This window comes from Pyrus communis, chromosome 15 (assembly GCF_963583255.1).
Source record: "Pyrus communis chromosome 15, drPyrComm1.1, whole genome shotgun sequence".
Classification (NCBI taxonomy): Eukaryota; Viridiplantae; Streptophyta; class Magnoliopsida; order Rosales; family Rosaceae; genus Pyrus; species Pyrus communis.
In genome coordinates, this window is record NC_084817.1 from 3,938,078 (window position 1) to 4,052,062 (window position 113,985).

Below are 113,985 nucleotides of genomic sequence, written 5' to 3' on the forward strand. Positions count from 1 at the left end.
TGAATTGATTTGGCAAAAATGGTCGATGAAGGTTGAACTGATTCTGCAAAAATGGTCAAAGATGGGTTGGAATTAATTCCGAAAAAATGGTCGAAGAGGGTTGAACTGATTCTACAAAAATCATTGAGGATGAATTGAACTGATTCTACAAAAATGAAGACGGGTTGAACTGATTATGCAAAAATAATTGAAGATGAGTTGAGCTTTTGGCACATATTAATTTTATTAAAGTTGTGAGGGCCGAGTTTTATTAATAGCCTAAAACCTTAGGGGTATGGTTGATAATTTAAAACATTGTTTCCATGTTTTTGGGTTGGGATTTAGTTGTTTTTATGTTTTTATCGCTCTTTGACATGTTTAAAAACTTACAAAGTTCCTTAAAAATATAGTAAAAGGTTTTTTTCTCTATATATAAAGCTCCCTAATATGTAATAGGTAATTAATTAAAATCTTTTTGTAAATCATATTTCATTAATCTTTAATTCTCATTCCATTATTATTTGATTGATAATTTTTTTTTTGTTGGTGTTGAATGTTTTAGGCTATAATCTTGCACAAAACGGATTTATGGTCATAATATGTTTCATAGCTTGACATTGTATTTTTGTTGAGAAATGCTAAGGAGACTTTGTTAAAGTTGGACTTCTTCATGAACTCTCTGCCACTTCATGTTTTTGGCACAATTCTTATGTGTGGTAACATTATGAAACATTGTGCCAAAAAAAATGAGTTGGGAGAGAGTCTATGGAAAGTCTCACTTTTAAGTAGGGCTGGTTTGGTATGGGATACCGAACCGAAAATGGCATACCAAATCCCAAACTGAAAATTTTTGGGACAAGAATCCGACGATCGATCCGGAACTGAAACTTCAGGATTCCAAAACCAAACCTGCATCAAAATCCAAATCATCTAGATTGAAATTGAAATCATTTGAACCTACATTAAAAACCCAAATTTAAATAAGAGAAAGTGACAATGAATCGGTGGTCGAGTGAGAGACAGAGTGAAGAGATAGTCAGATGGACTCGCGTCCTCCTCCTAACCCGAGCCCCCAATTTGAAACCCTAACCTTAATTCGAAACCCCACACACATAGAGACTAGAGAGAATCGGTGATGGGGGATGAAGCTGTGAGGTGTGGTGGTCGCTGGATTGGAGAGAGTTCGTCGGAGTCAGATTGTGATAGGGTAGATGGCTGGCTGCTGAGCTTCGAATTCGAGAAGGAGAGACAAAGAGACAAAGAGAGTCTGAGACTGAGTGAACTTAATGCTTGAAGGTCTGAGTCATTCAAACGAAGCCAAACTCTTGGTGAGGATTGATGATGTTATCACTCGAGATGCTGTTATTCCTAGAAAGTGTTTTTCAGTAAGGGATGAGAAGTCGAGAGAAAGATCAGGGAGGTTAGTTGAGAAAGAGAGAGAGGTGAGTCACTTGTGTGATGTGGCCGGATTCGAAGATGGCAAATAAAGAGGAGGAGAAAGATTGAGAGAAATCGGTGAGGATAAGAGAGCAGGGAGAGGTGAGGTCGAGAGAGAGTGACTGAGTGAGGGTTTTATTTGAATTCAACGGTTAAGATTAAATCTCAACCAAATCCAATGGTTGTTACAATTCCAAATATATATTTAAAATTAAGTAATATATATATATATATATATATTTTTTTTTTTTCAGTTCGGTTTAGGATTACCAAACGAATGAAAAAGTGAGACCGATTCACGTACCAAAATTTCAGCATCAATTCGGCATTGGGTACTGAAATTTTGGGGATTTTCAGTTTGGGATTTTTTCGGTTTGGTTTGGAATTTTCGGTTTTTTTTTTTCAGCCTTACTTGTAAGAGAATTTCCTTAACATTTCTCTTGTATTGTTAGATCATGAAACTTAAATGACGGTAAACTTGTTTTATACAAGTTGCTCTCTAATACAAGACAAAAACTCCAAACCTACCACTGATACACGAAAAAGAACTCAACGTGTGATCAAATGACTGTAGCACCGTGACCACCACAAGCCAACATATATCAGTCCACAGTCCCACAGTTGAACCCATAATTGCATGGATCACGGTCAATCAGATCCAACCTTAACCCGGTTAATTCATTGGAAAGACCTCGAGGTGATAACTGACACGTGTCCGCTTTGTGGATCCGAAAAACCCTCGCTACACTCCATAAATCTTGTCCTCTCTGTCTCACCACCTTCCAAGTTCAAGCCTCTCTCTTTCGCTCTTTCTCTCTCCTCAATCCTTTCGCTCAATCCACTTCGCTTTCTGTGTTTACTCCTCACTCTCTCTCTAGATATTTGCAGCTGGGATTCCATCAATCTCCACCGTCGATTTTGCAGAGATGGGGTTCTGAAGACGATGATGATGAGCCCTCATGATCTTCTTCCTCTGCTGGTAAGAACCATCAATACTGATTGGGGTTTTTACATGAAGAAATGTTCGACCCATTTATGGCGATCCACATGCGTTCCCTAATCCGGTTGCGCAAGAGGAAAAAGAACCCTAAAAATCCTACAAAACCCACATCTCAATTAATCTCCTAGCTCTCAAATCACACCTTAAAAGTTCTTCTTTTTCTGAGTAACAGGTCATTTCTTAGTAATCGTTCGTTTTGTAAAGTTCCCAGGTTGTATTTTTACTTCATTTCAAAATCTAAAGTACTTTTTTTTGTTTGCTGATTATTATCTGGTTTGAGTGTTTGCTGAGCTCGGAACTAGCTAGTAGTGCTCGAAATTTTGTTGAAATCTTTAGGTGGTAGGGAGGATTTGGAAAATTTATAGGTGGGGAAGAGTGGTTTGTATTCTGGATCTTGAATCGGGTTTTAAAGGTGGCGAAGATGAGCTTGAGCGCGGCCGAGGACGATTCGGCTTCGGAAATTCATATCCCGGCTGATATAGATTGGCATATGCTTGACAAGTCCAAGTTTTTCTTTCTGGGTGCTGCTTTGTTTTCTGGTGTTTCAGGTGCTTTGTATCCAATTGTAGTGTTAAAAACCCGCCAACAAGTTTCACCCACTCAGATTTCTTGCTTGAAGATGTCTTGTGCAATCATGCGCCACGAAGGTCCTAAAGGGTTTTACAGAGGTTTTGGGACCTCTCTGATGGGAACAATTCCGGCTCGAGCGCTTTACATGACGGCGCTTGAAGTCACCAAGAGCAATGTTGGAACTGTGACGGTTAGATTAGGATTTTCGGATACTACAGCAATGGCGATAGCGAATGCAGCTGCAGGGTTGAGCTCAGCCATGGCGGCCCAATTTGTTTGGACCCCGATCGATGTTGTGAGCCAGAGGCTCATGGTTCAGGGCTGCACCAGCAGCACCAAACACATCCTCCCCAATGTGAGTTCTTATAGGTATAGAAATGGCCTTGATGCTTTTACGAAAATTGTTCATGCCGATGGATTGAGAGGATTGTACAGGGGATTTGGGATTTCGTCACTGACTTATGCTCCTTCAAATGCGGTTTGGTGGGCTTCTTACTCTGTTGCACACAGACTCATTTGGAGTAGTTTTGGTGGCTATATGTGTAAGAAAGATGAGAGTGGCTCAGGCAATGGGTCTAATTTGCGGCCCGATTGCAAGGCAATGCTGGCAGTGCAGGCGTTGAGTGCAGGCATGGCAAGTGGGGTTTCTGCTCTGATTACCATGCCGCTGGATACCGTCAAGACGCGGTTGCAAGTTCTGGATGCGGAAGAAAACGGGCATAGAAGACCGCTGACAATAATGCAGACGGTGAGAAATCTGGTGAGGGAAGGAGGGTTTGCTGCTTGTTACAGAGGGCTAGGGCCTAGGTGGGCTTCAATGGCAATGTCTTCCACAACCATGGTTACTACCTATGAGTTTCTCAAAAGAATGTCTACCAAGAATCAATAGAGCTGCGCAGAAAGAAGTGGTTTTTATTTCCATGCACATTTCAAATCCTTCTTGCCTGGATTTGGCTATAACGGCATACCTATTGCCATATTGATCATGTAAATTTGTACATAGTCTAGTAGTTTTCTTTCATTTGATTTGCCCCTTTGTGCAAGAATTTCCGTTCCGTTTTGATGGAATGACATTAGTAGATTGGTAACACCGTGTGTCATATCGTTGGCCCGAATTTAATGAAGACGATGAACAAGTGAACGGGAAAGAAGTGGAGTTTTTATTTATGATTAAGCTAAGTTTTGGATTTTATGTATGCAATTATCTATTGGGATCTCTTTGTCATGTTGCTGGACGGAAAATGTTGATGTAAGAAACTTTTGAAACTATATATATATTTTTTTCCCCTTTTTTTTTCATTGATAAGAAGAGGGTTCTAAACTTTTACAATACTTCAAAGGGAGGAGTCTCGAACATATAGGTGGAAACTTAACAGCTTATCCGTTAAAATATTAGAATACGTACTTTAAAACTGCCTTAATATTGTGGGAAGCCCACTATCCAGAAATAACAAATGTTAGTCAGAAACCTTGTGCACAACTTGATGAGTGGAATTGGGTGGGTGGTTTGGCTCTGGCCCCTCTTAAGTTAAAGGCAAGTTTGTTTCATTAGGCCTCCTCCCTACATTCATGAATGTTCCCAATTATTACCCTTTAATAAACCATCTTGAAAGCCCTAGAATTGGCATGCATCTTTTTAAAGGCTACATTGAATACATTGGCCGCTATTAGTTATGAAATTTTCAGTATGTCACACTGTGAATTGGCCGAGCATACTTAATAAATACATGAATTTCAGGCTCAACAAAAATTTCATCACGTCATGTGATGAGTGGTTGGGATTCGATTTGACTGTCACATTGCCAATTGGCAAAGCTTTCTTGATGCCATGTGGATCTTTAGCTCAACTGATGCTCCATTACATTACGTGACAAGTGATTCGGATACAAGAGGATACATATCTTTTGGTTTAGTGTCACACCCAATTGGTCAAGCATGTTTAATGAATATGTGGACTTCATTTCAAACTCAAGAAACGCTTTATCAAGTCGCGCAATGAATAATTTAAAGACACGACGATACATAAATTTTAGACTCAGCTTCATCAGATCACATGATGAACAAGTTGAATACAAGAAGATATACTCTCGTCCCGTTGACATAACATATTCTCTCCTAACAGTCAACAATGTGCATCTGAACTAGACGTGATGTCAAATTTCACCAGTAAATTGAACAACTTAACATGTTGAAGTTGAACCAGGTGCCGATAAAAACAAGAGGAGGTGGCAATTGTCAAGGTGGGCGGACGGTTGAAGAAACTGATCAAACACTCGAGAGGTGAAACGTCCATCAAACACAGCATATGCGTGCGGAAGCAACTTTTTGTATTTTAATGGGACCCAGACTCCAAAACCAGGGGCTAATCCGGTGCGATGCAATGAACTGTGGACCATCAGACCTTTGACATTTTCTTCAATCTCTATGGACCATCAATCCAAAGACGCCACTGAAAAGAGTGGGTCTCACGTGTTTCGTTCTCAGTTTCTCTCTTTTCTCCCTCCCTCTTATTGCCTTATCCACAATGTGACATTGTCTGATCCTCGCTGAAATGTCCAGTTGAAATGGAGAGGAATCCTCTCCCAATCCCTTTCCACCAAATCCATTAAGTTCAAGGTTTGGATTATTGAAATTTGATTAAACAACTACAAACAGAAAGTTTTTTTAAAAGTTATAATAACTGTAACCGTTGGATCAAATTTCAACGTTTCGGATTCCGAACTTGGTGGAAAGGGATCCGAAGAGCCGGATCCCCTTTCCGTTAAAATGACTTGTATAGCACGGGTATAATAATATTGTGGCTCTTCAAGTTAATTGATTTCGATGAAAATGATGAAAATTAATTAAAAATGTGAAAACATGAAATGAATCTTTAGAAATATCATAACGCAGTTTGTGCATATTTAATCGATATGACGAAAATATTGACAAAATCTATTGAATTTAGCCGAAATTTAAAAGTTTATCTGATATGACTTCATCCAGTTTTCGTATTGTTCTTGATTTTTCTGATATCAACAGTATTGAAGAAATTTTAAACACTGCTAATATTATATTATTGGCTCGGCAGACTACAATTCGAGCGTGCACGTTTCATATGAATCGCTCGTGTTTTATGTCATAAAATACATGACACGCGTACACAGTCCGAACCTTTAGCGAACATTGTTACACCATTTTGAAATCCAGCACCAAACGCTTTATTGTGTTTGAAACCAAAAACTATTTTGGGCTTGGGCAGGGCCAATTCATTAGCTATACAGAGACTGGACCTTAGGGCCCGATTCAAAAAAGCGCTTCTAATAGAAGTGCTTTGATTGATACTCAGATATTTTCACCGAAAATCCTAGAGGGGGATCATCTTCCATTTCAAAGCACAAGGGGAATGAAGCATAAACACACCTTGAAATTTTCAGGATGAAATTTTTACACCCTCAACGAAACGTTTGACACCTCTCGAGATCGAAACTCAAAGACAAACAAGACAGAAGATGCTATAAGGTTGATGAAAATCCAATTGTGAAATACAGACTTTAATTTTATAGACACTGTGCTACATTCACGCAGAGAAATGACGAGTTCCACACTCACAGGGGGAAAATCGTTTCCGACCTGAACATAAATATCCTAACTTAATTGAAATAGACAGCAGACTTGCAAACTACGCAACAAGTCAAGATCCAAGATAAAATTTCCTAAAGTTACAAGCTTTGAGACAGAGAAAACCTGACCTAGACAATTAGCAGTCAACCACGAGAATACGCAAGTCACCTCCCCAGAAAAACCATCAATGTTTGGCTCTCTTGTTGCTGCAAGATGGGCATTTGTACTGCTTGATATGCTCGGCTCTTGCTGGGGTGATCTTGACACACTTACCGTGGAACCACTTCTCGCAGATGTCGCAGCAAATCCAAAATTCATCAGATGCGTAGTTTTCTCCACAAGCCCCACACAGTGTCTCGCCATGCTCATCCTCGTCTTCATCTTCCAAACCTTCTTCCTCGTTCTCCTCCGCATCCTTTGACTGCAAGGCCTTTGAATACCTGGGTTGAGGCTCAGAACCTCGCTGCATTTGCCAACCGTATATGAATAAGATACAATCTGGCCAGGTTGTTCAGAAACCAAAAACTAATGATTCATCTTCTCGTCTGATGTTGGAATGGCATCACAAAATTTACAGAAATTTCAGAGTCGTTATTTTCTGTTTACAATATTTTATGAATATAGCAAAGTTTCCTCACGGGCACATCTATACTTCAAAAAAAATAGAAGTAGAAACATCAAACAAGTATTCAGAAACTGGCAATCAATTTTTTCCAGACCTTAGAGTTTGACTTAGATCTGTTGCTACCATGATTTGAATTTGATGACTTCTCCTTGACTTGTTTCTTGGCTGTCCCTGTCACAACCTCGAATATTGTTGGAAGTTCATTTATCATATTAAAAAGGCGTTTCCTGCAATGTAGATACCAACATCATATTGGTAAGTGAATTCAAGATCAATAATACGGCAGTGTTGCAACATGAAACCAGAAGAGGTCACAAGAAAATGAGATTTGGATTGTAGTTAGCACTGCAAGCTGCCAAATGAAGGCAATGTTCGATAAGTACAATATCAGTAGGGAAATTCACAGAAATAGATAGGCCACATTACAGTTTTTGGCGATGCTCTTGATTTAATTTTCATTTGCAAACAGAACTAACTTTACAGAAATAGGCCACGTTACTTCCTTGTACATCAGAAATTTAAATAAAAGAATCCAAAAACTGCAACCGAAAAAAAGAATGCAAAATCCAAACACCTTCAACTACATTCCTAATAAAGATGTCAGAAGAAAGTAACACAACTATGGCACAATCACCTTCTAAATCTTCCAAAAAAGAACAGAATCAATCATTTAAAACAGCTGTGAACAGTCGTAAAGGAAGTAGACTACAAAGCATCAACTTTACTATAGCTCAATCCCGAACAGAAGAATTACACAGCAAACATACAATGTGTGTGTGCATAGACATTGGAACATAAAAAGTTTAAAAACGCATAACGACAGGAAACCATAACGTCGGGACGATGATTATGCCCTGACTTGACTTCATGGGAATAAAGAAAGCATTTTGCATGCCATATGCAGAACTGTTGGCCTGACCTAAAATCAAGTGATAACGTCAACTTGAACCCACAATTTGAATCCATTGAACCATACAGAATTAAACCATGCATTTATCATATGGTACAAAGAAGCATACCTATCAGCCTTATCAAATCCAAACCTCGCACCGAAATAAAATGCCACCGCAAGCAACCATGCATCACTGTGGACAGCAACCAAGGATAACCAGTCCTTTTCTTGCATCCCATCTCTTGCAAAGTTGATACCAAGTGCTGGCTCCGGAAGCTCTGGAGGAACCTCCTCCGCAGGCAAATTAACTTCCCACTGCTCAGTTGGGAATCCATAAAGGCAAAGATTTTCCTTCTCTGTCATGAAAGATGTTTAAGGTAACGTTACATGCTCTCCAAAAACTAAGGAAGCAATCAAGGTATGAGAGAGAAACATGCTTAGAATTAACCTTTACAACAGCTTTAACAGCTGCATTCTCATTTTTCATCAAAATGTATAACGCAACGATAATCAAAATTTCAATTTTCTTAACAAAAGAACCCAAACCACAACTGATCGCCTTGAAAAACATTTATTTTTGTCTTTTGAGGTGGTAACTCAAAAACCGATCAAACCGCAACAATTCAATTCAACTTTCAAAAACTTGAATCAGACATGAAAACACAACTAAACTCATTACTCTCTGCAAAGTTGGATTAAGATTGAATACGATAGACGTTCCCTCAACCCTTGCAAAGCGGGAGCCTTGTTGGCTTGGGGTTGCCTATTTTTTTTTTTAAGTACATCGATATATTTTTACACTAAGAAGAGGGGGAGTTCGCTAAGCCACACAACAGACAGTCTAATTTAGTATTGAATTCGCCATCCACAGGATTCGAACCTAAGACCTCTCACCTTCAAGTGAAGAAAAATACCACCCGTAGTACTGCATGGCGAAAAAAATATACTTTCTAAGTTTGCATACACTCAACTGATACTGCATTATTGAAAACTAATAATAATAAAATTTCTTCACATATATTCCAAGATAGTAAATAATTAATTTATTAACAAGAAACAAGTTAAAAATGAATTATTTATATGATTATTTTCCTGAATTACTGAAAAAGCATATATGAGGGCGCGCCTTAGCGCAACGAAAAGTTTGCTACTTTGTGACCTAAGAGCACAGGTTCGAGCCGAAAAAACAGCTTCTTTGCAAAACAAAGGAAGTGATGCGCACCATAGAGGTTCTAAAGCGAAGAGCCTTGACTTGGGTCGCCCTTTACTCAAAAAGCATATATATTTCACACACGTATCATAAATACCAGAAATTATTAAAACCAAAAATCCCTAATTCAGTTATTTAAAAAAAAAAACACTTTCTTTCATACAACCAAACAGCGCCTGCACTAAACCAAACAATTAAATAAATAAAAAACAGAAATAAAATCAAGGGAAAAACACTGACCAGGGTCGCACTGCTGAAAAAAGTCTTCGACCTCTGCAACCACAAAAAAAAAAAAGGAAGAAAATTTAATCCTTCATCGAATTTCCATAGCTTTTGGAGTAATAGTGGAAAGTTGACGAAGAAAATTGGAGCGAAAAAGTTACCGGTGGTGAGAGCTTTAATCATGCCGGCCCTCCGCCCTTTGAAGTCTCTGAAGACCTCCTCCACCGTGCGCGGGTTGTACAAAGCACCGCTGTCCATGCCTTCACAATTGCGGAGAGATAGAGTAAGTGGGAAAAAATGGGAGGGAAAGGTTGGGAAATATTTGACCTCTTTACTCAGAGAGTTTGGGAGGAGAGAGAGTGTGGGCGTGTAGAGAGAGACAGAGAGAGAGATGCGGATTTGAATCGGAACGAAACGGATTAATAAAGAGGATTTGATAAATGGTAAGAGTCCGTGAGGCTGACAATAACTGACAGGCTCGCATTATTTTGAAAAAAAATTAAAAAACCCTTGTGCGATTTATTAGTCTTTCAATTCAAGATCTTTGCCACGCTGGCATTGATCGATTACTGTTACGATGGTTTGTGGGTCCCCTAGAGACAACAACTCGACCTGGCTTTTAAGATTTCAACAAATTCTTGGTGAATGAACCGAGAAATTTACATAAATCATATTTACTGTCGCGTAATGCTTTAATGTACTAATATAATCTTTATTAATTAATAAAATATTCATTATTAATTAAAATTCTATGAAATTACTAGCTTAACATTTTAATAAAACAGAATATGAATAAGAAATATGAGGTAAAAATATAATTTCATACAACTAAATTTTGCTCTTTTTTTTTAAACATCACCTACATGTAATCCTAACATATCTCTATTTATTAAAAAAATAATAAAAATTAAAAAAAAAATTTCTCACACACTTTGTGTGTGCCCATATGCTAGTATATGTAGTGAAAACTCACGTACAACTATTTTATTTGAAAAATAACATCACGATAATATAATAATGAACTTATTTCATGTAAAAATCATTTTTCAAGAGTGAGGGTTTGTACTGAGCTGTGCAGATTACTATGGTTATTGCACGACATTTCTCTTTTTTTATTTAAGAAATTTGTAAAACTAACCATTTTTAGAATTGAATGTTTTAATGATTAGTTTTTCAGTTGTCATCCGATTGTTATGAACTTATTCAAACCACAATTTTTTGGAAAGAAAATTTTTCGTTCAATTTTGTTCCAAAACTCTTTAAGATGCAATTTCACAAAATATATGGCAGATCCATTCTTGGACCCGAGTGGTTCTAGGACTACTCAAAAGTCTGATGAAGTGCTTGTGAGGATCTCCAAGGACAACCCAATGGTCTGGTGGTGGAAGAGAGAAGATTATCATGGATATGTAGATGTTGTGTAATAGAAGTTTTGAATTAAAAAGAAAAATCTAATTTCAGATTAAGTCAAACATAGAGAAGGCCACAATAGCTCTGCTATTCTTCAACCAAAGAATAAATACTCTCTCCATTTCCCACATGAACAACTCCTCATGTTTTTAATTGTTATCTAATCAGGTTGTATCACCTAAAATTTTAATCAAAATTACTCGATCAATACTTTTTATATCATATAATTGACACAGTTATTTTTTTTAAATGGAAGCTTCATAAAACCCTAAACCCTAAAATGATTACTTTATAGTCATTAATTTATAAGGTGCACTTTTCAATTACATTATGATATATATATATATATATATATAATCGCTTGGATTTAATGTAATTTTTTTAATACATACGATATTATCTAGACTAAGAAATTAGGAGAATGGACTAAATTTACAATAAACAGGCCATAATAATTTAGGATTATGTTAGAGAGACTAAACTTGTAGACAAAATTTTGAAAACTAAAAAATATAGAAGTTGATGATTGATTTATTATTTAAACGTTGATAAACGTGCTCATTCATATCGATGACACATTATTTAGTTTGCCAATTTTCTTTCTAAATTTAGCCTTTCCAGCACTATCCAATAATTTAGTTTAAATTTGCATTTAATGTACTTTTGAGCTCTTTTGATTATATAAAAGCCGATAGTCATTTTAAAAACACTTTCTCAAAATACCCTTAAAATAAACTAATTTGAATAGAAACCATTTTCAAACGCACACTTACATACTTTGAAATCAGTTGAGCATGAAAATGAAGTGAAAACTTTTGCTTAGTTTTTATGTTTTTCCATTTTTTATTTTTTATACTTTTCAATCTGTTCCAAGCAAAAGTCGCGAAATAATGAACTGTATGGTAAGAGTTTGAACCCCAGAAATAATGGCTTATGATTAAGATTTCTCGAAACTGAGTAAACTCCCTCATTACTTGATTAATCACTCGATTTCGTTCTCCTACGATCCGAAAACAAAACAAAGGCATGCTCCAGCTTCATGTGGATGGAAAGCATCAGGCAGACCGCAGACGATATAAAAGCATGAGAAATCGCTGTTCTTGATCCTCTAGAGCTTACTTCTTCATGAATCCATCGTGTTCGTAAAAAGCTTAGTTGCCAGTTAGAACCTTCAAGCTGCATTACTAATTTGCTTCACTGTCAAGTGCCTCCTTCCTTCTCCCAGACAAACATAAATGTTCATCTACCACTATTCTGTAAGGGGGTGTTTGTTTGCCCTCACTAAGTTGGACTGGACTGGACTAGCTATTAGTCCAATATTGTGTTTGTTCCATGCTGGGACTAACATTAATGAGACTAAAGGGGACTAGCATGGACAAAACCCTTCACTAAGAGGTCTTAGCGAGACCCCCCAATAACCATGGGACTAGCTAAGACTATCCTCTCTTTCTCGTCCTCGTCATGCTCAACGACCACTCCCGACAGACTCCTCATCATCTCCGGTCACCTAGATCAATCATTAACTTTCCGACTCTCTTTCAGATCCATTTCACAACCAACTTTCATATAAAATATATCAAATTGAAGCTGGGAGTGACAAGATTACGATTTTACCTGAATTGAGGCCAAAATATGGTCGAATGTGGCCGGAAAATGGCCTGGAAGTCTCGGCCTGTTTGGGCTTCTTCAAATCCATGACAGATTCGAGCATTCAAAGCTAAGATCTCGATCTAGGGATGGTGATGAATTTTTTGGCGGTGCTAACTTCATCCAATTTAACGAGGGTTGGCCGGAAAACACATCGGGAAACCTGCAACTCGTCGGGAAAATTGGAGCCGTGAGGTTCCATTCGAACAACGCATTGCTAGAGAGGGAGAGAGGACAGAGAAATAGAGAATGGAATCAATAAAGAGTTTGACCAGGAATGAAAAAGAGACATGAATTGAGAGGTCTAAGAGGAAATGGTAGGGAAAAATGAAGAAAAAGATAAGATCATAATAAAATATTAATAATTTATATATTAAATAATATAATATTAGAATTTGTTATTATCAACTTCTTAGTCCAATACTGCACCAAACGCTTCACTAAGTTAGTCCAATTTAGTCTAGTCTAAGCCAGTCCAGCTTAGTCCTTGAAGCTAATCCAGTCCGAGATAGTCCGGCGCAACAAACGCCCCCTAACTATCTACATCAACCACAGTGCATTTCTTACTCATGTCATCAAATATCCTCTCAGCTTCAACCACCATCCCTTTTGCGCACAATTCCTTGATCAAAATCGAAAATCTCTCCAAACGGAAAATATGTTAAAGGAAAATTAATAAAAAAAACTTAAAATTTTTTAGTTTTAAAGGACAAAATAAAAGGTAAAGTAAATAGTATCATAATTGACTTTTTAATGTTAAAATGTGGTTTTTCGTTAAAGTGAACATTACCGGGAGCTTTTCGTTAAAGTTTCTAAAATGTTATTGTTATCCAGAGCTCCACAGAAAGTCTGCACTGCCATATTCACATTGCCATCTTCGCAATAACCCTTAATTATGCAACCGTAGAGGTTGGTACGAAGCTCGTGACCATTCCCAAGCATGTCACAAACAAGCTCTTCAACTTCCCCCATTCTACCTCTCATATCACAAAGACTGCATATCACTGTGTTATACAAAAAGAAATTCGGAAAGCAACCCATTCGACGCATTTCCTTTAGAAGAAAAATAGCTCTTTCAGGTTACCCATTTTCAACATGAACTGTGAGTACTCTATTAAAGCATGAAACACTCAGCTCTAGGACTCTTATATTCATTTCCTTCAAAAGCTAAATCGCTCCATCTGGTTTTCTCAACTTACAGTACTCATTAAAAATCACCACATATGCCACTTCCGGTTTCATCCCAAGGTTCACTATATCTTTAAGATGTTTAGCAGCGGCATCTGGCCTCCCCTCAATGTAAGGCCCTTTCAAGATAGTCATGTGTGTTACTATATCGTCCTCCACACCATGTAATCTCATCTTTGTCACCATATCCTTCGCCTCACCAATGTGCCCACTCAAACACAAAGCATGAATCAGAGCATTGCAACTGAACAGATTAGGCTCACAGCCCAGTTTCTCCATTTCACCCATGCACTTCATCACCTTCTCCAACTCGCCTTTCTTGCAATACCCATCAATCAAAGTTGTATAAGTTACCAAATCAGGCAAGCAATCCTTACTCTCCCTCATCCGACCCAAAACTCTCCGTGCACTATCAAAATCACCCTTCCTACAAAACCCGTGTATCATGGTACTATAAGTGATCACATTTGGCTCACAACCATGCTTCTCCATTTCATACATACACTTCATCGCCTCCTCCAACTTGCCTTTCTTACAATACCCATCAATCAATATTGTACAAGTTATCCTATCAGGCAAGCAATCCCTACTCTCTGTCATCCGAACCAAAACGCTCCTTGCACTATCAATATCACCAATCTTAAAAAACCCATGAATCATGGTATTATAAGTAATCACATTTGGCTCACAAATCATTTCATTAAACATCTTCTGGGCATTCTTAATATCACCCTTCTTACACAAACAATGAATCAAAATACTTTAGCTAATCTGATTAGGCTCACAACCCTGCTTCTCCATTTCACTCATGCACTTCATTGCCTCCATCAACTTGCCTTTCTTATAATACCCATCAATCAAAGTTGTATATGTTACCATATCAGGCAAACAATCCTTATTTTCCCTCATACGACCCGAAACTTGCCTTGCAGTATCAAAATTACAAAATCCATGAATCATAGTATTGTAAGTAATTATATCACGCTTGCAAGTCATTTCATCAAACACCTTCTGGGCACTCTTAGTATCACCCTTGTTAAAAAACCCATGAATCAGAGCATTGTAAGTAAACATATCAGGCTCACAACCCTGCTTCTTCATTTCACTCATGCACTTCATCGCCTCTTCCAACTCGCCTCTCTTACAGTACCCATCAAACCCATGAATCAGAGCATTGTAAGTAAACATATCAGGCTCACAACCCTGCTTCTTCATTTCACTCATGCACTTCGCCTCTTCCAACTCGCCTCTCTTACAGTACCCATCAATCAAAGTTGTATAAGCTATCGTATCGGGCAAGCAATCCTTACTATCCTTCATTCAATCCAAAACGCCTTGCAGTATCCAAAATCACCCTTCTTACCCAACCCATGAATCATAGTATTATAAGTAATCATATTCCAGTTGCAAGTCATTTCATCAAACACCTTCTGCGCATAGTTATCGCCATTCTTACAAAACCCATGAATCATAGTATTGTAAGTAATTATATCCCGCTTGCAAGTCATTTCATCAAACACCTTCTGGGCATTCTTAGTATCACCCTTGTTAAAAGATCCACGAATCAGAGCATTGTAAGTAAACAAACCAGGCAAACAACCCTGCTTATTCATTTCACTCATGCACTTCATCGCCTCTTCCAACTCGCCTTTCTTACAGTACCCATCAATCAAAGTTGTATAAGTTATCGTACTGGGCAAGCAATCCTTACTATCCTTCATTCGATCCAAAACTCGCCTTGCAGTATACAAATCACCCTTCTTACAAAACCCATGAATCATAGTGTTGTAAGTAACCATATCCTGCTTAGCAAGTCATTTCATCAAACACCTTCCAAGCATTCTTAACATCACACTGTTAACAAAATCCATGAATCATAGTATTATAAGTAATAAGATTCGGCTTGCAAGTCATTTCATCAAACACCTTTTGGGCATTCATAGTATCACCCTGTTACAAAACCCATGAATCAAAGCATTGTAAGTAAACAGATTAGGCTCACAGGTCATTTCATCAAACACCTTCTGTGCATTCTCCATTTCACCCATTTTGCAAAACCCTCTGATCATTATCGTACAGGTAAAAACATCCGGCTTCACCAGAGCTTCCTTCACAAGCTGATCATGTATTTCCTTAGCTAAACTCATCCTGTCAGCCCTAATCAGCGCATCCAAAATCGCATTGTACGAAAACAAGCATTTCCCATTCTCGATCAACTTCGCCTTGTGAAACCAATCCATGGCGCTCCGATATCCCCTCGTCTGCCATGAACCACGATAAACCTGCTGAGCAAGAAATCATCGAGTCTATTGGATTCTTGAAGGAGAGAGGCAGCGGTAGAGAAGAGAGAGTGGGAAAGGAGGAGGTCAGCGATTGCCAAGTAGCAATGGCGAGTGTGGGATTAGGGTTAGGGTTTGAGGCCCAGTTGATGAAGAAGAAGGCATGGTGAGGGTTGGTCTGAGCTTTGATCACGTTGATTACAAGGTTTGGTTTCAGGAGCGGCGAGAACTGGTGTAGCCACTGATTTCCACATTGTCTCCAATTCGGGGAAAACATATAATTACTTTTGGCATTTCTACATCAATATTATTAGGAAATTATATCAATGGTGCTTAAATTTTAACCTAATTGACGTAATGGTTTTCAACTAAAAATTTATGACATTGATCTTTTAACTCATTAAAACGTGTAGCTATGATTTTTTTTCGTCAACTCCATTAGAATTTCTGTCAAAATAAGTCACGTGTGTGGCATGTGCAGGTGAATCAAGGGGCAAATACAAAAAACCAAATGAGAAAAATTATGGCAATAGTCCCTCAACTTTAACTCAATTGGAGCAATGGTTCCTCAATTTTAACCTAATTATAGCAATGGTCTTTTAAATATGACTCATTTTGACAAAATTCTGACATAATTGATGAAATTAACCATAACTACACGTTTTAATGAGTTAAGAGACCAACGGTCATGTACTTTTACTCGATGAACCATTGTTACAATTTGTTGTAAGAGAAGAGGACCTCTTTCTTTAAAATGCCAATCACGCCTTCATTTGCCCTATTTTACCCTTGCTTCCACCAAACAATATTTACGTAGTGTATAGAGGCACCAACTCCCTCACCCCACCGACTTCTTGCTTTTCTGTTACACATGTGGATTTGGTGATAGGAAATTGAATCATACAATTTTTGCTTCTTTCTTTGTTCAATAACTTGGAAAATTGTAATTTCTTAAGGATATTCTTTATGTGATTGTAATGTGACAAGAGAAAAACCATAGTTAAATTTATGTCCGCCGGAGTGTGGCGACACCAACAGCTTGGGGAGCAATTTGAAGTAAAGCGTTAGACCAGGCCACGGGGTGGAGTTGAACTCTTTCAATGTGGTCAATCGCCGCCACAAGGGCGTCTACCGAAAGCAAAAGCAGGTATGAGCTTCACGTCGAAGGAAAAATAAACCAAAACCTGCGGTCAAGAGATAGATGTCCGATAAGGGATGTATGAAATGAAGAGAGGAGCCGTGGTGGTCTGATCCGAGGCACATAAAAGCATGTCAAATCGATGTTTTTGATTCTGAAAGAGTGTACTTGTACATGGCTGATGGCTCCATCTAATTCATCATAGCCAAAATGCCAATTAGAACCTTGAACCTTTGATTGCTGGTTGTTTTACTACCAAGTATCCTCAATTATCTCCCTAAAATGCTCATCTAGCACCCTTCTGTAATTATCGACATCAGCCACGGTGCATCTCTTATGCATATCGTCAAATACTCTCTCAGCCTCAACGACCATCCCTTTCGCACATAACTCCTTGACGAAAACCGAAAAGCTCTCCAAACTAATAATGTATTTAGCATCCAGTGCTGCACAGAAAGCCTGCATTGCCATTTTCACATTGCCATCCTCACAATAACCCTTAATCACACGACTGTAGAGGGCGGTATCAAGCTCATGACCATTCTGAAGCATGCCATGAACAAGCTCCTCAACTACCCCCATTCTACCTCTCATATCACAAAGACTACTTATCACTGTGTTATACGAAAAGAAATTTGGAGAGCAACCCATTTGTGGCATCTGCTTCAGAAGAACAATTGCTCTTTCCAGGTCCCTGTTTTCCACAAGAACGGTTAGCAGTCTATTGAAGTTTGAAACACCTGGCTCTAGGCCTCTCATCCTCATTTCCCTCAAAAAGGAAACAGCTCCATCCGCTTTTCTCATCTTACAATACTCATTAAAAACGATCCCGTATGCTGCCACATCCGGTTTCATCCCAAGGCTCACTATATCTTTAAGATGTTTAGCAGCGTCGTCAGGCCTCCCTGCAATGCAAAGCCCTTTCAAGATAGCCGTATGTGTTGCTATATCGTCCTTCACACCATTTAACCTCATCTTTATCACCATCCTCATTGCCTCACCAACATTCCCACTCAAACACAAACCATGAATTAAAGCATTGTAAGTAAATAGATTAGGCTCACAACCCTGCTTCTCCATTTCACTCATACACTTCATCGCCTCCTCCAACTTGCCTTTCTTACAATACCCATCAATCAAAGTTGTATAAGTTACCGTACCAGGCAAGCAATCCTTACTCTCCCTCATCCGACCCAAAACTCGCACTGCACTATTGAAATCACCCATCTTACAAAACCCGTGAATTATAGTATTGTAAGTAATCACATTCGGCTCACAAGTCATTTCATCAAACACCTTCCGGGCATTCTCAATTTCACCCCTTTTGCAGAACCCCCTGATCATTATCGTAGAAGTCGAAACATCCGGCTTCACCAAACCTTCCTTCACAATCTGATCATAAATTGCCTTGGCTAAACTCATCCTGTTAGCCCTAACAAGCACGCCCAAAATCGCATTGTACGAAAACAAGCATTTCCCACCCTCAATCATCTTTGCCCTGTGAAACCAATCCATGGCAGCTCTGATATCACCCCGCCCACCGTGAGCAGTGATGAACCTGCCGAGCAAGAAATCATAGAGTCTGTTGGATTCTACAAGTAATGAGGCGGCGGTGGAGAAGAGAGAGTGGGAGAGGAGGAGGTCGGTGATGGCCAAGTAGCAATTGTGAGTGTGGGAGTATTTGTTGGGATTAGGGTTGGGATTTGAGGCCCAGTTGAAGAAGAAGAGGGCATGGTAAGGATTGGTCTGAGATTTGATGACTTGGGTAACAAGTCTCGGGTTCAGGTGAGGTGAAAACTGGTTAAGAGGGGCTGAGCTGACATTTGAGGGGTTGGGTTTTTGGGGATTTAGGGTTTGCAGAAGGTAGGTTATGGAGGTTAAGAGAGAGAAATTTGGAGATGTGTGAGATGGGTTGATTAGGGTTCTTGCTGGCGTAGCCATTGATTTCCCGAGGACCCTTCTTCCAGCGGCAGATGACGGTGACTTGGTGTGTTTCTAATTTGGTATCAGCACTTTTCAAGAAGCCAGAAACGTTATATACAAACATAGCAATTTTAGACCAATAGAAGGTGTGGTAATTTTTAAGAGCCAAATTTGTCATTCAATATGTCACCCAGTGAGTCTGAGCGATGATGTTAACGGGTGTTCGTATTAAGTATATGTTGTATTGTGATTGACTTAAACACTTGATTTGAAATATAATTTTGACAAAAAGACAATTTTACATAATAATTAGTATAGATGTACTTTTAAACACACTCTTACATACATAAATTGCAGTTTTACTCAATATTACCATTGTTTTTAGTCTCAAATGTTTCACTTTTACGAAACTTATGAAGTTCATTCTATAAAAGTACTTTCAAAATACGCCGTTGCGTTCTTAAATTTTTGATAAAGCAAATATTCTAAATTGCTTCAATTTATAAACAAAAAAAAATTCAAATTCAAGTGAAAGAGCACATCGTTGTTTTTTTTTTTTTTTTTTTTTTTAATACAAACTCAATGAACTAAAGCGATTGAAAAACACAAACGTTTAGCATTCTTTGGGTTCAAACCCAGCGATGCTCCACATGTTACATTTTATGATGTTGGTGATCATATTCATACTCACTAGTGCAAAGCCTTCCTTTTTGTGACGATTTGATTGTCAGTAGCTGCAACTAGCAAACTCACACGATCACATTGTTCTTGGGGGACAGCATCCGCTCGGCGGCCGGAGCGTAGCAACACCAATAGATTTCGGAGCAACTCGAAGCAAATGGTTAGACCAGGCCATTAGGTGGAACTGAACTCTGTCCATCTGATCGATCGCCGAGTGAAGAGTCTCTTTAATTTCGGTGTGATCACAGCAATGTATGAGCCCGGCGGAGCTGACATATGAAGGCATCAAGCTCTTGCCTTCTAACCTGGATATGACAAGCTGGTAACCACTTGCATATGCTTCCTCATGAAGGCTTCTAAGCCCTGATCGATCCGCGGGCGAACCTTTTGCTACCGAGTGTATGCAAATCAAGCCCTACATTTATTTTTAGAGCACAAAATTTGAGAACCAGTGCCTGTACGTTAAACTTGTACGTATGTCACATGTGTTCGTATGGCAGAATTTCTCCTTACCTCTTCGGTTCGTTTGATGTCCAATCCAAACCGTGCTTCGCCAGGTTCAGGTATCAATTCGATCAACAATTCTGCAACTCCGGGCATAAACCAAAGCCTTATGCCCTGCGCAATTTGGACCGTCGTTGTGTGGTTTTGTTGTTGCTTGTTCCAATTCATTTCCTTTCCTAGTAAATTATTTTTATCCTTCACGTAATAAGAAAAGGGAAATTAATCGAACCGCTTAATAACTGGTTACTAGCTATTCAGCATGAGTTACAAGAGAGACTGAGATTATACCGACGACACAATCTGTTCTGTTTGGATGTTAACAAAAATAAGCGGGGCTCCAGAAGCAACTCCAGCAGAAAACCAAGCCATGCACCGGGCAGTTGTGGCCTCCGTGCAGTACTCGCCTGGCAGCGGCATGAACAGAATGGAGCTAATGATCGTGCACCGTTGGTCGGGCAAGTGGCTGTCGACTTTCATCTTCCAGTCATATTTAACTCCCTTTTTGTTGTATCCCCTGTATTCCACATTCACCAAACTCCTGCTCATTTCTGCAAAATCACATAAACAGCAATGGACGAAGGTCGTTGGATCAAAATTTTCGTAACTCATGAATGAATGTACGATCTTTATTCAAACAATGTGACATGTTATGTTATCAGACTGCGAATCAAAACTGTAGATTTAGATTATGTGGAATGAGAACATAATATGCAGTCTTGGTTCATAGTATGACAGCGTGACATGTTTTATGTGACTTAATAATAATCGCTAATCAACGGCAAGACAACATAACACGTCAGATATCTTATAAGAGATCATCACTAAATATAGTACCAACATGGACTGGAAACCGGCGAAGAAAAACGTACCTTGCAGCTCAGTGCATTGATCCCAGGTCAAGTCCCCCAAAACTGCAACATGTCTATCATCCGTAGCCGCTTTGATCGTATACTTTTTGTGAAGCATCGAAAGCCTTTCAGCCACGATGCCCGTCCGGAGCTTGAGAGTGCTATCACCCCTCCTCACCTTCACCCAAATGACCTCCACATTGCTAAACTTAGCGAGCAGCGACGTCAGCTCTGCCTTGGCTTTCGTAGGCACGAAAAGCTCGTCACCAATATTGTCACGGCTCTCGGAATTATAAACCCCTTCAATGATGTCCCCGGGCAATGGCATGCTCTCGTCCCACTCTTCCGACGCCTCTTGCTTCACTTGCTTCACGCAAACCAGCGTCGTTGTAACAGCGGCCATATTTTTCCTCTTCAGAGTGGAGAAGCCGCTTCCCATTATCTTATCGATCGAATTCGACGAAAACATAGTTCGTGGAGATCCTAGGAATCTCCATCCATGTTCGAACAGTCCAACGTTAATTTTCGGTTACTTCGCCGTACTCTCGGTGAGGAACATTGTCATCCTTCTGAGGGCGTATTTATATTATTATATAGTGATGCTACTAAAAATCCAGCTGCAATTTTACGAGAGATTTTTCAGTGTGATCAATATATGAGATGGTACACCACGTGTCACTATACTTAATGGTGATGGATATGTGTGCTAAAAAGTTAATAACTTAAAAAATAAAATTTCCCATCATTTCTATTAAAACATGTGGTGTGCCTGTGTTCCCGTCACAATGAAAAATTTCTCCAATTTTACATGGGATTTTATGTGAAAAATTTAATTAGGAACCCATAAATTAAGAGCAAACACAAAATTTAGTATAATAATCCGTAATTAAAGTCAAACATCCTGTACATGTTACTTTCAATTTCTCAAGATATTAATCACATTCCCTCGTTAAAAAATAAATATGAAAATGCTATCTAGAAAACAACGGAAATAATTGACCGGACTACTCTCGAATACAAAATTGGGTGGCGACATACGAAATAGGTCATCTGTGAGGGGCACCCCTCACAAAAAAACGTTGAACTCTTTGTACTTTAGTCTCATCTAACTCCACGATGACCCAAAATTGGGGTGAGAAGATATGTACTTTATTCACACTACGGGACAAGTTCAGCTATTTCTCTTTCAAGCCTAGAGATTTCAGCTTCAGCATGAACCCTCGTGTTTGCATCGTCGGACTCTAAACTCGGTGTCAACCTAGAAATCTGCCTGTTGATGCTTCGAATCTGCGTGTTTGATCGAAAAAAATGGAAGGGTAAGGAAAAATAAACACATAAATTAGAAATAATTCTATGAAGAAGTTTATAGAGGAGGACAAACCTTTCTAGAGGGCCATCTGTTTAATCCGTTTCGGCGGCATATCCTTTTCACAACGGTTGGGCAAACCTTCAATCTCCTAGCAGCTTTTTGAATCGGAAGATGGAAGTAACCGCGAAGATCGTCCAACGTCATGTTTGCTGTTCTCTCCCTCTGCACTACTTCCACATCATTACACAAACAAACATGTTAAAAAAAATGTAGTTATAGCTTATCATCTTATTGTAGCTAAATGTACTTAGAGAAGTAAATTAGTGACACATATTAAGATAAATTTAGATAATTTAAGAGCTTTTGGATTGAGAGAAAAGTTAACAGCAACCTGCGCTGCAAGGGAAATCCTCTCGTTCTCATCCTCAGCCGCCTCTAGTTGATCAGCAGTGGGTTGTTGTTGTTCCACTTTTCCGGCTCTTCCTGAAATTGACAAAAAAAAAAAACACTCAAGTAGCCAACATTATATGAAGATTAAATTTTCCGAATGATAGAAGTTTGCAGGGAAAATCAAACACACGAACCTGAATTTGGAGGAGATGGTGGGAAAGTGAAGTCATCGGTGTTTAGAATGTCATCCCACTCGAGTCCAACGCAGAGGGCCTCGTAGAAGATTGCCATTGGATCTTGCTGCATAATGTATCCCTCTAGCTTTCTCTCTAGGCAGTACTGCATCAGAAATTGCTTCACCTCCTCTATGCTTTTCTTGCAAAAACTAAGTTCCAAAACGAAAAAATATATTTAGTCTTTTTGTTCATGTTTAAACGGATCACACCCTTGCGAATGAGATGGAACGAAACAAACAGGATCGAAAAAACTTACTCAAACATTTGATACTGATGATTGTCGGAAGAATTCACATCGAAACTCTGGAGAATTGCATGACTGATCATGCCGAACCTTCCATGAATGTCAAATTTCATAACTTGGTTGCCTTTCCACACAAGATGAAAATAAAATCAATACCCTTATCAACACTTGAACCGAAAAGTACCTACTAAACCGATACTAATTACACAAAAAATCAACTTAAAACTTACCATTTAAGTGTATGATTTCCCTAAGCAGTTGGCAACAACTGCAGTTAAATGGAACTGGTTTCGCAGGCCAAACCGAAAGCGGCATCGGATCACCAAAACCCTGATTCTGCTCATTGTTGTCCCCTCTGGGAGGACTAGTACCGCTCGATTCTCCGATAATCTGCGAGGGACCGGCTTGCGAATCAACGTTCCCTCCACCATTACTACACTGATTGAGGAAATCCCATGTTGCTTGATCCAACAAAGGGTCGTCCAAATCTTGGATTCCCTCATCAAACAGAGAAATTGGATTAGTAGGGCAAGTGAGTCCCTCATCGTCCAACGGCTGTAACGGAACGTTCTCACCGAGGATCGCGTGTTCGGAATCATACAGAAAGTTCATAATATCGGAACACAGGCCATTTTCGTAGGGGTCATGGTACGGTACAACAGCCCTAGGATCTGCCATGCATAAAAAAAAAATTGTATCTATGTACAGAAACTGTTCAATTCTCTGAAGTTTCAATGCGAAATCTTTCTTTTGATATATTTTTTTCCCTTTCTTTTGTTTGATTTTGCAAGTTTCGCCTAGACCAAAAGCGAATCGAACGGTCTCGAGCACCAGAAATTTGGTGCTCGAGAGAAATTGGAACAGGTTTTTTGTTTGAATTGGAAGTGAAAGTTTTGAAAGGGTACAAAGAAATAGAGGAACAAGGCGCGAGTGACAGTTAATTACCGTTTGGACAAGAGTCGGTTGGGAGTTTTGAAAGGTGTTGAGGTTCTCATCCTGTGCTATGTGTTCCATCGTAAGGATCTTATTCCTTTTTTCTATGAAAATTTTAACGAAACATTCCGTACTATTCACTTTTAACAAAAATGATATTTTTATTCTAAAAAATTACTCTTGATACTATTCACTTACAACACATTTTTATCATTTTTGCAATGCAATTCGCGATATCACACGGTAACCATTTTTGCGATGATTTATTTTTTTTATTCTATTAATATTTGACTTTTCTGTTGATTTTTTGGAATCAAGCCTACATTAGAGTGCACAATCATCATTGTTTTTTGTTACTGCAGCAAAACGCTCGTTTAAATTTGAGTTTGTATTTTCATTTTACATATATCATGAATATTTTAAAATAGAGTAATGTTAGGGATACTAAATTTAGAGAAAAAAAATTGCAAACTAAAAGATGTGTCATCAATAAGAATAAGCACGTTTATCAACGTTTAAATAATAAACCAATCATTAACTTCTATGTTCTTTAGTTTCCAGAATTTTATCTTTAAATTTAATCTCTTTAAATTTGATAACTAAATGTTTGCCAAGAGATTTCTTCGTTCCAGTAAATTGATCAATGATTTTTGAAAATAGGTCTAGATGTTCTTTAATTTAAACTCACATAAAGAAGTATTTTTTACGGCTCGGTGCATTGAAAAATTTCATTACAGTAAAAATGAACGATGTAATGCTAGGTTAAGTTGAAAAATGCATTTCCATATTTATTTTAACTTCTTACATATCGTTGTTAATTTCTATCTTTTGCTCTTTTAATTTATTCGATTCAATGACCGAAAATAATGTGTGAGAGAACAACAATGTTAATTAGTCACAAAAGGGTGAAAAGGGAAGGAAAACAACGTTTTAATCCCCAAAAGCAAAAAAATCCGAGTCCGTAGAAATTTGGTGCTTTGAGAGAAAATGAAAGCAGCGCTATCAACACTAATCAGCTCCAAGAATCTCAACCCTCACTCCTCCTCCTCCTCCTCTCTCTGCCGCTCCATTTGCCTCGGCCCGAAGCCTCTCTCCCCTCCGCCGTATTTCCTCTTTCCAATCGCACCCTCCAAAGCCCTCACCACCAACATCCGCATCGGTCTCAGCCGCAAGTCCCAGACCCGCTCTGCAAATTTCTCGTCGGTAATGGCGTCGGTTTACAAGCCCGAAGAAGCCAGGGTCCCGCCTGCCCTTCCTCTGCCCACTCCTCCCGTCACCAAGGCAAGCTTTCTCTTTAATCTCCGTGTGTATCCGGTGATTTCGTTGTGAATTTTTGGAGTTTTGAGGTTGAACTGAATTGGGTTTTTTTTGTGCAGTTTAAAATTGGGTTGTGTCAGTTGTCTGTGACGCCGGATAAGGAGAGGAACATTTCCCATGCTCGCAAGGCCATCGAGGACGCCGCCGCAAAGGGTGCCCAGCTTGTTCTTCTACCTGTGAGTTTAACAGTTTTACTTCCTCACTCTGTTTGTTTTGGGGACATTCATGTTGGCATGCTGATTAAGCTTGCTGGCTCAAGTTAATTATTGGTTTATTAGGCTCCAATTGTTTGTTAAGTGTATCAATATATGTTCGGTAATTTGGAAACTGCATTTCTTAGCTAATCGAAGTTTAGATGCCCATAAGAATAGTGTAGTTTGGAGTCTGCATAGTTCTTTCGAGTAACCAAAAGGTTAGTGCTTTATTGGGTTTGCTCACTTTCACCTGCTAAGTATACATTCACCATCAAAGTGGGGGGTTGTATCGGAACAAATTTATGTTGCATAAGACGAGATGGCTGCAATTTATAAACTCAAATTTTAAGAAATGTTAAGATTTTGGCATTAAGTTGTGTTTGATGCTTTGTATGTCAGGAAATTTGGAATGGTCCATATTCAAATGATAGCTTCCCGGTTTATGCTGAGGACATTGATGCAGGCGGCGATGCATCTCCTTCAACAGCCATGCTGTCTGAAGTTGCTCAACGTTTGAAGATCACCATTGTTGGTGGATCTATAGCGGAGCGTTCTGGGGATCGGTTGTACAATACTTCTTGTGTCTTTGGCACCGATGGAAAGCTGTTGGCTAAACACAGGAAGGTAATGCTCTAAGCTTTAACATGAAGGGGGCACTTACAATATCAAGTTCAAGTCGCAAGATATTTTCTTCGTATGGTTATATGTCTATGAAAAATTGCTCTTTCCACTTGCTTTAGGAATGTATGGACTTGATGTTTTTGAACATATAATGATTACCTTTCAAGGGAAATTATGTGTCTTAGTCTTTGTTTCTTACAGTTTTAGTAACAAAGATCATGGCATATGGTCACAGATACACCTATTTGATATCGACATCCCGGGGAAGATTACCTTCATTGAATCAAAGACTCTCACAGCAGGGCAGACTCCTACCATTGTGGATACAGGTTTGAGGTTCATTCTTTGCATTAGTTTTATTCATTGGTTCTTTTCTTCACACAGCACCTATTCCTTTGGTGAAAGAAGTTAGTTCATTAATTATTGATGGGATAGTAAACATCAATTGGTTTTTGCAGAAGTTGGACGTATTGGCATTGGTATCTGTTATGACATTAGATTTCCGGAACTAGCAATGATTTATGGAGCAAGAGGTTAGCCGTTTCTTTTTCTTTCCATGGACGTGAAATTGTTTCCACTTTCTGGGCATTACTAAACTGATAAAATTAAGGGCTATTCTTTCTGTAGTCAGTACACCTAATCCTTTGAAATCTTCCACAGGATTCTTCTTTGCAGTTCAATTATTCTGCTTGTTGTTAAAAAGGAAATGGAATTATTTCTCCTTTGTTTAGTCCTTTCCAAGTGAAGGACTTCTATGATTGGAAATACCGAATGCTAACAGTAATAAGTTGCTGACATCAGGTGCTCACTTGATATGCTATCCTGGGGCTTTTAACATGACTACTGGACCGTTGCACTGGGAATTATTGCAGAGGGCAAGGTATTAGTTATATTATTCCCTATTTCACATTCCTTACAATAATTTTTTTACGATATGTTAAATCAATTTGTAGTTTTTTATGTAGTCATTCTCACTGAGATTTGCCTTGCTATATCTTGTGCAGGGCTACAGATAACCAGGTACGGTAACATATGTCCTATATGGCTATATGGGATGCACATCACGGGTTACGTTTGCAAATAAAACTTGGAGTTAGTACAATGATAGGAATTTTTTATGGATTAGATGACAAGAACCACAGTCAAGTCCCTACTTTGTGACAATTATGCCTTGATGATCCTCCATATTAACTCTTAACGACTTCTCATGGGTGATTTTCTGTGGGTTGTCAGCTATATGTAGCAACTTGTTCCCCTGCTCGGGATGCTGGAGCCGGTTATGTGGCATGGGGCCACTCCAGCCTTGTTGGACCAGTAAGTGGATACATAAATTTAGCTTTATGATGCGTAGTTCCATTTGATCTTTGCTCGGCCCATTCACCAGAAAGTTGACGCATACTGCACATCTCCTATACTCCATTTACTTGTTTAAAGTTACCCCCTTTCTACGTTTTAGTAATAGAACAAGTGTCTGAGTCTGCATTTTCGTGCCTGTTTAAGTGTTTTGGATGGCAAGTTATTTGTAGATGAATCTTTTTTATGAATCTGACTAAAAGAATCAAATGTGGTAGTTTGGAGAAGTACTGGCGACGACAGAACATGAAGAGGCAATAATCATAGCAGAGATTGATTATTCAATTCTTGAGCTTAGAAGGTGATGTGGTTTCCAACCTATAGTCTTCGTTTTCCAATGCATGAATGTTTATAGATTTACCGATGAAATATTTCCCGTTACTTTATTATTAAAACAGGTCTGTTTTGAATTATTCAGGACAAACCTTCCCTTACTGAAGCAAAGACGAGGCGATCTTTACCAGTTGGTAGATGTTCAGAGGTTAAATCCTCAATGATTGCAAATGGGTACAAGATCCCTCTTATGCCTCTAGGAAGGAAAGTGGCGGGGACAAATTGCATTTCTTAGTGCGAATAATGAGGGCCTGTTGTTATCATCGAAAACCCGAATTATTGTGTGTATTTAGTAACAAGGGAAAGCGAACCCTTGACAACGCATGTTGTGAACTTAAACCAGACTGGAGCTTATCAAATCTCAGTTTCAGATTGTTGTGAACCAGAGTTGGAAAACTCGTTAATCTGTCTGTGGGCTTAATGCTGTAGGATTGGGAAAAATCGGTTGGATTGGGCCGAGGCCGATACATTCTACATCCAATGTTGGACCGACGGATTTCTACCAACATTGGCAAGATAAGTTTCACGAGAACAAGAGCTAGTTGATACAATACGATGCAGTACGGTCCTTCTCGCAATTATACAACAGCGTTTACCGTATAAGAAAGAATTCCATCATCCATCGCAGTCTCGTAAAAGAGATACGACAAACCCGGCAACGAAGAATTTTCATGTCGAAGCTTGAAACTGATGTCTTCTTTGTGTTTGGCTGAAAGGCAGGGGAGTTGAGATTTTCAGCGGCATGGTAAACTGAGATGTCCTGTCAGAATATTGGAAGGTGGAGGACTGTAGGACCCCTACAAAAGTATTGGGCCCTGGAATTGATTAGTCAGGGACAATTTTTAAAAGGCCATAAATAATAATAGGCCCATCAAAGTGGAGCGGAATGATGTATGCAACTCTGCAAGTGAAGACGGAGACGACAAGAAAGCGAGAGCGACTCCTTTAATTACTTTTGTAAGAAATATTTATGCTCGGAAAATGCTACGGAAACTATCTTTTTTAACATTTTCAAAACGCTTATGAGAACATTGAGAATAAATGTTTTCTAGAGAAGCAATCACAAAATGACCTAATAGGTTAGTTTGCCCTATATGACCTAAAAACACTTTTAATGAACAAAATCAAAAGTGTTTTTGGTTTGCAAATTACATTTTTAACTCTTACTCTTACAAAAACACTCTCTAAAAGATCCTCATATGAAACCGGATACGAATATGTCAAGGTGGTGGTGTGATAAACCCAATATTGTGTCATATATTTTAATTTTCTTATTGTCGTTGCATAGATAATTAGTTTATAACACTATCACCCTAGCATATCCGTTTTTGTCTAAGTCCTCCAAGAAAACAGCCACGTTATACAAGAGCAAGTGGGTGCACTGCGTCAGCCCTAGTCATCACTCATCCACTCTCTCTCCTCACCCAGACATAAATCTGAGAGAGAATAGAGAAAGAGAGAAAGAAGCCTGGTCAGGAAACTTAGAGAGGAAAACAAAACAAAACCCTAGGCAGCAGCAAGGAAGTAAAATATGCTGCCACTGCATGCTTTGCTGGGAAGGGAGAGAAAACAAAGAGCAACTCAGCAAAGTTTCTCTCTTTGTTCATTATTCACTTCCTCTTCGGGATCTCCCCTCAACTGCTGCACATCTCTTTCACAATATCAGTGCATGTTTGGCGTGATCCGGATAAAGTCGCTTCCAATTTACCCAAATTATCAGACCAGAAAACAAAAGCATATATTACTTGCCCAAATAAGAATCACTTCTTCCTCATTCATAGAAGCACTTTCAAAGCGATAACGATGGACAGAGAGAATCGAACTGATGACTTTAGGTGTAAACGCACTTAATTAACCGTTCGAACTACAAACTCCTAGCATTTCGCCTCATCTGCATTTTGCTTGTTCTTGTAATTACCTGAGTGACTTTCGTCATATTGCAAAGATATTGTGCTCATAATCTACCAAGTATAAATTACAAGTTGAACTCAACTTTTGTGAGAACTTAAAACCACCCATAGAGTAGAGGCATGGACGGAGTCAACGAATGCCCACTGGGGGCAGATGCCCCTAGTGAAGTAATTTGTTTATTAAGCTGTAGATCGGTAGTTGTCTCTACACACGTTATATTTGAAGAAAATATATGTAGTCAATATCAAGCATACACGTTATAATTAAAACCCTAGATCGAGACTCATACCAACGACCTAATTAGGATATTTAATTATCTTCTCCATTCCAAAGTGAACATAATGCAATCCAATTCTAATCACCAAACGTTGGACTAGGGATTAGGGTAAAATGTTTATACACGTGTGGTTAGAGAGATAAAGTCAACAAGACATGCGCTTTGAGCCTCCCTTTAAAATTAAGCCTCATATTTTCTTCATACTCGTATTATATATCTTACAATTTAATTTTATCATTCTTTTGTATTCTTAATTAAAAATAAGGAGAAAAAAAATGTCTTAATCTCATATATCTAATTTGATGTACCTCAAATTCTTGTTTATATATGTGAAAAAATCATATTAAGATACTAAATTAGAAAGCCTCATTTCATTTTCATCTTAAGTCTCAATTTGTATTGGCACCCATCAAAGATAAAGACTCAAGAGCCTAGACACATGGCAAGGACAATTGCTTAATTAGGTGGTCTGCTTCTAAACAGGCAAAGATTTTTCAATGTGTCTGGAACACGATAGATTTTTCAGTGTGCCCGGAGTACGGAATGATACACTACGTGTAACTATACGAGTGGTGATATACTTATGTTAAAAAATTAACAACTTAAAAAAAAATAAACTTCCCTCCATTTATCTAATGACACATGGTGTACTACCCATGTTCCAGGTACAATGAAAATTTATTCTAGAACACAAGATAATACACCACGTGTCACTATACAAATGGTAAGATAATTGTGTTATAGCAAACTGACACACCCTGACTCTAATAACACAAGTTACAAGGCCGGAATGTTCTAACCGTCACTAAATTGACCATACGACCCCCTCAAGAGATGACGTTACAATGTAAGATAATTATGATGTGAGAGAATTTGAACCAAATACTTTAATTTATATTAAAATAATAGCTGCTACAAAGTCTCATAATCAACCTCTCCACTTGGGGACACAAGTATTGGAAATAAGATCCCATTATTATCATATCACATCAGAGCAGTTAAAAGTTTCACACATCAGTAAACATATAAAAGTGTAGTGCTGTGCATAATCGCATGTAAAATTAAAAATTTTAAAAATAAAACTTCTCATCATTTATATAATAACTCATAGTGAACCACCCGTTTTACAAACACAATGATAAATTTCTTCTAATCAAGGAAACTACACTAGCGTGCATGACGTATGCGTGTGAGGAAAGCCATAGACAAAAGAGTGCTCCATGTGTATCAAAATAAGAGTGCCCCATGTTCGCACGTGTAAAAGAGCGAGAGCATATAAAATGGTCCACACAACACACCCAATGGGTGGGTCAGGTCCACACGAGTTACGCGTGATGCTCCAATCTGACCGTCCATTATTGCCGACCGTGCAAATTTGCTTCGGAAAACTGGAACCTCAGTGGCCCCACCAATGGTATCACAGTCCGTACTGCATTAGCTGTACTAAAAATAGAAAATGTTTTATTGCTCTCTTTATGTTGGCAATACGGCAAAATTTGGACAGTTATGTGGGTAACTTTTTGCTCAAATACCTAGTTCAATTTAGTATCGTAACGTAAACACGTATGTGCATACGAATTACGTAAAATTTAAAATCTGATAATAGAACATTGCTCTGGATATTAATGTACTTAATATATGCTTTGTACCATTATTTGATGGATCACGCCCACAAATCCACATACATGTAACGATTGAAAATGTTAATTGATTTTGAAATTATATATCCACAATTTCAAGAGGAAACAATTTTTTTTTTTAAGGAACCAGTTCGTAGTTTCGTCATGGTAGTTCACTCTTTGGGGATGGAGAGGACTCATAAAGGCATTTCAGTCTCTTTCTGGCTACTATCATGTGATTCATCAATGCTAAAAATTAAACTAAGGACATTCCATGTGAAATACGAGCATGAAACTCATCTTCGTAAATCTAACTCAAATGAGCTTATTGGGTGGGCGAGAATCATTACATGAATCGATTCAATTGAATACAAACTTGGAAATTATGCATAACAAAGAAGCAGCTTGGAAATTATGCAAAAGAATTAAAGTTGTAGGTCTCACTTTAAAGGCACATTCAATCAAGTTCAGGGACGGTGCCCCGATAGCAATATTTTTCCCGGCTTAATGCGTTGGTTCGAGTAGTTTGACCGAAGTTCCAAAAATAGGGCCTCAGTATTTAATTTCTCTTGCACTACAATTTAGTAGCATTTTCATCTATTAATATGTAAACATTTTAAGTTCGATGTTTGTGGATGATGAATTCAATTTATAAATTATTATAGATGGCTTATTATGTTGTATAACTCAAATCTCTCATCTTGTCACGGTAGATGTTATTTCGATCCTCACAAAGCGCATAATTTTGTTGGTTCGGGGTTGCAATTTTTATATTCAAATGTGTGTGTAAATATTCTCTCCAAGATCCATGACCATCAGATCGTGAAAGTATATAAGATCATTGTCTAATTGTTGGGTGGAAGCCAGCTTACAATGTATCATATTATAAACCCTAACCCAATTGGCTGGGATACTGTTTGAAACCCGATTAAGAGACCAAATCAAAGACCTTTCTGTGTCACACTACTTTATATCATAAGGTTAGGGTGCATAAAGGGGTATGGATGTTGCAGGCATCATAGCATATGTCACTGGATGGATGAACATGAATAAACAAAAATGGCAAAAACATGTGATCCTGGCTAGGGTTTCGGGGGCAGATCCTTCGTTTCCCATGCAGTACAAGGCATTTGGTGGGGTTCGTTTAGATCTTGATATGTAACTTCAAAGCCATCCTTTTCAGCTTAGTTAATGGTTTTGTTTGTTTTATCAACTAGGAAGGAAGAATATAAGTCGTATATACAATTATACACTTGCATACGATAACCCAAGCTAGCTTAGTTAACTGCTTAATTCCTAGTTCATACAATGTGGACATGGTTATTTGGTATTGGTTATTGTCAATGGTTTCTGGGCAGGGTTTAATCCATTAAATGCACCAATAATCAGTGATTTTTTAGTGTAACCGTCAACCTATCATGTAACGCTTAACTCACGTTACAATACATATATGTAAATTTTTTTAATACTATATTGTTTGCTTTCATTACGTCAATCATTAATATTATAACTTAAGCACATAAAATATCAACTATGCCATTTATTCATCTTATTACAACATGTGACTTAGTAAAACAATGATGACAATGTCACTGTCACGCTCAAAAACTTCTCTCATCATGTAGTTTGCTACAATCGATAGTCTACTGTAAATCAGTCTTACAAACAACAACAACCAAGCCTTATTCCACTAAGTGCGGTCGGTTATATAAATCTTAGAACACCATTGTGCTCGATTTTGCACCAAGTCTTTTATTAGCTACAAGTATTCCATATCTTTCTTATAGTATCTTTTCAAATCTTCCAAGGACTTCCTCTATCTCTTTACTACAAAAAATAAAAATAATAATAATAATAATTTGAGTTTGAGTGCAGATGAGCGCAATCTACATTAGAACAAAGCATATCTTTCTCCCACAATCATCTCATCACCTGCTTGATCCCATAACTTCTAATCTCAATATATATACATGGTAAACTGGCAACAAGATATGAGAACATCATGAAATGGAATTAGTTTTAACTTGTAGAAAAAAGTCAACCCGTTGATTTTTTAACTTCATTAAGGCTCCAGATAGCCGTTTTCATGATTAAATTAAAGCCAATTTTTACAGGCTCCTCCAATAAATCAACCGCGGTTAAAGGCTAATTTCCCATGATTACAAAGGCCTTCTCTACGCTTTTTAACCTTGTCATTTCCATTTTATTTTGGGTAATAGAGCTTAACACCTTTCAAATTCAAAATATAATCATAACGTTAATTAACAAAGCAAAATGGGGTCCCTCAACTCTTATAAGATTCATTAGTTATTTCCACCGGTACGTATCTTTTGTTGGTAAATCCATCTGTTTTGTTTTCTTAGTAAACTCTCTCTAATCCATTTTTTAATTCATGCAAACGTTCACGTTCACGGATAATTTAAGTAACATATTTGTTTGGTAAACAATTTAATTAATTAACATTTTGGTTCTACCTAAATGGTGTAATACTTCGGAAAAAAAAATGGTGTAATACGAATTTAAAAAAATATTATTATACTAAGGAAAACGGGAAGATTCAAAACTATTAAAGTAATTCATGGGAGGAAGTTTCAAACCAGGGACACAAGTATAAACTGAACATCCTGTTCACTAAGATATTAGACCCCATGCAATATGACTTTATCTTTGTGGGATTTGTTTGTACCTATGTGTAGATTAAAAAAATCCATAAAAATACGATTAGAAAAAATGTTATTGCATAGTAAAAAGAAACATTTGAAAATAACTTGAACTTCCACAAAACGATAAAAGATAAAATAATTCAACGACTAAGTATATTAAAAAGAAACAAAACTACCAAAAATAAGGTACAAACAAATTAATAATAATAATAAAAAAAAAAAGATCATATTTTGTATTTGTGTTACCTCCTTCTCATCTTATTGGTATATTACAATTGCTACCTAAAAATTAATCAATTATACAGTCATGCCAGCTCAATGCCACACCTAAATATATAACGCACCACCACCTTCACACCTTCCTTCTTTTTATATAAATAATTCAAATATACCATTTTTATAAAACATTCCACGAAATACCGAATCTTGATTAATAATTATCACAACCGCTGATGAAATTAATAGTTTTGAATGGAATACGGCCTCCAGTTGGAACCTTGTTAATTTACCACCCAAAATATTGGATCATATTCATCTAGACTACCAAACATGATCACAACAATAACAATTTAAATTTGCCCTCGTGTTCAATTAAATTAGCTAATTTATATAAAGCGTTTGAACTTTTGAAAAATATTAGGCTTTAGAGATTGCAATTGACACACCCCGACCCAGAAAGTCCACTTGGACCCTGAATTGAGTTGTGCTGGCCGATACCTGGAAGGTGACGAAGCCATAAAATGTGATAGTGTATAAAAAGTGAATAAATTTGAATCTAAAAGTGTCTAAGTACCAGAGTGCGCTACGAGTGGGAGCGAATCCATTTCACACGCGATGTCAGAGCATAAGTAAGGTACAGTAGTGTGGGTAAGAATCATACCCTCAAAAATATCCATCAATACTAAGATTCGCCACAGATTCTTGTCGATACAAACTCAGCAGCTAAAACCTGGAAGGCACCAAACAGAAGGTGTGAGTAAGCAATAAAATCAAGCTTCCCAAAGTTATTACCTCTTTAAAAGTAATGCCCCTAAATGTAAAACCCGTATCGTTTTCCATAAGACAGTACAACATATATACATATATCCAAACCATACTCAGAAATGACCAAAACCACAGTTTGCCATCAACTCCACCATACATTAATAAGTAGGCCAAATGAACTAAATCAATACAAAGTGATATATAAGTCGGAGTCACCTATAGTGACCTGTACGACTTATCCATATCTCATCAATCATGGCTAGCATATAAGTCGGAGTCACCTATAGTGACATGTACGACTTATCCATATCTCATCAATCCTGGCTAGCCAATAGCTTAATAAGTATACCTGCACACGAGTCGGAACCACCTAAAGTGGTCTGTACGACAGGACCGGGTGTAAATAAATACGCTCAAGTGCTACGATCACGTGAAGACTGGGCGAATAATCGCGGGTCACCTACGAGTCGGAACCACCTAAAGTGGTCTGTACGACAGGAGTGTGCACCTACCTTGAATCCAAGGTGAGCGTAAGGTGCGGGAGTTGAACATCACGTGAAGGACTGTGCCCTGGCCACGAACGGGAATACTAACACCGGGGTGCAGGTTTATGAGCTCTCAATGCATCTCAATATAACATGTGGAACTCATGGCAACCAGTACGACAGTATCGAAGTTGCCTAACACATAACTGTAGTCATGCTATAACTCAATCGATTCAACTAATACCATAAACTCACCTGAACTTACCTGAGTGTCCTGAGTTCACCTTTGGACTTGAAAGCATTCCCAATAATTATATGCAAGTAATATACATATGGATATACCATTATGCAATCTAATACTCAACCATGTCGTAGCATTTTCAATTATAAACAATATAGTGAAAAGTGTACAATCAATAACGCCCTACTCCCAAATTACTTATTTTCAGGGATAATTATCCATGACAACCCAATTAACACTAATTTAACAAACTAATTCATAAAACTAAAACTTGCCTTTACCAATTTCCTTCGCATTACTCAATTTCCCAAGCAAGGCTTTTGTCTCAAATATTTTATGGCTGCATCTAACGTCTCGTTAGACTGCCTACGTACCCTAGACAGGGATCAAGCCATTCGTAGTTCATATAGGTACTTCAAGCATTCATAATAATTATACGAAGGTAATATACCTAATCAATTTAAAAGTGTTGATAGAACTCTCAACAATATGTGCGATAAAAAGGAAAAGATCCACTCACCTGGAGTCCACGCTATGATTCTCTAGCGCACACATCGAGGCGTCCTAAATGATTGGTCCCTGTGACCAATTATCAAATCACATCTCAGAAATCTTATCCGAAGAATACGTAATTCACATAAAACACAACCTCAACGACATTCTAAAATAGTTTGAGACCCATTGACCACAAGTCAACCGTCGATCAAAGATCGACGGTAGGTTTACAACCTTGTATAACTTGACTCGGAAGATCTGCATATCAGATTTCCAATCCGCAACTCCCAACGATCCACAATATGTTTCTAGAATAACATATTAAAATTTCATTACGATCCAACGGTCAGATCTCCGCCAATTGCCTAAAACAAGTGGCCGTGAACATTCATTTTACTAACTTACAAATCCAATTCAGGAAGATCCATAAGTCGGATTCCCGATCCATAAATTCCTATGATCTTTAAATATTACGTATTATAATGTATCCAATTTTGGTGACGATCCAACGGTCGGATCATCAATTCACATTTTTATCAAGTAATGTATCGTAACGAATTTAGGTTCCAACTATCAACCTACGTCATTCAAATGACAAAACTGAATTCAAGACATTAGAAATAGCCTAAAAATAGCATTAGCGGCCCACTGGCCACGCGCCGCCGCAAGCGCCGCCGCGGGTGGCGGTCGGCCGCTCCGACTCGCCAGAAAATCTAATTATTTCCAAAAATTCTCAAACTTCACAGAAATGAAGATCTCAGTGAGTGGAGTAACTTTTATACCTGCCACGAAGTCCAAAAGTGGACGGAAGATGGTCAATTTTTCCCACAAAGCCGGCGGGTGCCTAAAACTTCCCGACGTCGATTCGTCGTCTACGGTGGTCCAAAGGGGTCAAGGTTGGTTGGGTTTTGCTCCTGGGATGATGGGCTACAAAGCCCAAGTGGTGGCATCGGCTATCGCTTTGCCGATTTGCCGGCAAATCGAAAAGGGTGGCCGGAGCACCATTGATTTTCGTCAACTTTCGTGGCCTCAAACCGTCCCATACCATGGTTAATCAAGGTGGTTCTTGGGTGGGTTTTGTAGAGGGGAATGAGAGCTTCAAGATGGTGGTGGTGGCATCGAAAAACTCCACCGGAGTTGGCCGGAATCGGCCTTGGAAAATGGACCCGCAGTGGGTGCAGGTGGACCGGAACCACTTCCTTTTTTTTTTCTTCCTCCCTCCATTTCTGATTGGGCTTCCCCCACAAAGTGGGGATTTAATTTAAATAAACACTAAACTTTGAATAACCAATTTCGAACGTCCGTAACTATACCGTTATAATACGGACTCGCAAACGGCTTTCGCCTATACGTTCGTACCAATGAGTACCACGAGGATATGCTAAAAGAATAAGTCCCACATCTCTCAAGTCGATGGTCAACGGAAGTCAAAGTCCTTGCCTCTAGGGCAATTTCGTAAATTCACGCTTATAAAATAAAATAAAAACGTAAAATTTGGAACGGGTTGTCACAGCAATAATCCGGACACTGATATTATGATTTAAAGATATTATTCTTTACTTATTAGTAAGAATTTTCAAGTTTGATTTTCGTCAATATCGAATTCAATACTAATTAATTTTATTAGCACATTGTGTAATTTACCCTAAGTTGCTTACGCTTAAACTTTATAACTTCAATTTTGATCTCATTATGGAGGATATAACTCCGATTCTTTCTAATTTCACCTCTTCACGAGTGTGACATGTTATTAAAACCGCCAAAGGTACGGTCCATAAATTAGCCAAATTGGCTTTAATTTCTAGTTTCACAAGCCATTAGTTTGATGAGGCTCTAGATATTATCTAGAATGTCCTTAGGAAAAATTGTAACCATTCTCATATATGAATAAAACACAATCGTCTCTTTAAAATAAAATAAAAATAATAAAAAAACGAATTTGAACCACATTATTGATAGCTAATTGTAAGGCTAAGCCACCCGTTTCTCCTTAGTGCATACAATATCGTTTGTTTAAAAAAAGTATTGCCAGGGAGACCAAAATTTTTTAAACTAAATGATATGGTTGTAAATGATTGGATTATTAATTAAATATCGATTAACATGCTTGTTCCTTATTAGTGACACATCATTTGGTTTGTAATTTGATTTAAAAAATGTAAGAGAAAATTAGAATTAGATGCCTTATTTTAAACTTTTGTAGACTAAACATTTATGCTTTTTGAGTTTTTTATTAAGCTTTTGAAACATTTGATTAAGATACTCAAACTTGAACTACTTTATACTAATTGAAATTAATTTACATTTAAATATCTGCTATATATTTTAAATAATTTCAACTATATTTAAGTCTAAAAATTTAAACTTTTCAAATCTAAATGTACCAACATTAAATGTGCCAAATGGAAACGTACCAACATTAAATAAAAACGTACCAACGTCAAACAAAAACGTACCAACCCCGAATTAAAACGTACCCAATTATAAACTATATTAAAATGAATATTCATCTTTTTGGTATGTTTAAAAATATGTTTGATTCATACACAATGCCCTATATAGTCTTGTTTTTTGGTAGATAAGTCTCTGGAACAACTTTTAGTTGATCGGAGATAAATCCTTATTATTGTAGATAATACTAAATAATAATGATAAATCATATAATTTTGAATTAACAAAAAAGCTATTGTCCGTTGATTAATGACTCTTTCTATAAAAATAAAAAAAAATTAATTAAAGTAATTTAAACTTTTACATTGTTCACGATTCTTTCTATAAAAAAATAATTAATTAAAGTAATTCCTCGTTATAAAAGTAATAAAACTTATGTTTTGAAAACAAATGTACAAAAAATTCAAATGTACCAAGAAACTAAATGGACCAAAATTTAAATGTACCAAGTAACTAAATGTACCATTATAATCAAACGTACTGATATAACCAAACGTACCTAACAATGAGTTTTGTTACATTCTATTTAATTTACTAAAATAAATATTTTAATATAAAATTAAAAAAAAAAATCTTATATCATCATAATAAGAAATGCATAAAAATAAGACGAAAAAAGGGAATGCTAACATGAATAAACTTCTAATGAAATAAAATTAAAGTACCAAAATTGTAGGGAAAATGTTTAATCAAATTTGCAAAAGAAATAGATGTTTAGTTTATAATATTTAAAAACGAAACGTCTATATGAAAACGTCACAAATTGTAATCATCCTGGCATTATTCTTAAAAAATAAAAATAAAAAACTTTACCTCACTCTAAAGAAAAAAAAAGTTAAAAAATAAAAAACTTTACCTCACAACAGGATGTGGGCCCGCCAATTATTATTAGGGTTACAGCAACTGTCGTGTACAAATGCTTTGTCTGTAACATAACAGCATTGTCCTCCTCGAAACACGATCAACGGCTTCAAATTCGAATTGGAAGGTTGATCAATCAAAAGGGTCAGACCGTCATTTCCTCGTCAAAGGCAGGGGTAATTTAGGCACATCAAAAGGCAAATTTAAAGCCACGTCATCGGATGCCAATCTGGCATTGGCTCCGATAAGGTGGACATGCACGCGCTTGTCGAGCTTTATAAACCCTACCCCCTCTCTTCCCTGTTCCTTACTCCATCTCCAAGGCGTGCCATTTCGCTCTCATTGCCCTCTCTCTCTCTCTCTCTCTCTCTCTCTTTCTCTCTCTACTCTCCCTAAACAACAAGACAATCATCAATTGCTTCGTTTCTTCATGCGTCCTTCTCTTCATTCCCAAAAACTCTGAAATTCTCACACTTTTTTAACGCCATTATCGACGATTAGGCGAGCAGAGCTACATCAGGACTGAGTTGTCGAATTATTAATTTGGTCGCTCAGCTCAAACATTGCCCCCTCTCTCTCTCTCCCTAACATTTTCCCACCCTCCAATTGCGCTGCAGCTTTTGATCCTCTCTCAGCCGACACAAAAAAGTCACAAAAGCTACAGATTTCTGTAGCTAAAAACCTCAAATTATACAGTTCCATTTCTCAACAAACAATAATGTCGAGGTGGGAAAATACACTGAGAGAAGACAGATACAGGCACGAAAGGAAAAACCCTTCTTTCTCATCCTCTCTCCTTGACAAAATTTACCGTTCGATCGACGAGGGTTCTCCAAGAAACCGCGAGGACTCGATGTTTTACAATGAAACAATGCCGCAGAAACAGAGCAGAAGCGGCGGGAAAAGCGGCAGAGCAGTCGAAGAAGACGAGATGGCAAGCCTCCGCCGAGCTTGTTTGATCGAGAAATGGATGGAAAAGAAGGTCAGTCAGAAGGTCGGGGTACAAAGAAGACAGCATTTGGGTGAATTGGACCGAAAATTAGACCGTGATCACGACCGTGATCTTGATGCTTTGTTTTTCAGCTCCACTTCCAGCTCCTCGGATTCGAGCTCCGGCGGATTCTCCTCCTCGGACGCTGAGTCCATGTTCGGGTCTAAGTCGAGATCCTCGTGTTTTGCCCCGCCGTGGCCGAAGGCGGTTCGCACCAGCGTCTCGGCCCGGTCGGTGAAAGCAGAGGAAAAAACAGAGAGGAAACAGAGGGAAGTGCACATGTTTGATGACTATCATTACAGTTGCTCCTCGGAACCGACTCCGAAGCTCGACGAAGGCATAATTAAGTCGAAATCGAGGGCATTGAAGATTTACAACAATCTAAAGAAGGTGAAACAGCCGCTTTCGCCGGGCGGTCGGGTTTCAAATTTCCTCAATTCATTCTTCACCGCAGGGCAGACCAAGAAAACAAAGAGCACTTCATCAATTGGAGGATACGAGGAAGCGAGTGTGGAGAGGAAACTGAAATCAGGGCCAGACTCAACATGTTCTTCAGCCTCTTCATTTTCAAGATCATGTTTGAGTAAGAACTCTCAATCTACTCGAGAAAAACTGCTAAACGGGGTTAAAAGATCGGTTCATTTCTATCCGGTGAGTGTGATCGTGGACGAAGATTGCAGGCCATGTGGGCAGAAATGCTTGTACGAAGGGGAGGATCAAACCCTAATGCCGGTCACTGTTCCGACCGCATGGAAAATTGGTCGATCTCCGGGGAGAAAAGCGGAGGAGGAGCTTAAGCTTCAAGCGTTGGAGAAAAGCAGAAGAGTTGAGGAAGCGGCCAGAGAGATTTTGAGAGATAACCATCGGAACCAAGTTAAGAGTGAAATAGTGAACAGAGATTATCGTGACCGCCATGATGGTGATGACGATGATGCTGCTAGTTGTTCGAGTTCGGATCTTTTTGAGCTTGATCACCTTGCGGTGATCGGAAAAGAAAGATATCTGGAAGAGCTTCCGGTGTACGAAACCACTCACGTTCGTACAAATCGTGCCATTGCTAATGGCTTGATAATGTAGTTAACAATGTAGTATTTTTTTTTTTTTTTTTTTTTTCACTCTTCTAAGTTTGATTACAGCATATACAATTATAGAACTAGATTTGTTCTTGATTAGTTTTCTCTCTTTGTTTTACTAATTAATGGAAATGGTTTTACGAGGGGATACAAAATGTGGCTCTTCACAAAACAGGACCATATGATATTCTAAATAACTCTAATTTATGGAGTAGATGATCGATCTCAGGTAAAAAGGGCGGACACACTGTCTTTGTTAATTGACATAACCCCCATCTAAGTTATAAATTCTAATTCGACATGGTAGATTTCGATGAGTGCCGTGGTACACATTGCAGCTAATTTGTTTTTGTGTTGGGAAAAAGAAAGCTTGAAACTTGAATGATCAATAAGATGGCAATCTGGGGATGTAAAAAAGGGAAAAAGTGAGGGAACATAGAGTTTGATTTTCTGAAAAGAAAGAGAGAAGGGGAATGGGGATGCGTTACATTCTGGATCATGATCAAACACTCAGATGGATACTGACAGAGTGCAGTGCTTGATAGGAACGGGAAAAAGGGAAGGGGAAGAAAGAAAAAGAGCAAGAGAAAAATGAAAGATTCGATGATGCTGATCACAAGCAAGCAACCAAAGCAAGAAACTGAGAAATGATATGAGATGACGAGTCCAGCTCTCTTGGTAACCTGGTGATCAATGATACATAGTCATCAACTGTTGGATCTGAAATTCGAGAATTTTTTTTTAAAATAATGTGCATATATTCTCCACATTTAATATTAAATCTAACAGCGAGTGACCATGCATTCTTCGATCGTAATATGATGAAATTAAATTAAATTTATGAAAGAAAGATGGGGTGTGATGGCAAAGGCAAAGGCAGATCTTCGCCCATGGGAATAGAGAAAGTGAAGTCCTCCTAAAGCATTTGCTTTTGCTTCTTCTTTCTTTCTCTGGAATTGTATTTTTGTAAATGTTTTTTGGATTTTTGGGAATTTGGCACCCTTGTAACTTAAACGTTGCGTTAACATCCCCATCTCATCATCCCAAGAAAACATAAAGACACTTGTACTGAACCCTACTTGGGTCTTTGGGTTCATGGATTCTCCATCCCCTTCAAATTTCCAACCGTGCTTTTTCCCTTTCCAAGTGCCTGCAAATTACAAATACTTTGGTTTCGTGGCACCTAGTTTTCACTTTTTATTGAAGATTATGAGTTATTAATGATAGAGAAGTTGTCGATAATCAAACACACGATCTTAAGTACGGCAACAACTCTAAGGAAATGCAGGTAATACCAATGCACATAATTCCTAACCTCTTACGTTTCAAATACTTGTAAATACTTTTAACTAACCAGCACATGCTCTTCTATTTGTCGTACATAATTTGGGTATTTCTTCCCAAGATGAACCGAGTAGCAGATAAGAGATTGGGGGTGGGCAGTTGGTATCTGGATACTGATTTTTCTAATATGATTGAGAGGAATTAATGTCACACATACGTGAACTTGTGGTTACGTGCTACATTCATACGCATATTCTTTGCATGTGCAGCTGCCAACCATCGATACGTATATCTAATTATAATCTTTTTTATTGCGAGAACTGTGAAGTTTTTTAGTGTGTTAGGAGAGCAGTCTGGTATATTAAGTGTAATAATGTTATTGGTTAGAAACTTGAAAAAAAAAGTTTAACCAATTGCGTTATAACACTTAATGTACTGAACCGTGTACCCAGCAGACTGAAATTTTTCTTGAAGAAGTGCCAATGCATGTAGTACATTTGTATTATTATATCAAGTACTGCGGAAATGAGGGGACACGAGGACGAGCTGTAGAACTGATGATTTGCTGTAGCGACTAAGAAACCGATTGAACACGATTAAATTCAAAGGTGCTTTGATTCTTGTAATCAACATTGAAATTAAAGAAAACCCTACAGATTGTTGAAGGGTTCATTGTTAATTAGTAGACCTAATAATGGCCTATTAATATATAAGATTAGTAGTACGTGATGAGCATGCAAATGCAACTTTGCGTCGTCTCAAATTCTTAATGCGAAGAATTGTGACTTGAGAAGGAATCTCTCTCTCTCTCTCTCTCTCTCTCTCTCTCTCTCTCTCTCTCTCTCTCTCTCTCTCTCTCTCTAAGTCAAAGTTAGCATCATCTTACGATTAACTAACTAAAAAACAAGATTAAGAAACTCAACTCTATTCATTGAAGTTTTCTTTATCTAGTTAATACATTTTTCTAAAAATATCCTTTTAAATTAAAGACTGTTTAGTTATTCATATGAATTAAAGGAATCAACGGTTCATCACTTTTTATCATAATTATTTTGTTCGACATATATGAATGTCTACACAGTTTCTAATTTTGAATATAATAATTAAGTAATGGTAAAGAGATTGAACGATGTGATTATTCTTATTGTGGAAATAATGTCACATTAGTAGGGAATGAAGACTTTCCTCCTTTTCAGAAATAAGGGAAGTATTGTCCTCCAAGGAATCCTACCACACAACTAATTATGCTTTCTCAATCAGATACAAAACTATAGGGCTCCAAGGGTTGAAAATTATCAGTAAATTAACAAGATTAAGCAAGTTGATTAACAATGTTGATGAATGAATTCAATATTGGTTATTTTAGGGTAATTTAGTAGGTGTGGTGGGGGGAAATTGCCAGCAATAATTAGAAGAATAATGTGTGTGGTTGGATGCAGAAGGAGAGTTGATACAATTGATAAACAATCCGCCTAACTGCTTATAGTCGTTTACCACTTTTGGACCATCCTAGGTTTCTAGCTGGGTTTACAAATCCCTAATCATGTTCATGATATTCCCCCTTCCTAACCAATTGCTCGATTTTGGTTTTTTTAACACCAAATTTAATGTATTTAAAATCATGATCGAGAACAAACTTGATCATCCCACAAAAGCAAAAGTCATGACAAATAAACGATACAAGGTAGTGTATATCCATATTGACGTCGCCTTTGCTTTTATCAATAACATATTTGAGCTCAGTATGATCTCTTTAACGAAGTAAACATGTGGTCATCACTAGACCGAAATTTATGATGTGCAATATGAACAATGTTTAATAATTGACAACTATCGTCTCTTAAGTTTGAACTCACGATTTTTTCAAAGTAAAGATTGAGTAGTGTTATTAAGTCAAATGATGATGTTCAAATAGAATATTAATGCAAGTAATTATGTGATCCTTTTCTTTAGATTTTAATATGCTCCCTTATTGTTCACCAAGAAAAATCACTCTCAGTAGCATTGTTAAATTCAGAAACTGTGCATCCTGAACTTTTTTGCTGTTTTCTGGATATTTTTGTGGCATATCTTAAGTTGAAGTTGAAGTTCACAAGTCAAATCAAGCCTGCAAAACTCTACCCTATAAATATAAATAGCTATTTAACATTCTCAAGTTAATTAAAGTCGTCAATAGTGGGAAAAAGAAAAAGGAATCTAATTCTGGCCACCTTCCATTTACAATCCTCCAGCCCTAAGAAAGTTCATCAATTAACTCTTAGCTATGGGGACTCGACATTTCATTGATATAATTATAAACTAGTCGCTACCTGCAACCAAAGGACTTTTCGACCTTGAATCAATAACGAATTCAACAAACTCTTGACCAAATTCAATATACATACAAACATACATACATACATACATACATACATATATAGATTACCAAATACTGCAAATTATAATATTCTTTCTGTTAGGGAAACAACAATATAATATGTAACAAAGAAACAAAAGCCACCCACCAGAATGTATGAGAGAACTAAATTCTTAAGATTATCTGCATACAAAACATTATACACATTTACACACGAATCCTTTCTTAACAGCTACCATGTTGTATGCTATCAAAAGGAAAAGATAAACAAATGCAGTGAAATATATAAGATTTCGTATATCATAAATACATTATTCCTACTAGTGTTCTATCCCTACCTGTGTATTTTAATTTCTAACCGAAATGCATGATTTTTTTATCAACTGTGAAATGTATTGAACAAAACCAAGTGGAGGTGGGGAAAAGGGCGAGGACCTCCAGACTGAGAGGCTTAGCCCTGCGCCCTGAGGGAGGGCCAGCTGCTCTCAATAAGATTACGATCGTTGAATGGTCCACAGTCTCCTCCTCCTCAGTCCTCACTAGATTAGGTTCCACTACTTTTATTTTTTGGCTGTTTGGGTAGTGAAAGAGTAAAAGATAACAAAGTCACAAAAGAAAATAAGCGATTGTCGATCCCGAGGTGAAAATTCCATAAGCTTAGTTGTTAGCACCGTCGTCATCTCCTTTGACCTACAAAAGTGATGATCTGTGAATGTGAGAGTTGTTCTCGTAGGACCACTGACTTGTAGTAACTGTTAGGGTTTCAAGATTCATCTTCGTCTCTATCCCCATAGACTTGCATGCATTTAAACATATAGCACTGCCAATCTAACCTATTCATTGGACACTTCATCGACTCCAATTATGTCGAAGGGTTTCGCTAGCGTCAATCTGACATAGACCTAAACCCTCAATTTGAGCAGTACGCTGCTAGCTCATCTATTGATATATAGATTTCACTCACGTCAATCAGATCTAAACTCTAAACTTCGAGATGTAAACCCTAATCTCACAATTATCAATGTATGAATTACGGTAGCACATCTCTAAAAAAAGACTGACGTTAGCACACTCTTTATCTTGAATCAATTTTTATGTCTTCTTTTTAGTTTTAGGTTTATAGTAAAGTTTACGTGTTTCAAGTATATTCATAGCTACCACTAGAAGGAGCCACTAATTAATGGTGGTCCAAATTTTAACCCTTGTGCCTTTTTATTATGCGTTATTCTAGATAGATCATCTATTTAAACTAAATTTTGTAAACCATGTGATGTGGTTGTTGTGATTCAATTATTACTTAAACATTGATTAACGTGTTTATTTCTTATTAGTGCACATATATGATTTGCAAATTTAATTTAAAAAATTGGTGCATTATCCTTTAATTATAGTAAATTCCGGCTAGAGTGTAAAATTTTGGCATCCATCCTCATATATTCATATATATATATATATATATATATATATATAATCGGAAGTTATCATAGATTCTATCGCCACATCCACATAATCTAAACAAAAACAAACAATTGACCCCACAAAATCCGCCCAAATTGTTTATTGCATGAACTAATCAACAAAGATTACGACACCTTTAATCACCATTAAACCGTTATTAAGCTTCCTCTCTTTGCATCTTCTTACTAATTAATCATAATTAGCATATAGAAGAATAGAACAGCATGAACTATCACAAGAAAATGGGCTCCATATTTGGGTCTCTACAGTCGGGAAAAAGTGCAAATCAAGTAGTAGCTACTAATAACACCACCGCCACCGCCGCATCAACTGGATGTTGCCTAGGGATTAATGGCTGCTCAAGTTCGGAGTCAGTTAACGTTGTTCCTATGAGCCAGCATCCAACGATCTCTAAATTGGAGCAGCAGGTATATGCTATATTGTTTGGACCACAGTCTAGCTTTGAATTTTGTCAAATTTATAAAGGTGGTCCAACTAGCTAGCTGGGTGGGATTTGACTATCGCACTAGCCAGATGCATGCTCATATTGGCTGGTATTTGACTATCGAGATATACATGAATTGATAATAATATATGGTAATGTGATTGTTATACTGAAAAAATTTTTATAATTAAGATCAAACATGCGTATCTCTACATTCGACAAAAAGAAAAGGAAGGAACCCTATCTCTACAACTTTTCCAATGCTGACTTTTAAATGATTGGAACGTTGGATTAATCATTGCAAATTCAAAGTTCGTAGTGCGATGAATCATGAATGGTAGACGGGCATTTTAGTGTTAAGAAATTGGTATTAAGGTTTTAATAGGAACCCAAACCTGGAATCCACATTTCGGCCTGCAAATTTATGTGGTCTTTGTAACAATTAAAATGTGAAGAAAAGATTTCGATTTTAATTTTATTTTTGTCGATTTTTTACAAGTTGTTATTACAATATCGATTCTTTGCGGATGTTAACAGACATGCAGTCATAGTACGTGTATTTTTGTCATGCAACTAGGAAATTGTAAACATCAAACGCTTTTTTTTTTTTTTGTAGAATTGAAGAGTGTTATATTTTGGGTTTTGGATACAAATAAAGGTGGCAGAGCAGGAACAGAAAGTCCTAAAAGAGAAAGAGCTTCGCATGATGTACAAGAAGAGGTTGGAAAGAACACAAGATTATCTGAGGTACTGCCTACATGTAGCCCAAGATAGTGGATTCTTGAACCTCATTCACAACTACAAAGATACTGGCCCACAACCATGCCCTCCCTCCTCCAATGTTGTTACTCCAAATGCCAGCCCACAGTTTTCAACAACTCAACTACACCATTCTTCTGATCTAGCTGTTGTTTTTTATCAAGCCCAGCTAAATGGATGATACATCCATCCAGAAGAGGTAGGTCTTCTGCGACCCAAATTTTATATTATACGTTACGTTTAGTAGGGTTTAGCATGTTATTTCTTCTGATTGTCAACAAAAATTGTTAATCAAGTAAAATTAGTGTTTGAATGTGTGATTCTGGTTAGGGTCTTGATCAATGTAACCTGCCAAATTGTCTGAAACCCTAGTAACGCATCTACTCATGTATGGTGAAAATTGGATCAGATTGAGTTTGAAGAAAAAATAGGGCAGTGGAGTACGGCTTACATATACAAAGGAACATGGCATGGACTTGAAGTGGCAGTGAAATGGTTGTACCCTGATTTCTTTGAAACCAATGACAACGGTATCACATGTTTCGCTCAAGAGCTGGAGACCTTAGGTAGGCAGCGACATCGATACATACTTCAGCTAATGGGTGCATGCCTCGATCCTCCTAACTGCGCTTGGGTGGTGACGGAGTTCATGAACACAACTCTAAAGGAGTGGCTTCACGGCCCTGGAAATAGGCGAAAAGAGAGGATGATACAACTTCCTCCATTCAAAGAGAGGGTCGCTAGTGCATTGGAGATTTCTCAAGCCATGCAGTATTTGCATGGACAAAAGCCTAAGGTTATTCATCATTACCTCAAACCTAGCAACATATTTTTGGACGTTGCTCCATGTACGAGTTGCGGATTTCGGTCATGCTCGGTTCTTGAGTGATGAAGAGAAGGTACTCATTGGCGAAACGGGTGAGGATTTGTATGTTAATTAATTGATATTGTAGTCATACATGTGTTAATTAAGTGACTTTATGTCTTAATCTTTTGGTTTTGAAATTATTTGCAGGAATGTATGCATACACGGCACCAGAGGTGATCCAATACCAGCCATATAATGAAAAATGTGATGTATACAGTTTTGGAATTTTACTGAATGAGCTTATAACTGGAAATTATCCTTACATTGAGACAGATTATAGTCCCACTAAGGTAAGTAACTACTCAGTACTCACCTTGTCTCAAGTAAAAAAAAAAAAAAAAAAAGACATGATATAAAGTTGTACGGAGGGATTTTTCGGTGCAGCACAACCGTGCGGCACCATTCGCATGGGTGGACTTGCACGATAGAAAAGTAGGTGTTCTAGCCTTCTATGGTATAGGGTTTAAAATGTCTGACACAAGATGTCCTTTTAGTATCACTTGATTTTCAAACATAAAAGACACTATTGTAGATTTGGCTTTGAGCAAAGAATGCTACAATTAACCATTCAAACGATTGTTCTTAATTATCGATGCATTGCATGAAACTTGCAATCCATTAACGATGAAATATCTATTATCTGTGACTAACCTAGATAAAATCTTTGAGCCAACATAGCATGAACAATATAAGTAAATGCAAAATAATAATCGAATTAATCATGTGGGAAATAATACTAATTGACTGGTGATTATTACTGTAGATTGCGATGGAAGTTGTGGAGGACAACCTTAGGCCAAAACTGGCTGATGATCATGATGGACAACTTGGGGAGCTAATTGACCTAATTTGCCTTTCATGGGATGCAGATGCTTCAGTGAGACCATCCTTTTCCACCATTACAAGCAGTCTGAAGGCTCTTCAAAACAAAATATTTGATTAATGTTAATGCTAATCTAATCAGTTTGGACGTTCTTTTAAGCAACTAGAATATTATATATCTATAGATTTTCGAGCTCCAACTTTATAGCGCTAGATCTTTCACTACTTCGATCTTGCATACATTTGAAAAGAAAAGATATTATAAAGGCCAGCAAAGCTCGGGTGAACAATTATAAGTTAGTTTAGGTTAAAAAAATTATGAAGTAGTTAAATATAAGATGATTAAGTGAGGTTAGCTCTTCAGCAATAATCGATGTAGAGTGCAAAACACTCATCTGTCTCGAAAGAGGGGACAATTACTTTAGGAAGACCCCGTCCGTCGAGTAGCTGAGTATATATCTATTAGTTTATGAAGAAGCAACTCACAGAAAATGTAATCAAGTTCATTTGCACTGCTTAACTTTGGAATCATCCCTTAAAAAATAAAGTTGATGCAGACCAAAGCGACTTTTTAACTGCAAATCCTCCCACACAACTCACAAGTCATTGTTAATCACACAAAAGAAAAAGTAAAAATGAAAAAAAAAACTTCTGCAACTTCCAAGTCGTTTCACTCTCTTGCTTTTAAAATGTATGCATTTTAACTTGTCGTTTCCATGATTGATCAAGCCAGCTTTATAGATCCCACCCTTTATATTATTGATCGACCTGCAATTATAGAAGTTCCGAGATTTCAAAATCATGCATATATATAGCTAGCAGATGTTTTTTGATCATCTCACTTTTGGTGACTGGATGCTAATATGATAGTATATATTATGAGATTGACTATAATATTTAGGAAAATTTTATTTGAACCCATATAACTTCTTTCTACACATAACTTCAATTGTAAATGTGAAATGTCTTTATTAACCTATTACATAATTACCAACAAGTACAAAATGAAGTTAACAATAAAAATTAGATTTATCAATAAACCCACATCCAATAATCGAATCCTAATCATCGTGTAATTTTTCTTTTACGTTCTATTCTGACAAAACTCAATAAATTGGCTAATACCTCTTTTATTAAATTAACATTTTGTTCCCTGAATGAGTTTTGAGATTAGACCCATCAGTAATGATTTTAAACCAAGTACATTATAGTCACATGCTTTTAATTATCTGACGAGGTTGCATTTTGTGTAGACAATTCCGTGATTAGTTAGAAATCACATGATATCGAAGGTTTTGTTTTTTTGTTGAACTTAATGTGGTGTTCATAAACTCATAATGTTATAAGAATATGTGGTTTTTCAATTTACATTTGTGTACTTGTTCATCATTTTTAATACTTCTTTCTTTGACATCACAATAGTTCTTGTTTCTTTGTCTTTCTAATCTTTCAAGTTTCTCTTGAAAATTACAACTTACATATAATTCATACAAAATCTATGCAGATTGATAAATCAAAAAGATATTAGAAAGTCTTTTAAGTTTATTAGTGTTGTTTCTACGGCCTACCAAGAATGTTACAACAGTTGGATAAAACTCAAATTCAATGAGGCCTTTCAGTACAAACACAGTGAACTTCAACTCAAATATAGGCACGTGCTAGCGAGTGTGTTGGAGAAGCCAAAATACATGCCTGAGGGTAGTCTAGAGGGGACGACTTGTTTGACATGGTCACACAAAGCAACTTAAGATTTAACGAGAGCAACGTTGTAGTGGGTGATGGAGACTCCATCAAAAGCAACTGGAATTTTTTTTTTTTTTTTAACAAACTGTCACATCCCAGTCTCGACTCCGTCGTAGCACGATATTGTCTGTTTTGGGCTTACCATTCATTCAAGGATTTGTTTATGAGAATTCACACGAGAACTTCCCAGTGGGTCACCCATCTTGGTAGTGTTCTTGCTCGAACTCGTTTAACTTCGGAGTTCCTATGGAATTCGAAGCCAATGAGTTCCCAAAATGCCTCGTGTTATAAGGAAGGGAGTATGTACATATAAGACACATCACCCTTTCTTCGTTGGTTGATGTGGGATCTTTCACAAATGATTTTATTTACACTAAGGTAAGAGAGTGAGCTTAGCCTCATAATGTGCTAGCAATAATGTGGTTCAAATTCACCTGTGACAAAAATCGAACCTAAGACCTCTCACTTACAAATGAAGAGGAATATCACTTGCCCGTAGTACTAAGTGGCCATCAAAAGCAACTGTTGGAAAGAGAGAATGGCAAAGGAGAGAATGCTTTGATTTTGGTTTTTTATTTTTAAATGGGTATAAAAATGAATTTACTTATTGAATTAGGTTTGTGAGGGTAGTTGAGGTAGTAAATTTGAGTTTAAAGAGATATTGATAGTTTAATTGAAAATAATATGGGTGTAAAAAGTAAGCTGGGTGTAGAAATAAGTTAGATGAGTTCAAATAAAATTTTCCTAATATTTATACGCATTTAATACAATACGGTTATAAATATTCATGTGAATAAATGTATTTAATATAATTATTATTTGAATGTTGAGATGATGATTATGTTAATACATGTAAGTATTGTATCTTAATCCAATATATTAATTTGTGGTTTTAAGGATTGTTTTGGAATTTTAGCCAAAATGGTATATGAGAATGACATAACTCCTCATTTTGGTCTCTGAGATTTGAAATTGATGAAAGTGGTCCCTGAGTTTGTTTACTGTTAATTATTTTGATCATTCCTTGAAAAATCTATATTAAATAATGACCAAAATAATAAAATATTCTCAATTTAATAAACAATATGTCAAAATGATTTGACATAAGATAAGATATTTTTGTCATTTTACCTAATTTAACAAAAATCTTTTACAGAATGATCAAAATGACAAACACATGACCAATTCTATCAATTTAAATCGCAAGGACCAAAATAAAACCGATTGTTTCTGCTAATCTTTAAAAGATAGAGACCAAAGCTATTGTACACTTCAAGTTACATGAATTTAAAGTGTGATTTTTTTTCTTTTTTTTTTTTTTTGTCGAAGAATTTAAAGTGTGATTGACTTTTATTAACCATTTATTTTAAGAAATGAAAACAACACAATACATGGTTCAAAGTTTATCTGGCCTCCGAAAAAGTAAGCTTCCTTTGCAAAAAATCACTAGTGGATCTCTTTCTTAAGAAAAAAATAGAGAGCATATGTTAAATTTTTTTTGTCAGGCATATACTAATTCAGACAAAGAAAACGGGAAGAGAATATTATGTTTGTTGCTGGGCCAAAGGTGGGTGACAATAGATATACGATCCACCAGGTCTTGTATTGAAATTTTTTGTGAGAATCTCACAGATTTTTCAATCACATCAGTTTATCATACATCATGCAATCAGTTTTCGTCAAGTACTGTTTATATTCAATTTTAAATAAAAAAAATTTATAATGATTTTTTATCGTACAATGTACGATAAACAAATATGATTTGAGAATCTCCAGAATTCTCACAAAGAGAATTTGACAAGGATCCCCACTCACTGAGAAATTAATATTATGAAAGAAGAAGATATTCTCTCCTGATCTCTTCCACAAAGGCCACCCTTCGAAATTTCATCAAACGGTCAAAAATTATTATAACTTTTAAAGGGTCAAAACATGTGGACAGTTGGCTGAAATTTCAAAGATTCGGATCACTTGATCCTGTGACCTTAATGGAAGAGATCCGAAGAGAATCTTTTCTCTTATGAAAGATCTTTCCAGATATTTGGGCCCAGTTTGTTATTTGGGTGGGCCTCCCAGTTCACACCATCGTCCCTCTGGTCGGTTCATTCATCTATCCGCAGATTTACTTAATTGATTGACGTAGATAAACCATGATTGTTTAATTAATTAAAATATTAAATTAAACAATGAAGATAATTAGCACCCAAAAAAAAAAAAAAGAACAAATAAATAATGAAAAGATACGTTCAACAACTCACTCTGACCATCACTGTCGTTAATGGTATTGTATTAGGAGGAACTTGTTCCTTTGTGGTTGGTCAGAACTCAGAAGTGAACACCCAGCACTTGCAGTCTGCAGCTGTAAAGCCGTATTATAAGATTTTTTAATCAAAACGATATTTAAGATTGAAATAATTTTTTATTTTGATTCGTGAGATTTAAAATTAATAAAAATGATTTGTAAGATTGTTCAAAAGAATTGATGATAAACAATTTTAGGAACTACTTATATTGATTTTAAATCTCAAATACTAAAATGAGTAATTATAACTTGAATAATCTTATTCGTTCGCTTCAATTAAAATTGTTCTTAATTTTAATACAAGCTATATTACGAGACGAGAATAGAAACACAAAAATCTAAACATAAAATTAAACGAAGTTAATTATTTGGATAATGTTAAAGAGATCGAAATTTTAAATCAATTTTACAAACTAAATGATGTGCATCAACAAAAAACAAGTACGTTAATCGGCACTGAATTAATAATCCAATATTCTACAATTTCATAATTTAGTTTTGTAAATTTAATTTAAAAATTTTGGTCTCGCAAATTTAATTTTAAAAAATTTTAGTTTTCCTAATCACTTAACCTACAAATTAAATTTCCCAACATGTTTATTTACATCCACGTGGTTAAGAATATTATAGGCGTTCATAGGAATCTGCATTTCCTGAAAATTTGAACCCTCTCTGTCCCTCTCTGACTTCTCTGCAGCCAACTCTTCCCCCTCTACTCATTCACTTTCACCCTTTTATAGATTTTTTTTCTTTATGTTTTGGGGTCTGAAAGTTTAATTTTCCAATCCCAGTTGAGCACTTGCTCTGCACTGCTGAATCGAAGAATCAGCATCCAGCAAATGATCTTCTATTGTTCCTTGGTGGGGTGCTGTCTCTGCTCTGTTAATAGCTCTGGTGAGTCTGATTTTTTGCATGTTTAGATGGATAAGCATTCTATTTCTAAAAGTTTTAGACATTTTTTAGTGTTTGATTCGATCTTTTGGCGCCAAGTAACATATTTTCCAGTTACTTTAACAGAAGCAGATTACTATTGTTGTAAAGTTTCAAACTTAAATTAAAACAATGAAGATTTGATGTATCTGCCAAAAGGGTTTGAAAAGTTCAAATTTTAAATGTGGTTTTGTTTCTGGTGTCTCATGATTTTTTTATTTGGGGGTTTTGTGAGAGCTTTTTGTGATGCTTAATGCTGTAGGGTTTAATCAGAACTAGTTAATTATTGTGTTGTTAGAAAAGTAAAGATTTGATTAATCCTGAAAGAAAAAGGGGAACTTGGGATGTATCTACCAAAGGGGTTTGAAAAGTTCACATTTTTTAATGCCATTCTGATTTTAGTGTTTTGTGGTTTATTTTAGTTGGGTTTTAATGCAAGATTTTTGTGGTGTTTGATGGGGTAGGGTTTCAATGAAGGCCATAGAGAGGGAAAAGCTTTTGAAAGCTGGGGAAGTAAGCATGTCGGAGAAGCTTTCTTCCCATGGAGGTGAAGTTATACTGGAAGTTCAAAGCGAGGAGAGCAATGCAGCAAAAGGATCTCCCTCAAAAGGCTCAGAATATTCAGCTCCCAGGCAAAGCAAAATTGGCTCGCCCGCCAAAGCATCCGCTGAGTCCAGCAGTGGGTTCTCTAAGTCAGTCCCAGTGAGCCACGCTTCACCTGAATTTTCGAGAGCCAGTCCTGGCAAGCCTCCCAAGATTCCCACCCGCAATGAGAGTCTTGCTAGGAGGAAGTCACTAAATAGGTCAATGTACTCGAAACCAAAGTCAAGATTTGGTGAACCATCAGTAGGCATTGATCACAATATGTTTGAAGAAGATCAAGTTGGTGCAAATTCCCCTTATAGGGTTTCATTCAATAGGGCTTCCCCAATCGATAAATCAGGTATTAGGAGTGTTTCAATCGCAGGGAGTGGGAGGATACCGCCTTCTCCAGGCAGGATTAAAGAGCAGGAGGATGAAGAGATTTACAAGAAGGTTAAATTGAGTAGAGATAATAATAGGAAAGTGAAAATGAAAACTGTGGTCTTGCTTGAGTGGGTTGCTTTTCTGGTACTTCTGGCTTGTTTAGTGTCTAGCTTGACTATCGAGAAATTGGAGAATTATATGCTTTGGGGCCTGGAAATATGGAAATGGTGTGTTCTTGTGATGGTGATTTTCTGTGGAATGTTGGTTACGAATTGGTTTATGCATTTCATAGTGTTTGTGATCGAGAGGAATTTTTTGCTGAGGAAAAAGGTTTTGTATTTTGTTCATGGCATGAAAAAGAGCGTTCAGGTTTCGATTTGGTTGGCTCTGGTTCTTCTCACATGGCTACTGGTGTTCAATCGTGGGGTCGAGCGATCAGAGACTTCCACCAAGATTTTGAATTATGTCACATGGACTCTTGTTTCCATTCTTGTTGGGGCTATTTTGTGGTTGTTAAAAACTTTGTTCCTTAAGATTTTAGCATCTACTTTCCATGTCAATACCTTTTTCGATAGAATCCAAGAATCAATATTCCATCAGTACGTTCTGCAGACACTTTCAGGGCCGGCACTTATAGAGGAGGCTGAGAGGGTTGGGAAATGTCCGAGCACTGGGCAACTGAGTTTCAGGACAACAAAGAAGGCTAAGGCTGGGAAGGAGAAGGGGGTGATTGATATGGCAAAGCTTCAGAAGATGAAGCAAGAGAAGGTTTCAGCTTGGACCATGAAGGTATTGGTGGATGCAGTTTCGAGTTCAGGGCTGTCCACCATCTCCCATACATTGGATGAGATGGAAGGGGAAGCAGCTGAACAGATGGATACGGAGATTACTAATGAGATGCAAGCAACTGCCGCTGCCTATCACATTTTTTTGAACGTCGCACCACAGGGTTCCACGTGAGAAAACCAACCTTATTGTTTGGTTGTTATTTGTGATAGTCTGGTGCCCTTTTCATGTGTTTTCTTACATATCTTACATCTGAGTAGGTACATTGAGGAGGAGGACCTCATGAGGTTCATGATTAAGGAAGAGGTGGATTATGTGTTTCCGCTGTTTGATGGAGCAGAGACTAGACGTATTGACAGAAAATCTCTAACAGATTGGGTGGTAAGACCTTTTATTTTCATGTGTCTGGACTTCCACATTTAATTGTAATTATCGATTCTGTAGTCATGGAGTTTTATGTCTTGATTATACATATACATGCCTTATTATGAAATCATGCACATCTTACAATCTAAAACATATAGCAGGGGATGGAGAAAGGGAATGTGGTAACTCGAGTCTGTTTCTGTTTACATTGTTTCCCTTCATCATTACTCATCAGCGTCTGCACTTGGAGTCAATTTTGTTTAATGTTGAACCGCAAGGATAGATGAGAAAGCAGCGTCATTCCTTAGTCATGTACATAATTGAGCTGTTGGTGGTCTGCCTTACAAAATTCGTTCGGATAAAGAGGTGAAACATTTTTTGCCTTTCGGGTTTTGCAGGTGAAGGTCTACAATGGTCGCAAGGCATTGGCTCATTCTTTAAACGACACCAAAACAGCTGTAAGGCAGTTGAACAAACTTGTGACTGGCATCCTGGTTGTTATTACCATTGTAGTGTGGCTTCTATTGATGGAAATTGCGACCACAAAAGTACTTGTCCTCCTCTCGTCACAGCTCGTAGTTGCAGCTTTTATGTTTGGAAACACTTGCAAGAATATATTTGAAGCTATAATTTTTGTGTTTGTAATGCATCCATTCGATGTTGGTGACCGCTGTGTTGTTGATGGTGTTCCGGTAACTTTCACAACTCTTGTATCATTACATTCGTTTTCCTTAATCAAATTTCTAATACCTGGAAACCTGACAGTTGATGGTTGAGGAGATGAACATCTTAAGTACAGTCTTCTTGAAACTCAATATGGAGAAGGTATACTATCCGAATTCAGTTTTGTCCACGAAACCCATCAGCAATTACTTCAGAAGTCCAGACATGGGTGACGTTGTCGAATTCCAAATTGCTTTTTCGACAACAGTGGAGAGGATAGGCCTGCTGAAAGAGAAAATAAAGGAGTGAGTTAATCAAATCTTTTACTTGTTTATGTACGGGCTAGCACGGGTCAAGAAACATATATGTGTTAAAATTCCTGTCAAATAAACTGATATGTTACGCTACGAGATTAATCACAATTGTTATATCGTACAAACCGCGCATTCACACACGATTTCACTTGAGTAAAAAGTTTTAATTAACAGTCTAGCATCAATTTGTACTGCTTCTTTACGCTTACTCTTCTGCGATTTCATTTTGCTTGTTCAGGCATTTGGAGAGGAACTCGCAGCATTGGCATCCTTACCACAGAGTGGTAGTGATTGAAATCGAAAATCTCAACAAGTTAAAGATGGCCCTGTATGTCACTCACACGATGAACTTTCAAGAGTTTGGAGAAAAGAATAAGCGGAGAACTGAACTAGTCATCGAACTGAAGAAAATGTTGGAAGAGCTCCAAATCAAGTACAACCTGCCGCCCCAAGAAGTTCATCTCACTCAAACTAAATCAGACGCAGCTTTTGCCAACAAATGAGTTGTTGCGTGGTAAAAGGAAGAACTTTGATGATTTTGTTCTTTTTTTGCGGTAGGATTTTTTACGAAGTACAATTAGTTTCAGTAGCTGGTTGAGATTTCTGCACTTTTTTTGGTGGTAACTGGTAACTTCAGAATTCTTCATTTGAACAAGGTACTAAATTTACCTGGATTAATAACCAAAATATTTCTTCTGGTATGTCTTCAAATTTTGAAAGCTCAAATCATGTAAGGTGATGCCTATGCCTGTTTTCAGACGGGAAATTTCCGCACTCTTTTCTTTTTGTGCATTTTGGCCTTTGAATTGAATAAATTAAAAGACAATCATGAACTAAAAGTGAATTGGGTGCTAGAACGAGAAAATGTGTATGCGAAAATTGTCTCCCTTCAAAAGTCTGTACCCAAGAGGAAAATCTTCGGTCAGACTGCCTAACTACGTGGATGATCCAAATTCCATGCCATACGTGATGTGCCAAGTGCCATGTATGCTTTCTCAAATGCAATCCTGAATTCAAGTTTCAAAAGGAATCAGTTTCTAGCAGATCAAATCTATGGGATAACCTTATCCTCCATTCCCAGGCAGAGAATTTGCCACATAGGATATCTCAAAAGAGACACATCAGCTTTTCAAATCTCTAATTTCCACCCACCATTTCATTTGCTTCCATTTTCTCATCCAATATCTAAAGCTACCTATCCCAACTCTCCAAAAATAACACCACCTACATTTTGTACCAAGCAAAATTTAGACCCAAGAAATGGCTTCCGCTTCAATGGCCATGCCACTAATGTCTGCCACCCAAAACAGATTAACCCAAAACACAGAAGCACTTTTCAGATCAATCCCATTGAAGCCATCAAAGAAAGCTGCTTTTGTGAACCCAAAGCCCAAGGGCACGTTCAAGGTGGAGGCCTCTTTGAAAGAAAAGGCGGCGACAGGCCTAGCAGCGGCGGCATTGACAGCCTCCATGGTGATTCCTGAGGTGGCTGAGGCTGCAGGGTCTTCCGGGCTTACGCCGTCCTTGAACAACTTCTTGCTCAGCATTGCTGCTGGTGGAGTTGTGCTTGTAGCTATCATTGGTGCTGTTGTTGGGGTTTCCAACTTTGACCCAGTTAAGAGAGCCTAAGAAATTAAAGACTGAAACTTTTTCATGAATTAATTTTTATGTCTATTTCCTGTTATTCATAAACTGTTCTTGGTTAATTCTGCGTACTGTGCAACTCTGGATGATTATATGAAATATGTTTTTTTTTCTTCAAGTGAATTGGTTTTTTATTGTTCATAATAATTATCATGGGAAATACGCAAAAATAAGAACACAAAACAAACCGCAAAAATAGAACGGCTTATTGTTTGTTTAGTATCATTCCGTTTGTGTTTTCAATTCATATTTCCCTAGCTTCAAACACCAATAAATCTTAGGATGGAAAGGAGGAATGCCTCATTTTTCTTCATTCATTGAAAGATAAAAAAGATAATTGAAGCAATAGTCTTTCAACTTTGACTTAATTGGAGCTTTGGTCGTAAACTAAAAATTTGTAAGTATTGGATCCCTGAACTTGTAATAATGTGGAGCCATGATCCTTTTGGCTAACTCCATTGGAACTTTCATCCATCTTTGCCCCTTTAAACCTTTTATTTTGGATGAAAGTTCTAACGAAGTTAGCAAAAATGACTGTTGCTCCATATTATAACAAATTCAGAAACCAATACATATTTTTAGTTTAGGGACTAAAGCTCCAATTAAGCCAAAATTCAAGGACCAATTTTCTCAAAATAAAAACAAGCTTAAGGAAAGTCTCACTTTTGAAACCCTATGAACCCAATGAAGCTAACATAATAATCTAGTGTAAAACCAAATGCTGCAAACAATTGTTGCCTTTTTTTTTTCCCTGAAGAAATCAATAACTGTAAAAACTCCCATTCTTCTTCACTTCTTTTTTGGCTGTACAGCAATTCCCCCAACCAGTTTCTTGAGACTTCAGTAAAGCCACCCCATGCCCATGGACAAACCTTGCATCTTCCTCAGTGTAGACATGAGTTTCATTCAGCAACCTAAAAAATATGAAATGTTACACAGAAATTAATTGGATTCGAGCATTTTCGCACACCTTAGTGGAAAAAAAAAAAAAAAAGAAAAAAAAAAAAAAAAAAGAGCCAGGACTGCATGATGACTATTTTGAAGTGATCTTACGATAAAGAAACAGTTTTGTTCATGGTTGCAGAGGACATGAACTGAGCACCATTCAAGTAGTTTAGCTCCCCATCAATTCTTTCCTCTATCCTCCTGTCCATTTTCTCAGCGTTGATAGAAAACGGCTCGTCCGAGGCCTAATTAGAACATGGAACAAATTAATTAACTGATACTAATGCAATCCTATCAAATTAATTAAGCTAAGAGTGTATACTTAACATACCATAACCCATCCCCATGTATCTGCAAAAGATGGTATGTGAGCTGCATATGGCACCACATCTGCACAAACATGTAAAATGAAGTCACAAACAAGAAATGAATTAGACTAAACAACATGATGACGAAATCAATATCAATATCGGCAACTGTAATGTCAAAAAAGTATTGATAATATCAACAACATCGACTAGCGTTTCAACAACGTATTTGCATTTTATAAAGTGCAGTTAACTGCACCAGAGAACAACCCTACATATACACATGTGGGAGACTTACACTTGAAGACCTGTTTAATTGTGTTGTATATAGAGGTGAAGACCTCTTTGTGGGTGAAAATGCCTGCTGGACCAGCCTGCAAGTAAATTTTAAACACTACGTTTATTTACTGCAAAATGGTAAAAATTAAATGGGGCATATATGCATATGGTTAACATTATTTACCTGGGTCACAAAAATGCCACCATGATTAAGCTTAGGTTTAAGAATTTTGTCATAGAAGGATTTTGTGTAGAGTTGATAGCAAGGTCCTCCTTCAACCGGGTCTGCTAAATCTCCGACTATGATATCAAATTTTTCGCAACTCTTCTCCAATTCCGCCCTTTAATAACAATGTTACGTATAAGAGGTTAGGATGACTGTTTCGGAGCGTTAATAACAATTCGCAGGAGGAGCTAATAGTACACTTACTTGGCATCATTTATAATAAGGTTAAGCTTATGATGAGAAAATGCCTCCTGATTCACTGTCAAATGCCTGCGGCAGAAATCAACCACCTCCTGCAATAGGTGCCACAAATTATTTTATTTATTTTATGTCTTTCATTTGGCGCAAAACCAAGTGATGTTTTAAAATTCATACAGTCGACCTCACTTAATAGGATAAGGCTTAGTTGTTATTGCTAAAATCATCCCACAATCTTTACCTATATTATGATTAGTTACCTGATCGATGTCACACATGGTAACTTTGTCCAGTAATTTGTGCTTGAGTGCTTCCCTTGCAGCTGACCCTTCCCCACCTCCCATTATGAATACACGTTCAGGCCTGCACTTCTTAAAACTAATTAATTAGTTGAAGGTGGACGCAACTAATCATACAAAATAAATTAAAAACAAAATCATTCCAACAAATAAATTAAAAACTAAAATAAAAAGGCTTAATTGTAGCAATGGTCTCTCAACATCACCTCTAGCTTATTTTTAGTTCCTAAACTCTCATATTAGTTTCTTTAGTCCTCAAACTTAGAAATGTGTTATACCATTGACCCTTTTCACTGGCATCATCTATTTTTTCCGTTAAATTCAGCAATATATTTGGAATTTCATCCCACATCACTAGTGAAAAATAAATTTAAAAATGAGAAAAACCCTAAAAAAAATCAGATTTTTTTTTTTGTGTGTGTAAAATTGAATACATAGGAATTATTTTTAGTAGTACAATATGTGATTTGTTAGTTGTTTAAGTCCAACAAAAGTTTGATTTCCTACAAACTTTGAAATTACATTGCCTAATATTTACAAGTCGCTAAAGTCCAACCATTGTCATTATGTGTTTTTATAGTTCAAATTTCTTTTTTTTTTCTTCTAAGTTTTAGATATTAATTTATGAATTTTCGTTAGTTGTTTAGCTTATTCTATTGTTTTTTTGAAGTTTTAAGTTGAAGGTCCAATATACCCTAGATTTAACAGAAAAAAGACAACGTTAGTGAATAGGACCAACGGTGCAAAAACGTTTTAAGTTCGAGAATAAAAAAAACTAATATAAGAGTTCAGACTAAGCTTAAACTAAGGACAAAATTCAAGAACCATTGCTACAATTAAGCAAAAAAAATCTAAAGATTCTAAAAACATGCTAAGGTACTAACCACCAATAAGAGCACCTATATAATTATATGGTGATCAACAAGTAATTAAATGAATGTTAATTTAGAGGAGGGCTGACTTTGGGTGACATAAGAGTGCAGGATGTATCAAGCATTCATGATATATAAATTCATCCACTTCTGCACTTTGCATCTTCCCATCAATCATCAGTACCTGTATACAATTTATACACACAAATTACACAATATCAGCATCAACGTCCCGTTACTACTATTAAAAAGAAATCACATTTAAAAAGGAGACTCGAACTTAAAACCTCTTCCGTAGCTTAAAAAGAGAAATATCACAAACCTTCCCGAAACGCTTTGTGTCCAATAAAGCTATCTCCTGGTACTCGCTAGTTCCTTTATGCAGCACACTGTAGAGACAAGACCAACACACAAACATAAGTGAAAGAAACCCTGAAGAAAGAAGAAAAATACAGTATGATCTGGAGACGCATATTACTAACAAGAAGTTTTGAACAAGAAGTAGGCTATATCCAGAGTTCGAAACCCTCTGCAATTAAAAAAAGAATATGTGAAAATTTACAAACCCGTTGACATTGAGAGCAAATGACCATTTGAGATCGTCATCAATGGTTTCTTCATACCAGGAACTATCTGTATCTCTCTCTATGTGGTTGCTACCGTTTAGTAGTACCACTGCTTTAGGATCAAACTTCTCACTGAATTTTGAGAACCCATTTCCGTTTGCATGGTAAAACTCAACAGCCTCACCCATTTTTTTTGGGAAAATTAGAGAAGAAACCTAGACAGGAACTTTAGGGTCTGGATTAGGACTTAGAGGAAATGAGAGGGTTTGCAGTGCAGGTTGGCAGAAAGGAGAGGGGGTTAGCTGCTTTATATAGTGGCACAGGAAACTCGATAAACTATAAGGGCACCCAAATAAATAAATGAAAGATCAAATCTATGCACTGGTAATTGCTAAGTCAGAAGATTAATCTGTATATTATTAGGAGCACGGGTAATGATTTTGTCACTAGCTTGCAATATCACGAACTTTCTGTTGCACTTCCCACAAGCAAAATTAGTACGTAAGCCATGCCATCATAATAAAAATCTAAAGACACGCCGTGTAGAATATGAGTTTGAAATTCATTCTTAACCACTGGGTCACCCCGTGGTAGATAAATGGGATTAGGAAGTTGGATTGAGCAAGTTTTAGGAAAAATACAGTGACAAATTGCAAACGGTACGCCAAGCAATTTGCAGTCATTATAAAACGTGTTGGATACCAAAGTTAGTGTCCCTCCCATGAAACGAAACGCACGCGTAGGAGCACAGTTGGCATTGCCAAGTGTGCAAAAGTTACACCTGGCGTGATCTTACAGGACAAAAGCACATACGTGGGACCCACTTGGGATTGTGGCCTCCTTTGCAAAACTTTGTATTGCATATGCGTTTCTTTCCACACCTAAAATGTGTTGTGAGAATGCATGCGATGGGTGTGTGAGTTATCCATTTGCTTGTTTGTTTCTGGTTACTTGCCCACAAACATGATTTTGGCCTGCGAAGTGGGGTGTAAGCATGTCCCACTAAGCAAAAGCTTGGAATGGATTTCATGGAGTAGATGGGCCCCACATCCATGTTTGGGATGAGTAATTTTTTGATGTATTCAGAACACCTTTATGTGATGACATTATTCTACTTAAAGTATAATAATATATTATAGAAGTACTAGATATCAACTGAACCTTGTCGTCTAATTATAACCCTAAATAACGTGATAAGATTCTGAATGCACTAAATTTATCTCTTGAAAATAGCCTGTGGGCCACACATTTGCTATTGTGGGAGAGAGGGTAAATAGATTGGAGGAGGGGAGGAGGCGTCCTCAATTGAGCGTGGGGTGAATCCACTAAGCTATTTTTGTGGAACACCCACTCCTTCACACTAGGTTTTCATTAGCTTCCTCATCATCTCATCCATCCCATGTTTCGTTATCTTCTTTACTTTGTTTATTATTGTGTGCATTATTTGATGTCTTTCATGCCACGTCTCAGATGACCATATCACCCATTTGCCCTCGTACTATGCCAAAAGTCTAAAAACCTTTGTAATTGCATGCACGAGTTCCCATTTGGAATTGAGATTACCAGTAGGGTAACTTAAAACAATAACATTGCAAATGGGAACTACATTAGGAATTACCCTTAATCTCTTATTGTTAGAGACACTCAAGCTCTTATTGTTTTAAGTTACCCTATTAGGTCTTTGACCACCACTCAACTAGTGCCTAACGGACTTTAGAACATTTTTGAAAGTTGAAAACTCTTTAAGGGGGGACAAGGGTAGAAAAAATTATTGCATCAAACCCAGCACCATAAGGCGTTGTGGTCTTTGTTAATTGTAAGGGCAGCTCACAATCATATATATTTAGGGTTACGGTTAAGTCAACTTTCACAGTCTAATAGGCACTTTACTAGTTCCCACGCCAAGTCAAACCTTTTTCTGTAGTTCAATATATTTTCCATGGAAAAGGGTCAACTTAGAGTTTATATTTAGAGGATCCTAATAGATACTGATAAATATATAAATATACGGGAACAGATATGTGACATCCCTTTTTATAAGTTTTGACACGTTTTTATGAAACTCATTTTGTAATTTCAACAATCAGAACCTTAGAAGTTTATTACTAAGTCAAACAAATGGGAATATGATTGTTAAAATGCAAAAAACTTCTCCATCACTCGTTATATCGATTACACATAAACACTTACGTACTTTTCAAAATAAAAGATATAGAATTATGCAATCGGACTTTGCAGTGGGATTATTCTTAGTCTTCAATTGAAGAAACCTCGGAAGATAATGAGCAATGACACACCATTTGTATTAATCTACAAATCCACCAAAAGAAAATATTAAAATATACACACAATAAAAGAAATTTCTGTTGAAATAAAGTTGACCTTAATGGAGGCAGATTCTCTGCCCTTCCATTTTTCGTGCCTTCCTGTTTATGTGGTCACGATTAAGTCACGTCAATACTTAATATTACTATTCTTTTTTGTCTTATTATCTCTATAAAAAAAACATATAAAATGTTGACGTGGCTTAATCGTGACCACACAAAACAAGAGGGCACGAGAAGTGGGAGGGCAGAGAATCTGCCTCCATGATTAATATCATGACTCGTCAGCATTTACATTTGAGTGATGAGGCGTGCTTGGTGCTCCCCACTATTACCAGAATATCAATCTCTCTCTCTGCAAAATGCAGAATGAGGAATTGAGATCCTCGCCAAACCTCTATGTCCAAACTCGATGAATCCGAAAATTCAGACTGTTCAAGTGAGAGAGATCCGAGCCGTTTAAGGCTTGGTTTTGTGTGAAGTGGACCAATGTGATAGTTAATGAGAGCCGCATGATTTAAAATGAATGGTCCGAATTTCTTGATTCGTCAGCTCTTAACACAAAGATCTGAGAGGATCTCAATTCCATAATAAGGTTCTTTCCCCCCAATTGGAATTTCCACAAAACAAAATGGGATTGAGGACAAAACCCACTGTCAATTTTCAATCTTCTCTCACTTTTGGGTAACGTGGGTTTTGTGCTTTGTTTTGTTCCTCCAAAAACCTAAAACCCTTTTGGCTCACGATATTGTTGTCGTAAAAAGTGTGATGCTCTTGAGTAACATGCCGTCAAATTGTCTTGCACACGTGTTGTTAGGGTTTCTTAGTGCTGGAACTGGAAGCTGACCTACAAATGATGTCAATCTGATAAGATTATATTTCTTTCAAGCGGACAGCAAAAATTTTGTTTCGCTTTGGTGTATCATTTGCATCGAGATTTTTACACGTTAGATTTGGTCATCTAAAGGCCAAAAGTAAAAACCCTAGTAGGTATAAGACACTGCGAAACATACTACAAAATCTCAGTGGATCGATGAGGAACAATCGTACGTACATCATACAATTACAATACACATGGTTTGTGAGTTGAGAGAGTATAATTGCAAAAGAGAACACAAGAGTTAGTGCTGAAGAGGGACCAAAACTCAAATTGGCTTCCGTGATATGGACGGAAGCCTGCATTGTATTTCAGTGTTAGAAAAATATGGTAAAAGTGAACGATCAAATGCATGCATAAAAAGAAAAATGGTGGCCTTCCTCAGGCCTGCCTGCCTGCCTGCCTGGTCAACTAATTATCTTAGCCTTTTTGCTTATTGGTTTAATCCCGAAAATTAAATAATAGACTTGTAATTAAGCTAGTCTAATTTGGAGTAGGATCCTCTCCAGATCCTCTTTGTGGGAATTCGGGGATCAATCAATTGTGTCTGTTCGTAGTATATCGTACGGTTAGAAATTATTTTATATTTTATATTTAAAATTGAAAATAAATAGTACCTAATGAAAACAAACCGCACGATGTACGATGAACATACACGATTGATTGATCTTCTGGATCCTCTGACAAAGAGAATCCGAAGAGGATCCTTGTCCGTCTAATTTATCCGCCGTATGAAAACAACACGTGCATGATTGTATTTAACTGGTAAGACCTAAACCCATTATCCATCAGTAAGCAAAGAAATAGCCAATCTCACTAAAGAAAAATTCGTTTACCCTAAACAAATAATCCATGGGGACATCAAAAAGAAAATAAATCCTATGAGAAATGACGCGGCACGAAGCCAACGATTATAAGTTTTTGTGAGAAATACCAAAGGTTGTATTTGATTAATTGATGAAAGATGATTACAATGAAGCATCCATTGGCTTAACTAAACGGATTACAACTCCCTAGGACAACTCAAAGGGCTTAGGTAATTAAAACGAAAGCAAATGACATTAATCGGGTACAAACAAAAAATTTAATTTTTACTACAGAACTTAAAATGCAATTTTGGAAGCCTTAACTATCTTGGATGGTCAAAATCCATCATATGTCACGAGAAGGGTGTGAGTGTGAATTGTGACGTCGTTCCCTTTCCGAAAAAGTGTCATTAGCCAAAATCGTAACTCGAACGCTAAGTTTGCAAATTCCCGCTGCATCACCTTGTCTTCCGTCGGTCCATTTCCTTTTCAAGCCACTCGGCCTTTTGTTCTATATCAGGTACTTCCCAACTTGATCCTCTTGTTCAAATTTAAACATAGCCAGGCTTTGTAAGAGTGAGTTAGTTACACCAATTGCCAACAATCTGCAAAGATTTGGCTATCATTGATATACAAACTCTCCAGAAAAGCTGGCGCAATCCACCGCAAGGAATCCTTCAAGTCAGAATCTCTCCCCGCCGTTGAAGAATTTGTCACAACCTTAGGATGCTCGAGAAGAGGCAATGGTGAAGGGTACCTATTTCTCACATCTTCTGGAAAGATGTGAGCCTAAACATTCAACAACAACAACAAAAATTATATCAATCAAACAATATAATGGTACATAAAATTCCTGAAAAAATTTATCATATCAGTAAAAATCCTCTTCTTCAAAGCTGAAGTTGAAGTTGATTGCAGCCCCCCGTAAATTTGGAGCGTTCAAGGAAAAGTTGGAAAACAAATCACAAAACACGCGGAGATTTGAACGAGAAATATTAAGAACAAAAGAAAGTAAATTTGGAGTATTGATCTTGGCCTTCACAACGCAACCACCAGCACCATGATCGCATCCACAGAATACTAGTTGTAGATGCTGATTATGTCTACACCATCGGATGACAACCATTTGCCGGAATCTGAGTAACACCAAACTCTTAAGGGGACGAAACCCTGAGCTGACGTCTTCAATCCATTGCCCTAGAAACCATGCATTGGACAACTCCAGATGTCTAAGTGTTTGACAAGAGCAAATATCAATGCCGCGCATCCCAAAGTGAAATCTATCACTAGCTCAATATCTAAATGATTCAATATCTATACCTTCAACTTTAATCCTCGCGTTTCCAGAGCATGTAAAACGGTATTGAATGGGAAACACCTAATAACCTCCAAGGATTTGGGGCTCGAGCTCGAAAGTTTAGCGTTACTCCGTAAACCACATGAAGTAAGGGACAAACACTCGCTAGGACACCCAGAAATTAATCTCATGTGATCGTGCAAATGCACGTATTCGAGGGGCATAGTTTTCAAAGATATATATGGAAGACTTGTGGAACTCATGTTCTTGTCCTTTATTCTTACGCTCTCCAAAATTTAGGGTGGTTAAAGATTTTGTACTGAAAACTGTCTGCGGCATGGCGTATCTGCCGGTGGCGTTCCATGCTTTGTGATGAGTACAAGGGCTGATGTCTAACTCTTTAACGTTACTCTCAACTGGCAAATGGTCTTATACCACTGTGGTAAGGAGGAGAGTTGCCCTTGCACCACGGCATGAGTCCGAACCCGTCAGCTCTCTAATCTAACAAATCCATCGTTTGACAAAAAAAAAAAAATTACTCTCAACTGCAAGATTCAACCACTTACCTATGATCGCGAAGCCTTGTAAACACTTCATTCGAAGCATAAATTGTCCACATCACACTTCATCTTTCTCGTAGCGCTTCGGAGACCTTTGCTAGAACCTAGTGAACGATATCCTCTTCTTACAATAGTTACCCAAAGGCTGCTCATCGTAGTCAAAATGTAATAGGGCAACTAAGGGCCATGCGCGTGCACATTGGTTCGAAAGAATGCTGGCCCCAACGGCGGGTTTGGCGGCCAAGGTTTCGAGAATTTGGAAAACAAGGTGGTCAGGTAATCGGGGGGTGTACGTCTCCAAAGGTACCAGACTTCGTTTTTGATCAACATCGTCTCCACTGTGCCTTTTGATCTTGTTTGTGTTTCCGCTGTCGTTGCGGGAGTCTGCGGTTTTTCTTTTCGGCAATGATCAACGCTCTTTGAAATGCATCGATACACAGAACAAATCAGTTTATAAGAACAAATCAGTTTGGTGCAATGTTACCAGTTTATTTCTCTAATAACAAGTGGGTTGAAAGATACAGATATCAGAGGCAATTCACCATCATTTTTCACTCATTTGAAAACAAAAGTAACGTGAACAAAACCGAAATACGAAAACCCGAGGAGTTTATCAAATAACAAAATAGTATTCTTCCTCTCCTGATTTCAACAAAAACCTGTTTGCTAACATAATGCTACATAGCAATGTCGTTGGAAAAACAGACCCAAACAACTAACTCAGTTTAAGCTACTGCAACTGGAACTGGCTCTATGTTGATTGCTGCGGGTGGAACGGGAAGATACTGTTCTTCCTTGGGGGTGTGGATGGTCACCAAATCAGGCAATGGGGTCATTGGTCCCTGCTTGCCCTTGGGATCCCAGTCAAGCATGATCTTCACCTTAATACCAAGCACACCCTGTTGCAGTTGCCAGAGCAAAGACACAATTAACTACACTTGTCGAAAAGAAAATAAGCAAAAATCGCAGGATCACTTCATTTGCAAGTTGCAACAAAAGATCGGTAGGAGAAGAAGCTAACCTGTCTAAGAAGAACGTGCCTCACGGCTGAGTCAATGTACTCATTGACGGGCTGACCAGAGGAAATCATGTACCCATCCTTAAACTTCATTGACTTGGCACGTGCTGCCCTGAGCTTTCCACTAACAATAACCTGCAAAAAGATTAAGATTAGATTTCAGGAGCCAATTTCAACACCCCGACTAAAAAGACTTCATTAATTGTTCAAAAGGACAAAAGTAGGCTTAAGGGATACCTCACATCCCTTTGCACCACTCTCCATGACGAATCTCAGCACACCATAGCAAGCCCTATAACATCAAAATATCTCAGTAACAACACAACATGTCAACATATCGTCAGATAATTATATGTAAACGGAAAGTAGTTCAAGAACTCTTAAAGATGTGGGAAAATATCCCAAACTCCAAGCACCTTAACAGTTGCACAAGAAGCCTGACAAACTCCAACAAGGTTTTAATTTGAGCATTGATAAAATCAACCCAATGGTTCACGGGCAACGAGCTACGGGTATAAAGTATAAAAAACAATGCTGATTGCCTTCCGTGTGGTGTAACGTGTGATTCGGAACCATTCAATGATTATAATTTCTCCATCCAATAACCAAAGCCGGGAAAGAACATGAATTTATCAATCCTAAGCTAACAAAATATAGATGGAATGAGCAATTATCGTCATCCTCAGACACGACGTCAGCAACAACTACATCATAGCCTACTCGCTGAAAAGATGACTTCTAACATAATTATATGAATTTTGTATTGAGATAACAAAATGAAAAATGAATTGAACCTGCGAACAGCGAGGCCTCCCAGGAGCTTGTATCGGAGAGATTCAGCCTGAGCAATGGCACAGAGTCCTCTGTTGTTCACCTTCTCAGCATAGAGCTCGACGCTGTTCTCGGGGAACTTGAATCTCTTCTGAACAATAGATGTCAGCTCCCTAATCCTCCTTCCCTTCTCGCCTATTGCACATATAGGCACACATATAAATACATAGATATTTAAACTAATACGTAATTATCAAAATTAATCTCAGTAAATTCGATTAACAAACAGAATTACATATCAAGAGTGAGATTTACCGAGGACGTTTTGAGTGCGAGTGGCTCGGATGATGATCTCAGTGCGGACAGGGGTGACCCTGACTTCGACGCCGGAGTAGCCGTCCTCCGCCAGCTCTCTGGTCAGAACCTCGTTCAGCTCGGCGAAGAAAACTCCGTCGGCCACAAACTATCAAATCACAGAACAAAACACGACTGATTGATTGACTGACTGTATAATAATTTGAGTGATTGACTGACTGTATAATAATTTGAGATTTGATATGATGCGAAATAGGTTATTAGGGTTCTGGGGTGTTCTAGGGTTAGGGTTTACCTTTCGCTTCTTGCTCATCTGGGTAGCAGCCGCCATGTTGTTGGGTGAAATCGGAGGAGATCAGAGAAACACTGAGCTTCGGCGCTTTCGGCGTTTTCTTGCAAAAAACCCTAATTTGCTTCAGTAGAGGCTTTGATTGACACATTTTGTTTGGTATATAAAGGAGGGAGGGAAGAGGGTGATCTGACGGTCCATTTCGTGATCATGAACTTAGACGGATGAGATTTAGTTGAGCCCGTTATCTCTTCTTTTTTTGTTGGTAAAATAGGTGGGCTAAGCCCAACAAGTAGCTCCTTTCTTCTCAAATGCACACAACTAATAATTTTGTTTTATTTTTTGACAAACAATAGCGTTAATAGGATAAATAATTAATATAAATTAGTGTAGAATATCAAAACGCTTGTGGATATTCTATTACTTGTCAAAAAGGAAAAATTAATACTTGAGTTATATCCGTCCCTTATGGATAGGGTCGTCTTCTTCAACCATGAGTTTTGGACTCAAAACGCTCTCTTCACTTTTTAATTGTAACTTAAAAATAGTAATATTACTTCTAATATTTAAATAAAAAAAAAATAAAAAAAAAGTACTCGAGTTTCATTGCGTACATAAGTGCGATCTCATTGGATAGAGTGAATACGCTCTATTAGTGCACCCGCGTTTCAATTTTCCTTTCCGCAGTTTAGATTAATTTAGAACAAAATAACATTTGTAAAAAGGAAAATTACAACTGCATCAAATATCAACACTGCAGTTAAGCGCGGCTACAACAGGCCGGAGAGAAGTATTTCATTTTCTCAGGTGACATGCGAACTCAACCGCATGCCGACGACGAGATTACAGGTTTATAGGCACCATTCTAACTTCTATAAGGCACATAGGTGGTGCATCCGTTCCTAACCTATTTATCATATTCTAGTAAAGACAGTAACTGCATAAACATCCTTGCCATCGTTGAATTCGAGGGCAAGATGCTTCACTGCAAGTCGGTTTTTTGTTTCTGTTTACCGAATGGCAAATGCTGTGGTTGATTACGATGGCACGATCAAATGCTAGAAATCTGAATGGTACAAGCAAACTAGGCTCGAATGAGTTATAGGAGTCCGGCAGAGAGGGCATTCTGGCTTTTCATTGCACCATTCCATAATGCAGCTCCTGCAAATAGAGCATGTTATTAAACCAGGGGGAGAGAGAGAGAGAGAGAATAATGAAAATGAAAACTTGACAGTACCAGCAAAATACGTGACCGCAAGGTGTGGCTGTTGGGTATTGGCGATTACTCAAACAGAGTGTGCATTTGCTGGTCCCGCTGGCCTGAGACTAGAAGGAGGCAACAAAATCGAGTAAGTCAACTACATTATTCAAAAGAGATTTCATGATAGTTATGCTTATGATTTCCAGCTTTCGAACCAACTTAGCAAGTTGTTTTGCAGTATTATTTGCACAAACTTATAACTTCGTATTTTTGTTTATGTTCTCGGTTTATCTTATAGAAGAACACGCCTAGGCAACCAAAGGGAAAAATAAGAATTCAACCACCCTCAAAAGAGAGAAAAAGTTTGGAATGTATACCTCTGAAGCTGAAGATTCAGAGACCCAACTTCCCTTGGCAGCATCCACAGATATCAAATTACCTTCCTCATTTAACACAGGCAAATCTCGACCTATAAACAATCAAGGTTACATATTGCAGTTGTAGCTACAAAGATATTCAATGACATGTATTCTAACAAAAATTGGCAGCACGGTAAACAATGTTTGAAGTTAACATTGTCGCTTTTTATTTCGGCTCAACTTATTCTCTTACCTAAGATATGCAATATTACTTTCACAGGCTGAATCAAGATAATACATATAAAAAGGTTACAAACATACTGACCTGCAGAAGTTTGGTGTGTACCAAAAGTCTGACGAGCTGAACTTGAAATAGAGGATAAATTGCTGCGCCTCAGTCCTTCAGCAGCTATGATACAAAGCTGAATCAATAGAAATACGCCTAAAATTTGGTATCTGCATGGGATCCAATCAAACGAGTCTGAATTTTATGGATAACGAATTGCTATACAATTAAGAAGTGCTCAATCTGTTTTACTTTTATAAATCAAATCAGATGACTGCCGATCCTTTCAATCATCAATGTGAAAACTACGAGCACCAGAATGCTAAGATATGCTCAATCTGTGATATATATAGCTCATAAAAGAGAGCAAGTGCAGGTGAAAGAACTTGCTGATACTAGCAGGAAGGAGTAATCAACAAATGATAAACCTTTTGTGAAAACTTCTTACAGAAGCAACTAAAGGATACTCCATTAGAATATGAACTCCATACCTGGGCCTTTGGTTAGATGGTTTTCCGATGAACACATAACGAATACCTGCTGTTCGTTTTGATATATGGTAGAAAAGGCCTGCAGAGAAACAATGACAGCAAGAAAATCAATTTCTTCCCCAAGTTCACTATTAGAACTTACACTACAATACATGAACCCTCTAAATGCAGGAATCACCTTCAAAGTAAAAGAACATGAGGTTAGCACGAATAACCAATTGCAAAAATTCTCGAGCTATAGGAAGCACCTGGAGGGACCATCATCACAGATATGTTGACTACAAAAGGCATTCAATCCACATTACACGATCACCAATCGAAAGCAGTGACACAGAAAGATACCCAAACGTGATAGCATAAATTCCATCCAACAATCAACTTATAAATAAAGATAAGGGGTGGATAAGTATACCGTAGGCCATCGCCGGACTAACGAAATCCATAACCCGTTGAACTTCTCTTTTAATCTTCTCAAAGCTGAAACAGATGGCCCAGATGTAGAGGCAGTTGAAGCATGAATAGTTGAAGAAGATTGAGCATCATTGCTCAATGAAGCACTGTAGCCATAGAGCACTTCGGAATCAGCAAGGGCTATGCCACGGTTAGCAGCTCTAGAGCTGTGTAGGGTGCATTCGAAAACAGACATGAGTACACTCACAGTCACAGCTTGCTAAAACTAACACCAAAATAACATAAGTAGATGATAAAAAGCGGGTGGGGAGTTGGAACCTAATTCGTTCTGCAATATAAGGAAGAGCTGTCTGGTACACAATGAAAAGTGCCCGCCTTGCCGGGGTCGGAGGCAGTCCATAAGGTCCTGCAACCTGAAAACACAAGTATCAAGCGTCAACTACACAAGTAACAAAGCAAGGCGCTTATGGCTCAATTGGTTAATAGCATTTATACTTGCAACCGAGGTCGGGTTAGAATCACCTAAGCAACTAATAAAACAAGGTGCGTAGCTCAATCGGTTAAGAGCATTTAGCCGAGCACATGTTCGGATCAACTACACAAGTAAGAAAGGAATTTCAAAAGTGAGATAATTAGAAGCCAAGTGGATCAACCTGAGTGATGTCGCAATACTCTTCCCCAAGTGTTTGCCGGCCGGACCCTGTTGTCAAAACGTAATAAAGCACTTGCCCAAGAAGCTTCGTCTGCCAAAACCCAAAACAGATAGAGTGAAGAACTCCATGGTTGGAGGCTAACTGTAAATATCCCAATTCCCAGGGGTTAAAGTTCAAAACTTTGAAAAGAACCCAACCTCGTTCTGGTAAGCTACAGCAACTCTCGTACCTAAAACACACAAAACGCCGAATGTTAGTACTGACTAGCTCAATTAAGACCTTAATTGAAATCGTAATAAGCAATTAACGAACCCAAGAGGTGGCGGACGGCGTCGCGGCAAGCGTCGTAGACGAAGGAGGCGTACTGGTCGTCCTTTTCGGCGGCTCTCATGATCTCCGGCTGAGCCGCCGGCGGGAACCGCCGTGCCGCGCCCGGGTCGCTGCTGATGCTGTTTGGACCCGGTTCTCCCCCGCTCGGGCCGGTTTGCTGCCCCGACCCAGGTGCCTCGTTCCAACCCATATGCTACTAGTGTCAGTAAATGCAATCTCAATTCCAAATACGGGGATCGTGAAAGGCTGAGAATTGAATTTGAAGAATGGAAGAGAAACACAGAAAAGACTGAGAGACTTTGGTTTTCGAGGAGGGGAGAGAGATGAAACAAGAAGAAGATAAACAGCAGTGCGACGTCGTATTGACGCAAAATGAGTAGCAAAAGTCGTCGGAATTAAAAAAGATCAACGCCGTTGCCGGGGATCGAACCCGGGTCACCCGCGTGACAGGCGGGAATACTTACCACTATACTACAACGACTTGGTTGTTGTAAGAATCATAAAGCTCATTTATAACCGCTAAAGTTAATCATGATTTATAAATAGCTTATCCTTTTAGTTTCTCTCTATTTTTTTTACAAAGGTCGGGAAGACTCACAGAGACATTTCAGCCTCCCCTAGCCAACATCGTGCAATTCACTAACGCCAATAATTGAACCCAAGATGTGCCGTGTGAAATCCGGATCTAGAATTCATCACCAACCACTAGATCACTTTGTGGTAGAATTCATTTTTAGTTGGATAGTGACATTCACACTCAACCCAAGAAAGTGTTATTCACATACTCATTGTCACGTCCCGATCCCGACATATATCCAAGATCGACACGTGACATCACCAATTACATGTGTATCTATCATACCCCGCCTCCGGGATATGGCAAAGCACAACTCGAGAATCGAATCCCAATAATTTTTTGTATACTTTATGGTTGCATCTAACTTCCTTATTAGATGGCCTACGTACCCTAAACAAGAATCAAGCCATTCGTGGTTCATCCTTCACTACGCTCGAACAATCATCACATAAATCACTATGTCTCAACATAATACCACACAATAGGCATGCAACATCATGAGGAACATTCGACGAAACGCAACATAAATCTCTAGCCATATTGGTTAATGAGTCTAATCATAATGACAACAATCACAACTAACATCATTCCATAATCACATCAATCAATAACACATACCATATACCGAAACGCAGGGTTAGAGCGACATAGTTCAGCCGAAGCCTACATTTATGAAGCTAAAATCAAATCCAAGGAACCAACAAGTCAAATGATGCGATTTCGGACCTCTCAATGAAGTCCATCAACAACGAGTTCTGGACCATTCAACGGAACCAAAACACTAAGTAGGATTTCAGACCGCTCAACGAAATTGCGAAGTACAATGCATATCGAACCACTCCATGAAATCTGAGCTGGATACGATTTTGGACCACTCAACGGAATCGCGGATCACGAGGGATTCCGGACCTCTCAACGGAATCCAGATGGAGCAGGGAATTGAGTTCCGGATCACTCAACGGAATTGAGCGGAAGTCCAAGGAATATAGCAACACTCGAAGAACAAGACATGAAACAAGTACTCAAAATACAAAAGCTCAACGAAACGAGAAATGGAATAATGATACGATATATGAAACAAGTCTCGAAGCAACAAACCCCATGACAATGGGTTCATGGTCCACTACCGACCCTTACATTTCATCACATAAGGCCAAACATACAGATCAACCACCTTCCACAACAAGTTTAATACACAAGTCAAATCACATAAAATAAACAAGCATAACACAATATGATGCCATCAATACGTAAATCGAGGTGCACGTCAATCGAGAAAGACATGTAATCATGCTAAGCCCAATAAGCTCCATGGAATCTCAACAACACTCTAAGATCAGCAACACGCTAGAAGAACTCAAGCTACTTGACTAAAAAACCAACCGTTGAGAATAGGGTCCACAACCCTAGAAATCTAAATCGGAAGATCTGCCATTCAGATTTCTAATCCATAACTTCTCAAGAGTCTCATTAGTCTTCTAGAACAACATACTAAGATTTCATTATGATCTAACGGTTGGATTTTCGCCAACCGCTAAGATTAAGTGGCGGTCAACGTTTGATTTTACAAACTTAGAAATCCAATTCAGGAAGATCCGTACATTGGATTCCCGATATGTAAGTTCCTATTGTCCTCAAATATTACGTACTATTGTGTATTAAAGTTTGGTGACGATCCAAAGATCGGATCGTCAATTCATATAATGACCAAGTGGCGGTCTTTATCAAAACTATAGTCATACGATGAGATTTCGTCAATCGGACATCACATATGGAATCAAGTTATCCAAATTAGTATAGGAATGGCAGGTGAGGTCTTGTCCCGCACGCCGTCGCAATCTGTGGTCGATCGTCCCGACTTGTCGGAAAATATCACCTAACTCCAAAAATTACCATATTCCATAGAAATGTAGAGCAAGTCAAAGGGAACAACTTTCATACCTGGGTCGAAGTCCAATTTGGCCAAGAAACCCTCTGAAAGTCCCTCGATCAGCTAAAAACCCTAAAAATGGTGGCCTTTGATCTGTAACCTCCGGTGCTCTGCCGCCCCCAAACCTATTTGGGCTTTGTTCCCTGCCTCACTAGGAGTCAAACCATAGTGGTAGTCGACGGTGTTGCTTTCCCAAATGGCAGAATTGCAGCTGTCTACCCCGTACACCTACCGTGAATTTCTTTGTAAAACGGGTACAAAACCTAGTCAATTCTTAGGTGTAAACTGATGAGGGGATGATGGTGATTAGTTTCCAGGTGATGGCAAACCTTAGATCACAGGAAAAATGCTAAAGAATTGCGTCGGGAATCACAATTTGTCGTTAGGTTCGCGAGTCCATCGGTGACCCGACCCATTGAGCTTCCACTACCCCTTCTCTCTTTCCTTCCTTTCTCTCATTTCCCCTTTTCCCATTCACCCATCATCTTCCCCCATTTTATAATTGGCTGCCTCCTTCATTTCCTCTCTCCTTTCTCTTCTTTTCTTTTCATCTCAGCTGTCCACGTGTCACTTCCTCACTGCTCTAGATTTTGCTGAAGCCTTCTAGAAATGAAGGTTAAATTTACTAAAAAATGCCCTTGACTTTAAACGTTAATAACTCATTCGTGATATCTCCAAATTGCGTTCCGTTTACGCTCACGCGCTCGTATCAACAACTATCCAAATACATAAAGATAAATGAAAAAATACATATGCATCAAATATGTCCTAAAAAATTCTGTCCATTAAGGGCGTTTTCTTCCTTTTACTAAAAAAATTATGCGCCACAAATGTAAACACGTTGAAATTAATAATACAAAAATATGTAATTTTAAATAGTGAAATCCGGGAACGGGATTTCACACTCATTTATTTCTTAGACACCCTTGCTAATTTTTTGTTATAGATATTTTTCAATTCATTCGATTTGACGATAAAAAATTGAGAAGGTATGTGAAAAGTTTCAAAAGAACCGCTATCTTTGATTTCTACTCTCAATGTCAAACGAGCTCTTCGTGGCATGCGTATGTAATGTTGATCTCCTGATTCACATTTCCTTTCTATACATGTTGACAGTCTAGACTACTCCAATTTACAAAAATGGTAATGCGCAAGAAGACGAGCACATTGCATATCCAACTAGCCTAAACTCACATTTTTGGATTCAAGATTGCAAATTACCCCATTAACCTGTGTTAATTGACAAATACATGGTCTTGGATTTGCAGCAATAACAGATGTGGATCACTATAGCAGGAATAGACTTCAAAGAGGATGTTTATATGATGAGGTCACAACTTGAACTTATTGCCTTATTCTTACAACTAGCCTTCATGCACACGCTCACACGTGTGCATAAGACATTTTTTGAATCACGGCATACTATGCGCGGTTTACACGTTTTAATTGTATTTATATGCGTAAATTGATAAAAAGAAAGTCAAATATTTGAACTAAATGAATTATCTTCGATCATGCTAGAAGAAACCCTCATAAACCAATTAAAGCAGCTGAATTCACATAATAAAATCGGTCTTCATAGAATTTACATTAAGATATTTAATAAACAATTGATTGAATCACATTATTACTAGCCCATTGTGAGGCTAAGCTCACCCCTCCCCCTTAGTGTAAATAATATCGTTTATTGAAAAAAAAAAAAAACAATCATTTGACAACTAATTTAATCACATTATTATCTGCGTGCGAAAGATCTTTTTTATAACCGGCATTAAACGCCTTTTAAGATGTTTTGAACGTGTTTAAAAATAGAGAAAATAATATTTAATAAACAGCTGATTGAATCACATTATTGCTAGCTCATTATGAGGCTAAGTCCACCTCCCTCCCCTTAGTGTAAATAATATCGTTTGTCAACAAAAAAAAAAAAAACCAATCATTTGACAACTAATTTAATTACATTATTATCCGCGTGCAAAAAACCTTTTTTTATAAACGACATTGCACACTTCTTAAAATGTTTTAAACGTGTTTAAAAATAGAGAAAATAATATTTAATAAACAACTGATTAAATCACATTATTGCTAGCTCATTGTGAGGCTAAGCCCACCCCTCCCCCTTAAAAAAAAAAAAACAATCATTTGACAACTAATTTAATCACATTATTATCTGCGTGCGAAAGATTTTTTTTATAACTAGCATTACACGCTTCTTAAGATGTTTTGAACGTGTTTAAAATAGAGAAAATAATATTTAATAAACAACTGATTGAATCATATTATTGCTAACCCATTGTGAGGCTAAGCTCACCCCTTCCCCTTAGTGTAGATAATATCGTTTATTAAAAAAAAAAAAACAATCATTTGACAACTAATTTAATCACATTATTATCCATATGCTAATGACTTTTTTTATAACCGGCACTACACGCCTCTTAAGATATTTTGAATGTGTAAAAAAAAAAAAAACAATCATTTGACAACTAATTTAATCACATTATTATCTGTGTGCGAATGACCTTTTTTATAACCAGAATTACATGCCTCTTAAGATATTTAGAACGTGTTTAAAAATAGAGAAATTGAATCACATTATTGCTAGCATATTGTGAGATACAAATTAAAAAAAAAAACACAAAAAAATATATTATTAAAAAAATACTGTTAAAATGACGAAAATGCCCCTACCATATTTAATGCATTATTTTGGGATGCCTTTGAAGTTTTTTATCTTGGGACATTTTTGTCCAAATATTTTTGTTGAAGTTTGGTGACACCAAAATCATTATTCACCTTTTCCTTTTTCTTTATATATAGATTGAATTGATTTAACCATTTTTTATGAGAACCTTCATAAAAAAAAACTTGGAATAAGTTTATTTTAATAAAGAAAATTATGTTATAACTTTATTTAATGAAAAATACTTAAATTTTAATGAAAAACTCTTAAATTTTAATAAAAATGACAACAATAAAAAAACTTAAATTTTAATGAAAAAAACATAACTTTAATATTTAAAAATAAAAAATAAAAAATGATGCACGGTCTCACACAAACTGTTTATGAAACTTACTACACTGTTTATGAAATTTAATGGTACTATACTGTTTATAAAACTTAAAACTACACCGTTTATGAAACTTAACAATATTACACTGTTTATGAAACTTAACAGTACGACATTGTTTATGAAACTTTCTATACTATTTAAGAAGCTTAATGATATATACTCGTCTCAGATTTTCAAGTTATTTGACCAAAATGCAATAAAATAAAATATAAAAAAACATGATAGAAGTTAATGTCTACACCGTTAAAATCATGCATAACTAATAGCTCAATACCATTACTAGAAAAATGGGTGATGAGTCCAACAATGTTGTCAATTATATTGCCCCACCCCTACCCCAAACCAACCCACACCTAACCGACTCCCTCCCAACCATACCGTTCCAGATTTGGTTCTATTTGGTTCTGAATAGAACGTAACCCACTTCAATTTAAAATTTTAATTTTAAAGAAATATAATATGCTTGGATTATGTCAAAGGATTATACAACTGAAAGATTAGTTAAATGCTCTTTGCCCACGCCTTTACTTAGGTTTTTTTTAGTTTTTAGTTTTTAGTTTTTTTTTCTCTCTCTTGTCCTTATTTTTAAATAAAGTTATAGGATAATTTTTAATTAAAACTCAAAATTTTAAATTTTTTTTAATTAGTTTTTCTTTTCTTTTCCTGATCAAACTCAAGACTTGCTGACTTTTAGTCGTACTACAAAGCCAACAAGTTATAAGAAAGGCTGTCATTGAACCATTTTCTTCAATTAACAAATTGAGTATTCTCTTAAATTGAAGCAGGTTTCAGTTACATAAAATGCCAAGCTTGACAAGGTAATGAGCCCGGGGTTAGAAGAAGAGCTAAACAAGAATCTGGAACCTTTTAAAGGCAGTTTTATATACCCTTTTATTTTCTTAGTTCAAATGATTTTACTTGAAATTATACCGTTGGAAAAGCACTAGAAAGTGTTTCTGGTAATCTGAAAGCACTTTTAAAATTCAAAAGCTTTTCGGAATCAGCCCTTCGATGAATAGTGTTCTATGTTTTCCCAAACTACGACCGGGATTGAACGAAGATTGTATGACCCGAGCCTGGCCAGGAGTGCGTTACCCGGACGGGTAGATTTGGCATTTCGAGGTTGAGAAAACCAAACCGGCAGAAGGAACTCCGCCGCCAGTGGGGGTACTAGCTAATCTTTGTCACAGGTTTCGTAATTATAATTTTTCAGTTTAATAAGTTCGAGGTTTTAATTTTTCTTGTTAGAACAGTTGAAATCAGGTTAAACCATTTTAATTTTCTCCCAAGGATAGTCGGAATGATTCCCTTGTGGTCGTAGATTTTTAATTGCTTAGGGTTTCAGTTCAAGTTCAGTGTCCATGCATGTCAAGTCCCTGTAAGGACCTGCATGAAATGGAGACACTAAGGTTGCGGCGTCGAATGATTAGTTTGAGACACTGCAACCAGAACGTACCCGTTTTTGAGTCCTCTTGTCTAGCTTTGGTTGTCCATGAATAAGTGAGAACCGTAGAAATAATCTCTGCGACCACTTCTTATTGCAGGAACCAGGGGATCCAGGGCCAGCGAGATTGGTGGGGTACTTCATATTGGGATGGTTGATATTGTCCATCGCCCTTAATCGATCGAGCCCTTGATCGTTCGAATAAGTTTGTGGCAAACTTGCAGTTCCTGTCAACGTCTTTCTTTGCAGCTTCTTAATTGTGCAGTAGTTGGTAAATATTGCTGCGTTGGACTGTTGGGTTGCGACTGCATTGGGTCCAATTGCATCTTCCTGGGGAAGGAAAGTAAATATCTGACCTGAAAACAGAAAGAACAACAGTTTACTATTAGCGACGCATTACCTTAGTGACGGAATCTGGCATGTAAAATCCCTTTACAAATTGGTCTTTGCCAGGCCGAGAAACCAACGCTAAAAACATGAAATTCTTACTATACTCATCAATACACATTCACAAAATATGCAGTATAATCTTCCGTTTTTAACATTTAAGTCCGGACCAAAAAAATTCTAAGGTAACTGAAAACTCCAAACAGTTTGAAAAAAAACACTTACAATAGTCCACGTGTAGAAAGCAAAATCCAACTCACTTTGTTCTAATCCCCCTGGTTTTATGGCTTCTATCTCTGTACCTTTTTTTTCCTCTGAAAGAGAACATACCTTCAACCGGCTTTAACATGTCTGCAAAAGTACGTTTCTGGATGAGCAAAAAGCATACAAGTCTATGACTACATCAAGAATTCCTGCTCTTGTTAAAACTTTTGTATGCTAGCCTCTCCCTCTATGATCAAGCTTAAAAAGTGAAGCGGTGGGTTAGCAGATATTAACAAATAGTTATTGTCCAAAAGCCGAATCAATCAGATCTGTTTCAACAAGTATAAACAGAGAATTGGCATTAGATCAAGAAGTATCCTACACAAGTCCGAGTTTACTGTGCACTAAATATGTTGCTTTCAACAAGTATAAGCAGGTTTTATCAAGAATGGAGCTAAAACTAACAAAATTAATACAATCTAACTGAAACGAAAGAGTACCATACAGAACATCAAAGTTTAGACATGCGACTTCATCTACACAATTTACCTCAAAAACCAGTCCTGATGTTTTCTAGTGTTTTCTTTTCTGTCTAGAATACTGATAACCTTCTCCACAATCTTCATCCGACCCACTAACCATCTTCCACCTGTCATGACTCCGCTCGTCAACATTACTCTTTCCACTGTGCTTAGAGTGTCTAGAACTGTGACTGCTCACTTTCCGCAACTTCTTATCGCTGGAACCACTTTGATCCATACCAGATCCTGAGTGGCTGCGATATTTCTGACTGTGCCTTTTGGATTCATGCTCAATCCCTTTTCTGTTATCATCTTTGGTATCTCGATGATGACTCCAACTGGAATCACTGCCACACTGCTCTCTTCGATCCTTGTGCTTTCTGGAGCTTCTATGGTGGTGTTTCTTTCTCTCTTCATGGCAACCGGAGCTACTTGGCACATCGTCTAATTCTGAGCTTGATCTTTCCGTGCAATGATACTGCTTCGGAGCTCTACCATCAACCACCAAATGGGAACTCTTCCACTGACCATCAACTGCGAGCCTGTCATCATCTGTGTGATTATGATGCCGATATTGCCTCTGGGACCCTTTAGTAGAGCCTTCCTCAGAGTAACTTATGCTCTTTTCCCTGTTTATACAAGATCTGTGGTCATGTAGTCTTTCTGTCCCATCATAGTAATGTCTCTTGTTTAAGTCATGGTCTTCGTCATCGTCACAATCATGAGATTGTTCTCTGATGCAGGACAAAACCACTCATTAGTCATTAAAATTCAGGTATATTAACTAACGATAATCAAAACATTATTTCAAATCAAGACAGCATCACCACAGACACATATCGACTCACCTCCTCAAATTCTCATTTGAAACTTTTCTTCTCTTTTCCCGACCATGAAGATCCAAGGATTCTGAATGACTTAAATGGCAGTCTTTGCTAGTCCCTGGAAGAGGAGCAACACCTCTCATCCTCATGTATCCACTGCAAGATGGTTTGGTGTCAAAGTCAATATAATACAATTGATGAAGAATACTTCACATGATTGAGGACCGATGATAATGAATTTCTTAGGTACAGCAATCAACTCAAGATGAAAATAAACATACCCAAAGGAAGGGAATGAGTAACACATTGATGGCATGTATGTAGGAACAGCATAAGGAGCAGGAGGGACCATATTTGCACCAAACATCGTCATCGCATGATTTCCATATGGATTTCTAGAGGGCATGGCACAAGGTGAGGGAGCCCCATTCCAGTATGGTGGTACATAACCTGGCATGGCTCCTGGAAATATTGCATTTCCTGATATCCACAAATTAGTAAGCATCACAGGCGACAGTTCATGGCAACTACAAATTAATGTGTGCAACTCCTATTTCATACCTGCATGAAGCATAGGATGTGGGCTTGAAGCAACTGGACAGTCTCTTATGAAATGGTCTGTAGAACCACACATGTAACAGGTACGTTTCCCCTGATCCCATAAAGACAGGTATAGACATTCAAACAATGCACCCCAAAAATTAAAAAATTTAAGTCACACAACCAAAAATAGCATTTGTTGTCTTAGCATTTGGAACCTAAAATAAGTTCCCAGACAATGAGTTACTAGAAGTTTGTTCCAACAAAAAAAAAAATGAGAATTTTCACATATCTACTTTCACAATGGATACCTTTCTGTGCTTTCCATTCTCCAAGAAGCTCTTGTCACAACCTGGTAAATAGCAAGATTGTCAGAAAAGGTGATACATGCCAAAACAAGAATCGGATAAAGTTCCAGCAATGTCACAAAGGACCAAGTTAAATACTACCTTCTGAAGAAACCCAAGGTGGCCTTTTTTTCGTGATTGCAGGTTTAACATCTTTTTTGAAAGGAGGGTTAAAAGCAGATTCTGCAAAGAAATGATTAGATCCTGTCCCTGTTTCAGGAGAATGAGGCACCTCTGGCTCTCTGTGTAAAAAATTATTGCCGCGAGACACATCTTTGGCTTGAATTCCAGATTCTCCATCTGTTTTTACATTAATAACTAGTTAAACACAGGAGCAGGGTTAAGGTAAGTCAGAATAAACATATACGAAACTCCTACCTGGAGCATATTGGCAACAATCATTATCTGAAGCAGTGATTAAATTTTGGGATTCTAGGAAATGCTCAATTGCTTGCCTAAGAGAAACATTCGGCAGCAAATCTTCTACTCTGCATTTGGTTGAAAAACACTTGGGACATCTGGACTTTTCTCGCAACACTTGAGAAATGCCTGGACACAAAAATATGCATAAGTTATCACATTCAGATTACAGCCCAGAATTACTAATACCTAACACACAACCTCTCACAAAAACTATCCTAATACCTAGCACCCCATCTCTCACAAAAACTACCCAACAGTAAACCATCAGATGGAAACCTATCAGACCATAGACTTACATTTCTCACAAAAACTATGCTGGCAGCATGGTATCATCACAGCCTCCTTGAAATATGCATTGCATAGGGAGCATTTCAGCTCTGTTGACAAATTAGCATGCCCTGTATCTAGGGGATTCGCACTGCCCACCCTTCATTTACAAGAGATTAAACAAGTCAGACCATTGAGACCGAAGAACCAGAAAAACAATAAGACGATACAACAAATGCATATCTTACCTTTCCACATTCATGTCATCTTCTTCAGGCTTTGATTTTGTAGGCACTATGATTTGTTCAACTCCACTGTGTGCATGACCTATATAAAAAAATTCAGAATGGTAAGCATAGGCCTAACCCATGAAAAGACTAATACAAGTAACAAACATAGGCCTAACCCCTGAAGTTTGTAATCAAATCACATACCTCCTGGAATAGCATCACTAATGCCACTTGCTTCAAGTTTCAGGCATCCTCTCACAGCGGGCTCCGAATACCTAATACAAATTGAAATAATGCACAGCATAAATACCAAATATTTACCAAACATTCATATATCCGAAGTATTAAAATAAACAATCATACACCATTAGGGAATAAATATTAAAAGAACCAATCAAACCTTGTGATGCAGTTATCGCTATTTGGTTGATAATCATAGATGAAGTTATCCTTCTCTGGATCCAAATCAGAACTGAAAACGGTTTCTTTAGGAATGGGATACAAGTCAACCCCAAAGTCATCAAAGTCAACAGTCTCAGCATTCTGCGAAACACCAAAGACATAAGAGAAATTAAATAAACAATCAGGCAAACATATAACAAGAGCTTCAAATGTGACTAAGAACCATCCAAATGCAAGTCTGCAACTTCAAATGCGAGCGCAACGTTTAAGAAACAAACCGCTGCAACAAGTGATTTATCGTCGACAGAGTCCTTGCTATGAAGATTCTGGCACGAGTTGAAGTGAGGCCTGTAAAAAGATCATAAAAATAAATCGAAATTCCGAGACAATAAGCAAACTTTCGGCGCCAATTAATATGCATCCCAATAAAAAACGTGCATGGATTCTATAAAGCAAATAGATAGATTTCTTACAGATCCACATGTACTGATCCTGCAGGAACTCTCTTAATTATCACGCTTGAACCACACGGAATTTGAATATTCTCGTCGTTGTACTCTGCAATCAATCCGAAACCGAAAGGCACATGAAAACGTAGCTAACAATATGCATAAACCCTAATTCCAATTCCATTCAACCAAACACAAAAACTGTAATTCTAACGCGTTTCCGAACCAAACGGACAAAAACACAATTCCAAAATACTTCATGTCCAATTGTAACGTCTCAATCGATATTTTCTCGGCAACCAAACACAAAACAAGAAACTGAAAGCTAAAAACGCTATTGATAAAGATAAAGGGCGGGAGAGAGCTGACCTTGACCGGTTACGGCGTCAGAGAAGAGGAGATCGGAGTCTTGGCAGAGGTTGAGGTTCTTGTGGCGAATTACCTTGGATTTGAGATCACGAACGGAGATGGAGGCTCGGCCGTCGATGGTGACCGCGTCGAAGTTGACGGAGCTTCTGAATTTGAACTGGATCGCCATGGCGGAGAAGTCTTGTCGGTGGAGTCAAAGGCTTCGGATCATCAAGTTGAAAAGTGGAGAGAGAGAGAGAGAGAGAGAGAGAGAGAGAGCGAGGGTTATATACGGGATTTTGTATGAAAGTTTCAATTGCTTAGTGCGAAGGTTATGATTTGGGCTTACATTTTGTTTAACTAAAAAGCCCAAAACAAAACGTTAACCTAAAGAAACAAGTGAAGGTCCAAAGCAAATTTTCGTTAGAAAAAGTTTCTAAAAATTTGATTTGAAGTTTACAAAACTGAAAAACGTTAAAAGAAACAAAAATGTTAATCTTACCATCTAGTTGTACCATCATTTTTACTATCTCTCTAATGAAGATGGGATCCACATGCGTTAGTGAACCCTACGTCTATTAAAAAGATGGTACAAGTAAATGGTAAGTGTAATGCTACTTTAAAAGAAATTATTCGACGAGAGTCTGCATTGATTAGCCATGGCTGACGGTGACTTCTTCAGTGCCACTTTTTCATATGCGTCACTTTTTACCATATGTGACATTTTCCAGCCTTTCAGCAGTAGACTAGGTTTTTTTTTTTGTCAAAAAAATAAAATAAAATAAAATAGAAATGAGAGAGAGATAGGGAAAGAAAAGTGAGAGAGAAGGCGGCTGGAGGAAAGAAAATTTAAAAGAGAGAGAATCCTACTCCCGTGATTAATTTTCGAGCTAAATTGGCCATATATCCGGCTAACAATCAGCCTATGTCTGGCGGGCCTCGGTCATTTAGAAGCCCGCTTATGCTTGGAAGGCCTACAATTTTAAATGGGTTAAGACCTGAATTTTGAGTCGGCCCACATTGTTATTCATATGGGTCTGTAATTTTCACTGAAGCCCAAAACGAAATGTCCCAAATTTGACCTAGTTCATTTCTTCACCCTTTTCTCTTGCTTGCTAGATAGAAGATAGAAACAAACAGACCCTTTTTTCTTGTAAAACAAAACATTGACAAATGGAAACAACCGAAGACATGACCAAGTGTACGAATAAATCTTTGTCTTTGTTATTCCAACTTGATGAACACATTCGAACTATATAATTTCTGTTATTTTACCCTTGGTTGTGGACAATAATGAGTGAGTTTTAGTAGATTCATCAACCTTGTGTATTTCGTATCGTCGTTATATACGAAAAAACTAGTATGTCTTTGAATATTTATATTGACCTATTTATCGATTAATTCTTCAAATTTGTATAGAATTACCTATTTCTCTCCTAAACATTAATTTTAGTTGATTACCCACCTTAACTTTTTATAAAAAGGCAATTCTACCTTCCCAACACCCCCCCCCCCCCCCCAAAAAAAAAACTTCAGCATTGGATTGTTTGAAAATTTTCATCTAATTTTCCATCAATCTTGGTCATGCAGATAATACATGGCAACTGTATGAGACCAAAAAGGTACTTTTCTTTTGGTAAATTGGGCGCAGAGCCAAACTTTGCAGTTACTAATTGGACTCCCATAACTAATTCAAACAAAAAGTGCAAGGACTCAACTAATGTAAGAGAATTTTTGACCGAAAAAAAAAAAACTAGCGAAAGAGAATAAGAAAAAGAAAAAACAATTTGTTGTCCACGTTCGAACATTTGCATGTGACCAAAATTGATAGAAAATTGTATTGGAAATTTTCAAAATCTAACGTTGGGGGCTCAGGAGGGAGGTTGGCTAACTATAAAAGTTCAAGGAAATAATTGGCTAAATTAAAATTTTAGGAGAAAGTTAGCAACTCCTTACAAGTTTGGAGGAATCGACAAATACCTCTGTATATATTTTATAATTGGCATGAAATCAATCAAGATTTTCTGAGATCCAAGAACGTAAATTTCGAGCTTTTCGACTCTCTCAGAAGCATTTTTTTGCTCGTGATCCTACAGACGGTTCTCGACCTTGATTTGAGAAACCAGGTTGAAAATAAAAATCCTAGGACAACCCAAAAAGACAGCCTTGGCCATGGGGAAGACTAGACGTTGAGTAGTCAGCTCTCAGCTTCTCAAACTTTTGAACAGTTGGAAAACATTGTGATACGCGAGTGTTCAAGTTTCCTTTTCATCATACATAGTAAAGAATCTCTTATGAACCAAACAAATCACAAAAGCACAATTATTATTATACTCCATTCCAAAATGGCGAAGGAAAGTGTGACGGAGATGTGAGTCGACAGCAATTGTACGAGAAAATCATCGTATATTAAACTTGAAAGCTACTGCATATTAAATGTCCCTTGTTTGGATCTGCAATAACTGCAACTTAACATGCATGGTGATCGGTGAGAATATTATTCGTGCTTTTGTCTAACATACATGGTGGTGTTTCACGTGGTACGTCGGCGTGCATGTCCAAATCCCAGGTTGAATTGCGGCAAAGTCCAATTTGGCCAGAAAACTAGATTGAATCACGTAATTGGCATTTTAGGTTAATAGTGATGTTCATCTCAACAATCAAATATCAGGCCGACCTTGAGTTTTAAGAGTCTTGTACAGAAGGTAGTAAATAGGTTAGTGTATAAAATTCTTATTACAAAGCTAATTTATATGTCTACGTTGTATTAATAAGGAATCTAAATGGAGTATTATTGCTTGAGTTATGGTTCAAGTCAACAAACATCATGAAAACAAAATACATAAAAACAAAATTAGATCAAAGTCGGAACCAAACTAAAAACATAAAAGTGATTTCTCGTATGCATATGGAGGCCATATTTCACTCTTTCACATGCAGAACTTAGAAAATTTCTCCAAGGTGAAGCTTTTTTGCCACAAACCAAGTTGATCCATATGCAGATGATCTGAGCATTTTAAAGTAAGAGATCCCCATTTTTTAAAATGGGGATTATTTGTGCCACCCCACTGGGGACATTGAACGTTAACGATCCGAACAATCTATTTTTCAAGTTGCACCTTTATAGATCATCTTTGAAAAATATTAGCCAAATTAGAAATATTTGAGACATCTAATTGAGTTCAAAGAAATTAACGAACACTACAGTCTAAGAAACATTGAAATTTCATCGTGACTAAATGGACAAATGATTTTAGGATTGAATTGAATTTTTGCAAGGATGATCTATGAAGCAAGACTTACAAAATAGACGGTTTGAATCGTTAAAATTCGATGTGGAGTGATCCCTCCCAATACAGAGCCTGTGTAGATGATATCATCTTTTAGGCCTTGTACAAAGACACCTATTGCACATGCCCAAAACCACCACTTTCAAACACTATATCAATCATAATTCTAGTCAAGACGAGACTCAAGTAAATCCATCTGTATTAGAGAATCAATATGATATAAATTAATACCTTTTTTTTTTGTGAAGTTACTGGTAGTTGCTAATTATTGTTGTTAATTGAGCTCTGATAAACGTGTGATTGTAAGTTAATGTTTTGTATTGGATTCACGTTGATGAAAAATATCATATGTTGACAGTGTAATATGATGTCGACAATGTAAAATCTAATCTTGTTACATAAATGACAATGTTATTTTGTGTTATTAACTATAACCTTATAAATTTTAACAATTATAATCTAACATTGCATTCATTGTCGTTCAGACGTTGAGTGTTAGCACCACAGTGTAGGTACATCATTAAACATAAAAAAAAATTAATGAAAATGGCTTGAAAACTTTGAGTTTTAATGATAAGGACAAAATAAAGGGTAAAATGAATAGTACTAGGATTGATTTTTTAGTGTAAGAATGTGATTTTTCGTTAAAGTGAATAGTACCGTGAGCTTTTCGTTAAAACTTCCTAAACATAAAGGTTTTGGAGCCTAAAAGTGAATTACGATAATGGTAATTCCATACCGTCCACTAATAATAACTTCTTGTTGGAAAGTATTAGTATATTATGATTATTTGAGTTTGTTTGTTAGTTAGTATATGGGCCTAGCCCATCCAAATTAGGGCTTCTAGGTTTTGCTATCTATAATCTTGTTTGTTCTGCACTCTGATCATATTCAACTCTTCTATATACTTCTAGATGTTCATGGTGTAACAATCAACATTACAGTATAATATTTATTTTTACTCTATATCTCCATTATTATATAACGTTGAATACTGCATTTGACGATTGCCATATAATTTAATTAAAGCAAATATAGTACCAGTACCATTCATAAGTTGATGCTTAAGTTAATGAGGACCCTTGATTTTATTTTATTTTATTTGCCATTGTGTCCCTTTGATTAGAACATTACCAAATTATTTTGTATACTTCTGTTAATGAAAATAATGTTTGCGGCTCTGCAGCCTGCTGGACTTTATAGTCCTTCTCGAAGCTTAATTTGGTTGGAAGTTGAAGGGGAAAAGGGTTCTACCTCATTTAGAGAAACTATATGTATTGTGTTTGTGTGTGTGCATATATTACTGAAAGTGGGAATTCAGTGAGAGGTCAATTTAAGGTGTAAGCTCATCAATCATCATCATGTTTGCAGAAATCATATATAACTACAACTTAAATTGATATTTTGAGGACATGTGTGTTAAGAGTATGAATTTCACATCGGGAAAAGAAATATCGAACCTTGCATGTGCTTATAAGTAATTAAGCTTTTCTCATATTGCTATTTGGTTTTATAGTGGAAACTCAACTTTCTTCATGGTATCAGAGCAAGTTGTCCCTTATATGAAAAGCCTAGTGGCCGCACGTGCTCCACTTCACCTGATTTGTATTGTCTACGTGCTAGGCTTGAAAATTTACCACACATGAGGAGCTTGAGAGTATGAAGCCCATACTTGGGAAAGAAGGACCTTCCATGTGCTTATAAACAATATTGTCAATTGATTTTATGGTGAAACTTTAACTTTATTTATTGTGAAAATGAAGTTTCAAGGAACTTAATATTATAACTACAAATTAAATTGGTATTTGGCTATTTTCTTTTCTTTATTTGGATGCTGCCTTTGGCCTTTTTTTATTTTGATGGGATACATCAATGGAAGGTGGAAGGTGGATAGAGAAAAACTAATTAATCCTTGGAGTCTTAAAATTCTGATGCAGTAAAAATCAAGGGAGTCTCAAGGAAACGGGGATAAAACTTGGGAATCAGTTAATCACAGGCAATGAATTCGCTCGACGTCGCTAATTATGGATTCACTCGACATGGCCAAGCCTAACATTTGATTTAAGAAGGAGAAAATTCACTCTCTTCTTGGATTAATTATAATTCAATAAATTGACTACTAAGTTTTACATACGGAGCCCCTTAAATAGAAAGTTACCTTCCATTGTTAGGAGGGGGCGTATGTAAGAGAGGAACCTAGATACAATGCAAAGTGCCGGCAATTAAAACTAAAGATAACATATTATAGTTACAATGCAATCTACTTAAAATAGGAAAAATGCTATGGGAACTCTCTCAAAAAAATGAAACTCTCCATGCATTTTTTGTCACCTCTTGTTTTTTGCTCAATATTTTATAATGGTGGTACGAGAATTGAAATTAAATTGTGAGTGTCAGAGTCTATAAAAAACCCTACTTTTAAAAGAGTCCTCTTAACATTCTCTTCTCTTAAAATAGGCAAGAGAAATAGAGACCATACTTATTGAAGTGTCTACATCAAATTCAACACGCCCGTTCCCTAATAACTTTCAATCATATTGTATTGGTATATAATTTGACAAAATTCAATGAATGCAGTGCATGCATCGATTTCATCAAGAAAATGGGCGCAAAGATAAAACTAGGTTAATTTTTCAACATGCTTTTTTATACTCCTCCATAGTTTCAACACCAACTTCATGAATAATTACAAAAATGTCAAATATGGATCGAGCAAGAAACCTGTAGTTCGAGTCGTCCAAAGTGTTTATCTCCACATCCAAAATTCTGTATTCAAGCCGCTCCCCCAATGAGATGTATGTTATCTTAACATTAATATTGGTCAATGAGTGAACATAACAATTTTCTTTTGTGGCGTAAAAGATCTTCTCTCTTCGAAAAAGGGCAGCAGTACTGGTTATACATGAATAGTGGAACTGAAGGATGCAAATCTTGGGGTTTAAGTAAGCCAATTTTGATATTGCAAAACCCATATTTTTTCTCAGTTGGGTAAGGGAATTATCCCTTACTTAATTGAGTTCGTCCTATTTGGCACTTCACGACCTGTTTGGTAGACTAGATGTGATTGAGCATTAGAGATGGGATATGATTGGATTCACTAGGCAGGGTTTGTGACCCGTGTATATATATAAGTTATATAACTTACTCTATTGTGGATGCACAATCCATCTTGTCCATTCTTGTTCATCTCACATTTTGACACAATAAAGAACAGACCAGATTCAAGTTCATTTATAATTAGTCACGACCTATCCCAACCTGTCCACCAAACAACTCCTCATAGAACTCAGATCCAAAAGAAATTACTTAACGTATATGCATAAAAACAGTCAGTTTCCATCAACCAACAACTATCCTAAACACCTTAAGATTGGCCTAATTAATAATTAACCTCTATATTTTGAACAAATACAGCAGTGAGGAACAGAAGCTTCTAAAAATTGTTGGCATGTAAACATCTTGCAGATGACGAGCAAACTTTATGAACCGTTTTCAGTTTGTATGCACGTATATGCTGCCTTGTACTAGTCTTTTCCGAGCATGGGTGGTCCTTTATTTCAATATCGTGAAAGCAATATATAATATGCATGCAGCTATATAAATTGTGTGAAATCTGCCTGAAAATGATTTATATTTAAATAAAATGAAGTACCCAGGGGAAACACGATGCGTATACAGTTGTTTTAAGATGATGTCGGACTATACTCTTATGACACAGATCCCGTTTTCTATTACTTAAACTAATATTGCCAAATAGTTGAAGCCAAACGATATAATTGAGGAGATTCTAGGGTATATTCTTAATTTAATTTTTTTTATATGTCCTATGATGAGACATGTAAAGAGAAAGAAAATGTATATAGAAGTTACAATCACTTGATGTGAGTCATAAGAAGGAGAAATGTTTTATTGTGACGGAAACACGAGTGGTACACTACATGTTTTTATGTAAGCGGTGATAAATTTTATTTTTTAAGTTATTATTTTTTAACACACGTATCCCACCATTTGTATAATAACACATGGTGTATCACCTCGTGTGCCAGTCATACTGAAAAATCTCTCCATAAGAAGATAAGGTCATGTCATCAAAGATACAAAAAGATGACGATTCATTTCCAAAGATGTATTATAAGAGGAGGAATGCTAGCAACATTGTAATTTGAATTTTTTTCGTTCTACCTTCTTTTTTTTCCTCATCTTTTATTATTGCACGATGATCCCAATTGTCTATATGAAATTAGAAAACTTATAACAATCAACTCTGTCGAAAAACTAACTAAACTTGAAATACTTTAGCCACCTAATGGTTAATCAATAATAGACAAACTATATTCCTCAATTAAACATTGAAATTTTGACAATATTTATTGAATAATTAAACAAAGAAGAATAAAGAAAGTACAACGAAAAGATCCAGTAAGTAGAATCATCACCCTTATGAAAGACAACCAAGAATCTCCCTTATAATTAACGGGAATTAGACTGTTCAAATAGGAAGATATTGAAAAAGAAAGAAAATTGGAGGAGAAAAAAACCCAATTTTTATTATTATTATTTTTTTAATAAAAGACACTATATTCAAAGTTGGAGTGAGATGCAGTGGTTTGAACCTTACCTACCCCTTACGGATGAAACAAACTCCTGTTCTCCAGCCAGCTGCGCTCTGTCAAAAGTGTACACAAAGACCCTAAAAAACTGTGTCAAAGCTGCTAATCTTGTCGTAATAATGCAATAATAATCTCCTCTAGGTTACCAAATTCTCCATCATTCGTTGGTCATGAATTCGATGGATTTGGCCTTAAAAAGTTGTTAGCGATTTGATTGCATTCAAGAAAATTTCCAAAGGACAAAACCCATCTTCTACCTTGTATGGGAAAAACTTATACGGTAAAAGTATACCGCTATAATACCACCTAATGTTACTAAAATAAAAATATGTATAAGTTTTGGTTTACGTATCCTTATTTTATTAGTACATGACATTACTTGATGGTGTTTTCATGTCATGTAAGTTGTTCTCGAATTCTAAACATGATAAATAACGATTCATTAATCGCTAATCAAACTAAATACATAATTAATCCATGGACAAATGCTTCTTTACATACCTAAAAATTTCATCATTTAGTGAAAATGTAGATATTAAGCCGTGACAAACGGTGAACCTACCCCTTTGTAGCTACCAGAAATTCAAAGCTCAAAAATTGGTCAGAAAATGAGTTTGAAATCTAGCTAGCTATACATGTGGCTTGAAAAAAAGCTATCATAAGAGGACGAAATAAATAATTCTTAGAAGACAAATTAGTAATGCTCATGCATATGTATATGCCCCGCACATTTGGCACACACGATGGGAGACTTTAGGACAGTTTGTTAGGACCCTTTTCTTACATCATCAAATAAAAAATGTTCAATGTTAAAAATTTTTATCACATGTACAGTGTCTTGTTCCTCTTTGTCCTAATTATCAATGTCCTACCGTAAATAGAAGAAAAAATCTATGTACACACACACACACACTTTGATGTTGGAATATAAATCTTGCAATTTTTTATACGATCTATTAATTCTACTTGAAAATAATAGGTTTTGAATCAATATGTTAAAATGTCGGGTCGTTATTGGTTTACTCGTTAAAATTCGTTAACATAAAATTTATGACATATAAACGACATGAACATGACCCGTTTGTCATGTCTAGACATTAGGGACGATAATTTCATGCATTACCTGTTAAACCGACATAAAACAATACGAAAATAACATGTTCCAAGTCAACCCATTAACGAGTTAAGTCGTTATTGGGTTACCTGTTAAAAAGACGTTAGGATAACGGGTTTATCACAATATAATTTATTAAAATAACTAATATAATACAAAAACGACACGATCACAACAAATATGATTCGTTTGTGGCCTTGTGAATTTTGGTAACATCATGGATCGAAAAAGCGAAAAAGCCCAGGCATGTTTGGTGAATCATATTTGTTTTTGGCTTGACAACTTGACAACTTGACAACTTGGTCCAAAACTGGAGCATGTCAATTTTAAAGCTTATCAGGTAATCTAAGCGGCATCTGCCTCTCAATTTATTGGTTGCAAATACAAAAGAGATTTTTTTTTTTTTTTTTAAATGGTGGCAATTTTGAATGAGAACCAAGATTGAATATACTCAATTTGTACCTTGCAAGAAGAAAAAGTTTTATCTAGTATTAGCCTTTGAACCTTAAACTTTAAAGCCTAATTTAACTCTTAAAAATCGGACACTTTACCACTCTACTTTTTTTGTTTAATATTTCATAATATTGGCACGAGAATTGATGTAAAAATGTGAAATGACAGAAAATTCATAAGGAGTCTCACTTTGAAAATCTTCTTAGCATTTCTCATTTTATAATCATAATAACGATATTATGACTCATTTTGATTACCAAAAGTTAAAATAAAAGTGCGGAAGCCACTGCATACCTTTAAGGATGGTCATTAATTTGGGCATCTATGATCTGTCGTAATCGGATATTTTGATACTTGTTGAGTATCTATCATGAGCCAAAGCTCCACTTACACTAAATTTTAAACTCGTTAGCAGTTTAAGTTGTACTGGTTCAACTTTGCGTACCAATTTACTATATTGGATGCTCATGCCAAAGATTGACATCAGATTTGGATCATTCCAGCACTGCTCCTCACTCGACTGACAATTACGAGGCCAAGTGTGATGCGGTGTTTCCCAAAGCATGGAGAAACTTTTTATTATGATAGAAATATAGATAGTACATCATGTGTTTTTATGTAGGTGGTTAGAAATTTTATTTTTTAAGTTATTAACTATTTAACATACATATCTCATCATTTGTATAATGACACGTAATGTACCATTCCATATGCCGATTATGCTAAAAAATAACTCCACAGTATGGGGTCTGTCTAACTCTCCCGATTTGTTATGAGCTTTTTGCTGGTCTGTTTGTTGGGCCATATGTAGTGCATTATTTTATTTAGTGAATGATACTCTTTCGACCCAAAAAACGAAGATAATTAAAGTTTTCAACTATGCTTCCTAAGAAAAAGATGTGATAAGAGTGACATTTTCTTATAGTTGCACAAACGAAAAATTAATCAATCATGAGACCACAAATTAATCAACCAAGAAATTTAGTTAATTTAGTAAGCCGATAAGCTTAGAAACTTGTATTTAATTAGTTTAATCACCTCATATCTAGGGATCACCTTCACTAAATTTTAATGGTTTTACATAAGTCACGCATGCGCGCTTCGTTATTTATGTTACTATGCAGCAAATGAGTTAGACTATAACATTTTCTTGGGATGGCCAGTCCTCAGAGTCAAGCAAGAATGCCAAAGAATCTAAATCCAACGAGGCACCGTAGTCCTCCAGATCGCAACCGTTTCCTCCAGTCCAGCAGCCGTCATTTATCATTGCCTCATCCAACGGTATAGAGTCGAGCAACTGAAACTCGTTGCAGTATTGATCTCCCTTCGCATCAATGTCGTCATCATCGCAGCCAAAGTTCTTCAAGATGTTGCTGCAGTCACCTGCATTAGTCCTCGGAGACTCTTCGGTGCTTCCGCCTTTTTCCGCCGATTGGGTCTGATGAGCTTGAAGCTCTAGTGGGTTTGCGGCAGCTGCTGTAGAATTTTCGTCACTAGGAATATTTTGTGGGACTAAAATTTTGGTCAACCTAGTGGCCTTGGTTCTTATTACTATAGGTTGAGCAGCTGTAGTTGATGTTTTGGACTCGACATCTTTCTTTTTCGCTACGGATTTGCTTGGATTTAGAGAAGTTTCTTTCGAGGATCTAGAAAACGAATCGACTTTCGATTTCTTCCCCAAAGTTGTATTCCAGTAATTCTTGATTTCATTGTCTGTTCGCCCCGGTAACCTTCCGGCAATTAAGGACCATCTGTAGTAAAATATCAACAGAATTAGAGCATCCATCTCAAAACTGAAAACAAGCGTAGGGGCAGTTTGGAGACTGAAAACAGTTACTGAAAAGTTTTCGATTTTCAGTTTTCAAGAAAATGAAATCCGAGTTATCAAACGGGCTCATAATTTTAAGTAAGAGAGAGTCAGAGAGACGGAGAGAGAGACCTGTTCCCGAGAAGGTTATGGAGCCTGACGATGAGTTCTTCTTCATCACCTGAAATGTTGCCTCTCTTTATGTCTGGTCTCAGATAGTTTAACCATCTAAGTCTGCAACTTTTACCACATCTCTTCAGACCTGCATTTTTTTTTTTTTTTGAACAGTTGGAAAGTTTTGGTAAAACAGTGTGTGAAAACATAGCAATAGACGGGTAAAAAGCGATGGAGAAAAGAAGGCAAAAAGCAGCTTTTCTCACCAGCTCTTTTAGGGAGGCTTCTCCATTTTCCTTCTCCATGAGTTTTGATGTAAGATGATAAAATTTTATCTTCCAAGGCAGTCCAGGCTCCTCTGTTGAGTCCTTCCTTGGAGCAACACGGACTCCTTCCCATTTTTTTATTTTCTTTTCTCTCTCTCTCTCTCTCTCAATACTCACACGCAAAAAAAGGATACTCGTGCCCTTTTATAGCCCACGCAACAAATGAAGAATGGCATTCAAAGTAGAAAGCGACAGTCGGTTGAAATATTGTGTATAGCGTCTTTAGGCAAGGAACTGGATGAGTCTTGTAGAAGAAACCGTAGTTTTGCGAGGAAGGATTTGGTATTCTGGGTTTATCGTGTATACACATGCACGTTATCGTCATACATGCTTATGTTCTATATCAGAAGTATTGATCGTGTTGATTCTTATCTGAATATACAAAAATTATATTCTTACGATTCGTTTGTATCATCTCTCTGATAGAGATGAACCCATATGTGTTGGTAGGCCCTACTTTTACTAGCGAGATAGTACAAATAGATGGTAAACGTATCACTACTCTTGAATATATGGTTCATATTTACAAAATTAACAACATAGATATTTTTCTTTGTATAAAAGGAATATTTACCTAATAAGATCATCTCTGATTTATGCTCTTATCTTTTTTAATTAAAATGACAAGAAAGTTATTTTAATAGCACTCGGTAAAAGTTCTACACTGCAGTCACGTTTTTTATGCTAGAGAATCGCAATGGCTAGAGCCAATAATATGGATAGTGGTTTAAAGTGAGAGAAATGTTATAAGCATTGAAAATAACTAGTAATCATGCACTCTTTTCTTGTTAATTTGTTTCACCAAAGAAAAGTTCATTTAAGGAGCAAATTAAAAACATGCTCTAATCATATGAGAAACTTTTCATAGTTGTACACCACGTGTTATTATATAAATAGAAAAAAAATATATTTGTTAGGTTGTTAATTTTTTTAACACAAGTATCTCACTACTTGTATGGTACACCACTAAGGATGGCAACCGGGCATATCGGGTTCGGATGTGCCATCCCCATACACGAACCCGAAACCATAGAATCCCCAAACGGGTTTTCCCCATAACTGAACCCATTGGGTAACAGATTTTCTATCGGGCAACAGTTTTTCCGATTATAATATTTTTATATTTTTATATTATTAATTAAATAGTAAATTTTAAATAAAAAATTAAATAGATTATTGATACAATGCATATACATCATATATTAAATAAGATTAAATATTAAATACTAAATAGTGTTATTAATAAAATTGATACAAACAATGCATGTGATAAATATTGTTAAAAACGAGATTAATACTATTAATAATTGATAAGAATATAATTTATATTATTAATGCTTATTGATAACTCTCTTCTCTATATAATAAATATTGATTATTCAAAGTTAGTTGACGAAATGGCTTGTCATCATGCACTGAATATGGAGGAAGAAAGGTTATCTTAAGAGTAAGACAAGGCTAAGGATGAAGTACATGCGAGAGAAAGAGAGTTAAATAGGCAAGAAAAGGAAGAGGAGAAGGATCGTCATACCATGTCTCGACGCTTCGAAAAAATGTCCCTTGATTCAAAACGTTTTTGGAAAAGTGAAACAACTCGCGTCATGAGAAGAAGGTTTTCCTTTGAAGTTGAGGAAATTCCATACATTCCAAGGGAAGACGGACCGAGCCACAATGATTTTATCCCCTAGGTTAAAATTAATTATGTTTGTTGTAATGTTATACTTTTGCCCTGTTTTGAATTATTTTATTGGAAATAGACTTTATCTTATTTAATTAGATTCTACTTACAACGTTCACGCTTAAACAAACTTACAAATCTAAGGCGATAATGACATGTCGAGGATAAGGTCAAGAAAAAATAAAAATATATTTGTGAATAGTAATCGTCAGTGCTCTACGTTTTCTCAAAAAGAGTAAACTTGCATAAAAACAATTACTCTTTAGAATGAATAATAATGGCAATTTCATTGCCTTACCTTTACGCTCGTCCTTACCCCCTTAAAACAAGTGGACTTACCCCCTTGTGGTGCGTTTACGTAACCATAATGAAAATAAGAGGAATTGAATTGAGGAGGAATTGAATTGATGAGGAGTTAGAATGAGGAGAAATCATAATCGGATTCATGTTGAAGCTGTTTACTTAAATGTTCTGGAATCGGAATAGAAATGAAACTAATTCCCATGGTTCTAAAAAACGCTAGTCGATAGTTGAGCGGCGGGATGGGGCCTAGCGCCTAGGCGGACTAGGCGGATTTAAGTAAATATACTATATATCATTAGTACTTTGATGGATTTGATAGAATAAGATACAAGTTCAAATCATACAAATCTGTAGTACTTTAGGAAATATTTTTCAAAGATGATATGAATTTATAATGCATTTAAAGGGGAACAAAGGTGCCAAATATATGTTTATAAATCATTTAATTTTGAAACAAAATATTTGACTGAAAAAAGAAAGTAATCAACAATTTAAAACAAGGGTAAATCTCAGTTTACTACTCTCAAATTTCGTGATTTTCAACATTTAGTACATGAAGTTTTTTTGTCCTAGAGTCATACCTAAAGTGTTAATTTTGAGACAGTCTCATACATCCGTTAGTCTGGCTGTTAAGTTTCCTGTTAACTGATGATGTGGTGCATATGTGGACAATGATTGGGCGCTACGTGTCATTAAAAAAATAATTAAATAAAAGTTGAAAAAAAAAAAAAAAAAACACACACACACACACACACACCCAGAATCCCTTCATCTTGCCCCACCCTCCACCCCTCCATCTTCTCCACCCCTTCATCCCAATACAAGAATAATTAATTTTGCAGCTCCAAAACCATAACAAAGAAATTGAATCAAAAACCCACTTTTACCAAAAATTGGATAATCCAAACAATGGAGGAAACGAATATGAGAATCATAATCTATCCATATATTTAAATTCCACACATTTTACCTCAAATCTAACAGATCTTATCCTCAACGATCTAAACACACTCATAGGATGATAAATCAATTCAATCTCTGAAAAATACTCAATCAATCACAAATTTTCACCGGAAAAAGATTAAGGTTTGATGCAATGACAGCTTTAGATCCAAATATCATAGATTAATTAGGCATAATAAGAACACAAGGGAGAGAGAGAGAGAGAGAGAGAGAGGGATCTGAGAACGAGACCATCATGTCCTTGTCGAATAGGCTGAACGCCTCATTGAACTCGGAGATCTGGTTGTCGGTGAGTTGATCGACCATCATTGAGAGCATTTGGCTTCCGAGAAAATCATAGAGAAAGTGTCTAAAATGAAAAGGAAAATATGTATGTGCATGTCTCGAATGTGGAAAAATGTGAGAGAGGGGTAGGCTTTATATATCCAAAGAAAGAGTGATGGAGGGGATGGAGGGGATGGAGGGGTGGAATGGTGGAGGCGGTGGAGGGGATGGAGGGGTGAAGGGTGGGGGAAGACGAATGGGTTCTAGGTGTGTTTGTTTGTTTTGTTTTTTTTATTTTTTATTTTTTTATTTATACTTGTATTTAATTTTTTTTTAATGACACGTGGCGCCCAGTCATTGTTCACATAGACGTCATGTCATCAGTTAACGGGAGACTTAATAGCCAGACTAACGAATGTATGAGACTGTTCCAAAATTATACTTTAGGTATGACTCTAGGACAAAAAAACTTCATGTACTAAATGTTGAAAACCACGAAACTTGAGGATAGTAAACTAAGATTTACCCTTAAAACAATTACATAAAAAAAGGGAGGTAGGAAATTGAGATGCATAGAAAAGAGGGAGGTGGGGCACCATTAATAACATTCAGTTTTTAAGGTGCTAGTTGTCACCTCCTCTATACATATACAAGCAAAGAAGATGCCATGTGTCCCATTTTAATTGGACAAGAGTTTAAAATATATTAAATATGAAAAAGAGAGACTTGATAATGGGAAAGGGATGGTCACATGGGGTGAGAATTGAAGAGAAAGAAACTCAATTTTCTCTCTTCTTCTTCTTTCTCTCGTCCTCTTCGCTAGAACTCAAAACCCAGAACACAAACAGTACTTTGCATTCCTCTTTCCTTACTTTGAAAACAGAAAAAGGAAGTGAAACGCCCAAACCGTCTAGGCCATCCAGTTGCACGCCTAGGCCACCCAAGCGCCACCTGGACTGTCTCGGGCCCCACCTAATCCCTTCCCTGATTTTCCTCCCGACCATAGGTTAGTCGTGGCGGCTGACCATCGCCTAGCGCGTAGGCGGATTTTTAGAACACTGCTAATTATATAAAGCTGTTTACTAATTCAGCAGAACTGGAGTATAAATCAGTATGATTACAAAAATGCCCTTGTTCCAAATCAAATATTTTATATACTTTGTTTTAATAAAATTTGATATAATATATAATAGTAAGAAAATAAAAATTAAATTGTTTTTTATATCATACACACTAAAATGCTTTTGTTTATATATATATATATATATATATATATATATATTATAAATTTAAGTATTTACTTTAATATTTAAATTTTCTCGCTCAAGTTATAGTTTATTCTTGCTAAAGTAAGGAGTTGTGCTTAATTAAACTAGGGTTAATGGGTTTATAAGGGATAGTCTTGGAAATAAAAAATGTATGTGAGGGCATAAGGGGAACACAAGTGTCATTTCGATTGCCCAAGCAATAAGGAATTGGATTACCACCTACATTTAAGGAATCCAATTTGACCAATACAAGGAATTGAATTCCAAAATTTGTGTGGACCCCACTGCTTTTTTGATTCCTCAATGTTTAGTAAACACCGGAGTGCTTCGTAATCGGAATTCAATTCTACATTTTCATTCCGATTATGAATACGTAAACACACCCTTTGTTACATCCCACATCGTCCAGGGGAGTGGATCCTGTAAGCCATATATATATATATATATATATATATATATATATATACATATTCCCATCTCTACCTAGCACGAGGCCTTTTGGGGGCTCACTGGCTTCGGGTTCCGTAGGAACTCCGAAGTTAAGCGAGTTCGTGCAAGAGCAATCTTAGGATGGGTGACCCATTGGAAAGTTCTTGTGTGAGTTCCCAGAAACAAAATTGTGAGGGCTTGGTCGGGGCCCAAAGCGGACAATATCGTGTTACGGTGGAATTGAGCCCGGGATATGGTGGGGGGTCCAGGCCGGGATGTGACAATTTGGTATCAGAGCCAATCCATGGCTGGAAGTGTGCCCACGAGGACATCGGGCCTTTAAGGGGGTGGATTGTTATATCACACATCGCCCAGGGGAGTGGATCTTGTAAGCCTTATATATATATATATTCCCATCTCTAACCAGCACGAAGCCTTTTTGGTATCAGAGCCAATCCCTGGCTGGAAGTGTGCCCACGAGGACATAGGGCCTTTAAGGGGGTGGATTGTTACATCACACATCACCCAGGGGAGTGGATTTTGTAAGCCTTATATGTATATTCTCATCTCTACCTAACACGAAGCCTTTTGGGAGCTCACCGGCTTCGGGTTCTGTAGAAACTCCGAAGTTAAGTGAGTTCGTGTAAGAGCAATCCCAGGATGGGTGACCCACTGAGAAGTTCTCGTGTAAGTTCCCATAAACAAAACTATGATGGTGTGGTCGGGGCCCAAAGCGGACAATATCGTGTTACGGTGGAGTGGGATGTGGTGGGGGTTCGAGCCGAGATGTGGCACCCTTAGTTAGCACACCGTCAACTATAGTGTGCACATGTACGCTAAATTCTTTTAAATCCAAAAGAAAAAAAGAGTGAACAAAAGAGAATGAGTTTTAACAAAATAGAAAACAAAATAATGTCAAGATTAATTAAAAATTATATACTCTATATAACTGGAATAAAAAATGATAATTATTCTTTATGTTGATAGCTACCACTTCCATGTTCATTATAGTAAGTCCATCCCTATAAAATGAGCTGGCCCAAAGTCCATTTAATCCACCCAAATAAATAATAATTGACTTGATTGAATAGTAATTGGCTAAGTGCATCTCCACCCCTAAAAAAATGAGCTGGCTCAAAGTTTAGTCAATTCATATTAAAATATTATTAATTTTTTTTTATAAAATAATGAGAAAATAATTTTATTTCTAATTTCAGATAGAAATTTTAACCAATATTATCACGCCACGTGTCATTTTTCGAAAGTACAATTTTTTGTAGAAGATGGTTAGGGGTGTCTGTGTGTGTATCGTTTAATTTTTTCTATATTTTTAAAAAAAATTTATAATTTTTTATTAAGTTAATTAATTTGAACCGTTGGATTTCAAAAATGTTGAAATCCAACAGCCCAAAAGTGGACACGTGGCCCACGGTGAGATTCTGACTTTTTTTTTAAAGTTTGGAATGCGCACCCACACACCAGTCGCAAAAAAAAAAAATCAATTGTGTTTGACATCATGCTGACGTCAAATAGGCCGGTTCCTCACTCAGCACTTCTGGGCCGGTCTATTTTGTGGGGTGGAGTGGGGTTTTGGGGTGGCAGCCTATTTTCTTTAGACTTTAGACTAACCTCCAAAGGAGGGGTGGACTTGCTCTTATGATTATGTTAGGAGGAATTTTCTTTAATTCGTGATGTTTACACCTTACATTTAATTTCTACATTATATTATATTATGTTATATTATATTATATTATTTTATATATAATTATGTATACAGCTTGTAAATAATGTCATACAATACAGTCCCATTTTGTTGAGGGATTCTCAAATAAAATTATTGGGTAAAGTACAAAAAACTACCTCAACTATTGGTGTCACGACACTTTCATACCTCATCTTTTAAAATTGACAATGTCATACCTCATCTTACGAATTTGTGTCAATGTTATACCTTTCGTTAGCTTGCCGTTAATTTGTCAGTTAAATGCTGACGTGACTTGATCCAAACCCCACTTTCTATTAAAAATTTAAAAAAATATTAAAAAAACTAAAAAAAAATCATTTAATATTTTTAAATATTAAAATAATAAAGAAAAGTTAAAAAAAAAAATCAAAACCTTTCGTCCCTTCTACCCCCCCTCCCCCCTTCTCTCTCTCCCCATCTTCATCTTCTTCCCTACTTAATCTTCAACAAAAAAAAAAAAAAAATTGAAAACCCATCAACCCCCAACCCCCCGAAGAAGAAGAAGAAGAAGAAGGAGAAGGAGGAGAAGAAGAAGAAGAAGAGAAGAAGAAGAAGAGAAAAAAAAAAAAAAAAAAAAAAACCCCAATCCAGTTCGTCCCCCCCTCCCCCCAAAAAAACAAATCCAACCCTTTGCAACCCAGAAAGAAAAAGAAGGAGGAGGAGGAAGAAGAAGGAAAAACCCCGATTCCACAAGGGGTGGGTGCGAGGTTGGGTGGGTGCGAAGGGTGGATGCGAGGGGAAGACGAATTGGGAAATTTTATTTTTTTTATTTTTTATTTTTTTTTTCTGGGTTGCAGGTAGGGGCTCGGGTGAGGGAAAAGAGGGGGTGGGGGGAAGGGATGAAGTTTTGTTTTGTTTTTTTTCCCTTCTTCTTTTGTTTTCTGGGTTGCAGTAGGTAGATGGGGAGGGAGGGGAAAAGGGACGAAAGGTTTGGTTTTGTTTTGTTTTTTGTTTTTTGTTTTTTGTTTTTTTTTTACTTTTCTTTATTATTTTAATATTTAAAAAATATTAAATGATTTTTTTTTATTTTTCAATAATATTTTATTAATTTTTTAATAAAAGTGGCCCCTAATCAAGCTAGTTAGCATTTAACTGAGAAATTCACACCAAACTAATAGAAGGTATAACATTGTCATAAATTCGTAAGATGAGGTATGACATTGTCAATTTTAAAAGATGAAGTATAAAAGTGTCGTGACACCAATAGTTGAGATAGTTTTTTGTACTTTACCCAAAATTATTTGAGTGAACATCTTGTGGTGATCATTCAGTAATTTTTCTAACGGTCTAGACCATCTATAGTTTAATACACCATTCATATATTATTCAAGCAAAAAATAGATAAATTCAAAATTATTAAGATATCCAATTGTATTGAAGAAATTAGACGAATACATTTTTCCAAAAAAAAAAAAAACCTACTATATTAGCATTTAATCTAACAGTCAAATGGTTTCGAATTTGGTGAATTTTGGTATAGATGATCTTTGAGGGAATATCTAAAAGAGGGAATGTTGTATTGTTATAATATGGTGTTGGGTGGACCCTATATGAACGCCCAAACTCTAACCAGCTAGTAATTTAATATCGTACTAACCAATTGCTAAATTTCAATGAAATCAAAAGTTGTTTAGTTATCGGATTGTCACATGATAAATAGACGCACACAATGTTGTTGATAACAATAAAATTTTCACTAAAATAATTCAAGGGCTAACAATTTCTGATTTGAGTGATTTTACAAAGTTAATCTATTCATGATGACTTGAAAAATGATTTTTGGTATATTTTAGACACTTGGAAACTTTAAACTCAATTTTTTTTTAAATAACCATATATATATATATATATTTAAGAGTTATTCGAAAGTTTAGGGAAAGGGAAGGCCACCCAATTCCAGGGCCAAAACATACGACAAGCTTCTTTGAAGACTTACAGAGGAGTCTTGGCTTCTTTTTTTTCTTTTACATATCGTCCACCAAGAGAGATTACTAGTGTGGCTTGAATTTAGGCCTTAATCAAATGAAAAGAAGGATCTTTACGAAGTCAACCAACCAACCATTGTTGGCTTATTTCAACAAAGGTTGATAATCAAAATCTCTTATATGCGAACTTCTTTTATCATTATAGTAATAAATCTGCACACGTAAGTCGTACATAAACCATAATTATATATTGACAAACGGAGTCTCATATCAGTCTAGCAAGAGATTGTGTAACACGTCTGGGTTCTGTAGTTTCCAAAAAAAAAAAAACACGTTTGGGTTCTGCTTACCTAATTCTAATTGTTAGGTCATGAATTCGTCCACGTTTTCGTATCAAATACCAAAGAGGAATGCACGGAATTAAGTAGGGTCAAGCACACAGGCATCCTCTCTGCCAACTAATTTCCAGAACTCTTGGCAGCAGCCTCATGGCCACAAGACAGATAATCGCGACAACAAATAGTCATTAACGCCCTTCCTGAATGCTTAAATATATCGTTCGTAACATCAACTAGTAATTGAATTGATCTCAAACAGAGTTACATATAATTAATCAAATAAGGCACCCACAAGCAAATTGTAGCAGAGAAAATCTAAATAGAAAATTCGACCTTAAAATTCGGCGTCAGTTTTTCTTGTTATTATTATTGAATTATTTGATCTGACTAATTGAATTCAGTACATATTTGACAAACAAATGCTGAAGAAAACAAAACCAAATTGAGCTTCAAGACAGAAGAAGAGCAAGGGAAATGTAATGCAAGGATCCTCATAAATGGAAACCCTACTTGGTTGTTCAGTTGTTCTACCCAAAACAGAAAGAAAAATGGCCCCATTTACTTGAGGTTTTGACACCAATTTGACTGTTACTTGCTGCGACTCAACTGAAATTCAACGCGGGGGAGGATGGAGAATATGGCTCTTGAAAATTAAATTAACTTATGTTTGAAAAATCAAAATAATAAATATTCAACTTGTCAATTCCTTCAACTCTCCTTAATTTATTTTCTCACAAAATTCTTATATATAGTTTATAAATTAACTCTGACCTGCTAGATGTAGAGATCATATTAGTTACATGATGTTTTCATTCCATTTAAATTATAATACTGTTATTTTTTTAATATACACCACAAGTCAAACATATCAATCATATCGTTCACATATATTATAACACGTAAAATAGTACAAAACATGACATGTGTTCATACTATCTAGTTAGTATGCATAAAACTTTCTCGAAATCAATAAGAAAATAACTTTCTTTTTGGTTGAAAATAAAATAATTGTCTTGACAAAAAAAAAAAAAAAAAAAAAGTGTGTGAGTTTCCTACGATCTTAGTTTCATAGGTTGTCCTCCTCATCTAGCTAACTTTCAATCCGTTCACACTTTCTTGGAGACTTCTAAGTTAACTCAGTCGCTCTAGCTTCTTCTTTCGTTTCAGGTCCCAGCAGATCCCTGGCCACCTCACCCACCACCTACGTTTGATTAGTTTAGCCAACTAGGGTTTAATATAATTTTTTTTTTTTTTTTTTGGTGGGGATGAATTTAAAGCATTCAATTAATTATTATCTTCGCCAATAAAGTTTTTTCTTTCCGCCATGCAGACTGGTCGATCATGTACGTTTTGAAAAATTAGATTAAGAATACGAATAGGGTGCCTTTATTGGCACCAAAACTTAAAGTTAACCCAACTTGATACACTAAATTCCAAATTCATCCAAAAAGCAAGAAAATTAAGATTAAATAAATTAAAATTAATAAGGCATGGTTTACCAGCACATGAAAAAATCTCTCGTTTTATCCACTCCACCTGATCTCCGGCGTAGACCTCAAGTCCCACCCCCACCACCCACAACGGCACAATTCCTCTCTCTCACAAATTTTGGGGCGTGGGTCTATCATAAGCTTTGAAGTTTTTAGTTGGACAGGGGTAGTGTGCTATCAATTCACAAATTTTCATGGGGATTTTGAATTACAAGTGTTCAGAACTTTTGATGGGGATGTGGAAAAGTGTTTAAACATATTACCGGAGGGAGCGCCGTTGTCTTGATTGAAATTGTGAAGAACCACCGCGTGCGGTAGTTCCTGCAGCTGCATTTAAAATTATACGGTGATCGTGGAGGTGGTGGGGGTTAAGGATGTCCAGGGGAATGGGAAATTTGGAATATATCCATTTTAAAGAGCACTAAAAGTCTCTTTTCCACCCAACATTGTGATTTTTTTTACTTTGAACCTCATCCCTATTGTCGAAACACCAGGGTCCGGGCATCACTGCACTACGCTGTTATCTCAACCCAAAAGCAATTAAACCAAGAGATCAACACACCAAACACTTGGCCCAAGCGAGTGCCACTTTTTCTTACCACAAAGGCACAAACCCTGCAGTTAAGGTGGTCCATCTTATGATGAGTTTCATGATTACTACCCTAGAAGTAATAGAGTAGTCATTGAGGTGCGAGTCTGGGAGAGGCATTCGAGACTTCCAATAGTAAAATTCAATAATTGAAATGGAGATGAGGGGTTTAGAAAGGACAAAAACTGGAGTTTAGAGGAGAAGGGGAGTTCTAGTTTTAGGACAGTTTAGTCTTTGGACATCAACTTTGGTTATTTTGATAAGAGTTGGAAAAGGTACGTTATATTAAAATACGTGGTCTCTAAAATAGCTATATTTTCAAAGTTCTAAAGGGGAATTTGGTGGTAGCTAGAGAGAACTGAGCATGTTGGTTTGGTTGGGGAATCGATAAGATATAGATTGCGGTGGGAAGAGTGGCATCATCATATTGTAATCCCTGTGCATCTGTGGACCATAGTCAGATGGACAATCAGCCTTTTGAAGCAGTGCAACAGATTTATTGCTTTGAGGTTGATCGATTACGGACCTAATTCATAAGAGGAAGTACATCCTCTCCTCAGAAGTACCATCAGATGACTTGATATATTAGCTCAGGGGATGGGTGGTGAAATTTTTTCACCATTCACTTTCTCAGCATCAATTAACTCATGACCATCTTTGGAGGACCTGATTCAAACTTAGCCTTTTAATTACTCTCATGAGACTTTCCCGTCCTAGAAACATCCAAACGAGCATCATCCTTAACGAATATAAGAGTTATCTCATCACACATTGATGACAAATTAAGTTTTTTCTCCCATGTAACATATGAGGCAACACCGTACTTTTAATCTCCGAATAAAATGATACGCTAACTTAGAACCAACGGTCCAATAAATACATTCGAAGGAGTTCGAAACCAAATTTAGGGGTTCCAAACTTTTGTTTATCTTTCACTAAACCTACCCTTGGAGTTGGTCATAGAACACTTTCTTCAGTAAAACATGTTTATATTAATTAATTACTATAGTGGTGTTTTGGTGGATTAATCTAAGAACAAGTTGCCAAAAAGAAGAAAGGGTTCTTAGAACTGGATCAGATCTCTGTTCACCGTGCTACCAATTTCTAACCGAGAATAGGATATAATGGAGGCAAATGGCGCCATAATGCTGGACCAACTTTTGATATCTTCACATGCGCAGCTCCAGCCTTTTCCCCGTGTGATTTTTTTTGGCTCGAAACTTTTAACTCCTTTCACAACTTTTTGTAGTTAAAATAAAATTTTTAACCCTACTATTTTTATAAAAAAATTTTGCTCAAACTTTTTGCATCATAGTTTACAATAAAGGCTTAAATGTTAGAATGGTCCCTATATTTTAGTCATTGGGTCAATTTAGTCCCTGTATTTTTAATTTGGCCAATTTGGTCCTTATGTTTGTTTCTGTTATCCAATTAAGGACATTTTCATCTAATTTTTGTGAAAAATTTTATAAACTACTATAAACTTATTTATAAAATTATTTATTTGATTTGAAATATTTAAATATGAAATAAAATAAAAAGGGTAAATATCAGTTGACTACCCTCAAGTTTCTTGGTTTTCAACATTTGGTACATTAAGTTTTTTTTCATCCCATACCTCAAGTCTTAATTTTGGGACAGTTTCATACATCCGTTAAGTTTTCCATTAGAATTTCTGTTAACTGATGACGTGGCGCCCACATGGACAATAACTAAGCGCCACATGTCAATATGGGCTCACATAAATATTAATTTTTTTTTTTTTTAAAAAAAAAGCCCATTTCTGGGCTCCCTCTCCCCAAACATCCTCGCCATGTACGTGCTCCACTTCGCCGTGCCTATGTCCGACGGTATCCTTAACAACATCAACACCTGCCTGGACACCCGCACTGTCTCCGTACTCCTGCACCATAGCGAAGCCATCTCTCTCGTCCTGCCGAACACCCCCTCCCCTTGACTCGTCGTCATCGCTGACCATTCGAGCACGCCGTCATGCATAGCACCACTCAATCACTTCCTGTGTACGTATGAGGACCTTATGGACAGAGGCGAGGGTGGAAAAAACAAAAAAAAAACCTAGAATCCACTGTGGTCCTCTAGAGGTGGGTGAATTTACACCATTGTGGTCCTCCAGGGGGGAAAAAGATTTCCATACAACCGGAGGCAGGCGGGGACCTTTAATTCCTCCACCAGCACTACCATTTTTCACATTTCCCCCAAATTCTTCCAAATTAGAAGCCTTAATTTCACTCTCGAGCCTAACCCTAGCTTTGGACTTCTTATCCAAAACGTCAATGTTTGCTTTGTCTCGCAACTGAGGATGATGATGATTTTGATCGTGGAGGCGAGAGCGAGGGGTCATGCGGGCATGTTGGGCCTCCCACATTGCGATTGTGATGGCAAAGTCTTCAGGGCCGAAAAGGCCAAGGCTGCGGCAGATGAGGTCGAATTCGCCATCAATGCCTCTAACGCGGAAGCTGGTTTGGTCAGAGGGAGGGGACTGACAGCCGTGTAAGGAGCAGTAGAAAAGAGAATAAGAAGAAAGGGAGGAAGTAGAGGCATCGTAGTTGATGTTCTTGATGGCGTTTCGACACTTGAGTTTGGGTGGGTGATGGGGGATAGGAGAAGGGGGTGCTCGGGTGGAGAAGACGAAAGGGGTGGAGGGGATGGAGAGGATGGAGGGGGTGCAGGGGTGATAGGAGCATATTTATGCTACTTAGTTATGTTGTTTCCTTGCATTTAGTGAGTTAATTACTATTTATTTTAGTCTTTTAAGCTATTTTCGTATGTTTTTAGGTCCTAATGGCAAAAGGAGCAAGAAAGGGCATTTTGAAGCTAAATGGAGCAGTTTTGGGCATGGATTGGATAGCTTAACTATGGATCAAAGAGGATGGACGAAATTGAAGTCAAGAAGGGCTAGGAAAGGCTACAAATCTGGTGGATGAAGTCCTAATGCAAAGAAGATAAGGAAATAGCAAAGAAATAAGGAACCTTATCCAACCTTATCTTATCTTATCCTAACCAACTTTATTCTTTCCTAACTCTAACATTATCCTATCCTATCCTATCCAAATCAGGTTAGGACTTAAATCTAGCTAATTAGAGAGGATTAATTACACATTTAAACATCTATTTCAGTTTCTAGAAGCCTTATCCATTTGTTTGCCGCATGTGGACCATTCCTTGTAGGTTTAGGAGTTGCAATCCTTCCTCTACACCTATATCATGAGTCCTTATCCATTTAGGTCCAGAAATTTACCCTTTATCCCTTCTAGAAGTCTAAATTCTGCCAAAAAAAATACCTAGTTTCTAGAAGCCCTTAATTTCTGGCGAAAATTCCCTATCCCTTTCCCTTTTGGTTTCTATAAAGACTTAACCTTTTTCCCATTGGATTGTGCAATCCTTTTCCTTCAGAAATTGTGCATAAATTAGCCTATAAATACAACCCTATGCCAACACCCAATATGGCCGTGCCTAGTGATAAAATTGGCGAGATAGTGGCTACCCTAAGGGCATTGCCACAACATCCTAGTAAGTCCCCAATCCCAATTTCAATTCCCATTTCAACTAATAGGTTGTTACCTTCTTTGGTGCAGGTTCCAAATTGATTTCAAGGTGGTGGGAGCATTTACATGGACTATAAGAACCAAAACACCACAATCAGGGAGGATCACTATCCCCTCTCATTCATTGAGCCATACTATGAGAACTTTGAATAACATGTCGTGGATGGTGCAAGCTTCCATGCCGTGGGCCCAAATGAAGCTTAAGAGGAAGGATCGTCCGGCTGGA

General features: G+C 37.1%; 15 protein-coding genes, 1 non-coding gene and 1 pseudogene across 19 annotated transcripts; 6 read left to right on the forward strand and 11 right to left on the reverse strand.

Moving 5' to 3' along the window:
* Positions 1 to 2,211: 2,211 nt before the first annotated feature.
* Positions 2,212 to 4,134, forward strand: LOC137717731 (uncharacterized). The gene has a single exon (XM_068457194.1). It carries the CDS (start codon positions 2,838 to 2,840, stop codon positions 3,873 to 3,875), a length of 1,038 nt encoding a protein of 345 aa, XP_068313295.1. The 5' UTR covers positions 2,212 to 2,837; the 3' UTR covers positions 3,876 to 4,134.
* Positions 4,135 to 6,488: 2,354 nt separating this feature from the next.
* On the reverse strand, positions 6,489 to 9,952 carry LOC137717997 (PHD finger protein ALFIN-LIKE 4-like). The gene is made up of 5 exons (XM_068457525.1): positions 9,700 to 9,952; positions 9,557 to 9,589; positions 8,234 to 8,462; positions 7,309 to 7,441; positions 6,489 to 7,052 (listed from the first exon to the last, which is right to left on the reverse strand). Exons 1-5 carry the CDS (start codon positions 9,794 to 9,796, stop codon positions 6,774 to 6,776), a joined length of 771 nt encoding a protein of 256 aa, XP_068313626.1. The 5' UTR covers positions 9,797 to 9,952; the 3' UTR covers positions 6,489 to 6,773.
* Positions 9,953 to 13,381: 3,429 nt separating this feature from the next.
* On the reverse strand, positions 13,382 to 14,443 carry LOC137718141 (pentatricopeptide repeat-containing protein At1g05670, mitochondrial-like). Its single transcript, XM_068457645.1, has 2 exons — positions 13,795 to 14,443; positions 13,382 to 13,599 (listed from the first exon to the last, which is right to left on the reverse strand). The coding sequence occupies exons 1-2, from the start codon at positions 14,441 to 14,443 to the stop codon at positions 13,382 to 13,384; spliced, it is 867 nt and encodes a 288-aa protein (XP_068313746.1).
* A 102-nt stretch (positions 14,444 to 14,545) lies between these two features.
* Positions 14,546 to 16,023, reverse strand: LOC137718142 (pentatricopeptide repeat-containing protein At1g09900-like). The gene is made up of 3 exons (XM_068457646.1): positions 15,733 to 16,023; positions 15,211 to 15,585; positions 14,546 to 15,097 (listed from the first exon to the last, which is right to left on the reverse strand). The coding sequence occupies exons 1-3, from the start codon at positions 16,021 to 16,023 to the stop codon at positions 14,546 to 14,548; spliced, it is 1,218 nt and encodes a 405-aa protein (XP_068313747.1).
* A 1,309-nt stretch (positions 16,024 to 17,332) lies between these two features.
* On the reverse strand, positions 17,333 to 19,195 carry LOC137718676 (pentatricopeptide repeat-containing protein At1g05670, mitochondrial-like). Its single transcript, XM_068458225.1, has one exon. It carries the CDS (start codon positions 19,139 to 19,141, stop codon positions 17,453 to 17,455), a length of 1,689 nt encoding a protein of 562 aa, XP_068314326.1. The 5' UTR covers positions 19,142 to 19,195; the 3' UTR covers positions 17,333 to 17,452.
* A 685-nt stretch (positions 19,196 to 19,880) lies between these two features.
* LOC137718144 (uncharacterized) lies at positions 19,881 to 21,595 on the reverse strand. The gene is made up of 4 exons (XM_068457647.1): positions 21,178 to 21,595; positions 20,597 to 20,856; positions 20,318 to 20,503; positions 19,881 to 20,219 (listed from the first exon to the last, which is right to left on the reverse strand). Exons 1-4 carry the CDS (start codon positions 21,593 to 21,595, stop codon positions 19,881 to 19,883), a joined length of 1,203 nt encoding a protein of 400 aa, XP_068313748.1.
* Positions 21,596 to 25,220: 3,625 nt separating this feature from the next.
* LOC137717696 (omega-amidase, chloroplastic-like) lies at positions 25,221 to 28,458 on the forward strand. Its single transcript, XM_068457140.1, has 10 exons — positions 25,221 to 25,549; positions 25,645 to 25,761; positions 26,179 to 26,403; positions 26,636 to 26,729; positions 26,859 to 26,933; positions 27,202 to 27,280; positions 27,405 to 27,420; positions 27,634 to 27,714; positions 27,972 to 28,054; positions 28,172 to 28,458. The coding sequence occupies exons 1-10, from the start codon at positions 25,256 to 25,258 to the stop codon at positions 28,248 to 28,250; spliced, it is 1,143 nt and encodes a 380-aa protein (XP_068313241.1). The 5' UTR covers positions 25,221 to 25,255; the 3' UTR covers positions 28,251 to 28,458.
* Positions 28,459 to 40,452: 11,994 nt separating this feature from the next.
* Positions 40,453 to 42,157, forward strand: LOC137716805 (protein BIG GRAIN 1-like A). Its single transcript, XM_068456180.1, has one exon. It carries the CDS (start codon positions 40,792 to 40,794, stop codon positions 42,139 to 42,141), a length of 1,350 nt encoding a protein of 449 aa, XP_068312281.1. The 5' UTR covers positions 40,453 to 40,791; the 3' UTR covers positions 42,142 to 42,157.
* Positions 42,158 to 47,477: 5,320 nt separating this feature from the next.
* On the forward strand, positions 47,478 to 50,250 carry LOC137718145 (serine/threonine-protein kinase STY46-like; annotated as a pseudogene).
* Positions 50,251 to 54,803: 4,553 nt separating this feature from the next.
* Positions 54,804 to 58,900, forward strand: LOC137717308 (mechanosensitive ion channel protein 10-like). The gene is made up of 6 exons (XM_068456619.1): positions 54,804 to 55,068; positions 55,569 to 57,026; positions 57,117 to 57,237; positions 57,621 to 57,914; positions 57,988 to 58,190; positions 58,438 to 58,900. The coding sequence occupies exons 2-6, from the start codon at positions 55,576 to 55,578 to the stop codon at positions 58,700 to 58,702; spliced, it is 2,334 nt and encodes a 777-aa protein (XP_068312720.1). The 5' UTR covers positions 54,804 to 55,068; positions 55,569 to 55,575; the 3' UTR covers positions 58,703 to 58,900.
* A 464-nt stretch (positions 58,901 to 59,364) lies between these two features.
* LOC137717311 (uncharacterized) lies at positions 59,365 to 59,961 on the forward strand. The gene has a single exon (XM_068456621.1). The coding sequence runs from the start codon at positions 59,460 to 59,462 to the stop codon at positions 59,826 to 59,828; it is 369 nt and encodes a 122-aa protein (XP_068312722.1). The 5' UTR covers positions 59,365 to 59,459; the 3' UTR covers positions 59,829 to 59,961.
* A 159-nt stretch (positions 59,962 to 60,120) lies between these two features.
* Positions 60,121 to 63,801, reverse strand: LOC137717309 (thermospermine synthase ACAULIS5-like). Its single transcript, XM_068456620.1, has 10 exons — positions 63,537 to 63,801; positions 63,293 to 63,359; positions 63,060 to 63,154; positions 62,060 to 62,162; positions 61,806 to 61,894; positions 61,560 to 61,716; positions 61,395 to 61,470; positions 61,120 to 61,178; positions 60,897 to 61,033; positions 60,121 to 60,757 (listed from the first exon to the last, which is right to left on the reverse strand). Exons 1-10 carry the CDS (start codon positions 63,722 to 63,724, stop codon positions 60,604 to 60,606), a joined length of 1,125 nt encoding a protein of 374 aa, XP_068312721.1. The 5' UTR covers positions 63,725 to 63,801; the 3' UTR covers positions 60,121 to 60,603.
* Positions 63,802 to 69,927: 6,126 nt separating this feature from the next.
* LOC137718384 (small ribosomal subunit protein uS3x-like) lies at positions 69,928 to 71,925 on the reverse strand. The gene is made up of 6 exons (XM_068457923.1): positions 71,800 to 71,925; positions 71,505 to 71,652; positions 71,213 to 71,384; positions 70,656 to 70,710; positions 70,422 to 70,553; positions 69,928 to 70,299 (listed from the first exon to the last, which is right to left on the reverse strand). The coding sequence occupies exons 1-6, from the start codon at positions 71,833 to 71,835 to the stop codon at positions 70,126 to 70,128; spliced, it is 717 nt and encodes a 238-aa protein (XP_068314024.1). The 5' UTR covers positions 71,836 to 71,925; the 3' UTR covers positions 69,928 to 70,125.
* A 516-nt stretch (positions 71,926 to 72,441) lies between these two features.
* LOC137718338 (peroxisome biogenesis factor 10-like) lies at positions 72,442 to 76,006 on the reverse strand. 2 transcript variants are annotated; one of them, XM_068457868.1, is made up of 11 exons: positions 75,507 to 76,006; positions 75,392 to 75,423; positions 75,195 to 75,284; positions 74,860 to 74,954; positions 74,543 to 74,747; positions 74,309 to 74,378; positions 74,131 to 74,209; positions 73,679 to 73,809; positions 73,372 to 73,463; positions 73,031 to 73,113; positions 72,442 to 72,954 (listed from the first exon to the last, which is right to left on the reverse strand). In XM_068457868.1, the coding sequence occupies exons 1-11, from the start codon at positions 75,712 to 75,714 to the stop codon at positions 72,852 to 72,854; spliced, it is 1,188 nt and encodes a 395-aa protein (XP_068313969.1). In that variant the 5' UTR covers positions 75,715 to 76,006; the 3' UTR covers positions 72,442 to 72,851. The 2 variants fall into 2 exon arrangements, with proteins under 2 accessions (XP_068313969.1, XP_068313968.1); XM_068457867.1 differs by having other exon boundaries at positions 73,031 to 73,119; positions 75,507 to 76,005.
* Positions 75,934 to 76,005, reverse strand: TRNAD-GUC (transfer RNA aspartic acid (anticodon GUC)). Its single transcript has one exon. It is a non-coding gene; the product is annotated as a tRNA-Asp (tRNA).
* A 5,691-nt stretch (positions 76,007 to 81,697) lies between the features above and the next one.
* Positions 81,698 to 87,762, reverse strand: LOC137718267 (E3 ubiquitin ligase PARAQUAT TOLERANCE 3-like). Of its 3 annotated transcripts, XR_011065865.1 has the most exons (17): positions 87,510 to 87,762; positions 87,165 to 87,249; positions 86,970 to 87,039; positions 86,690 to 86,832; positions 86,494 to 86,564; positions 86,308 to 86,386; positions 86,089 to 86,219; positions 85,748 to 85,918; positions 85,472 to 85,669; positions 85,334 to 85,374; positions 85,044 to 85,134; positions 84,764 to 84,962; positions 84,507 to 84,638; positions 83,687 to 84,392; positions 83,159 to 83,284; positions 82,559 to 82,902; positions 81,698 to 82,488 (listed from the first exon to the last, which is right to left on the reverse strand). XR_011065865.1 is itself a non-coding variant. In XM_068457787.1 (14 exons), the coding sequence occupies exons 1-14, from the start codon at positions 87,676 to 87,678 to the stop codon at positions 83,711 to 83,713; spliced, it is 2,262 nt and encodes a 753-aa protein (XP_068313888.1). In that variant the 5' UTR covers positions 87,679 to 87,762; the 3' UTR covers positions 83,291 to 83,710. The 3 variants fall into 3 exon arrangements, 1 of the variants encoding a protein (XP_068313888.1); XR_011065864.1 differs by having other exon boundaries at positions 81,698 to 82,902; XM_068457787.1 differs by lacking the exons at positions 81,698 to 82,488; positions 82,559 to 82,902; positions 83,159 to 83,284 and having other exon boundaries at positions 83,291 to 84,392.
* A 10,232-nt stretch (positions 87,763 to 97,994) lies between these two features.
* On the reverse strand, positions 97,995 to 99,294 carry LOC137718646 (transcription factor MYB1-like). Its single transcript, XM_068458196.1, has 3 exons — positions 99,143 to 99,294; positions 98,895 to 99,024; positions 97,995 to 98,706 (listed from the first exon to the last, which is right to left on the reverse strand). Exons 1-3 carry the CDS (start codon positions 99,273 to 99,275, stop codon positions 98,088 to 98,090), a joined length of 882 nt encoding a protein of 293 aa, XP_068314297.1. The 5' UTR covers positions 99,276 to 99,294; the 3' UTR covers positions 97,995 to 98,087.
* Positions 99,295 to 113,985: the final 14,691 nt, after the last annotated feature.

Coding starts and splice junctions, on each gene's coding strand:
- LOC137717731 (XM_068457194.1), top strand. CDS start 2,838: ATGAGCTTGAGCGCGGCCGAGGACGATTCGGCTTCGGAAATTCATATC.
- LOC137717997 (XM_068457525.1), bottom strand. CDS start 9,796: ATGGACAGCGGTGCTTTGTACAACCCGCGCACGGTGGAGGAGGTCTTC. Junction 7,442..8,233: donor GGATTTGATAAGGCTGATAG/GTATGCTTCTTT, acceptor TCTACATTGCAG/GAAACGCCTTTTTAATATGA. Junction 7,053..7,308: donor GATCTAAGTCAAACTCTAAG/GTCTGGAAAAAA, acceptor TGGCAAATGCAG/CGAGGTTCTGAGCCTCAACC.
- LOC137718141 (XM_068457645.1), bottom strand. CDS start 14,443: ATGATTCATGGGTTTTTTAAGATTGGTGATATTGATAGTGCAAGGAGC. Junction 13,600..13,794: donor GGTGATTTTTAATGAGTACT/GTAAGTTGAGAA, acceptor TGTATAACACAG/TGATATGCAGTCTTTGTGAT.
- LOC137718142 (XM_068457646.1), bottom strand. CDS start 16,023: ATGGATTGGTTTCACAAGGCGAAGTTGATCGAGAATGGGAAATGCTTG. Junction 15,586..15,732: donor TTCATGGGTTTTGTAACAGG/GTGATACTATGA, acceptor CTTGCTAAGCAG/GATATGGTTACTTACAACAC. Junction 15,098..15,210: donor GCGATAACTATGCGCAGAAG/GTGTTTGATGAA, acceptor GATTGAATGAAG/GATAGTAAGGATTGCTTGCC.
- LOC137718676 (XM_068458225.1), bottom strand. CDS start 19,141: ATGGCTACGCCAGCAAGAACCCTAATCAACCCATCTCACACATCTCCA.
- LOC137718144 (XM_068457647.1), bottom strand. CDS start 21,595: ATGGGAAGCGGCTTCTCCACTCTGAAGAGGAAAAATATGGCCGCTGTT. Junction 20,504..20,596: donor CAGAACAGATTGTGTCGTCG/GTATAATCTCAG, acceptor TATTACGTGAAG/GATAAAAATAATTTACTAGG. Junction 20,220..20,317: donor ACATCAAACGAACCGAAGAG/GTAAGGAGAAAT, acceptor AAATAAATGTAG/GGCTTGATTTGCATACACTC.
- LOC137717696 (XM_068457140.1), top strand. CDS start 25,256: ATGAAAGCAGCGCTATCAACACTAATCAGCTCCAAGAATCTCAACCCT. Junction 25,550..25,644: donor CCACTCCTCCCGTCACCAAG/GCAAGCTTTCTC, acceptor TTTTTTGTGCAG/TTTAAAATTGGGTTGTGTCA. Junction 26,934..27,201: donor AATGATTTATGGAGCAAGAG/GTTAGCCGTTTC, acceptor TGCTGACATCAG/GTGCTCACTTGATATGCTAT.
- LOC137716805 (XM_068456180.1), top strand. CDS start 40,792: ATGTCGAGGTGGGAAAATACACTGAGAGAAGACAGATACAGGCACGAA.
- LOC137717308 (XM_068456619.1), top strand. CDS start 55,576: ATGAAGGCCATAGAGAGGGAAAAGCTTTTGAAAGCTGGGGAAGTAAGC. Junction 57,915..57,987: donor GTGTTGTTGATGGTGTTCCG/GTAACTTTCACA, acceptor GAAACCTGACAG/TTGATGGTTGAGGAGATGAA. Junction 58,191..58,437: donor CTGAAAGAGAAAATAAAGGA/GTGAGTTAATCA, acceptor TTGCTTGTTCAG/GCATTTGGAGAGGAACTCGC.
- LOC137717311 (XM_068456621.1), top strand. CDS start 59,460: ATGGCTTCCGCTTCAATGGCCATGCCACTAATGTCTGCCACCCAAAAC.
- LOC137717309 (XM_068456620.1), bottom strand. CDS start 63,724: ATGGGTGAGGCTGTTGAGTTTTACCATGCAAACGGAAATGGGTTCTCA. Junction 61,034..61,119: donor ATACATGGGGATGGGTTATG/GTATGTTAAGTA, acceptor TGTTCTAATTAG/GCCTCGGACGAGCCGTTTTC. Junction 60,758..60,896: donor AACAAAACTGTTTCTTTATC/GTAAGATCACTT, acceptor CATATTTTTTAG/GTTGCTGAATGAAACTCATG.
- LOC137718384 (XM_068457923.1), bottom strand. CDS start 71,835: ATGGCGGCTGCTACCCAGATGAGCAAGAAGCGAAAG. Junction 70,554..70,655: donor GTGGTGCAAAGGGATGTGAG/GTATCCCTTAAG, acceptor ATCTTTTTGCAG/GTTATTGTTAGTGGAAAGCT. Junction 70,300..70,421: donor GGCACGTTCTTCTTAGACAG/GTTAGCTTCTTC, acceptor CAACTGCAACAG/GGTGTGCTTGGTATTAAGGT.
- LOC137718338 (XM_068457867.1), bottom strand. CDS start 75,714: ATGGGTTGGAACGAGGCACCTGGGTCGGGGCAGCAAACCGGCCCGAGC. Junction 75,424..75,506: donor CGCCGTCCGCCACCTCTTGG/GTTCGTTAATTG, acceptor TGTGTGTTTTAG/GTACGAGAGTTGCTGTAGCT. Junction 74,748..74,859: donor TATATTGCAGAACGAATTAG/GTTCCAACTCCC, acceptor CACCCTACACAG/CTCTAGAGCTGCTAACCGTG.
- LOC137718267 (XM_068457787.1), bottom strand. CDS start 87,678: ATGGCGATCCAGTTCAAATTCAGAAGCTCCGTCAACTTCGACGCGGTC. Junction 86,387..86,493: donor TAGTGATGCTATTCCAGGAG/GTATGTGATTTG, acceptor TTTTTTATATAG/GTCATGCACACAGTGGAGTT. Junction 85,135..85,333: donor AGAATGGAAAGCACAGAAAG/GTATCCATTGTG, acceptor TTATGGGATCAG/GGGAAACGTACCTGTTACAT.
- LOC137718646 (XM_068458196.1), bottom strand. CDS start 99,275: ATGGGAAGGAGTCCGTGTTGCTCCAAGGAAGGACTCAACAGAGGAGCC. Junction 99,025..99,142: donor AAGCCTCCCTAAAAGAGCTG/GTGAGAAAAGCT, acceptor AAAAAAATGCAG/GTCTGAAGAGATGTGGTAAA. Junction 98,707..98,894: donor CATAACCTTCTCGGGAACAG/GTCTCTCTCTCC, acceptor ATTTTACTACAG/ATGGTCCTTAATTGCCGGAA.